This window comes from Equus przewalskii, chromosome 29, assembly GCF_037783145.1.
Source record: "Equus przewalskii isolate Varuska chromosome 29, EquPr2, whole genome shotgun sequence".
Lineage (NCBI taxonomy): Eukaryota > Metazoa > Chordata > Mammalia > Perissodactyla > Equidae > Equus > Equus przewalskii.
In genome coordinates, this window is record NC_091859.1 from 15,242,764 (window position 1) to 15,386,942 (window position 144,179).

Here is a 144,179-nt window from a genome sequence, read left to right on the forward strand (position 1 = left end):
CCTAAATCTGGATCACCCTACTGATTTGCATTCTTTAATTCCATTCCAGGATTTCTAAATACTACTAAAGAAAATTATGTAATTATGTTGGTCGGGATCCATTAAAATTTTACATTTTTCAGCCTCAATGAGATAAGCAATTCTTTTATTCATTCTTAGTCAGTCCCTTACACATCCCTTTCAGTAACAGTTAAAAAAATAATGCAGACCCAAAAATAACCCTTTATGGTTCTTCTTAAGCCCCTGATTCACAAAAAATGATAACCTTGTTTTTATGTAACCCAGAATTTGTATATCTTACAAGAACATCCTAAATTTCACTATTTACTCTTTTTTAAACATATTATTCTTTCATCATCTTTCTCTCTTCTTTCTGTATCAGCTAAAATTCTTCAGTTAGGGTAATAAATAGGCTCTCTCCCCCGAAAAAGGGAATTTATCAGAAAGATATTATGAGATCATAGTATCAAAAAGAAGCCTGGAAATATGGACTTGGAAATTTGCAGGAACCAAGGAAGCCCCAGAGGTAATTAAGAAGTTTCTTTGATGGCAAAAACAGCTTGGTGTTTCAGACCTGACCTCTAGGATGAATCCAGCTGTTTCTAGTCTCTTGTCACTGCTCCTGCTACTAGACTTTCAAGAAGAGAGCATCCAAATGACTTAGCTTCAGTTACATAAGTTGCTTCTTGACTAAGTGGAAGCAGGGCTTCCAATTACACATCCATCAGACCGTGATCAATGAAGAAGCAATACTTCCCCAAAAGGGAGTCAGGGTGCTTTGAAGAAGGGAAAATGAACGCTAAGCAATCAAAGCACAACAAAAATCCACCATACTTCTGTCTCTGACAAAGAATTGGTTCTACTCTTTCCCAATTCTCCTACAGTGTTCTTAATTCAATACCTTGTAGAATTTCTTCATAACCTTCCTCTCCAATATGCTCCTTCTAATCCTGGATCCTCTTTTTTTCTGTTGAAAACCATTGTATATTCCAGCCCTCCAAATTGTAGGCCTTAGAGTCATCTCTGTCTCTTTCCTCTCATTTATCAACCATCACCTAGTTAATTGATTTTAAAGTTTTATTGCTGTTATGTAAAAATGTTTCTCCAATTAAGTTTCTTTCTCTTTGCCTCACGTTAAGCTGCCGTGGTCTCTATTACAATAACATATTAAATGACTTTTCTTCCTACAAATTTTTCCAATCTAGTTTTCGATATTGCTTCTAGAATTCTTTTTCTAGAGTAGTCAAAATATCAAAGAAATAAACAAAATATCAGAGAAAGACACTTTCTTGCTTTAAAAAACATCACTGGCTTTTTAGGAGCTTCCTGGTAAAGTCTAATCTTTTTGTCCAGTTATGCAGGGCCCTAACTCATCTGGCCTCAGCTTACCCTTTCCAGAATCAGCTCCTTCCATTCTTCTTTAAGTATCCTTCTAAGAACACACAATGCCCATCCCAATATTTTATGTTTGTACCTACTATTTATTATGAATATTATGATGGTTTCTCCAACAGCCCTCTCACCCACTGGATAGTAATCATGGACTTGGCAATATGGCTGCACCCCCAGATTCAAAGATGGCCTTGATTAATTTAATCCAAAAATGGTAATCCACTCCCACTTGCCATTGTGATTGATTCATATAAATCAGGCGTAAACAAATTGGTCTATGGCATATCCATGGCCAAAGTGACTGACTTAAGAATAGGCTTGGGATCTGAGAAGAAAGATACCCACTCTTCTTAGAGCTTTCTCCTTTACTCTAGTATTGTAATGTGAGGGTTTGACTCTTGGAACCATTACAGCTGCTTTGCTCTGATGAGGGAAGCCAGCCTGAAGATAAAACCACTCCTGAGGTGAGGTATCATAGAGAAAAAGAGCCAGGGCCACCAGAAGAAGCCAATCATGAGGCCTGCCTGACTTCAGGACCTCCAGTTACATGAGTCAACACATTTTGTCATTGACTCAACCGTTCTGAGTCAGGTTTTCTATTACTAGCTGCTCAAAGCATCCTGATACACTGTTCTCCATTATTAGGATACCTCTCCCCCTCAAATTTATAATTGAAAATGTCTGCTCTTCTTTCAGAGCCAAGCTAAATTGTCACAAACTCTATGAAGCCCATGAGCAACAATCATTTGGGCTTTTATTCTCCCATTGCGCTTTGCTCTTACTTCTAGTAGTCATTCATTCATTCAACGTATATATTTATTGAGCATTTTGTATGTACCAGGTTCTTTCATAGGCACTAGAAACACAGAAATAAGCAAGTGGACAAACGTCTCAGAGCTTATATTCTAGGGGGCAAGACAGAAACTAATGACCAACAAAATGGTAAAAATGCAGAGGGATATAAAGTATTATGGAGATAAATAAATCTTTGAAAAAGACATAGCGAGTGCTCAGAGAGACTGCAATGTAAAATAGGGTGGTGAAGGAAAGTCTCACTAAAAAGGTAGAATTTGAGCAGAGATTTAAAAGAGGTAAGAAAGTATCTGTGGGGGAAAGTAAGGCAGGAGTGTATGCATCATGTTCAATGTCAGTGTGTCATTAAAGAGCAAGTACATCAGTGTGGTGGGACAGGAGTGAGAGAGTCAGGAGAGGGGGACAAATTAAAAACCTGGGCCAGATCATACAAGACCTTGTACGCCATTGGCTTAAATAGAGAGTTTGGGCAAAGAAGTGATAGGATCTGACTTCTCTTTCAGGCTCATTCTGGTTGCTAGTTTGAGAATAGACTTTGGGGAACACTTATCACATTGTATAATTATTAGATTATTTATCTCTGGCACGTCTTCTCCCTTTGAGTGCAAAAGTCGCATCTTCTTGAACTTAATATGCTCATGACTTGCAAGTATTTGAGAGACTTACTGAGCAGTCATGTATTTGTTGAATTAGTTCCATTTCTTTCATCGAACATAAAAGAAATGTATGCATTTCTTTTGTATGCATGCATTTCAGATTGTAAATGCAATCTGAAAAAGATTACATTGAGTTTAATTTCACAGCAGAGCAACACTAAATTGATAAAGGCAGTAGAGTGTGGAAAGGGAAAAAGAAGAAAGTCAAGTAAACTTCCACATAGGTAAATAAATATAGAGTACAGTTTTAAAATAAAGAAGAGTTTGCTTCTAGATTTTTAAATGAATTAAGAGCTAAGGGAATGCAGAATTCTAACTTAATCAAGGGTATCAATTAAACATCTAAAATGACACCAAATACTATAGTGCTGTGTCTCCATTAAAATTAAAGTATTGCTGAAACCTTGGAAAATTAGTCATTTCCCAAATGACTGTGTCTAACAATAGCATGGACAAATCATCAGATAAGTATCTCATAGTTAAATAAATCTATCCCTGAATTTAGATCAAATTATATGTTTGAGGCATGTGTGTTACTTCCTAATACAAATTTGCAACTTCATTGAATTTTCAGACAATTCATAGGTTTCACTGAACTTATTCTTTTGCACCATCATTTGTCTGGTGTTTGAAAAGCTGTATTCACAAGTTCAGCTGGAAAATATTTATAAGCGCTATGGTGCCAGGCATTGGCAAATGTCCTCCCCGGACATGTGCTGAAGGGAACAAGCCACACAACTGCTTCCCTCCCACATAATCCCTCTGGCTCATTGAAATTGGATGACCTTCCTGGGAACTCTAATTTACTATGGCCTCTGTGGGTGCCAAAAGCCTAAGAAAGCTTGCTGGGTTGTTCTCATTGAAATACTGAGCTTGCTGGGTTCTCATTCAGGCATCTTAAGACACACTTCCTTCTTGCTCAGTGAAACTGCTAATTGGCACAGGAAATATCCCAGCTTTGTCCATTTTCTATAGTAGTTGGAAATCCTTCTACCTGACTGTGCTGACGGAATTATATTTTCAATGGTGTGAAGGCCCCACACATTTCAATGATAACTTTGGGAATAAAATAATATGCATAATGCATTTGGTGAGGCTCATGCCACAGAATAAGTGGTAACAAGCAAGACCCTCCAAAATTGGGGGCTAAAAAAATAGGTGCTTGGAATAGAGTTATTTAAATTTGATAAAAGGTGAAAATAGTGCCTTTTTGTTCCTATGCTTTTTACCTTAATTAGTCCATTTGCACTTTTATATGTTTAATCTTTTTGCCACTAGTTATAAATAACAGGGACAGTTGTGGTCAGTTTCCAAGGAATACTTTTCCATCAACTCAAGAAATTATGTTACATTGCCAAGAGTGAAGAAAATTGTCCTTGTATTTGTCGTTGGCCAAGAGCCCATGTCTCCCATATGTATGAAGGAAAAAAAAAAAACCACTCTAATTCGTATTTTTAGGTCTTGTCTGCTTCTAATGGAATTGTGTAGAGCCGCAGACAAAAAGGAGACATAATTCTCATGAGAACACTAGGGCTTGGTGTTGAAATTATTTAAACCTTTTTAAGCCAGTCTTAACATTTTGAATGTTTGTTTATGTCAAATTGCCAAAAGCTACCATAAATTCTTTGCATATGTGCACGCATGTGTGTCTTCCTTGAATTCAAGTAGAGGCATAATTGTTTGGTTGAGTCGTTAGGGGATAATGATGTTCTTTGTGATGTTTCGTGCTTTAGCTGTGATATTTCATATCAAATAAATTGATATGAGCAAAGTCCATTAAATCATTAAAAATAAGAGATTATTAATATTTTGCTTTGTGTCTCTAATTGCATATTGTGAGGTTTTTGAGTATTCACTGATAACAAGATAGCAATTCATGATATCATTGTCCTTGTGTTTAAAAAGATCATGACAGGATGACTGAGCAGGATGATGGTTGTATCCAGAAAAATCCAGTCATCACTAGTCTTTACTGTACTTCATGTAAAGAAGTTTATTCATGCTGCCCTGTTTCCAGTGTTAGAAGTTATTTGATTCATTGAAATTCTATGTGCCCACAATATGTCCGGAACTGTGATAAATAGTTAAATGGATAAAAAGGAAGTCCCCTGGAGAACTTTTGTTTAGGTCCTCTTTGAATTGTGATTTCTAATTCTTGCCAAGTTGTTTTGTTGGAGTTAACTTTTAAAGGATAGTTTCAAAGGGTAATATTTTATGACCCCCCAAATTAAAGATCCATTAGTTTGTGAAACAAAACTAAAAACAATTTTCAAGATCACAGTAAGTCAAAGAGGTTGGTGCGTGAGAAGAAACAAAATGATGGATAAAACAAAATTGACAGTTCCAGAAATAGAGCCAAAATACACATGGGAATTTAGAGTGTGCAAAGCTGGTATTTCAAAACAGTGAGGATAGATCAATTATTTAATAGTCAGTGTTAAAACAGCCAGCTAGATCTTTAGATGAAGATCAAACTGGATGTCTATCTTAGAGCCCTAATAATTCTTGGTAAAATAATGATTTAAAATAATAATAATAATAGGAACCCTAAAAAAATTAGAAAAAATTTTGAATTCTTTTTCTTCATTTAAGATTATGAAATGGGCAAAGTCTGTTTAAACATAAAACATTGCTTATAGGCTATAAAAGAAAAGGAAATGACAGATTTGACTACGTAAAAATTCAAAGTATCTATACAGCAAAGTACCATAAAATGTCAAAAGTACCATAAAATGTCAAAAGAAAAAAAACAAACTGGTAAAAAAAAAATTTGCTGAACATATAATAAGCAAGCAAAAGGATAATTTCCTAGACCTGCAAAAAGTATTCACCAACCACGTGCATTCTGTCATGGGGGTGATGGTGGAAAAGACAATAAATTATACACTTAGTAAATTATTATGTAATATGTTAGAGCCATGGTTCCCAAACTATGTTCCAAGGCATCCTGTGGTGCTACAACAAAATTATAGGTACTATGCAGATTATTATCTAAATTTTCAAGGGAAACACAGCGACCTTTATCAGACAATGTGCAAATAATCAGCTGAGGGGGCTCTAAATATCAACATGAGGTCATGCTAAATTTCTTTCAGTGACATCATATCTTTTCAAAGCTAGCTTTTCAGTGGTTGCTGTGACAACGAGCAAATACTGTACAAAAATCAACACACATCAGGGATTGAGAGTAGTATTACCCATTATGATTCCAAGTTTTGACAAGCCACTCAAATACCAGGAGGCACACACATCCTATTAGTAAGTAATTATGATTAATTAAAAATGAAATATAAATATTATTTTCTTCCAACTTACGTGTGTTATTTTTTCAAATGGCTAAGTTGTTAGGATATAAATACTTATTAAGTTGTTTGGCCCTAACTAATAAATGGAATTATTAGATATTTCTTTTAGCCAGAGGTGTTGTGAAAAAGTTGAGAGACTAAGGGCACCGTGTACTGATAAAGTTTGGGAACCTCTGTGTTAGAAGGTGATAAGTGCTATGAAAAAATAATATGTAATCTCAAAGTTAATGTCCAAAACTGAACTTCTGATCTTACTGCAAAAAACCAAAAAACACAAAACCCCTGCTCCACTTGAGCTTTTAAAAGTCTTTTGTTGCTATTATCCAAATGAAGTCTTGGAAATATTATATTTCTATTAATTGAAAAGTGTTCTATACTGGTATTGTTTGCTATAGTTAGGATAAATCTTACACAAATTATACTTTGGCTGTGACTTAAGTAACTCACTCACTCTGGGAGCTATTTTTAAACAGTAAGTAGTGTTTAAGTTTACATTATTTTCTGAATGCTTTTAGAAGGAGAGTTATGCTCACACATTTTTAAATATTTTAAGTGACAAATATTTTACATTATATGACTATTTCAAGAACATGTTTAACTACATACATGATTTCCTTTTATCTGAGATTAAAATCCTAGAGAGTCTTTATGACCCAACATGAGTACCATACTTGAGTGAGTTCATCTCAGAATGAGAAGTAGAGTATTTCTAGACAAATAGGTACTAAAATCACTGTTTATATCTAGAAAAGAGCAATATACCTTGAAATGTACTGAAGTCAAAATATAATTTGTGTAAGATTTATCCTGTTTAACTAAAGCAAACAATACCAGTATAGAACACTTTTCAATTAATAGAAGACTAAACCTAGAGTACAATTTTTAATGTTTCCAAGACTACACTCGGAGATCAAAGAGGAGATGGATTTAGGCTGGATAAATTAATTGGGTGTATTTGCCATATCTGTATTATTTTTAAAAAGTAGACTGAATGATATCACCAAGAAATGAACATATTCTAGCAGAAGAGGGCAAAGATTGAGTCATGGAGCACCCCAACATTGACGGAACAGGAAGAAGATGAGGAAGGAAGAGGATGAGAAGGAGCAACTAGTGAAGGAGACAAACAAGGCTGGAAAGCGTGTACCAGGGAATGTAGCGCAAATGAGGAATCTGAAGCGACCACTGGAATTCATTACATAGAAATCTTGATAAGAGCAGTTTCTGTGGAGGGATGGAGCGGAAATCTGACTGGGTTTAACAAAGACTGTGAAATGGAGAGAATTTCTGCTCAAGTAATCCCATAGGTAAACTGGATGAACCCTCCAGATAAGGAAAACAAACTGGACAAAATGGTAAAAAAAAAAAAAAAAAAACCCAGAAAACAAAAAGACTCCAACTTTTTCAAGGTACTGGAGAACTAACAAAGAAAACTCAGAGAGAGAGGCAAAGCACTCAGGAATGCTTTTTTCTTAGGGATATCAAGTCATATGGGAACTGCCAGCTAAAGGTTAAATAAGAAGCTGAGTAGAACTTCAAACAAACGTTCAGGTCTGTTTGGTAGGCAAACACGGGACTTGGGGCTTGCCAAGGAGTATAAGGCCTCATAAAGCAAAACCAAACAAATACCCAAGGATTGAGTTGGGCCCCTGAAGCTGTTAGAGTGAATAGGAATAGAAGGACCCTCCGAGGGACCCAATTTAGTTTCAAAAGATCTCAATTGCTGTTTTAGAGTAAGGCGATCAATGGGAAGGTGGCCGATTTTCCCCTCAGAAGATATTAGGCCATATCTGAGATGTTTCTTATTGTTATACAGCAGGATGCTACCAGCATCTGGTGGGTGGAGACTAGGGACGCTGGTAAACATCCTAAAGTGCACAGGACAATTCCTGCAACAAAAAATTATTCAGTTAACAATGTCAATAGTGCTGGGGTCCAGAAACCCTGGATTAACGTGATCTGGAATTGCTAGTGCCCCTAGCTGCCTTTGGAAACTAATAAAATGTTAGGATAAAAATAATGCTACTCTGGGGCTCAAGTTATATCTACAATTGGTTCTATACAATGTCTGACGAGAGGTTAAAAATAATCAGGTACATGAGGTGAGACAATGAGATCAAAATGAAAAGAAACATATACGCTGACACAAAGTGATTAAGAATTTTGTGTTTTTAACTTTTTAATTATGGAAAATAAACATACACAAAAATAGAAAACAGTAGGCATGATAGAAAGAAAAATGAACACCCATTTATCTATCACCTACTAATAACAATAAACATTAACTCATAAACACTTTTTTCATCCATCCTGCTCCACTCCCACTGAATTATTCTAAGACACTTTCATAACATTTCACTTCTATGTCAGTATATATCTCTAAAAGACAAAGAATCTTTTTTTTTAAATACACTATGAACAGAATGCTTGCGTGTGCCCCTCCCCCCCAATTCATGTGTGGAAGCCCTAACGTCCAATGCGATGGAATTTGGAGATGGAACTTTGGGGGGTTTATGGGGTTAAATGAGGTCAGGAGGGAGGGGCCTTTGTGATGGATTAGTGTCTTTATAAGAAGAGACATCAGAGAGCTTATTCTCTTTCTCTCTCCCCATACACACACAAAAAAGAGGTTATGTGAGCATACAGCAAAATGGCAGCTGTCTGCAAGCCAACAATAGAGCTTTCTCCAGAATCTGACCATGCTGGCACCCTGATCTCAGACTTCCAGCCTCCAGAAATGTATGTGGCAAAATAAATTTCTGTTGTTCAAGCCACCCAGTCTGTGATATTTTGTTATTGGCAAGGTGAGCTGAAGAATCTGACACATAACAATAACGCTGTTAGCACTCCTTAAGAACAAAACCAGGACTTTTAATATAATCTATTATCCAGCCAGGGTTTTAATTTCTTGAATTACTTCATAAACTTTTTCTAGTTGGATTGTGAGACTCAGGACCCAAACATGTTCCTAAGACAGATCTACCAAGCACACATATTCACAGAAGTTTAGCTTCTTGCTTTTTCCTTCCATGGGAGGCAATTGTCTCCTTCCTCCATAGGTAGTTATTTAATTTCTTTTATGGTTTAGCATTCTGTATTTTAATAAAAGCAAAGACAGTCATAATTATATTCATAATACTTTTCCATTTCTAAGAGAAGTAATAGCATATTTACATTTTCTTTTACTGCTTTTGGTATGATAACACTTTTTGTCACAGTTTGCTTCTTTTTTGTGTGAGGAAAATTGGCTCTGAGCTGACATCTGTGCCAATCTTCCTTTATTTCATGTGGGGTGACACCACAGTATGGCCTGGTGAGCGGTGCTAGGTCTGTACCCAGGATCTGAACCTGTGCACCTGGGGCTGCCCAAGCGGAGTGCACAAACTTAATCACTATGCCACAGGGCCAGCCCCAGTTTGCTTCTTAACATGAGAGTAATTTAACTTTATTTCCTCGATCATCTTTATTAACTTTGTTTCATATCTAGTTTTACTTAAATGGTTTCTCAGTTCTTAAATAAATACAAACACGATAGAAAGCGATCCTTTATATCCATTTTATATGTTCTAATCAGGAGTTTGTAACTTCTCAATTGTTTTTTATGAACCATTCCAAGACATCCTTCCAACTGGAGTTAAATAATGTGTCTGAATTTTATCAACTTTTTTCTTCTCAGATGTTCTGACTTTTTGTTTTGAGTCTTTAAAAGCATATGTTAGAAGTCTTTAAAATGTCATTATGTCCCAACAGCCTTATACTGGGGAGACTATCTTGTTACACAAAAACTCTTCAGAAAGTCCAAGTTTGCATGTGTTTAAAATACTCTATCAACAAGAGGAAGCTGAAAAGAAAAAATATAACAGTTGTAAAATACCAAAGTAATCAACAGTTTCAGGTACTGTGGAGATTACTTTTACTCTGATGAGATTAAGGGAATGAATTGAGCAAGATACATACTCTGTGTTCTTACGTATGTTTTTAAAAATTGCTTGCAGCTGCCTTTTGAAAGACTTTGCTAAGAGAATGAAAAGACAAGCCATAGGCTGGTAGAAAATATGTGTAAAACACAAATCTGTTGGAGGAATTGCATCTAAAATATACAAAGAACTCTTAAAATTCAGCAATTAGAAAAAAATCCAATTTAAAAATGGACAAAAGATTTGAACAGACACCTCACCAAAGAAGACATACAGATGGCAAATAAGCATATGAAAAGATGTTCAACATCATTTGTCATTAGGAAACTGCAAATTAAAACAATAATAATATATTGTTATCCACCTATTAGAATGGCTAAAATCCAAAAAACTGACAATAACAATTGCTGGCAAGGATGTGGAACAGCGAGATCGCTCACTCATAGCTGCTGGGAATGCAAAATGGCACAGCCACTTCAGAAGACAGTTTTTCATTTTTTCACACACCTAAACATAGTCTTACCATACAGTCCAGCAATTGCAATCTTAGGTATTTACCCAACTAATCTGAAAACTTATGTCCACAAAAAAATGGATTTTTATAGCAGCTTTATTCAGAATCACCAAAAACTGGAAACAACTAAGATGTCCTTAAAAGGTGAATGGATAAAGAAACTGTGATATAACCATTCAATGGACTATTACTCAGTGACAGAAAGAAATGAGCTATCAAGCCACGAAGGACATAGATAAATCTTAAAAGCATATTGCTAAGTGAAAGAGGTCAATCTGAAAAGACTGCTGCATCTTATAGGATTTCAATTATATGACATTCTGGAAAAAGTACAAACTATAAAGACAATAAAAAATCAGTGGTTTCCAGAGGTTCAGGAGGAGAGGAGGAATGTTGAATAGACAAGGGATTTTTTAAGACAATGAAACAATTTTGTGTGATACTACAATGGTGGATATATGACGCTACATGTTAATGAAACTTTAGTCTTCTACTTACAATTTTCACACCAGGTGACTGTGATGATTGTGAGAATTTTCCACAAACTGGCATCAGACTCCATTAATTTTAAACCTTGTTTCTCCTCCATTAGTCACATACTTCTGGTGCCAGGTCCACAGGACACCTTCACATCAAGATACAGCCTCTGGCCGCACACTTTTGGGTCAGATGCCCTAGTGGATTGGCACAGTGGTCAGTAGGATTGTTGCTGGAAGCCATTTGCAGAATGACTGCTAACACTTTAAAGGTAAATGGAAGTAGCCACAAATTTAACAAGTACACGACCATGTGAACACATTGCTAGCCCTCTTCCTAGGACTTATAAAGAACGTCTATAAGTGAAGGGTCCAGAAGTTTGAGCTTCATTAGCCTCACAGAAAATCAGCCTCAGGTGCTAGGAGTCTTTAGCAGTTCTCTTTTATTTTTTCAGTTTTCAAGGTGAAATAGCAACCAAAATGATCAGCTAAGAGTGAGACTGGGGAATGAAGTGGGTGGTTTGAAAGAGAAAATAATGTATGAAATTGTCAGCCATGAAAATAGAAAAATGATTGGACTAGGGAAATTTGGTATAATTGCTGAGCAGTACTGAGGCCCACTTGCAGCTCACAGGAAGGAATTTATAGGGGACTGGTAGGCACGATGGTGTATTGTAGTCTAGCTGTGTTTAGCCATACAAGTGTAGACAACGAGTAGGTGGAAAATTGGATTTGAGCAGGGGTGTCATTTATTGGGAAGTGAGAAGGATCAAGAGGGAAGGTGTATGTGAGAGAGTGATTTTAATGTTGTACCATGAATTTTACCTTGTGTAAGGAGAAAATAGAGGACATCAAAGGTTGTTAGTGGAAAATCATGGAGTCAATAGATTGACAGGTCCAGTGGGTCAAAGGATTGTTGGGATTGAAGTCCATGAGAGAGTAAACTGGAAAGATACAAAGTGGTAGTCAGAGAGAGAGTGCATGGGATTGAGATATGGATGGGCTGCAGTTAATGGGAATGACAAAGGCTATGGGATGACCATCAGACGGATGACTAGGGTGGTGTTGACAGCTGGTTCATTGGGAGAAAAGTTCAAGGACCTGAAAGGACAGGATGTTGAAAGGATAAGGTATGTGCATGTCAAAATGCCAAGAATTAAGACAGGAGTACAAACGAATTGAGTGACAGCAATGAGGAGGAGGAACCTAGGAGTTAGTACTTGAAAGCAACAATGAGTGGCAGTGGGTATGTAATCATCTGATAACATGAGATTCAAATCTGGGAGGGTTTAGGGAGGAGAGAAGAATGGCCCAGCCCCAGGGACAGCTGTGGAGGAAACACAGCCGCCAACTGAAAGGGCCCAAGAGGCAGATATGTCCTCAGAAGAGAGCCTCATTTCAATTTTGAGTAAGATGATGAAAAGTTCTGAAAATACATCGGATTTTACTAAATATAGCCTGGAATTCCAAAGGGCGCACATTACATTACAACCTCCATGTCCATCTATAATTTCCTGGTTACCATGGTAGAGTGGATAAAAGTTTATCTGGGCTGATGCAAAGTGTTCCACATTCTTCTAATAAATGGAATAGGTAAGGTAAGAGCATAGTATTGCATATACATATGCATATATATACTTTGCTCATGTCCCCCCAGAAATTCCAGAAGTTAATAAATAGTTAGCAGTGTTGACCTCTAGGGGAACTAACCTTAATGTTGAAGGGAGATTTTTACCTTTGTTTTATACCCTGCTTAAGTGCAATATTGCAATGTACAATGATGTGAGACAATTAAAATGTGAATACTTACTGGCTCTTTGATATTAAGGAGTTGTTCATTTTTATTAGGTATGACAAGGGTATTATGGTTATGTTTTAAAAAGTGATAATTTAGAAATACACATAAATATTTACAGATCAAATCTTTTTAGGCATTTGCCTAAAAATAATATGAAAGGGAGAGTGTTATAAACAGGGCGCTTAGAAAAAGTAAGGCCTTTCAGGAGTTGAGTAAGGTTAAAGCTGGGTGATGGTTCCATCGGGGTTCCTTCCACTCCCCTGTCTTCTTTTGCATATATTTCAAATTGTCTATAATAAGTTTTAGAAAATAACTTTTAACTTATAGGACATTATAGTTGATTATAGCTATTCACATCAACTTTTGTTTCAATTCCATAAATTATTATTTACATTGAATTTAAGGAAGGCAGTGGTATAAGTATTCATGTCCCAGTCCTCATGTTTTTATGGCTTAAAAGGGGAAAACAATTAGCAATCCAAAAAACCCCACAAAACTATGAGATAGATGGAGCAGGGCCTTGTAAGTCATGTTGAGGAGTTTGCGTTTTATCCTGAACATAATAAAAATGTTTTAACCAGAGGAAAATATCGTTTCTCCATATTATTCACTTTAATTTGATGAATTGATTAAAAAACGGCCAAATAGTGGAGGAGTGTGATCAGTTATAGTTGTCTAGGCTTCTATTGGTAGAAGTCTGTAACACAAAGGGTGAGAAGAGAAGGGAGAATCAGCAAAAAAATTGAAAAGAAATGGTGGGTGAATAAGTGGTGGCATGAAGCTGGGAGATGGGGTCTCAAGAGTCAAACACCAACCAGGGGTTAAGTGGAATGATTATTTATTGCCTAAACCACATAAGCCATAATGGTATTTGATCTTGTCATTCCTCTTCTCAGAAACACACAATGGCCTTCCGTTACCCCTAAGAATAACGTCCACCCTCTTTGCTGTGGCATTCAGGGCTCTGGTCTCATCTCTCTGTATATCTTTTTACGCATTATATGCTCAGGACACACTGCTTTGATTTGATGGGGTAAGCTCAGACATTTTATGACTTCTTCCTTTGGCAAACGCTGCTCAGACTGAGTATAATTCTCCTTCTCTATCAAAATTGGTCTCATCCTTCTAAGTCTTAGTCTAAACACCAACTTCACCATGATCCTCCCTAGTCTGTATCCATTTCTCCTCCCTACATGCCCTAAGAGCATTAACTGAACCTCAGTTTTGCACTTGTTACTTCCATGTGGCTTTATGCATATTACAGTCGTTTTCATATCTTCTCCCCAACTAAGTTAGAAACCTCTTGAGACCAAACAATGTGTTAATTCAACTTTATCTTCCCTGATTACCTTACCTATTTTAGTGGCTAATAAATATTTATTGAATTAAAATGATTTCTTATCCCCTTGTGTACATATTACAACAAAATATAGATTAATGACAAAGTTTCCATAGAAAAATTTGATTTTAGCTTAATACGTGCTCAACCATGTTGTAAACGTGTGAAAACCTTAAGATATCAAATGACAGGGCAACTTTATGAGAGTGCATAAAATTCTTTATTTAGAACAATAAAGTATATGTATATATAATGTAATTTCAAATTCAAACCTGTATAAAAAAGGGTCAGGACATATACCTATTTTAAAAAGTACACATACAGTATATACACATAACACATCACATTTTACAACCTTTTTTATTTAATTAAACTTCAGTCATAATAAAACTATTTAGAATAGCATTGACATACATTTACATTACAATACGCAAACTCCAATCTATGACTGACTAGCAATATACCTGTGCATCCATCTAAATATCTGAATACTTTTCAAGTCCATTGACTTAAAAAACGTGGCAAGTGGGACACTATAATCACACATTAATCCTTAGACTACAGAATAGGATATTTTGATTGGAAAATTTTATTTAGTGAGTCTTATAGCTCAGAAATCAAGTAACTGAAAATACTATGGTTTTTAGTTCAAACTATTATTATCTTAATTTTATTTTTAAAAACAACATCATAAGGATGTAGTTGGAGATGGCAGTTATAAATTTACAATGCTTAGCAAACATTTTAGGATCATAAATATTCATTTTAATATGGATTATTTCTAAGACAACACCTTTTTAGGAAATCAAAGTACCATTATTTTATCTTTTCAAACAAAGGCATTTCCAGACTTGTTAATGGAAAGCAGCAACACCATAAATTGTATGATCAAATACCAAAAATGAACTAGTCAGAATTTCCACCTGAATGTTTATCTTTTAATGCCATTTCAAAATAATATTGTTTCAAAGACAAGCTGGCTTACTTTAAAATTCTTATCCCCCTTTTCAATTTTAAAATGTAATTTATGGATTACCCCTTTCCAAATGGATTCTAAATGATCTTTTGGCATTCAAAAATGTTATGAGCATCTTACATTTTCTGCTCTTAGCTTTTAATAAAATGAGAGCATTTAAATCCTTGATGTGGGGCATTTCCAAATGTTACACGCATCTTATAGAATCTCTTCCTGACTAAAATCACGAAAATGTACTACTGGTTTTCACTCTTCAGAGGTGATCCAAAAACATTTATTTAAGCAAAGAAAAAAGCCATCTCTTGTATACATGGTTATCCAATTCACCCTACATGAGACTGAATTTCACTTTTACTAATGGACCCTATTTACATTACAAACAAGAACTAACGGTAATGACTTTTTATGTTCAAATTGCTTATTCACAGAGATCAGAGTTGGATATTTTATATGGAATAGTTTCAGCTCTGTTTTATCTTTTTTGTCTGTCACATATCAATAGGTTTCACACCTAAGATGTGACCTCCAAGTTCAGTATATAAATAAAAGAATTGAGATCCAAAGAGGAGAGGTGATTTACCAATATGAGTTAACGGCAGAATAGAGCCTCCTGACGATTTTTCCCAACATCTACCCCACTAAGCCAAACTGTCTTTTTAAAAAAATACACTTTTTAGTTAAAGAAGCATAGATATGGAATGGCTAAAAGCTCTATATTGGAATTACATGTTGAAACAAAACCTAGCTGCAGAAAAACATTAAGAAATACCCATGAATTCTGAATAGATGTTTTTGTTAATTTAACTTCAATTGAATTAGAGCACCAAAAAATGCCACAACGTTTCTCCAAAGTACTTTAATGCTCAATGAAATGTGTTTCTGATTAAAAGCAAACAACATTTCATTATGGACACATACTTTTTCATATGTTTTCATTTTTCACATACTTAACCCTTTTTTAAGAGGATAGGTTACTTATTCTATTACTGTATTAAAAAACAATCTGACTCATTAAAAAGTGGCACTGTGGTAAGCACATTAGATTGTAATACAGAATCCAGGAGCACTTCCATATCACTGAGCAGGCACCATTTATCACAGAGCCAGTTTCTTTATAGACTTGGGTTCTACCAAAGAGGTGCAAAACTTTCAGTATAATTTAGAATCTGCAGACTTCTGACATCATTTTAAAAGGCAATTTTGAAACATTACAAAAGAGAATGATCAGATACATGGCACCAATTTAAAAAGTGATTTCACGGTTTACAATGTCAGTTGTGAGTTTTCCATGATTTATGAAGACGGATATTCAGAATACATATCAGATAACATAAAGCCTAGATATAGATATATTTCTTTTTATCTCAAAGCAGATATGACACAGTTAATGCCCAAGCAGCTAGCATCCAAAATAATGTCCAGCATTTTTCTATTGTTCACGCATTTTATGGAACTTTAGTGTTTTAAAAATTGGTAATCCATGTAACTCTCAATGAACCAATGTTTAATTAGGCAGAAAACATCTCCCCTCACCTACTATGCCAAATTTCATAACTTGCTGAATATGTCTATTTAACTGTATTGATTAGGACCACGTCCTTGAGTGTTAAAACCCAGCTCCTAGCCTTGAGAACAAAAGTACATTTACTGTACTCTCAAGCTCATTAAATAGCATATTCACATGCCTAAGAAAATTGAAACCACTGGTAAAAGAAACCAAACTATTAGATTGAGAAGTACCAATCTTCTCATCTACACATGACCTACACACAAAACTCATATTAATCTATGTCTATTTTCCTCAAAACGTCAATATCACACACTGAGACAGGTCCTTTCAGCAATTAAACTGATTTCTGATTTTCAATTAATCAATTGTACCACGGGATATCTGAGGGCCTGAATAAGTTAATGCAGCTTCCCAAAGCAACTGGCTTGGATCTTAGTGAAATGACTAGTGTTTGAAGAACCACAGCACTTTAGAGAAGGAAGGAATCGTAGAAATCATCTGGGCTCTTTGGTACAAAAAAGAGCAAAGGCCACTTACTGAAATTATATCTGGATTAGCTCTGAACGTAAGCTAAAATCCAAAGATACTAGAAATTCTTGGACTCTTGAAATCAAAGGAAAGCTAGCAGTTAGTTTGTTATGTTCTTTCATATCACTACATTGAAAATGGTCACCTGATGATGGTAGAACATGGCAATAATGTTATTACAAGGACTAAGTTAGAAAAGAAAGCTTTGGACTCCTTTATGTGTATGTTCGTGATATGCTAAAAGAACTTTCATCAGAATAAACCATAAGAAATCATTCTTTGACTTTAGTCAGATGTTCCTTTGACTGCAAAAAAAAATTGGCAAGGGGAATTCACATGATGTCTTATAAATTCTAGTTTAAAAGCGCAAGTCCATCTTGGAAATTCTTGCCAAATTCACTCTTAATATGACAAATGCCATCACAAATTTTAAATAGCAAACTGACATGCATAACTACATAAAGCTCTCATTTTTAATTCATAAACCTTAATGAATATAGAGAGCCTGATTTTAAATAAATTGATCCTTTAAACAGATAATAGTGATTATACTATAAATAACTAGTTTCCTGATTCTTTGCATTCTTGTAAAAGCCAAGTAACCTAGTTTTCAACACCCATATTAGCATGTGGGTGTGGTTTTCTACCCTTAGGTACTAAATATCATAATTTATTTTTACTCTCTCCCATGGCAGAAATTGAAAATGGGACCTTCATACATTCAGCAATTTCTCCTAAGTCCCTTTACATAACTCTGTAATAGCTTTAGAATATAAACATTTCGTAATATATTTTGCAAGCACAGTTTATACACTTTATTGTGGTCAAGGGAAAAGGTCATCCTCACCATGGGTGCCAGATGTCCTCCTCGGTGACTGTCCCACTGTTCAATGTTCATAGCTGCTTTGTGCGATGACTCTTTTGGAGTCTCTCCTCTGCAAAGGTGTCACTGTTCTAATTCAGTACTGGCTCCCCTGCATGGATAGATCCAGCCAACCATGCCCATTTGTCTAGTGGGATATAGGTGGGTGTGGCTTATGTCAGGAAGAGACCAAGATCAGACCCATATCATTAATCCGCGGCTACAAGGCTGACACGTTGCCTGCTCCAATCAGTTTGTTGACACTGTACAGTGGCTGATGCTATCAGTTTTTGTTTTTAAAATTTTTTCCAGATCCCTTTGAGAAAAATTATTACCCCGACTATCCAGGCTGAAATCTACTTGCAGAGACCAAGATAACTACGGTTGTAACTGAAAATAAAGCTATGTGGCTTTTCAGTAATTAGACATTTCTGGAGGCATGCAAGATGGTGCATGCAGTCTGGAACACATGCTTTCTTTTCCAACATCAGTTATAAGTTCTAAATGAGACCACAAGTCCCCCAGGTCTTAAAATAGAGTCCTGCTCCATGCAACTTCTTCTTTACAGATGATTAATTCAGTGCCAGTTTCACAGTAAAATACTTTGTTCCAATTTCTGAATCATCCATACAGAGTTGTGGGTAGCAAGAACAGATAAAGATGCAGTCTGTCACTCCAGACAGAATATGAATTTGTTTAAAGCTGCTTCATTTATGAAGCAAACATGAACTGTTACCCGCCTAGAAAAGAAAAAATAAAAAGAGATTATGGCGTATCTGCTTTCTGCCTTCTTCTCATTCTCAATGGCTGAATTCACACGACTACAGAATGAGTAATAGATTTACAAGGCATGCTTCACTTACACAGCCTACAAGAACTTGATAAATGTTTTCCTAGATACTCTGATCAGTCATTCTCTATGATCTCCCTAGTAGCAGTTAACATTATCCGAAGTGATCTTGCTCAGTTTATTGATTGTCTCCTCCCATTAGAATGTAAGTTCGGTGAGGACACAGAGCGTTGTCTATCTTTTTTACTGCTCTACTCCAACCCCTAGAACACTGCCTGGTACAAAATCCATACTCAATAAGTATTGCTTAAACAGAAGAATGGAGGAGTGAATGCTGTGGCTTTCATACCCCCAGGCATACCATAGATTATTGCCATTTGTGATAAGAGGGTTATCAATCTATATAGCCTTAGATTTCTCTAAGAAGGCTCTGAAAAGACAGTAGACAGGTGGTGAGGGGAGAAGGTGTGAAGGACAAAGGCAGTGTCTAGAGAGAGAAGATGTGGAGATAGATGGAGTCGCATGAAAGAGATATGGGGCAGGTGGAGAAGCTGGTCACAGGCCACCAACAAATAATAGCCTCCTGGACACTGAGCAGCGCCAGCATCTTGACCACCTACCCAGGTTCTAGCAACTACTTCTCTCAAATGAGGAAACAGCAGCAGCAAGATCTCATTCAATACTCTCAGCCAAAAAAAGCAGAAATCCTGGCACCACATCCTGACTAAGCCTCTGGGGAGGTTCATTTGGCCTCAGGACAGCTTTGGTGCTTGTTGAAGCATGAAAGCCAGACTTTGTTTTAGTTGTTCAGTGTGTGTTAAAGCACTGAGCTTTGGACTCAGCTTTCAGACTTCTTGACTTCCAAGTGAAGTATTTGTACTTCCTTGACTATTCTTTCTTATAGATAGTATCTTCATGCTATCTTCAATCACAACCCCTCAATGTGTATCTTGCATTTCTTTTCTTCCTGACTCACTATTCTTTCCCTATCTTTGTCTTGATTTATCAATCCCAGAATCACAGATCGATTGGTTTTAAAATAATTGGGATCATTATACAAAATAAGGACAGTATTTTTTCCAGTCTTTCTGTATGTAATCTATTAAAAAACTATATTACCTAATAATTTACCCAACAGAGAACTCTAGAAACTAGAGAACCTGTATTTGAGAAAGTAGAATTAAATCTTGAAGGAAAAATTAAGAAACATTAAGGGAAAACTTCAGAAATCCAAAATACATGACAGATATTTCAAAAATAAAGCTTGGTTATTAAAGCAAAAGAGAATCATGAAAAAGCAAAAGGATTTTTTTTAAAAGCTATGAATAATTTGAAATTCTAAACTTGATCAAATGCAGAGAAGAACGATTGGAAATTTATTTCTGATTTTGTTGCTGGGTCATTTAGCAAAGAAAATAAACTTGAAAGCTCACAACTCTTTCCCCATAGAACAAAACTACAATTTTTGTAATGATACCTCGGATTCTTGCAACAACCCCAGGAAATAAGCAGAGTGAGTATTATTATCCCCTCCTTATAAATGAAAAAGCAAACATTGACTCATCCAGGAACCCAGAGCTGGTTAAGTTGCAGAGCCAAGGTTTGAATTCAAGTCTAATCTCTTCTAATTCTCTGCATTATAATGTGTCTACAGAAAGAGAGCTCAAAAACAAAACTTTCAAAGCTCCAGAAATTCTTAGAAAATGTCTGGTAAAGAGTCATAGATCTCGCCATTTGGTAACCAACCATTCCCAAGTTCTATGCACTGAACGACCAAACTTGACTTGAGCTCATCTGTATTCCAATTATAGAACTCTTTTCTTCTGTCTTAGTTGAGATCTATCAGAAACTTCCAGGTTGTGTTTCCTTTATGAATCTCTCCACCAGCCTAATTATACAGCCTAATTATAATTATTTTCTGCCCTTACCATGCTGGGGTAAGTCAATAAACACTGCTAACTGAGTGCCTACAAACTCCTGCTACTTACTGTCAACCAAACTGGGCCTTGTCTGTGACTAGGCAGTCCTTCTCCCAAGGTCTCAATTACAATTCTTTGTAGATGACTCCCAAATCCTAAACCTATTATTTCCAACCCTGACTGTTCTCTGAAGTTCCAGTCTTGGAAGACCGGCCACTGGTCAATATTTACTAACAGCTCCTTGTCCCATTTTCTTTTAATGGCATCGTCATCTAGTCAGTCCCATAGGCTCCGAATCATCCTTGAGTACTGCCTGTGATGTCAAGCCTCACATATCATCAGTAACTGGGCTTTGTTGATTCTTTTACTGAAGTGTCTCCAAAATGGTCCATGCTTTCCTATTTCTATGGCCCTGACCCTAGTTCAGGTCATTCTCTCACATCTATTTGGAAGACTGGCCTCCTAAGTGGACTCCCTGATTCCAGTTCACTACTCCCATCCATCTGCCCACATCAACATCTGATTTCTTTCCTAAACCCTCCAACAATTCCTTATATTACTCAGTAGAGTGTAAGCCCTGTACTTGGAAGTCAGACCCTTTTTCAAATTGATTCCCACTCTTTCTTCTCAGCATTTTAACCCTTAATGTTTGACTTCTACTGGAGTCCAGCTGTAGAAACTGACTCTTAAACACAGTCTGTACCGGGGCCTCCCTGACTTAATTTACACCATTTATAGTATCTGGATTACTCCTTCTCTATTGCTAGTAAAATTTCACCAATCATCCAAGATCTAGCTCAGTACAAATGCCACCTTCATCATCTACACAATGAAGCCTTTCTCCTGTTGGTAGTGATTTCTTTCTCCCTTCAAATAACGCAATTGTATATGTGTGCATGCTACAATTCTAAGGGATGCCACCCATTCCAATGTCTAGAGCTATGTTGAGGACACATCCTGCACAACAACATGCAGTGGCCTTGCCTTTGGTCTCACTGCATTTTCTTGGTAAGTGCCTTTTGTTGCTTTGTAAACCTTACAAACTTCCAGTTTCCTATATAAAATAGGTTATCATGCTTATATCTTATTTCCTCTTGTAGGCTTTAAGCAATTTGAGGACACAACTAGGTTACTTTAAGCTCTGTATCCAACAATGCACCTACCAGAGTTTGTTGGAGTCATATTTGTGGAAAGAAGGAAGCATACAATTTTCCTATGATATACTCTTATTTTATTTCTTTTCTTAAACTGTGCTACACAAAAGCCAACAAATGAAAACTCCTTATGGAATGCCACATATGGATACTTGGCATCAGTTAGTTAACTAAGGGGATTTTTAACTTTTCTTCTATTTTCATGCTTGATGTCAAAGAATCACAGCCTTAGCATATTTTCTCTTAGAGGCAACATCTTTTGTTTCTAGTTCATTATCTATATTCCTTCCACATATTTAAAATATCAAACCCTCCTTTACTTCATTTTCCAATTACAGCTTGGAGAACTAACTATTCCATATGCTTCCTGGTCTAGTGTTCCAATATTTGTCCTGATTTAATTTGTTTTAGTTGGTGAAATTTCCATTTCAGGGAGAAATTCTTGCCATAAACCTGAGTCATTCCCTGCATTTTTCCCTCTCTTGTTAACCAAGGAAATGACTATAATCCAAATTACATCTAAATTTTTAAATATATAGTTACAACTCCACATTTCTTTTCTATCTAGGTATTTTTCACTACTGCTATTCTTGTTTCTTGGCAGATTTCCCCTCCTACCAAATCATAGTCTGCTCTCCCAAATCTTTCCCTCCACCACATCCCTCTTCTCAAATTATACTCAAATGTCCTTGGCATGTTTTAAACCTCTGTTGGTACAGGGCCAAGTATAAGGCTTTACTCTATACAACGGGTACTCAGTAAATGACTAGAAATGATACATACACATTTTGACTCTGGGGTTTGAAGATTCATGATAATGAGCTGGTTCTTTTTTCTTCCCTTTTCCTATCTTTCTGTCAATGTTTGAATTCTTATTTACTTCTACCTACATAAGTCTATCTTTGTTTCCATAAATTTTATTCTCACATTATTGCAATTCTGAGATATTCATTCATCTCTCCATTCATTTATTCAACAGCTATTTCTTCATCACTTACATGTGCAAAGTATAAGCTCTATAGTTTGGTGGGATTCCAAAATGAAATTCAGAAACCAATTCTGCCCTCTAAGAGCTTATGGTTTAGAAGAAGACGCGAAATGTCTATCTAGGTAAATATGATGTCCTACTAATATATTAGTATTATGTGTCATATGAAATATAATTAGAGAGCCATAAAAAGAGATTACTTTCATTTGGAAAGCCAGTTTTTTTGGATGTGCTGGTACCCAAGCTGAACTGTTAGAGAGCTTTGAAGAGATGATGAGTAAGGTATTCTATGAAGGAGAATGCCACTTCTTCATTCATCTGTCATCCATTTCACACCACCTACTCAATGATATATGAGTTTATTTCTAAACAATTTGGGGTTTCTTTAGCCTGTCTAATTTCATTCATTTATACATGAGTAATATTTCATATTTTAAGAAAAATAAATGAAGTTAGTAATTTCCCATGACTGTATTCCCCCTTGCTGTCCTATTGACTAATATCATCAAAACACATTTAATTTTATTGCAGTAAGAATATTTAACACGAGATCTACCCTCAACACATTTTTAAGTATACAATACAGCATTGTTAACTATAGGGATAATGTTGTACAGAAGATCACTAGAACATATTCATCTCGCAAAAAAACAACAAAGCCCTACTTCAGAAGAACTATCTTCCTTACCACTTGGTCAAACTTTCAATTGGGGTTTACTCATTCACTCAGTTACTCATTCAACAAACTTTGACTGAGAGCTTACATAAGCACAGGCAACAGGTGAGGTGATACAGTAAGAACCAGACAGACTCAGTTTCTGTCTTTGAATGTTCCCTGACTCGTAGACATATGTATAAGTTGCTTGACTATGGTAGCTTTAAAATGCCATCTTTTTTCTCCTAAACAAGTACGCTGGGTTTTCCCATCATAATCCATTCTCCAAATGTCACGGGACAAATGTCACAATTAAAAACCACACGACTAAAGACTTATGTGCTGAAACAGGATCCTAGCAATGCAATCCAAAGCCAAACAACAGAGACATTACTTGAGCCTTTAAAACTCAACCATTTAACGTTGGTTTGTGGATGTCTGACTTAAAGGAATAGAAACGGCAGATAGGGAAGATACAGAGAGGCTTGTGTTGGGGTTGAAGGGCAAAGAAATAGGTTCTGGGAAAAACAGTGACTTCAGCTTGGAGAATATGGCTCCAGAAAAAAGTTGAGCAAACAATCTACTCACTTACATTATCTGACAGGAAACCTGAGCCCAGAGAGAAGCTAGGATGGGGAGTAGAAAAAAAGGGAAGGTGCTATTCGTGTTTTGGATACGGGGATCAAGGACACAATGAAAGGCAAAACTGAAGAAGTCTGTGTCACAGCAGGGTTCACGTGTTAGAGAAAAATGTGACACAATTATTATTGTATCATGTTATTTTGGGTTGTTGAAAAATGATGTTCCATAACTATAAAAGTGAGCTCCCAGGGGAGGCAAGAGGCTCTCTATGACCCACTTTTCCTAGGGAAGTTTCAATCTAGAGATAAATCTCTGAATCTGGGACAGAAGAGAAAGCTGGAAGGACAGTGGTCAGTAGGGAAAGGGCAAAGCTCACCACAGACCATCTTTGCAATAATCAAGGAGAGTAAATGATCCTCTGACAATGAGGAAGTATAGGGAAGAACTGAGGATTTAGGAAGGTGAGAGAACACTCACACATCACTGTTAGAAATGTGCTTGGGATTCCATGGGCATAACAAAATTAACAGCCAGGTAGCAGAAGTGAAGGTGAGAAGAGCATGAATTGATCTTGGATCAAGTTAGTTCCATTAAGGGTGATTCCCAAAAGTATCTGGAGCTGAGAGAGTCAACAAAGAGGAGGGAGGAATATCAGAGCCTTCTGGCCACGCTTTCTTACCCTCCTTTCTCCACAAGCCCTCCATGAATCCACATAATCACAATAGCTCTCTGTCAGCGGTTTATACACAGTGCATCCTGGGCTCTGGACTGTGATGAGGCACAATTATTACCAGTCACGTGGCAGGTGGCACTTTACCTGACAATTTCCCTTTCCTGACTATAAGATATTTTGAGCTTTTCTCCTTTTTCTAAAAAAGCAGGGAAACATTTTTGGCTTTTCCTCATTTTAGCATCTAACAAATGAGATACTTTTTCTATTATGTTATAGTAGTCACACTTAATTGAAATTGGTTTTATTTACTCTTCCTCTAGCAATAATATTTTATTTTAGTCCTAATTTGCCCTATACCCCTTTTGTCTAATTTGTTCTCTGGTCTCAAAAATAATAAATACTCAACTGTTAATTTTTTGTATATCTTCCATACAAGATAAATCCATTAATCAGGACTAATACTGCCTACCTTTCAAAACTCGAGGACACACCATGAATTAGATATGTACAATTCAATTATGTAACAGCTTCACTGAATATACTGACATCAGCTTGAGAGAAGACAATACATTTTGACATCAAAGATGCTGTATAGTTCCTGTTAAATCTTTCAGCTTGAATTCTAAAAACTTACCAATGTATGAAAGTAACAGTGTTGACACAAGCCACAATTACACTTCTTGAAACTCTCTCTCTTTTTCTTGCAACATACTGAAAAACAACAAGAAAAATGCTTATTTGATTTTGGACAGAGATTCTGAAGTACACCATGATCTGGGCATTGTAAAAAGCAATTTTTTTTCTGTAACTATAGTAGCAAAAGGTTGCAAAATTGAAAAAAAGCTTACCTTCATAAGTATTACTTAATCAACATAGTCTCCCAAAGTAGTTTAAAAAATTCTCTACGCATATGCATATATACATACTAAAAAAGTTTATACGCACTTAATATGTAAATATGTATACACAGGCATGATATGAGAGAAAGCAACACGTCAAATGAAAAGTACAGCTGAATGTAAAATCAAAGTATTGGTCCTGGGGCAATTTGGAGTTAGGTAAAAAGTGATCAGAGTCAGCTACAGTAAATGGAAAGTTATCTTAAAACAAATTTTGTATTTGGCTTTGGAGAAAATACTGAATAGGTTGAGAAAAGTTAAGGGTTCTGAAAGCCAGCATGAAGTCAAATATCTTAAGTATGCAAGAGCAAACCACTGAAAGTATCTTTACCAGGAAGTGTTATTACGATCCAGGATTTAAGGAAGAAGGAGACAAAGATGGAGTTTAGAAGAGCCGAGGAAAAGATTCTGTGGCAGCAACTCAGCCAAGACATGACGAAGATATGGATGAAGATAATGACTATCGCCAAATACAGAGCTAAGCTTGGGAAGAGACTCAGGGAGAAGAATAAGTATGTCTTGTAACTGTGTGTAAAAGAAGGAGAAGCAGCAAACGCACCTCCAGAGCTCCGTGATCCAGGAATTTAAGCAAGATTCTGCTGCTCACAGAAATAAAGAACGCAGAGATAACCAGTTATGATGCCTTAAGAAGGGTTATGAAGACAGTTATGTGAAGGTATTCTACTGGTAAATGGAGATGGAGAACTGAAGAGAGCGGGAGAGATCAGATATGTAGATAAAGACTTGGAAGACACTGGTTGGGAGCTGCCATTCTGGGAGTGAATAACTTCTTAAAGACGTTACGAGCATGTGCTGGTATGTGAAATGGCAACGTCAAGCTTACTTATGAACACATTTAGTAAAACAAAATACCTTATCTCATTATCCTCTTCGTTAATCTGTATATTTTCAACTGCCCTTGTAAGATTTGGTTGTTTCTTCTGGGAAAAGAATGACATTTTATGTAAGAATATCAATGAACAGTATAATAGTTAAGAGGTAAATGGTCTCCACTCTTATATCAATAACTCCAATAACAGTTTTCTTCAGCATGCAGCATGTAAAATATTTTGCAGTAAGAAATTATGAAAAATGTGCAGTATTATCAATCCAACATTTTTAGGATGTTGGAGGTAAAAGAGTAATAAACAAACTGAAAGATTTAAATAGTAATCAAATTGAGAAGACATTTCAGAAAGCTGAGTCACAATGAGTTAGCACATTTAAAAATTTAGACAGGCTTCAATAGGAAGAGAACAAAAGAGTAGATATTCAAAATAGCAGATAACACAAATGGCCTTTGTATTTGGTTTGAAGTACAGTGTAAGATTTTCAGCATATTTTCTTCCTTTTTACATTTAGTTTAGGCTATTAAAACCAGTTCCCGTCTCTTAAGTGTGCATTCTCAGCTAGAGGAGTTGTCTCCAAAGCATAATGAAGAATGGGGAAAAATCTTTCTAAGATATACATTCTATTGGAACTATAAGTTAAGGTAGGACTTAACCTATCTTATTTTCTTGTTAGGATCTGTTCTCGAAAAAAGGGCAGTTTGTTATCACTTATGTAAATATGGTATGAATAAGTAAATATATAAAGTCCAGAAAGTTTTTTATCAGGAAAAAAACCCAGCAACACTCACCTTCCAGTATAAGGCTCCAAAAGCAAACCCAATTACAAGAGAAAAGAATGCTGGCAATGCCATGGCTGCCCATTGTAGGTTGGAGTCTCCAGTGAAATTTGAGGCCTTCCCTGTAATTTAAAGAGGACAGTGGTGAAGAAAGCATATCCATGCTAGAGGTTTTGCTCTTATGCTGTGGTTGTTCCCAACTGTTTCCATAACGCACTCTTGATCTATCTCTGTTTAAAATATCTGAAATGCGGATTTTTCTGCTGAGTACTGTTTTGGGACAGCAATACAAGTCCACGTGGTCTCCAAAAGATAAACATCTTGAAGGAAGGAAATATCATGAAGAAGGAAAGAAAGCCCACAGACAGAAGATTTGACTTGCTTAATGTTGATACACGTGGAACACAGACTTGACATATTCCTGGGGAGAAAATGATTTATACTATAAAGCAAATCAAGCAGTAGCCAAGTATTAGGAGTCATGCCCTGGAGGTGCAAGCCAGCCTTTTCTGATAACATTGTTTTTCTCTCCCTGCAAGAGTTATAAGATGGGATTTGGTATAATTGAAGTGGTACTATTATTACAATAATATAGCTGTTTTAAGGGTCATATAAGATTACATGTGCTAGTCTTGGACTTAACTACTATTTATAAAAGTGTTTTCCTGAGAAAATAGGTTCAGAGTTATAGGCAATTCCTACCATTTTAGGAATTTTAATGTCACTATCTGGAAATAATTTGGCTGTTTGTTTGTATTCCTGTAACATGTTTGAATTCTCTTTGATGGCCAACCTGCTATAGTCCACACTGTCTCCTGGGAGTGTTGGTATATAATTTTGATAGATTTGACCAGGTAACCTCCCTGAGGGGCCCTAATCAATGTCTACAGAGAGAACAAAGGACGCTATTGGTATTTGGTCCCCAGACCCCAGTGGAACACTAATGAGCTGGGATGCTGCTGTGGAGAACTGCATTACTACCTATGTTTGGGCAGCCAGATGCCCTGGAATCCAGGCAGCCAAACACCCTGTTCTTCCTGTTCTGTCCCTGGAATAGCACCATTCAGACCAGAGGAAAGACCACGCCCACTAGCAAAGAGCAGAAGGCACTTTCTAGAGAGTGAGGTATTCTGAGATTCTTTACTCAAAATCCTTCTCAGGTAGGAGGATGGTCCCTAAGGGAGGTGCTCCAAACAGCCCCGGTAAGGAAGGCTCACCTCGCACTCCAGAGTACTGGGACTTTTTAACTACTTTGAAAGGTCCACCCTTAGGACTATGGCCCCAAACGAAGTCCTAGAGTCTGAATAGCCTCAGTAGCAGTTAGCTGCCTGTAGGAGATAGGGAGGGAGAGGCAAGGTAAAGACTGAGAGGATGAAGGGGACCACAGGAAGTGAGCTTCACTTCCTAGAGAGATCAATGTTACCTTGCTTTTGTTGTTATTTCTCATTAATGCAAATGGCTTAATAGCCAGGCCTTTGGTTGTCTCTGGTAATACTGCCATCCCTCTTGCAGGGAGGGAAAAATGATGTTATCAGAAGAGGCTGTTATTTCTTGTCTTGTTAATTATAGCCATTCTGATGGGCATGAGGTGGTATCTCATTGTAGGAAACAACCTAAGTGCCCATCAAGGGACAAATGGATAAAGAAGATGTGGTATATATTACAATGGAATACTACTCAGCTATAAAAAAGATGAAATCTTGCCATTTGTGACAACATGGATGGATCTTGAGGGTATTCTTCTACTTGAAATAAGTCAGAGAGAGAAAGTCAAATACCATATGATCTCACTCATAAGTAGAAGATAAAAACAACAACAACAAACAAACATACAGATACAGAGATTAGATTGATGTTATCAGAGGGGAGAAGGGGAGGGAGGATGGTGAGAGAGGTGACTGGGCACATGCGTATGCTGATAGACAGTAATCAGTCTTTGGGTGGTGAACTTGATATAGTCTACACAGAAACTGAAATATAATGATGTACACCTGAAATTTATATAATGTTATAAACCAATGTTACCTCCAATAAAAAGAAAAGAAAAAAAAAGAAAAGAATCCAAAACCTAGAAATAGCCTTACACGTAAAGATGACTATTGCTGTATTATCTGTAATGGTGAAAAAAAATTAAAATAAGTTAAATGTCACACAATGAGAAAATTATAATTTAATTTGTAATAAAGCCACTTGAAGTCAAAAAAAAAAAAAAAAAAGAAAAGAAAAGGCTGGCCTGCATCTCCAGGGCATGACTTCTGATATTGGCTACTGCTGCTATCCACCAAGGATCAATGAGATTTGAATTGTATGCCTCTAGGCCCATATAAAGGGCATTTGGGACCAAAGCCCAAGCCAGTAACAAAGCTTTGCTTTTATGTAAAGATTGCCCAAGAAACCCTGTGCAGTAGGGAGCTCATCTGGACAGGATTTAAGTAATCTCCAATTCATGCGTAGCTTTCCATATTAATTGTATCTCATTATTACAAAAACTGTCCACTGTCCAAAATTCGTGGGAACTGACTAGTTTGGTTTGACTTATAATACCCGACATCTGTACAAACATAGAAGACAAAAAACTGTGCTACAATTTTGCTGAACTCCTTTTTAGAGTGAGTCTGATTATTGGCACTATGGCTGTGAATGTGGATCTCTTGGTGCTTAGATAACATCTAATTCGGTACTCCTCCTTGATTCAGATTCAAAGCTCACAGTAGGCTTGCCCCAATTACTTCCGGACAGCCTTGGTGCATCTATGTGTGCTAATAATTAATGGTGAACATGTACTATGCATCAAACATGGCTCCAAGTACATGTGTGCTAACTCATAGAAACCCTATGAAAGAGACATTATCATCCTCCATTTGAGTGGGGAGTCCAGAGTTCCAGAGTCCAGCTCAAGGTCATGCAGCTAGCCAAGAGCTAGAGCTGGGATATAAGCCCAGGCAGTACGACTCAAACTATATTTCTTGAAGATGTGTAAGGTAATGTCAAAGTAAGGATTTACTTCCATATCATTTAATACTGCAAGGATCTCAACCTTAAACATTTTTTAAACATCCTTTTAGCTTAGTATGAAGGATATTATTACGATTACTTTGAAAACACAACTCCCTTTGGATAACTTGTATGCTTTTATATTGCAGCGTGATTTTCCCTTAAAAGCTACAGAGAGGACACTCACATTTCTGGACTACCCCTTAACATGCCCTGGTTCTCTGGCTAGTATGGCCACTTTTGGGGTATTATCCCTGAAAATAACATGCTTTCTTCAAATTTCCCAGATCCTACTCCCAAAAAAGTCTTACCTCTTTTATGCTACAATTAAAAAGATTTACATACTTCTATTATTATACACATTATAATATACATATGTTATAAAATACCATGAGTACTTTATGTCTGTTTCTCTTGTGAGAATGCAAGCTTCATAAGAGCTAGTCTTGTGCATGGGTATCTAGGCACCATATTCATGAGTGATATCATCTGAAAGCTGCTGATTACGCAAAGACCCACATATTTTACAGAAAGGAAGAAAAAAGAAAGCAAAACATAAAAGAGGGCTGCCCATTCATTTTGCAATTTAAAAAGTACCTTCAGACTCAGAGGCACAGGGCTGAATAGGAGTTTTACATTCAGTTTGTCTTTTACAGTAAGTAGAAAAAACTTTTGCTTCCAACCATGATGGGAGATTAGCCTTCCCAACCTAAATTATTATTATACTAGACAAATTACATGAGGCAACTTTTTTCAGACATTAGCCAACAGCAGCACAAGAGCATAATCCCTGAGAGAGGTCCAAGATTGCCTGTTTCCTGGCTAAGAGGCAGCTTCAGACTGAGGTATGAAGACAGAACCCAAGTAGGGCTTAGTAGTTTCACTGAGAGAAGGAACCAGAGACTGAAGTTCAGGGTCATTGATGTGACTGAAGTTTGTGAGGCCAAGTTATTTGCAGGAAAGAAGTTACGCAGAGAAGATCACCAGAAATCTCCAGAGGAGTTTCCTTAAGTCATTGGTCGAATACTAAGCTGTACATGTACAGGAAGAGACTTCAGAAAACCTGGGAATAAATAATGCTCTGGAAGCTACCACTTCAACAGAGACAGTAGCAGTCATACAGAGACAAAGGCATTCTGACAAGCAAGACTGGAGAGATTTTCTTGGCACTCAAGAGATACCTCAGAAATTCCATGCTATAGAAATAAGGCTACTCTCCCTCCTCCCTCTAAGAAAGCTTAAAAACAAGCCTGGGAAAGAGGATAAAGCCGATCTGTCAGTAACTGAACTGCTAGCACAACAAAATTCAAGTCTCTAAAGGAATGCTACAAAATCCAGATACTCAACAATTCAGTATCCATAATATCCAGCATATGTTAAAAAATTACTAGCATCTAAACGGAAATGTGACTCATGATCAAGGAGAAAAAAGTCAGTTAACAGAAACCAGCCCTGAGTGCCGGCCCCATAGCCGAGTGGTTAAGTTCACACACTCTGCTTCTGGGGCCCAGGGTTTCGCTGGTTTGGATCCTGGGTGCAGACATGGCACCGCTGGTCAAGTCATGCTGAGGCAGCATCCCACATGCCACAACTAGAAGGACCCACAACTAAAATATATAACTATATACTGGGGGGATTTGGGGAGAAAAAGCAGAAGAAAAAAAAAGAAAGATTGGCAACAGCTGTTAGCTCAGGTGCCAATCTTTAAAAAAAAAATAAAGAGAGGGGCCGGCCTGGTGGCACAGTGGTTAAGTTCGCACATTCTGCTTCTCAGCGGCCTGGGATTCACCAGTTCGAATCCCGGGTGCGGACATGGCACCGCTTGGCATGCCATGTTGTGGTAGTTGTCCCACATATAAAGTAGAGGAAGATGGGCACGGATGTGAGCTGAGGGCCAGGCTTCCTCAGCAAAAAAAAAGAGGAGGACTGGCAGTAGTTAGTTCAGGGCTAATCTTCATCAAAAAAAAAAAAAAAAAAGCCAACCCTGAGATGAGCTACATGTTGAAATTAGGAGACAAGAACTTTAGAGCAGCTATTATGACTATATCCAAGGGCCACAAAAAAAAATATTGTCATAATGAATACGCAGATGAAAAATCTCAGCAAAAAAATATAAAATATAAAAAGAATCAAACAAATTCTAGAACACAAAGTACAAACTTAGAAATGAAAAAATGTACTGGATCCAAACCCATAGAATATACCCCAGCAAGAGTGAATCCTATGTAAACTATGGACCTTGGGCAATTGTGATATGTCCATGAAGGTCCATCAATTTTAACAAAGGTAGCATTCTTGGTGGGGAATGTTGATAATGGGAGAGGCTATGCACATGAGGCATTGGGGCAGAGGATATGTGAGAAATCTCTGTGCCTTTCCTTCAATTTTTCTGTGAACCTTAAACAACTCTAAAAAAATAAAGTCTTAAAAAAATAAGCAAAAAAAATGTACTGGAAGAAAAATTCAGATGATTAGAGAAGGCAGAAGAAAGAATCAGGGAACTTGAAACAGATAAGTAGAAACCATTCATTTTGAAGAAGAGAGAGAAGTTGGGGGAAAAAAACTGCACAAAACCTCCTTAATCTGTGAGACAATATCAAACTGCCTAATATATGTCTCATTGATATATTTGTGATTATATATAAAATATGTGTGATTCCTCTCAGAAGAGGACAGAGAATGAAGAAAAAAGTATTTAAAAGCGCTATGGAGAAATTTTCCTCAAATTTTGGGGAAAACAAACTTACATATCTAAGAAGCTTGACAAACAACAACAAAGATAAATGCAAAGAAAACCACTCCCAGATCATCTTAGTTAAACTGCTAAACAGAAGAAAATTTTAAAAGGCAGAAGGAAACATGACCCAGTACATACGAGGAAAAACATAATATAAATGCCAGTTGCCTTTTTGTCAGAAACAACAGAAGCAGGAAGAAAATGGAGTGGTATCTTTAAAGGACTAAAAGAAAAAAATTCTGTTAACCCAGAATTCCAGATCTAGTAAAAACTACCTCAATACTGAAGACAAAATAAAGACATATTTCAATTAAAAGAAAAAAATGCGTTGTCTGCGATCTGAACTGCAACAAATACTAAAGAACATTCTGCAGCCTGAAAGGAATTAACACCAGATGGAAACCTGGGATTTACAAGGGGGAATTAAAAGTACAAGAAATAATAAATACGTGGATAAATATAAAAGACAATATATTTTTCTTCTTACTTTAAAAGACATATGATAGTTTAAAATAATTTTGAGACTGTATTGTGGGGTTCATAACCTATATAGATATACATGTCCACAAAGCACAAAAAATGGTTGTGGGTAAGTGGATCTACCCTGTTTCAAGGTTCTTATACTTTTTTATGAAGTGCTACAATATTAACCCTAAGTAAAATGTTACAAGTTAGGACATATATTGTAATTCCCAAAGCATTCATAAAATAATGCCAAGAGATGGTGTTGAAAAGCCAAGAGAATAATTAAAATAGAACACTAAAAAAATTAATCAAAAACAGGGCTAGAAAAAAAGAAGAGAGGATCAATAAACAAATGGGGGAAATAAGAAACAAATAACAAAATGATAGACCCACATTCAACCAAACCAATAATTGTATTAAATATAAATAGATATGACACTCTAAGTAAAAGTTAAAAAAAGACTAGATATAATAGCAAGGCTCAATTATATCATGTCTGCCAGAGATGTACTTTAAAAATAAATAGGTTGAGAATAAAAGGAAGGTAAAAGATAAACCACGAAAACAGTACGTCTAAGAAAGACCGACTATACTAATGTCAGACAAAATATACTTCAAGACAAAGAGCATTACCAGAGGTAATGAGGGATATTTCAGTAAGATATAAAGGTCAATTAATCAGGGAAGATATAACAATAATAAATGGACAAGCACCTAATAATAGAGCTTCAAAATATATGAAGCAAAAAACTCAGAACCAAAAGGGGAAAGGGCCAAATCTACAATCAAAAGGAACAATTTTTAGTTGCCCCTCTCTAAGTAATTGATTAAAACATTAGACAAAAAATATAATAAGGATATAGAAGATCTGAACAGTACCAATCACTTTGATCAAATTTGAGAATACTACACCTGATATTTGAATAATACACATAAAATAAGTTTCTATAAATTTCAAAAGATTACAGAGAATGTTCTCTGATAATAGAATTAATTTAGAAACCAATAACAATAAGACATCTAGAAAAACCAAATGTTTTTAGAACAACCCACTTTCACATTACCTATGTATCAAGGAAGAAATCATAAGGAAAATTAAAAAATGCTTTTAAGGAAATGATAATGGAAACACAACATACCAAAATGTGTGGGATGCAGCTAAACCTGCTTATAAGGAAATTTATGCCTTTAAGTGCTTATATTAGGAAAGAAGAATGGTTTGAAATCAATGACCTAATTTTTCCACCTTAAGAAGCTAGGACGTGTTGAGCAAATTAAATTCAAAGTAGAAGGAAGGAAATAATAAAGATAAGATTAGAAATCAATGAAATATAAACAGAGAATTGAAGAAGCCAAAAGTCGCTTCTTTGAAAAGATTAATAAAATCTGTAGTTAGTAGGAACGACCTTAATTGACTAACACGTATACAAAAACTTTTCAGATATGATGTGTCACTTAATTCAGAATTTTAGATTTTAGAAGGTCTATTTTGCAAATATTGTATATTCTATAGTATCCTCAGTGAGGTCTGGGTAGCACCCTGTAATCAAACACATTAATATGTCTGTAGTGAAACGTATCTATGTTCACTTTTAGAAGGATAAAGACTATAAATAGCCTCATCTCAGTTCAGGTCAGGTTTTGGTGGCACAAATTCCAAAACAAATTGGATTTTAGGGTTTTTTAAAAAAAAAATTGAATTATAGAATTGCATTTGTGGATCTGTACTAAATTGACTACTCCTTCTTACAGTTAGGTCTTCCACGTCCCTGAATATATGACAGTGCTCCATCACTAAGTCTTAAGGGATGATTTTCTTAGCTAAGACGACAGGATCATTTTTTCCTCCTACAGCTTCCATGAGACTAGAGGGTCAGAATATTTAGTAATTCCAATGACCTATACCTAAATTCGAAAAGAGGACATTAGATTTCTAGGAAACTGGGTTCTTGGCCAAAGAGGACAGAAATTTCAGGGAAAGAAGCATATTCTCCTCCAACATATAATTTTATAGTCAAGTAATAAAATCATCAAATCTCCAAACATATAATAGTAACTACTGATAAATACAAAACTGAAAATATCCTTGGAATTCTATACAATCAGCATTTTTACTTTCCATTTTAAAATTCCATTTTTCTCAGGCAAATTCCACACAAAATATATTTTAAGTTAACAATAAAAAAAGCTTAAATCATATCTCTAAAAGTAAGTTCATGCCTTATTTAAAATAATTTTAGCAGACAATTTATTAGCCCAGTTCTCTAAATATTATCTCAAGCCGTAGGGAAACCCAGTTTTATGAGGCTGATATTTAATTCTCAGGAAGACCATAAGAGGAAGAACAGTAACAGAACAGTATTAATAGTAATAATTGTAGAAATTTCCTTTAAAGCCCATGCAATACTCCTACAGATGCTAAGTGGAGCCATGCATGCAGTAAATCAGATATGTGTACTTACTATTACTGCTACTGCTGTCATTCCTAAGGGAGCTGGCTGCAACAGGGGGTAACATAAATGGTTTTGTGACACTGACTCTGGAATCTAAATAGAAAGCAATAACGTGTCAGTGTTGCGTGGCGATTTACATAAATTACAGAGTCCCCAAAAGGCCAAGTGCAATACCAGAGTACTTTCCAGGTACGCTTCCCAAATCTAGATTATTCAGATCCTATTTATTTTATACTGGGTCCTGCTGTTGTATCGTTATTAAGAAATTCACCACAATCACCTTATAGAACCAAGATTCATTGCTTCTGTCTGCTAATAAAAGTAAATAATGCAAATTTGTTGTTAACGGGCTGTCTTTTAAAAAAAGTAATGAAATTAAGATTTTGTATTATAGGGACCCAGTGGGGGAAAAAAGAGTCTCAATACAGAGTAACTGGTGAAGATCAGAATTCATGACTCAAGAATTACACCCTTAGTGAAAAGATTTGAGAAGAGGATATTAAGAAGACTGGAGGTGAAGAATAATTGTATATTACTAGAAAATATCAGATAAAAAAATGAGTGGCTATCTTATTTATTGTTTACTCACACACAATTCTTTAATTTGAAAATGATGAATATTGTTTTGGCTTGAAAACCAACAAATCTACAACCATTTATTTCTTTCACGCAATTGATATTTGCTTTTATTAGACATATACACATACATCTTTCTCTAGCTGTGCATATATTTGAGTCTGAGGCAGATTCTGATCTACACACGTAAGATTCAAGCTTGCCTGTTACATTTAAATTAGAAATGCTTATATGTCTTACCTTTTTCAGGACTTAATGTTGAAGACACCACACATTCACTAGTTTTAGATACCACCATCTCCAAGTCCTTGAAGGCATCGATGGATCTATTAAAAATTCTAAAGAATTCTTCAGGAGTAAATAGCCTGGATTCTTGGCTCTTATATGATTTTTTTACATTCTAGAAGAAGAAAAAACAGGATTATATTTTTCAAATAATCTACAGATTTAACTGATGCCAAGGTAATAGACTATAAATATGTCCTTGAAAGATTCAAGTAAAACTAACACTTTTAGACAACTCTTTTAAAACACATCATTCAAATTGGCACTGCAGGATAGTGATCCCATCCAGTTCAGTCTGGGCTCAACTTCAGAGAAAAGGATTGGGGTAGCGGTGGGGGTGAGTTAGGTGACTATAACACCAAAACAACAAATTAGAGACACTGTTCTTTAGAGATGCTCATTAAAATCATTATTCCTCATTAAAAAACATACCCCTCCATAACACATGCTCCAAATAGCCAAAAATTAAGAAGTCTGATGATACTAAATATTGGCACAGATATGGAGCAAAGGGAACCCATACATTAGTGGAATCATGTAAACTGGCACATCTGATATAATCTAGTAAAGTTGGACATGTGCCCATCCTGTGACTCAGAAATTCCACTCCGAGGTAAAGACCCTAGTGAAGTTCTTGCACATATGACCAGGAGACATATAAGAACGTTCTTAGTAACAGTGTTTATAAACCCTTACATCAATCAATAAGAGAGTGGTTTAATACATAGTGGTATATTGAATCAATGGGAAACTCTATATGCGCTAAATTAATTACAGCTATATGCATCAAAGTGGATAAATCTTACATACGTAATGCTGAGTGAAAGAAGCAAGTCACAAAAGATTAAAAAGAGTATGATTAATTTCTATGAAGTCCCAAAAAAAGCAAATCAAAGCTATACTTTAGGAATTCATAAATGTATGATTCTCTGTAAAGAAAAGCAGGTAATAATAAAAGTTAACACGTATGTAGCACTTACTATGTATTCCTCTAAGTGCTTTATATATATTAACTCGATTTCCAAAACAATTGAGAAATACCACCTGGTATGAATCTCCTGGGTTCCAGCCAAAGTGCCAAGATCAGTAAATGCACATTCTTCAGCATTTGGAATATTCTTCCTGAGACCACCATTTACTGAACACCTAACTCATCTTTCAAGCAACAAAGTGTATATTTCCTTCATGACACCTTGTCTGACATACCCTACTTTTTGTGACCTTTTTGTCATTGTTGTTATGTCAAATTGGCTCCAACTCCCGGTGACCCCATGAATGAGTCATGTCCATAATGTCCTGTCCTCAACAGCCCTACTCAACTTCCATAGATCCATGCCTATGGCTTCCTTTATGGACTCAATCCATCTCAGAGTTGGTCTTCCTCTTTTCCTGCTGCCTTCTACTTTTCCCAGCATTACTGTCTTTTCCAAAGAATCCTGCCTTCCCATGATGTGCCCACAGTAGGAACTCTACTTCTTATCAATGCTATTAGCACACTGTTTGAACTAATATGATATAAAAGAGATGTCAACTGTAAGATGTCATTGATTGTAATATACTTTCTGATTCATAAATTAGAAAGTAAAACAATAGAAGTGATAAAATACACTGATTAGAGGTTATTATCATGATAAGAATTCTGAGATTGGAGAACACAAATGGGACTGATGTTGAGTCTTAAACGATAAGTGGAATTTGGATGGGGAGGGAATATTTGAGTATTACAGTACAGAATCATGTTTAAAACCTTGGGTTTAAACTTCTAGAAGGTCTCTAGGCTAAACCTCAGCTTGTGAACTCAGTGTCAAAGCAGGTCTCCTGAGACCTATTCTATTATGGACATGGTGTTATAAAAACAAAAATAAAAGTATTTATTAACATTTATTTTGCCAGACGTGGTGCTAAAGCACTCATCATGAATCATCTAATATCAACTCTATGAGATGGATCCTGTATTGTCCCTATTTTAGGCATAAAGACAGTGAGAACAGAGGGGTTAAGTTCACAAAGCTAAGTAGTGACAGAGTCAGGATTTGAACTCCAATACCACCTCCTAATCTCTAGGGGTGCACTGCTGGCTTCTTCAATATGCTTAGAACCCAAAGCACTGCCATGCCCATATTCTGAGGTTGGTGACAACTAATGACTTGGAGATGTTAAAATGCATTTCTTTGCTGTGACATGATTATCATGGATAGGAGCTCAAGTATAAGTGTTCATTATGGACAATTTTCCATTTAAAGGTAACTAAACATTTGTAATCTAATAGAAAGGTTATGAGAACTTCATCCAGTTATAAAATAAAGTCAGGCCTGTTTTTATGTTGAAGTGTGAATACATTTTATTTGAATATTGACAACATATAAGTCAATGTACATTTCAACACTATGATATAACTAGAAACACCTATTTTCTGTAGCCATCTTAAAAAATTTTTTTAAATTAAAAGTTTATGAATTAAAAATCACACTAATGAAGACCCCTTCACCACCACCACTACTCAGCACAGGTTTTAGAGAAGAGTAATAAAAAGCCCAATCCCCATGAATGCAAGCTTACCTCAGATGAGTGTTCTTCCATGCACTCCACAAGATCATCCACTATTTTCACAAGTTTGTCTATGATAGAATAATTACTCAAGCCTTCAGAAATATTTGAAAACTTCTCCAAGAGATCAGTCAAGCTGACTGACAAGTGTTGCACCATCTCGCTTATCCAACAATGACTAGGCTGCAAGAAATTGAAAGAAAAGTAGATAAAGCATCTATTTTAAGTACAGTAAACTCAGAGCACCCTTCAAAGCCATCAATGTTTCAGTCATTGAGTGCTGGACAAAGGATTTTCTTATATCAGAATAGGTCAGTTCTTGTGTTTTGCTTAAGTCAGATTTACAAATGCATAAAGATCAGAGGAAAGTGTTGATGGTAAAGATTTTGCTTTTCCATGGAAGTAAATTAAGGCAAGACAGATCCAATTCTTAGCCTTGACAAGGTTCAGATGTTAATGGAATTTAATTCTATTGAAGAATATTTATTGTTTACTCTGTTCTTAAACGAGCTTTAGGCATGGAGGGAATTACAAAAAATATTATGGGAGAGAGTCCTAGCCCTCGAAGAACTTCCAGTCTTTTGGTGAACTGAAATATGAAACAATGAATTAATAGCTTATTTTTCTAAAATGCTTGATAGATTTCAAGGCTTCTTCAAGGATGAATTTAATGTGGGTGTTAAAAAAAAAAAAAACCTGGCAGGAATGTAGTCTGAGAGAGAAGCACTTTTGCCTTAGTGGCAGGACCACCTACATAATTTGTGGGGTCAAGGGCAAAATGAAAATGTAGTTATTGTTCAAAATACAATTGAGATGGTGACCACCATTTCAAGATGGTGACAGCAGAGTATTGAACCAAGCATGGGGCTCTGTCCAGGGAGCCAGTTCTGCCCACTGAGCTAGAAGCTCAAGCCTTGGAGTCCTTGGCATAACTGAGTTTAATTCAGCTGAGAGACTCCAGGCAAGCTACATAAATTCTCTGAACTTCACTTTGCCTGTCTACAGTTTGGGAATAATGGAACAAGATAGTTGTGAGGAGATAATATATATAATTTGAATGTAAGTTTCATGAGGGCAGAATCTTTATAAAATATTATTCCCTACAGTGACCCTTGTGCCTAGAACAGTGTCTGGCATATGGGAGTTGCTCAGAAACTATTTGCTGAACTAATGCATGAATAAATAAAAAGTGAATGAATGAGAAGTCTCTGTCAGGGGATCTATACTTTCTGTAAAGGGTTAGATAGCAAATATTTTAGGCTTTGTATGCCAAAAGGCAAAAATCAAGGATATTATGTAGGTATGTTTATATAAGAGAAAATAAATTTCCATAAAATTTTATTATAGAATTAAAAATGTAATAATAATTGAATATATATTCTTTTGCATAATAATGAATTTAATTTCTTTTGCAACACAGGTCTATCAACAAGAAGAATGAAATTCTTTATTTTGGGCCAATTTCACTTAGCTGGGATTCAAAGTCAGCATTCTCTATCATCAAGCAGATTCAAATGGTCATTTGTAAACACCAATCTCAGCTAGCTGGCCACACAAAATCAGACAGTGGACTGGATCTAGCCTATGGAGTATAGTTTGCTGACCCCTGCTATAAATGGCTGTGGATCAATAAAGGTTTAGATTATTAGGAAAAACTTCTCGGCATATTAGAAAGGATTTTAATTTTTTGAAGAAGAAGATTAACCTTGAGATAATATCTGCCACCAATCCTCTTTTTGCTGAGGAAGATTGGCCCTGAGCTAACATCCATGGCCATCTTCCTCTACTTTATATGTGGGACACCTGCCACAGCATGGCTTAATAAGGGGAATGTAGGTCCACACCGAGGATCCGAACCAGCAGCTTGGGCTGCTGAAGCAAAGCACGTGATCTTAACCACTACCCCACTGGGCCAGCCCCAGGATTTTAATATTTTTAAAATAAATATGACATTACTCAAAATACAATAGTTGGTCATAAGTTCACATACTTCATATATTTTAACATTATCTTTTATAAAGATCTTTAAAGTAAAGGCTCTGATTTATTTTTTTAACTCTGCTGAAGTGTTACAGTGAGAAAAATAAGACAATTATTAAGGATAACTCAAATTGACTTGGCTTATTAAGATACTAAATAATTTAATATAACTCCTATTGTAATAAATATCTTGTAATCATAGAGAGTAGCAGATGCTATGTAAAACAAATCAAACCACTAAACTTTCTCTACTTACCAAGAGAATATCTCTGTGGGGGAAGGTCAAGCAACTTATTTATTCTAAATTATACAAGTAGGCCATTTTATATTCATTTAAGAGAACAGTCTTAATTAATATAATATAGCCAAAAAAAGAAACTGGTTTATCTACAAATAGGTAAGCCCTAATTCCTGGAAGCATTAAATGGCATTCTAAACTTTTAGCATTGTTGGCTCTGACTTCAGATAAGTAGAATAAACAAGTCTCCAAATGGGAATTAGTTCAAATAGGTCATTTCATTTAACTCATCAACCAAGTTCTCAAAGACGGTGTGTTTCCAAAGTATGTTCAGAATGCATTCTTTGCTATGTCAAATCAACGCTTATCTCAAGCACATGCAAGTTCATATTTGTATCATTAACAAGTCTGTTGTCAAGCTGTCAGTCTCTCCTTTGCGGCTGAAATGTTCTCCAAGTTTCACTCCATTTAGGGAGGGTCAATTCCCTTTAGACAGTCAGCCCTATCAGCAAGAGGCAGATTTCCTAGAATATGGGATACAGCACATACTGGAAATATAGTTTGAATGGTATTTATATGGAACAGCCTTCATCAATTAGTTCATTCTGTTGTAATTGAGCAAATTCTTCTCGTCACAATTAGCCGCATACTAATGTATACAAACTGTCCTTGCTCCACTTTGTGAATATGCTTGCCTATTCTCTCGGATCTTCAGACATGTAGGAACCAAAATCAAATGCCCTTGTTTTGAACTAAGGTACTCCTTTTGTTTCTGTAGTCTTTGACTTAAATGAACAGGTTCCTTTTTTTTTTTTTCTGTTTTGCTTTTTTATGGTTAAAGTAGAAAAGATGTGCTTATATGTTTCTTATTTTTAAACTGGGGAACTCTAGGGTGCTTAGTGCCACTTCTGTTTATCTCTCTCTTCAACTGAAGTCTATGTTTACATTCTTTAGTCAAGTTCTCATTTAGCCATAATTGTGCCCTCACCGCCACCCACCCTCTGTTTTCACATACCTCATCAACTGTCCAAGTAGTCAACTTTTTCTACAAAATTTTCAACGTAACCCTGTAATTTCTTACACAATCTAATTGTAGCCCAATAACTTCCCTTTTAAAGTTCTCAATTTGTTGATATGAACTTCTGGTCTACACTGCTGAAAAATATATTTCTAAAAGTCCTATAATTGTATTTCCTTCTTCACTTTTGCCATAATTTCTTTGGAAAAGACTGTATAATAAATTCAAAGTTCTATCTTTTCATTAATCTGTTTAAATAGTTATATTTTATGCTTTTATGTTTCTTGGATTTATTAAAGATAAAACTGAGGTAAACAAATAATATTAAATATCACCCAGTTTTGACTTGGCTGCCTGCACGAGAGGGAACCAGTTTTGACTAGAATATTAAACAGTTTTGCATTTTCTTTTTAATTAAATACAGTCAATGATTTGCAAAGAGAACAAAACACGTGAACTAAACATTTCATTTACGAGATGATAGGAGGTCGTTGTTTTTCAACTCTTCCAAGATTATGATTGGGAAATGGCTGATTAAGTGTTGTGACACTCAAAAATGTAATTTTTTCCTTTGCCTTAATAACAGGCTTTACCGTCACTATTTCTTATCTTTCAGAGACCATTTTAAACTTAAATAGATCTATATAAATATTAATTCACAACATTCATTAGAAGAATATAAAATATATTAAATATTCTCTATTTCACTAGTAGAAGAATGTGAAGCACTAGGAAAATTGACAAATTCACACAGGATATCAAAGAGGTGATGTAAAGAATAACTTTCACATTCCTGTAGTACATGTAATTCAATGTTTATTCACTACTATACATTCAAAAAGATATAAGTGGGCCTCCAGTATCTGTGAGTTCTGCAACCCTGGATTCAACTAACTACAGATTGAAAGGCCTATGATGGTTGCGTCTGTACTGAACATGCGCAGACTTTTTTTTCTTGTCATTCCCTAAACAATATAGTATAACAACTATTAACACAGTATTTACATTGCATTAGGTATTATAAGTAATCTAGACATGACAAAGTATATGAGAGGATGTGCACATACTACGCCATTTTACAGGAGGGACTTGAGCATCCATGGATCCTGCCTGGTACCCACAGGGCAGCTAGAAACAATTCCCCGTGGATAAGGAGGGATGACCGTATAGTTCTTGCTTTGAAAGGAAAAACTTGTCTGGATTTTCCTTAACTTCATACTCTCAATTTCTTTCTTTCTTTCCTGTTAGCTTCTTTCTTACATTCTCTGGGTTTATTACAGAAGCTTTAACTAAGACTACTGGAACAACATATGCTTTCTATTTCTATGTATTTATAACATGTATCATTCTAGAATGCTAACTGAATCAATGCTGCATCAATATCCTTGACGTACTAGCACGCCACTATCACTGAAGGTTTGGTTAAAAACTGTGAACTTCCTTAGAGATTTCAAAGTCCTATGAGCACCAAATTAGTGATTTAACTAAAGGACTAAATAAAAAATATAAAAACTAATATAATTAAAAGTATTCTAAACATAGCTAGAAACATGACTATTTCTGAAAACCAACAATGAAAATACCCATGCACATTCTAAGACTACTCATAAACTTAAAATAGATGATATGTGAATTTCACAAGATGTATGATATAACGCTTCTGCAGTCTGAGAACTGGTAAATTTGAAACCCTGGCTGAAATAAATTGTCTGCTTTAAAAACATTCTGGGGACTTGCTAAGTCTGGCCTGCTTTCTCCTCTCCGCTCCCTGCTTCATTCAAGAAACTGTTCTGGTTTGTTAGCTGAAAGAATTTGACACATTATTCTGCATTTGTCTTAGATGCAGAGAGAATCTCTAAGAGCAGTCACCATAAGCTTTATGAATTTAGAAGGTAAAAGTGGACAAAAATCAAACATTTCTTCACGGAGGCACTTGGCATTGCTCTCCATCTGGTAGCTATTCATATAGAGACACCTGTGCGCTTCCTTAGGGCGCCTAAGGTAGGGATCTACCCTGTGAGGGAGTTGTTTACAAAGGAGCTCAGGTGAAACACCCATTGGAGATTCTGGGGGAGAGAAGCCCTGGCTCATAAACTCTGAGGCCTCTGAGGACTATTCACATGGATTATTCACCCAGCCTTGTAATGCAACTAATCTAATTACTAGCATGACCGCCCAGTTTGATTATTTTTGTTTCGTTTTATTTAGCATGCGTCAATCCTCGGTCTTGCCTTGCCGAATGCCCAGGGCACAAGGCATTCCTTTCTTGTGCTTCCAGCATTTACCTCCTGGCTGAGCAATCAAAAGAATCTAGAGCCATGCCATTAGAATCACAATAGTTTAGATATGGAAAGAATATTGAAGACTGTCTGGTCCAGTCTCACGAATTTCATACATGGGAGAGAGCAGTGAAGTGGTTTGTCCAAGGTCACACAACAAATTTAAACCAGAAACACAAGAAACCAAGACTCCCCCACACTGACCTAGTTCTTGCACCAGTGAGTACAGTCAAAGCACATGCAGCTGAAGTATTTTTTCTGCCAGGTTCACCATGACTCTTGTGGTCTCACATCTGGCCCAGGCACGCTGGTTCTCAGGCTCAATTAAGAGATTTCTTGGGAATGGAAATGACTCTTTCTGCCTCATTGCAATGAGTCCAGAGTTATAGTGATGAAAGCAAATTTCTCAGAGCAATCGTCACCACCAAAGAGCAAATGCCAATTGCCATTAGTGGACTCTCTTTACTTCCTTCTGGTTTTTACCATCAGGACTCGAATCAAATGCCCCTGCCGCTCTCAAACATTCCACGGCAGGCAAATGTACAACATTCCTATAAAAGTACTTTGCAAAATAGTGTGTGCTCACATTACTAGTATAGTCTCCAAAGCTTAACTCCTTGTTGGATGAGCTGGGTTTTCTCATGATTTATTTTAGTCCTTTCCCTAAACAATTAATTTGGGTCTTTGGTGTCCACTTTAGGCATCTAACTTTGCATTTTCTTGTTTGTGTTAAAGTGATGTAGAAACCTCAATCTGATTAAGATGGTAATCAGCCCAAACACTGTAAATATGTGTTCTTTCCCAGGGCCTATAAATGGCCCCTGAGCCAGACACAAAATAGCAGAGTGATGGAGGAACAGTGTGGGGAGATGAGGGTAGCAAAGATGAACCAGAGGCTCAGTTTCCACTCCCAGCTCTGTCAACATGCATTGTGATTTTAGGCAAGTCACCTAATCTATTCACAGTCTCCGTTTCTCTATCCTCAAAATAAAGTGGTCTGTCCAATCTGTGCTAGCCAACATGGGGGCCATTAGCCACCTGTGGCTACTTATCCTTCAAAAGGTGGCTAGTGTGACTGAGGCACTAAAATTTTAATTTTAATTAACTTTAACTTGGTTAAATTTAAAAATCAATACTTAACTTGGTGACTGGAAAACTTCTAAGTGTATTTGGAAAAGCTTAGGTATGAAAATCTGCATTTTCAATAGTCAATTTTATGAAAACCGAATATGGAGTAAATATTTCCAATGAAAATTTACCATCCAAACTGGAATGTGGTGTAGGTATGAAATACACCGTGGATTTTGATATGAAAAATAAGGTAGAATATTCCAATCATAACTTTATATTGATTATAAAGTGAAATGATATTTTGGATATATTGGACTAAATAAAATTAATTTAACTTAACCTGTTCCTTTTTACTTTTTTTTTTGTGGCTACTGGACATTTTTTAAGATTACACATGTGGCTTCCATTATATTTCTATCAGACAGTAATGGTCTAGATCTTCTGAACAGTGTCTTAATATATTCACTTAATTATTAAGATAGGCCCTGTAGTTTCAGTACACAAAAAAGCCATTTAATGATAGTATTTAAAGTTATATTTTAATCATTTAACATTTTATATTCACTCCTTTCAAATAAATACTTTCTTATTATATGGGAGGTAGAAATAAGATAAGCACAATGTCTATCTGGCTGACTTCTATTTCTACAGGAAGTACCCCAAATCATAGGGGTCAACCCTCAGGATCCATACTTACAACTGGTGAACTTGCCCTGTGGCCATAGCTGATTGGACAATGGTAGACCCCTGAGCCAGACAGGCCAATCAGAAAGTCCCTCCTCAAAATTGGCAGTGGTGATAGGAACTGACAATCAGTCTCTGAGGAGGGTCTAAACTATAATATGTAAATTTGGAAGCTCTGAGGCAGTTAACATTCCACCAGGTGACTGGAAAAGAGGAGAAAAATTCTGTGCAGATAGAACAGAATGAGGCAGAGATTCAGAGATGGGGAAAGGAAAACCCATCATCTTCCCAGTCCTGGTTGGAGTCCCTTCATGAGGGCTGGCCGCATCCTTGCCCTTGACTGGAATGCTGTTCTTAGATATCCTTATTATAATGGGACTTTTATTTGTTTGTTTGTTAAGCTTGAGTTCATTACTGTTAGTGAGATGCAATGTCTTGTGGTTAAACAAACAAGATGGGCTCCTTCGAGGTTTGGAAATTAGACCTTTTTTGCCAATAGTTAAACGTTTACTGGTAAGTAGTTTTTGAGTAGCTACTACCTGCTCGAACGGTGAGGAAATACAAAAGAGTGAAAGATTTGATCCTTAATCTTTAGATAAATAAAATACAATACAGAGAGAAAACATAACAACAAAATAATGATGAACTCTGACAATTACTGAATGTATACTGTAACTTGGACTTTCCATATTTTAATTATTTCTCACAAAAATACTTTGAGACAAATACGTAACACACACAATTTTCAACAGCTACATAAGCAATATCAGGTACCCAAAACGAATACTTTCAGGATAAAGTCTATAGAAATTCAGAGATAATGATAAAGGTAAGGCCCACAGGACAGATACCATGTCAGTGTTGCTGACCACTGCGTCCCTAGCGCCAAACAAAAACACAGGGTAGGGGTGATGTCAATTTTTACTGGCCAAACGATACAGGGAAGAGAGAGCATGGTCTGAAACAGTAGAAAACGGCCTTGTGAGAAAGAGGGATCTTAGGCTGACCTTGGAGGAGATGATCACTAAGATGTTTTCAGTCGCAAGATATTTCATGATTCTGTGGGTAGAATTTGGATGAGTGGACAGGAGAGGAAAGGGCATGCCTGGCAAAGAGAAGTAGCACTAAGCAAAGGCTTGGAGTTGAGAATAAGCACGATGATGTGAGGAGGCAGAGATGCATTTGGCTGGGGTGGCGAGTTGTGTTGGGGAATAATGGGTATTAAGATGAGGTGGTTAGGGTGGGGCAAGATTCTTGAGAGTCATGAACATCAGATTCAGGAATTGGCTTGCAGCCTTCAGTCATCAGGAACAATGAGAAAGTTATGAGTATGGAAATGACTCAAAAGGAGTGTAACAGAAGGCTCAAGGAAACCATGATTCCTCAAAATTGCATAACACTCTTACACCTTTTCTCTCCCGTCCACTCATCCAAATTCTACCCACAGAATCCTGCAATATCTTGTGGCTAAAAGCATCTTAGTAGTTATCTCCTCCAGGGTCAGCGTAAGATCCCTCTTTCTCACAAGGCCATTTTCTACTGTTCTATTTTTTATAAAATGCACTTGTATCCAAGAGAACATAAGAACGTAGAGGTGCACAGATATTGTGTGAGGAGACCCAGGAATTCACCTCATCAGAATAATCTTGTGGATTCTCAGGGAAATTACAAGTGAAAAATATGTTGGAAAACTTTTCTCCTTCTCTGCTTTCACTCCTTTTCCTTCACTTTCTCTCAGCAGATAATTCCTTAAGTGCCTATCCTCCATTAGGCACTGAGGATATGACAGAGCAAAAATATACAATTCCTGTGCTCATGAAGTTTGCAGATAAATGGGAGATTATTAAATAATCCCACAAATAGTGAAAAACTGTTACACTGAGGAGTGCTATGAAAAGAGTTTCTAATAGGAGAATTTGGCTTCACCAAGGAGGAGCGAGAAGGCTTCCTTAAAGAAATGAAATTGGAACTCAAAGAGTCAGGAGTTCCCTAAACAAAAGGACCCACCAGGACTTCAGGTAAGAGAAAGCCAGGTGCAGAGGAAGAGCGGCAACAGGAGGAGGGGCTGAAAAAGGATTTGGAAAGGTGCCAGGTCACAAGAGCCTTGGGGGACCTTGTTTAAGGAGTGCCTGTTCCTGTTTCCTAAGATCAACAAGCAGCCATTCAAAGAATACGAAGGAGGGGTGAAAGAGCAGGTGTATTTAATTTTTTTTTAAAAATCACTCTGCCTACTCAAGAAGAATCAAAACCTCAAATGATAAATCCTGGGATGGCAAGGGAGATGGGAAAAGCCCAGAAGCAGCAGGGCCAGGCAAAAAAGAGGAGAATACCTGAGTAAAGAAATTGTACATACCCCAGGAAGGCAGCTACAGAGAGAAGACGGCTGGGGGGCTTATCGTTAGAGTGACATTACATATAGCCAAAACTTCCATGTTTGAACTTGCCCTTAAAAAACAACTGAATTAAAACTGACATGACAGTAAAGACTGGTTCAGGTAAGAATCATCAATATATGCTAAATCTATAGGAGAAAATTTGATGAGGAGCTAGATGTTTATATGGTCTTAAAGATTGCTTATTAATTGATTATTAGTTGCTAGTGAGTAAATACACAGAAATAGTGGAACTTCATAACTAGGTGATCAAAACAAATAGCACCATGAGGGGAAGATAGACTTTGTGTGTCTCTGGATGGGATAATGTGAGGACACATCATCACTTATGTAATACCTTGGCTTGGAATGCATAATCTGAACACAATTATTAAGAAATGTCAAAGGGAAACATTTTTATTCAAAAATTTCAACATCACAAAGACAAAAGAAGGCTGAGGAACTCTTCAAGTAGACTAAAGACACATGATGTATTAGTTTCCACGAACTTAGTGGCTTAAAACAGTACAAATTTATTATTTTATAGTTCTTGAGGTCAGAAGTCCAAAATAGGTCTTACTAGGCCCAAATCAAGGTGTTTTATGGGGCTGTTTCTTCTAGAGGTTCTGCAGGAGAATCCCTTTCCTTGGCCTTTTCCAGCTTTTAGAGGCTGCCTGCATTCCTTGGCTTGTGGCCCCTTCCTCCATCTCCAAAGCCAGCAGTGTAACATCTTCAAATCACTCACGCTGGCTCTGATACTCCTGGCCCCTCTCTTATAAGGATTCACATGATTAGATTGGACCCACCTAGATAATCCAGGATAATCTCCCCATTTAAAATTCTTAACTTAATTATATTTGCAAAAGCCCTTTTGCCATGTAAGGTAAGATATTCACAGCATGAGACATCTTTAGGGAGCCATTACTCTGCCTATCACACATTACATCAAAATGCAAATCAAGATCCTAGATTGGATCTTGTGCTGGAGGAAAAGAAAGGCTAAAAAAAAAAAGATAAAATTGAAATACAGCCAATAGACTGAAGTATTTTAGTTACTACTAAATTTACTGAAGCTGACAACCATACTGTGGTTACATAAGAGAAAATCCTTTACTTAGGAAATACACACTGAAGTATTTAGGGGTAAACAGCCATTACGTATGTGACTTAACAGGTTTAGAAAAATAATAAAGCACATATGTGCACACAAAGTAAGCATTTAGTAAAGTAAATAAGGCAAAATGTTAAAAGTAGATGAATCTGGATTAAAGGGTATAAGGGTGTTCTTTGACTACTCTTACAACTTTTCTGTAAATGTGAAATTATTTCCAAATAAAAAGTTAAAAGAAAACTGATGAATAGATCATTTATTTTAATTAAAAATTGGTGAAGAATTTCTTACTCAAAACCATAAGCAATTCATAGTTTATATCATTTTGTAGACATGAGAATGACTTCAGATGTGTGGCACAAATTCAGCAACTCAATTTTTGTTCTCTCTACAATGCTAGTAAATGGAGAGGATCAGAAATGTTAAGGATTTTGAAGGTTAGGGACTTAAAGCAAATCCTAATGGTCTGGAAATATTATAGTTTTGAAGAGTTTAAAATAGAATTGGTTATTATCATTGGATTTAAATAGCAACTGTTTGATCACACCCTGCTATTTATTTGTGAGAGAGAATCTGCTAGGTAATTTTCTAAGGCCCTTAGAAAAGCAGCCTCTCCTTTTCAGGAGTATTTAGCTGATTTTTAAAACAAAAGCAAAAAATAAAGTGCATTCTATTTTAGAGCTTTCTTCCACCTAGTGCCTCAGGCAGAATTTTATTGCTTTGGCCCCAGAGAATCTTTTTGGTGCCTGACTACCACTCCACCCTTTATTGTTTAAAGACAAAAGATAAGGCAGCTGGGACTCTGACCTCTAACAAATAATCAGGGGCCTCTCCACTGGGAAACTCCTCTCGTCTTGGCAGAAACTAACATTTTAAAATGAAGGTAAAACAAAGCAAAAGATCCCCGTTTCTGCCCAAAGCCCTGTGCACGGGTTGTTTTTCCTGCCAACTGTGGGAGCCAAGAACAGAGTTTCTCCTGTTGTGCCAGGATGGTGTGCCAAGATCAAATAATAGTGGACTTTTCTCAATTATAGAAACAAGAAAAAAATACGTGGCACTGAATCAGATTTATTTTTACAAGTTTGGCTCTTGCTATTACCAGCCCATACTGAAATCTATGATTTTGCACAATCTAAGATTACACCAGCACAAAATAATCTGTTTCATTATTTTCAGTTTAACACTTGTTGTTTTTCAAAGAGCTGCATGATTTCTTTGAGCAATCAGAGGCCTAAATGCTTCTACAGGGTGAGCAGGGTGTGTCTTTATTACTTACCTGCTTCACTTAGAATACTTTCCGTCGCTATTGTAATTATTTAGATGCTCACACTCTGTTAACTTGGGGTTCAGAGTCAGATGACCTGTGATTTCTCTTTAAGACCTTCACTTTCCAGTTGTATAACCTCAGGCGAAATACTTCTGGGCTGTAAACCTCAACGTATCATTTGTAAAATAGGAACCATAGAAGCTATCTTGCCTTCCTCACAGGGCTTTTCTAATCATCCAAGGAGATAAATATGTGAAATCATTTTGAATATAAAAAGGCCAGAAAATTTCCTCATCAGTTATTATTAAAGGTTTTGAACATCAGTCTGATTGATGTGTATTTATTTCTTAAAGTGTCTGGTAAAGTGCTTTCTCCCTAGTTTTTCCTAAACAAGTACTTGCTGACTGAGTGATTGAATGACTAGATTAGTTCATTTTCAGGCTGCTATAATTTTATATTCCTATTTCCAGAGAATTCCCCCTAACTCAGTAGGACAGACATTGACCTAGACTTGAAGATAATTGATTCAACATGAAGATACGTGTTCTAAGAAGTTCTAAGGAACTTTAGATAGTTCATGGTGAAATGCTTACTCTACTAAATAAAAAGAAACATGCCTTTCACATTGTCTTGAAATAACAAACATGTAGTCTTTGAAAGACTTTTCAAGCACAAGCACTTAGTGATGTGCTTAACACACTTAAACTGGTAATAATTTGGATTGACTAATCCCCAGAAATTACTCAAAGCCTAAGACAACTGAAGCCTTTTGGGGGTAGGCTAAAGGAAACAGAAATTTGTGGCTTGCTCTAAGGAAGACAATCTTATTTACTTTGGGAGAATAGATCTAAGACACATGTATTGAAATGTTCACCTGGAATCAAAGTTTAGCAGCTGCTTGAGGGAAAAAAAAACTATGCAAGTCAAATTCCAAAGATATCTTCTGCAAATCCTGACAATTAGCAAACTCCTAAACGGCAGATAATTTCCTGTCTCAATGCGAACGATCCCATCTCTTTTGTCGGCTCCTAAAATGAAACTCTTAGAAATGCACAGTTTACATACCAAAACGTCCATCCCGGGGACATATTTGAGGGTTATCTTATAGTCTTTTGGAAGATTTGCCACCTACAGAAACCAAAAAAAGAAAGAAAAAAAAATCGGTGAGAAAAATCCATACATATGAATTAATCATATTGTTTTTAGTGGTTTGGTGAAAAACACATACAAACCTGTTATGTTTTTAAGCTACCACTGAATTTCAATATTTACATATATAGTGACTTTTCATTCTTCATTTTCCTTTGTAATCAAAGGCACTCTCAAAAAATAAAGTAAGTGATAATACAAATCTTTTGGACTCCAAATTCAGTAATGGGTGGCTAAGTACAACCTACTGAGTTTTGGGAACATGATCTGAAATTCAATTTCCATCTGTGGTCTTGGAATTCCTTTCCAAGTAGTTTGTATTCCTTTCCAAAATAGTAGGACTATTTTCCTACTTGTTCCTTGATAGAATTAGTAATGCAAAGTATTTTCTTATATATTGGTTCTCAAAATGATGTCAACATCACCAAGGAACCTGTTAGAAACACAAATTCTCAGGCCACACTAGAGCTACCGAGTCCTACATAACAAGTACTTTAGATGATTTCGATGCTTGCTTAAGTTCAAGAACTACTGTTCTTTGTTGCTCCTAGAAAAGTCAGTGAAACTTCAAAAGAACAACACTACTAATGAGATGCAAATGGTTTATAACTTAAATAATTTAGAAACATTCAGTTCTGTGATATAAGCTAATTTACTTACCCAGGACTGAACATTTGAGATGCCTCAAATGTTTACCTAGTTTCTTTTAAAGGCTTTAAAAAATATCTTAACACATTTCCATCAGTCATTGTGGCATAAGTTGAACAAGCACCCAATTTGGAACCAGGGAATTTAGAAAGAATCTAAATTCTGTACTTTGCTTTCTCTCATCTGTAAAATGGAGATAAATATACCAATGCCAAATAGTTTATGATTGAGATAAGTGAATATGCCAAACATTTCATAAACACTCAATCCATATTCTCTGTTGAGAGCCATGTTGGCAGCTGACTTCCAAGGCATATATCCTGGTAAGTTACAGAGCTCTAGGTTCTCTTATCTTCTTTCTTACATACCATACCAACTCTGTCATCTCACCCTTCTAGCACCGTTAAAATTTTCAGCTGAATAATACAGCCAAAAACTGATTTAGTCCATTGAGTCTCAAAACAATATACAACATAAAATGTCATTTTGCACTCCTACATCTTCAACAGACCTACCTTGCTTTTGCAGACTTATTTTCCCCTTCATCTATCTCTAAAAACTTTACTGGTCCCCATAGTACGCCGAGATCTTGTGCCTATTTGCTGGACTAGGTCATCTCTGACAAGTCTCCTATAAACAATCCATAGGTTTCTTCTTGGCCTTGCCAATAGCTTCTAGAATCTGAGAACAATTTGGTGAGAAAAGAATCCAGGCAAAGGCATAAGTAGGTGGAGAGGAGCCAACGTAGGAACTGATCCCATTATGCTCACTACCATTCAACCTCCTATGGTACCAGCTCACACTCTTCTCAGCCTTGAGCCTAACACTTACTGAATATTTACCATGTGTGGGCATGGTGCTCACTAAGGGCTTATGTCGCATGATTACATCCAATCCTCACATGCCTGTGACATATTATCTCTATTTAACAGATGAAAAACTTGAGGCTCAAAGAGGTCAAGTAACTTGACTAAGGTTACACAGCTACTATGCATTAAGTCTGGACTAGAACTCAGGTCTCTGACAGCAGAGCCTCCCTCGCCTCTTAGCTCCACTACATTTTCATCCACTCTCTGGACACTTGTCCTGGTATTTTCTATCCACAGGGCTCCCCATCATCCCTCCTCGTGCCACCCCCAATAAATTAGTAGAGTCCTTGCTGCTTCTTGAAAACACATCTGGGCTGCCACACAAGGTGGCATTTTTGTTTTTAATTTAGGGGGCACTTTCCTGCTCTTTACATTTAACTTTCTTCCTCTCGGTCAAACTTCCCACCATGCTTCCATAATTTCTTTTGTCTTCTCGATCTTCACCTTCATCTTTGAAAAGCAAAATGGACCTAGTCATTTTATGAAAACCTTGGTGGTAAAGACACAGCTGACATCTTTGCAGGTACAAAAGCTGGAATGAGCTAAATAGTAACATTCTATTTTGTTGTGAACCAACCATGTAAACTAAAGCCATTCCAGATGGAGAAACATGGCCAGAAGCGGCAGGTGTTCTGGACACAAGCTGCTTGACAATCTAGCCCCTCCTTAAGCATAATTTACATAATAAAAAAGTAAAGATAGCATCAATCACATTAGTATTCAGAAAACTTAGGGCCCAAGTATATATCTAAAGAGCAGAGAAAATGTAAAGGATATGCTGACCAATTCCATTGTATTAGTAATTTATATATAAAAGTTGGTTCAAAGACATCAAAGAAACCTTACAATAAGTTCTCTGACCAACACACTGAAATCTCCATACTTTACCCACTTGAGAGGTATATAATAATAAAGTAATTTCTGCATTAAATAGGTTTACTAATACTTAATTTTTGATGGGACTAAAAAGTAGGACTATTTTTGAAAAATACTTTACAATTCATAATAAGTTTTGATATACAGTCTTTACTACAAGCCCATGAGATATATATTATTAAGCCTAATTACAGAAGAAAACATGGAGGTTCAGAGGTTAAGTGGCATCCCAATGCTAGAGGCATCAGGAGTTCTGGTGGGCAGGATGCAAACCCTGTCTCTGTGTGCTGTCTCAGCACAGTTATCCACAGAGCAGTCTCCCCTGTATTACTTTCTTGGCTTGCATTGGTTTCCTTCCAATTACATTTGGAAGAGAATTTAGGAAGTCTAGTTGTAGATTTTTATGGTTGCTTCATGAATTATTATATTACTTTTTAAGCATTTATACTATATTGAATAGCATTCCGAAAGCACAGATAACCTTGTGATAAATTTGGCTTCTCTGATGTATATTGATCATTGTGGAAACTTTGACAGAGTAGAGGGAGCCTTTGGCCTGGAACTTGGAAGATGTTCCTTCACGGCAACTAGTTTGCTGTAGAAGTCACAGTGCAGGTTCTGGGGACACACTGCCCAGCTTGGATTCAGGCCCTGCCATAGGCTAACAGAGATCTTGGGCAAGTTACTTAACCTATTTAACCTCAATTTCCACATGTGTGAAATGGGAATCATAACAGAATCCAGAGGCTTTATAAAGACTACACAAGGATTAAATAACTTGTTTAAAATACTTTGTGCTTGAGCATGGTGTGTGAGTGAGCATGAGTTTTTATTATTATTAAATGCAAGGGAGTGGGACATTCTGGATAGAGGAAGGGTCATATGCAAAGACAAAGACATGGGAAAGCACAAGGTGCATTTGGAGAGCGGGACAGATAATGCAGGTTCCAGCAGATAAGAGGTAAGAAATACACCAGGAAAGCCACATTCGAGAGGCACCTGAATGCTAGGCTAAGGAGGCCAAAAGGGAGGCAGTGAAGTCCAGTGGGACCAGTTCTACCACCAGAACCCTATGGCAAGTCACTTTTGCCTCAGTCACTCTGCTTCCTCTCTACAGAACTTCTACTCCGCGTCTGTAAAATGAAGAAGGTGAACTAGACAATTACTAAAAACTCAGTCTGCTTTAAGCAGCAGTACCACACTGTGTTTAAGCAGGGAGGGAACACAATGGTAAATTTAGGAAGATTTGTCTGGAAGATGAATTAGGGCAAGGAGAGAATAGAGACAGGGAGCAGTTTAGAAGGAAAGTGCCAAACACGGGTTCAATATTTATACAGAGACTGGAAGCTGAAAGAAGGAGAAATGTGGTTTAGGTTCCAGGGAAGTATGCTATTGGTAGGGTTAAATGGATAAGTAAGCAAGGCTACAGATTTTTATCCCAGTAAAATAAGTTCAGGGCAAAAAAATAAAATAAATAGAACATAAATGATGGAAAATTTTACCAAAGGCCAAATTATTTCCATGAGCTTTGTAGTTTGGAGCATGAGGATGTCAACACTATGCCAAACAGTAAAACGTACAAACTGCAAAAACAAGACACTTGATGATGGGCTCACTTTATTAGGGGGACCCATTTGCTACCTTCTTTGAACGTCTTAAGGATTGACCATAGTCAGTGACACTGGGGGGAAAACCCCACAAAAACGCATACGGGAACAGCATGCAGAAATGCTGGAAACTCAGCCAAGAAAAAGTCTCTGCAAGCCAAACAGGCACCGGCTGCATCCCACCCCCTGCAGGTATCTGGACTCAGGAGAAGAAGAACTCAAAGTCAGAACATTTAACTCCCTCTCTAGCCCACTGATCTAAAACCTTTGGATCTCATGATTCAAATGTCTTTGAGGTCTCTAAATCTCATGAAATCAGTGGCTGCTCAGACATATTTGGTGAGACACTTACTGGTCTGGCTGTCTCTTCGAAGTTCTAGGTAAGAATCAAAATGCAGTAGCAACTCATGATTCCTTTGACATTATACCTAAAATGTTGTGCATATATGAACCTTTTTGGGAGAAGGAATCCACAGTTTTCAGTCTCATCAGACCCAGAGAAGTTTAAGAATCAATGCTGTAGAGGAAAAAAAATCTCCACTTGTACCTAAATATCCCAGTTGACTCATGAACAGCGGCTTAGCATAATGTTGGTTGTTCAGCCTTCAGAAATAACACAGGAGAAAGCTTTTCGCTTTTTAAATTTCTTCTAATAAGTCATCTCCTGTTAATACTGACTAAAAAGCTAACCAATTAGGTCAATTACCTTTAGTTTTCAAACGTATCTGGTTCATTTAAAAAAAAAATAACTCAATTAGTGATTTTTTAAAAAGTTAAGATGACAACCTCGTAAAACTTTTCTATGTTAGTTTTTCTCAGTGAAGAATACCTAAATAAAGAATACCTAAATAAAGATGATTCTTGTCCCCTTTCAAATAGAAGAGATTAAAACCTGTTTTGCCTATTTCACAGACACACCATTTAATGATGATTCCAATTAAATAGCACTAATTGAACTTCTACAATATGATCAATTCCTAATGATAAGATGACTACTACCTAAGAAACAAAATTCAAGAAGTTAGAGCGATAATTCCTAAATTGCAGTTGACATTCACATCTTAAATTAAGACATCATAAATTATAAACTGGGTTCTTGTGCTCCAGAGATAGGTAGTTATGTGTTCAAACTTCTGCTCCTCTTCCTATTTCCAGGTGAGGATGGTCAGGTTATTTACCATCACTAGGCCTCAGACTCCTAACCAATAAACTGGTGGTAAAAACAACTACCTCCTAGTGTTGCGAGGTTTAAGGGGAGAATCCCTACAAAGTGTTTTGCATGGTGCCTGAATATAACACACTCACCACTGCTTTAAAAAGTCAAGGAGCAGGAGACATGTTATCTAAGTGGTTTATCCTATGAAGGAAGAGCAAGTTTTCTTCATGATAAGATTGACGTGCTTGGTAATATAGCAAGCCATCTAATTGTCAGTTTTTACAAATATTATTTCTAATACACTTCTTTCCTTTCTTTGAATACTAAATTTGAGCCTGAAATTTAACCTTGAAATAGAGAAAGAAATACTGAGCACAGGAGCAGAAATTAAAATGCTAAGTATTGCAAACTAATAAAAACAAACTTTAAAAACATTCCAACTATAAAACCATTGTTTTTCAAGGGTCAAACAGAACTATATGAGACCTCAACTTTTAAAGAGAAGATATGCTTAGAAAAGTTTAGAATTCACCTAAAAATGGAAAGACTCAGAGACTCTAATCCTCCATTTTAATGCGGTGGATTCTATTTAAAGAACACTGTATTTTAAGAAGAATAAAAATCAGAATTATTGAAAACTATCCATTCAAAGTGTGAACATTTGTTATCTGAGGATATTTTTATAAGCTCCCATTATGTTAACCTCCAAGAATCACACATTAATATAACATACTTAAAATTAGTGCCTATCACAAGATGAGAAAGACCATGAATTCTCAGGAGAGTTTTAATTCTATTTTGATTTGTAGACTGAATTTGAAAAGACAGTCATTTCACCTTTACAAGGTGAGCTGGAACAGCAACCTGCCTTAAGCATTTTGAGGAAGACAAATAATTATTCAATAGATATTTAAAGATAGAAAGGTTTTTAAAAAGCAACAAGGTCACATTAAATTGAATTCCTCCAAATGAAGGAAAAATATCACCAAAAATGACAGGAACAGTAGGAAGAACAAAAGTGGACACTAATTCAACCATTTCAATACGTGATTTCCTCCTTACATCAACACAGCCATTAAAAGCCGCAGTCTTTCCTCTAGATACATGTTTTTAAAGTTGGATTCATCCTCTTCCCAGATACTTGACCCTTCCTTAAGGTAGGTCTGAGTTTGCCATTTAAAACAAGTCTTGCAACATTTTTTAGAAACAAAGCAACATGTTCTGTAAATAAATGAACTATTATGCTGAGTAAACACGTCAGAAGGATTTAAAATGAAAACCATAGGGACCGGAAGGGCAGTACAAAGTGTCCAAGCAGAAATTAAAAAAAAAAAAAATGACAGTAAAGTCATAAATCATGTGCTTCTGTGACATGAGAATCACCCCGAGCAAACACACTTAAGGTTTGTGGGCACTGTGTGAGTTGCTACCTATTGCAAAGACGGAACTGGGAGAGACTGCAGAGGAAGGAGTTCAGTTGAAGAAACTATTGTGAGCACGAGGCACAAAGGTACTGTCAACCCACTTTCCCTTAAATAAAACGTACCAACAACATTATGCCTGCAAAGCAAAGCTCTCCCATTATACATAACCTCCTTTAGTCAAGGCATTACTGAATTATTCCAAAAGGTGCAATCTGAAGAAGTATCATTATGGAATAAAAGAACTTCAGAGCTAAAAAGGGGCCTTCAAAGTTATCTAATTTAGTAGTTCTCATCTTTTGGGGGGGGTGGTCACAGACTTCTCTGGGAAGCAAATGAAAGCTACACACCCTCTTCTCAGAAATGCACACATGACACACACAGGCACAATCTGGAGTTCCATTTGCAATAGTCTGAAGTTTATGAACCCTAGATTAAGAACTATTGATCATGTCTTTGTTCCTCATTTTAAAAACCAGAAATTGAATCCCAGAGAAGTTCAGGGATTTATTTGCCCAAGGCCACAAAGCTAGGTAACAGCAGAACTGGTATTCAAGTAACCCAGTATGCCTGGTCGACTTCAAGATACTTTGCCCATTGTCCTTTAGAGAGAGGCTGTGATCATCTGTATCCATAAAACTCAAAAGTCATCATGATCCTGTTTGAATGCGTGAAATTAATGAGTTTTAGGCTAAGGATGGAAACCCAGCTTTTTTCAAACATGAAAAGAAAGCCCGACATTCTAAGTATTAGGGCCTAAGCAGTTCCGGCACTTCTATGCAAATAACTATCACCTGGGACACTAATGGGACCTACTAAGTTCCAACACCCATCTCCACAAGCTGAGATTCCACATTTCTGCAGTATGGCCCTGACAGCTGTACTTTTAACAAGTACCCTAAGAGACTGTGATTGGACGGGCGTCAAACGACATCCCACAAACTCTGGCTTAAAGCAGTGGCTTTCATACATTTTCTCATAAGCTCGATTCTTTTTTCAAACCAAGTCTTATTTGGAAACCCAGATACATAAACCAAAGCAGAGTGGCTGGGTGGGCTCTAGGAGCCAGTTTGAAAACCACTGTTCTAGAAGACACGTCACTGGTAATGGGACCAGGAGCTGGGCTTCACTGCTCTTGGATCTCACTTTCCTTATTTATAAAATAGTTTGTCTAGATTGTCTCTAAATTCCCCTCCAGCTCCAGTATCTAATATCCCACAAACACCACCACCACCACCACTCCTAATAGCCAATATTTAGCAGGCACTTGCTGTGTTCCTAGAACTGTCCTATTAACTTATTTAACCCTCACAATCACTCTGTGAGGTTAAGTACTATTAACCTATTATACACTGATGAGGAAACTGAGGCACAAAGTGGTTACGTGACAATAATTGTGGTAAAAAATGTATATACACATTTTCTTATTTAATCTATACCACAAGATTGGGAGGTTAGAACTGAGATTTAGAAAGGTAGTTACTGACCCAAGGGCAAAGAGCTGGGATTTTAAACTCAGGTCGGCCAGATTCCCAAATCCATTCTCTTAACCAATATACTAGCACAGGTTGGGTCCTATGTTATACCATGAAATCTTATAAATGGCACCCATTTGTGTGTTGTTATTATGATGTTAGTGATATGCATTTACATATTCATAGAGATGGCTTAGCTCCCAAATGAGGTTATAAACACTGAGATCAGGGATTAGGGATTATTTTATAGTTTTCTATTTCTTACTCTATAAAATACAGGCTGTGTAGTATGTAGGTCTTTATTCAATTAGAAGTGATCTTCTGAGTCCTACTTTTTATTACCTTGATCTTTTCCAATAATTCAAAGTAAACACACTAATTTCACTAGATCAACTCTTGAAATTAAAAATTTTCCCCCTGAGTCAGTTGCTGGAATGGAGAAAAAACCCTTTTCTCAGTTTAATCATTTCACGTTTGCCCTTGGGATGAGAAATTATATTTTTGTTTCAATATTAATAAGTATCCCTTTTCTAGGAATTCTTTCTCATTAATGCTTCTTGCCATTTTTCCTTGTATTGACTGATACGTAAGACTGAAAATAAGCAGATGGTTAAACACAAGAATGGAAAATCTTGGCAGGTGCTTATAATACCTTCTTACACCACTTGAAAATATCAGTTTGGCATTTCACTGGAAGTCGTGCTCATTAAGTAGTATTCCTCAAACACTTAGCAAACAATAATATCTACAAGTAATTTTTCTTAAATACCATGTTAATCTTGGATATGCTCAGTCTGTGGTCAGATACACCATCATCTTCCAACTATGATTTATTGCCCACATACTTAAAATTGCTCCCTAGGATCAGAACGGATCTCCCCTGCTCATTCTCACATCCATGGTGACACCATCAGCTACAGGAGAGCTGTTATTTCCCAGCTGTGACTTATTTTAAGCCGATTTTGGAGACATATTAATGTGACATCCATATAAATCTGTACAACATAGATAAAATTAGTCATAAAAAGAATGGAGATCAAATTTAGTTTCTAAACTTTGACAGAATAGATCATCCAGAACTGTAGTTCCTAAACCTCCTTTCAGAAATGTCTTAAAAATATAGATGCCTGGAGCCCTTCCTCAGACCTCTGGAATCAGTGGGGTCCAGACACCTGTAATTTCAAGAAGCACCACAGGCGATCACAGTGACCACCACAGTTGTGCACATGATTACTTCACTCATCAGACAAACATTTAATGAGTGTCTTCTATCAATACAAAATTCAGAATATAAACATATATTTTCTTTTCAGTACAGTTTTTTGGGTCACAAACCAACAAGCAACTTGAGGAAAAGGGCCATGATCTATGTTTTTTTTAAAAAAAACACTTCCTCCTCACCTCCATCCCTATACCCAATACCTAGCTGGGCATCTAGCAGGCAAATGTTCCACTGTCGTGGCAACAGCCCGTCGAATAAAACACATTGACAAATCTTCAGATACTGCATCAAAGGATACTTTTAAACCTGGACCCTCCAGGTATACTTCTAAGGAATCTGCATAAATTGTGTATGTGTGTGTGTTCCTAATTCTGCATTGAGGTTACGCTAGCAAGATGCTGATCATAGCATTAAACTTATTTTGAAGTTTGGCTATGAACCCAAAATAAAACATATAAACCAGGAAATGTATATCGAGAGGAGGGAAAATAAATATCTCAGTAAACATACTTTTCTTTCTTTTCTATATATCACGACCCTCATTTCTTTCCTATTCTCACATCACCTCTGTTCTCTAGACAATATTCAAGTAACTGAGTGCCGCTTGGCTATTTTGAACCAGGAACTCACAAAAAGGCTTCTCAAACTTTGTTCATCCTGAAATCATCCTCCGTAGCTCAAATGAGCATGTCCAATCTCCCCTAGATTGTGAGAGTTGGGAAGAGTGCAGTTCAGATGTCTTAGTATGCTTTCCCCCTCTGTGGGCTGCATCTTAAGAGAAGCATGGAATGAAGCTGGCAGTGACCAAGCAGCACCTGTGTCAAATGGCTTTTGTTGACTGAAGAGTTCCAATGTGACGAATGTGTGAGGTGAGTCTGGTCAACATTTGGGAAACAAACCACTCCTCCAACTATGTCCACTGAGAGAGCAAACAACAACGCACGTGTGACAGAGTCTTTATGCTGTTGGAAAGGAGAGAACGGCCAGCCATCACAGATCTGTGTCTTCTTTTTTTGTGAGGAATATTGGCCCTGAGCTAACATCTATTGTCAATTTTCCTCTTCTTGCTTGAGGAAGTTTGTCCCTGAGCTAACCTCTGTGCCAATCCTCCTCCATTTTGTATGTGGGATGCCGCCATGGCATGGCTTGATGAGCAGTGTGTAGGTCCACACCCAGGATCCAAACCCAGGAACCCCAGGCCACCGAAGCGGAGCGCTCGAACTTAACCACTACACCACAGGGCCGGCCCCACAGATCCCCTTTTGTTAGGCTTGTTCAAGAAGAGTAGGAAGACATGTGGAGGGAAAATAAGACACGCGGAAGAACCCACTAAAGAGATAATGGGGAAGAAGCAGGTGCTGGCACACGAGCACACAGAGAACTCTCCAGCGTCCTTCACTGCCTGTGAAAGAGATGAAAAGACCAGCGAAGACACAAAGCCACTGCAGTGGTGAGCAGTGGGTTAGTTCTACCAACAGGTTCTCCATCACCTTAAATATCTCCTGACCTGCTCTCTGTAAACCTTCTGGAATAACTCAATGATTTCTTTCCTTGTCTTAGAAAAATACTAATTTCGGGCAAGAAAAAATGAGCTCTTGTTCAAAACACAAGAAAGAGTCATGAAAAGCAAGGACTCACCAATTTTGTCACGTCTTTCACATCATCAGTCACACGGTTTTCACAGATTCCTTTGGTTTTGACGAGAGGATTAAATAGGAGCAGTTGAAGATAAATGCAAGTGATAATCCAAGTCTAAATAAAAACAGAAAAATTGCTGGTGTTAAAATCTGTAATCACTCAAATTATTAACAACTACATCTTAATGTGGAAACGGCAATCTATTATATTTTTTAAAAAATGCTACTGGCTTAAATACAATTAAATGGTGGGCATTCAAACCAGGCTAACCAAATTTTTAAAAATTCTCTTAAAATGTGGTTTGGATTTTTCATTTCAATGACATTATTGTTAACTTTTGTCAAAAGCTTTCTACAGCCAATTTCCTAATGGCAATTAGGAAGGAACTTGTAGCAACATGGAAAGGATTTCTTACTGAAGATGTTTTCTAAAAACTAGGGAATGCATAAAATTCATACCTTAGGGCACCAAAAGAAACTTTCTCTACTTTTTTTTTTTAAAAAGGTATGCTTTTTGGTGAGGAAGATTGGCCCTGAGCTAACATCTATTGCCCATCTTCTCTTTTTTTCCTCCCCAAAGCCCCAGTACATAGTTGTATATCCTAGTTGTAGCTCGTTCTAGTTCTTCTATGTGGGCTGCTGCCACAGCATGGCTTATGAGTGCTGTGTAGGATCCGCACCCAGGATCCGAACCAGCAAACCCTGGGCCGCCAAAGTAGAGTATGTGAACTTAACCACTCAGCCATGGGGCTGGTGCCTCTCTTCTTTAAATGTAGACTGTTTGGCAGGTAGTAGCTTAACCCTGAACAGTGCTTTAATCCAATAGTCTACAATAGTATTATCAGTCAAAGTAAAGGGGAGAGAGGTATTTTTAGACCTAGGACAGAATGTAACCTAATTTGTGAGACATCAAAAGAAGCATTGTTTTGAACCACAGCTTTTTAGACATTTAATAAGGAAAAATATTTCCTTAGTCAATAGGAAGACAGTCTTGAGTCCTAGTATGAAGTAATCACACACACACACACACATGCACTCATGCACACCTCTTTGAAGATAACACTTTCAACCATGTATTACAGTTACTTTTATGCTGACTTAGTTTTTCTTGTTAAAGAATATTTTAGGTTTTTAAGAAATTGGGCACATGATTTTTTTATCAGTATCTTTACAACACATAACACAGCACCTTGCATGTAAAAAGCGCTTAATATTTGCTGGATGAATCAGTGACCAGAGTAAAAACAGTCTACTGCCCTGAATTCAATACCTACTTATTGAGCACGTGTTATGAGACAGGGACTGTGCCCATCACTAGAGAAAAAATGGTAATGAAGATGCCCTTGAAACTCAGAGGCAGGTAAATAAATAATACCCGCACCTTGTGATAAACGCTTTGGGAGCACCAAGGAGGAAGCAATTAATCAATTAACCTTAAGGGGAAGGACTCATGGCAGGAAGACAGTGCCAAGGAAAGCCAAGGAGAGAATGTGACTCTGGCTGGATTTTGGAGGACAAGGAGGAATTTGCAAGAGTTGACAAGAAAGGGATGAGCATTCCAGGAAAAATAAACAGCAGGAATAAAGGCACGGAGATGTGAAAATATTTCAAAATGTGACAGTTCTACCCCCTTTTGAAATATATTTCTCTAAAACCCTCTTTCATGATAGGATTTGGGAATCCTCCCTAAGGATCTCTGTAAACGGACATCTCACTAATAACCATATTCGTACTCTAGGCTCTAAGAAATATAAAGGCAGAAATTCTGTTACTTCTGTTCATCATGCCTTATGCCTGGCATTGAAGAAACACTGAACAACATTTGTTCACTCACTCATTGAGCAAATACTTACTGAGCACCTAGTACATGCCAGCCATTGTTCTAGATACTTAGGCTATACTAGTCAAAAAAAGCCAAAAATCCCTGCCTTCATGAGGCTTACCGTCTAGTGAGAGAAGGCAGACCACAACCAATAAACATAATAAGTAACTGGATTATATAGTATGTCAAAGGTGTTAAGTGTCATGGAAAAAGAAAAGTTAGACCAAGCTAAAGGGGATTGGGATTCTAATGCCTACTCTGCTCTACTAGCAGTAGTGGTTTTAGGTTCAAGTTGACAACCACACTCATGAGGCACTGGAGGGCTCACCCAGCACCAAGTGTACTTCTGAGCTTTAAGAAAGGATATAGGACAGGCAACAAAAGAGCACACAGAGCCCCAGCAGAGCAGAGGTCTCCTGACTCCCAGGCAGTCTCTAATGGCCACTTATCACTGCACACTTGGGATGTGTGTGGCAATGACAGGTGATGTTGAGTGGACAGGACCACTTCTCATGCTTCTGCCTTACTGGTTGAGTAGCCCCATCAGGGGCATGTGATGAGCTTCCATTCATTCTCCATCGCAGTCACCTCCCACTAGCACCAGCCTCAACAATAAAGTACATATGGGTGCTTGTTCTGCTACCTAATAACTTCAGCAGGATTCTCTTGGATGAAGTATAGGAATACTCCCATAAATTTCTTAAGTTCCTGTTGCAAGGAGGATTATAGAGAGGGTCAAACCCCCAGGCACCACTGAGTCTAGAGAAAAGGCCATGAACTAGCTATTACCCCTTCTTTTCCAGAGCCTGCTTGAAATTTTAAACAGCGTGATATTTGGTGGTGCCTCATTGAGATGGCACTATTTTATCAAAGATTGGATGGAGCTAAGGGAATGATCCACTCAGGGGTCTGTGGAAAGAGTATTGAAGACAGAGAGAAAAGCTGGTACAAAGGCCCTACGGTCTAAGGAATGCACTTTATTGAAGGAACAGCAAGAGTAAACCACGGGGCAGTAGATGATGATGATATCAGAGAGAAAATGGAGAGGTCAGATCATGTAGGGTCTTGCACCCCATTCTCTGGACTTTTGACTTTTACTGCGAATGCAATGGGATTCATTGCAGGATTTTGAGGAGAGGAGAGATATGAACATATTTAAAATTTTTTTAAAAAGATTTTTTGTCAGTTTCTTACAAAATTGAACATACTTTTACTATATGATGCAGCAATGACACTCCTTAGTATCTAACCCCAAGGAGCTGAAAATTTAGGTTCACACAAAAATCTGCACACCGATTTTTAGGGCAGCTTATTTATAATTGCCAAAACTTGGAAGCATCTGGGATACTTTCAGTAGGTGATTGGATAAAAAAAACTGTGGTACATCCAGACAATGGAATATTATTCAGCACTAAAAGGAAATGAGCTATCAAGCTATGAAAAGACATAGAGAAACCTTAAGCGCATATTTACTAAGTGAAAGAAGCCAATCTGAAAAGGCTAAATACTGTGATTCCAACTACTATGACATTCTGTAAAAGGCAAAACTACAGAACAGTAAAAAGATCAGTGGTTGCCAGGGGTAAGAATGGGAGGGACGACTAGGTAGAGCATAGAGGATTTTTAGGGCAGTGAAAATACTCTGTATGATACTGTAATAGTAGACATATGTCATTACACATTTGTCCAATCTCAGAACGTACGATACTAAGAGTGAACACTAATGTAAACTATGGACTTGGGGTGATAATGATGTGTTGGTGTAGTTTCATCAATTGTAACAAATGTACCTCTCGGGGGTGGGGGGGGCGGATGTTGATAATGGGAGAGGTTGTGCATGTGTGAGAACAGGGGGCACATGGGAAATCACTGTACCTTCCTCTCAGTTTTGCTGTGAACGTACTACTGCTCTAAAAAAGTCAAGTCTGGTTTGTTTTCGTTTTTAAAGATCACTTTTATTACTGTGGTGAGAACAGACTTTAGGGTAACAATAGATAGAAAGAGAGAGACCAGTTAGGGGCTTTTGCTATAATCCAAGCAAGAAAGGGTTGTAGCAGTGCATTGACCAGCAGTGGTTAGATTCTGTATGTCTCCTGAAGGCTGAGCCAGTAGGATTTCCTGGCAGTTGGAATGTGATTTGAGAGAAAGAGTCAAAGACGACTCTAAGGATTCTGGCCTGAGCAAGTGGAAGGATGGTGTTGCCATCAGCTGCTATGGGGAAGGCTGAGGGTAGAGAAGGTTTGGAGGGCAGATCAGAAGTTAGGTTTTGGGTATGCTAAGTTTGAAATGTCTCTGAGATATCCTGGTGATGACACTAGGTCAGGAGATTTGAAGCTGGATTTAGGAGAGAAGCCTTTGATATATAAATAAAATTTTAAGTAAAAGAGTGGGTGAGATCATCAAGGGAGTGACTCCAAATAGAAAAAGGGGAACAAATGACTGAATCCTACGGTGCTCTAACCTTAAGTGCTTTTAAGAGCTCTGGCAAAAGACGTAGAACTCACAAAGGAGCCTGAGAAAGAAGCCAAAGGAGTAGGAGGAAGCCAAGTTGGGAAAGAAAAAAAAAGGTACCTTAAGGAGAAGGAAGTCAACCTATGTCAAATACTCGAAACAGGTCAGGTAAGATGAGGACTGAGAACTGATCACGGGATTTAGCAGAATAGAGGTGAATGGTGACATTAACAAGAATACTTTTATTGAAGTAGTTATGGGGAAAAGCCAGCCTAGAGTAGATTCAAGAGAGCACGAGAGGAGAGTAATTAGAAACAGTGAATATAGCCAGTTGTTTGCTTGTTTGTTTTTATGACGAAGATTGTCCCTGAGCTAACATCTGTGCCAATCTTCCTTTATTTTCTATGTGGGATGCCGTCACAGTGTGGCTTGATGAGTGGTGTGTAGGTCCACACCGAGGATCTCAACCTGAAAACCCCGGGCCGTGGAGGCAGAGCGTGTGAACTTAACCACTACGCCACTGGGCTGGCCCCCAGACAGCTCTTTTATTTTACTTTTATGCAGTGGGGGTGGGGAGGAACCTAGACAGCTCTTTTAAAGAGTTGGCCTTCAAAGGAGGGCAAATAAATAAACAAACAAATAAAAACAAAGTGAGGTGATCACTGGCAAGGAATTGAGCGGAGGGAGAGAGTTTTATTTGTAAGACAGTAGATATACTGGGATTTCCAAATGCCTACTGGGGATGATCGAGTAGAAGGGTACAATTGGTGATGTGGGTCAGAAGAGAGGGAACTGCTTGTGCAATGTTCTTGAGAAGGCAAGAAGGCGGGGATCTAGCTCTCAAGTGGAGGGCTGGCTTTAAATAAGAGCATGCAGAGTTCGTCAGTGCTATCAGGCAGGATGTCCCAATACATGAGCGGAGATGCTGGTGTTTTTTGAACGATACAGTGAATAACAGCTACCATTTACTGACCATTTACTATGTACCAAACATTGTGTACATCTTACCACAAACAAAATTTAAATTTCATATATTATAACGCTAAGGACAAAGAAATTGAGGTACAGAGAGATGTGGCGACTCTTAAGTGGTGAAATCAGGAGAAAAACCCAGATCTGTCCAATTCTAAATCCTATCCTTGTCACCACCCCCTACCATCACAGCACTACCAGAAAGCTGTTATATCATTGATGATGACTCCAGTAGCATATCTCTAAAACTTTAAGTAATAATTTTTCAAATATCAAGCATATGGAGACAAGTCTGTTCTGCATTCCATGCCACAGCTGAATATTCTACACTTTTCAGACTACCATAATTTTTATTATATGTTCTTTGATAGTTCTTAAAATATACTTATATAGACTTCTATAATAATTGCAAAATAAATTATCGATGATATTTTGCATCAGTTATATACAAACATCTGCAAAAATATGATTTTCCTCATTTTATAGGAAACTATTTGGTCAGGGCTAAAATTACATCTGTTAACTAAATACATTCAAATATACTCAAACCTGCATTTCTTGAAGCATTTATTTTAAAGCTATTAAACAAGTATTTAATAAATTCATGATTTAATTTTGTATATACTTTGCTACTGGAAAAGAATATTCGTTTTTCGTAAAATTCAACAATTCTCTCTGGCATAACTAAACATTAGGATGGAGAAGGAGTCAAGGTCGAAATGTACTGAGAACTCCATACAGCAGGAGCAATCCCTCCTTCATCAGTATTCTCAGGGGACAGCTGAAATGCAGAGCTTACTTCTTTATATGGAAAAGCAATTTTTCAGTATTATCCTATACAGAAATCTTTCTAATATATAGTACACAAACTTCCTTGATTTCTTAAACAGTGGGCAGAAATATCAAACTTTGCTTTTCTTTGATGATTCAAGTTCATCAAATAAAGAGAAGACAAACTGAAATAAACCAGACACAGAAAGACAAATGTTGTATGATCTCACCTATATGTGGAATCTTAAAAAACAAAAAACAAAAAAAACTTGAACTCACAGTAAGAAAGGAGACTAGAACGGTGGTTACCAGAGGCTGGGGGTGGGAGAAAAAGGAAGATATTCATCCAACGGTAGAAACTTTCAATTGTAAGACGACCAAGTTCTGGAGACCGAATGTCCAGCATGATGACTATAGTTACTAATACTGTATTGGATACTTGAAATTTGCTAAGAGACTAGATCTCAAGTGTTCTTACCACACACACAAAAGAGTAACTGTAGATGATAGTTTGATTGTGGTCATCATTCCACAATGTATACATATATCACAACATCACATTGCACACCTGAAATATAGACAATTTTTATCTGTCAGTCATACCTCCATAAAGCTGGGGGAAAAAAGCATTTCAGTTCCGTAGTTATGACTGCTCTCCTCCAAGTAGCTCCAAATTACTGTACTTGTTTGATTGTTTCTAAAATTTTATTTTAGTTTTTGTCACTTTGTTTCTCAGTTTACCTGTTGCTCTCAGAATGTCAGGTCATGACTTGCAACATATTTTTATTGCTATTTCTAGACTTCTCTAGTCTTAATGGCAAACACAACACACGGCCCATGGTAGGTACTTATGGCAGGCAGAGTAATGGCAAAAAGATAGTTACGTCCTAATTCTTGGAACTTGTGAATATATTGCCTTATATGGCAAATGGACTTTGCAGATGTGATTAAGCTAAACTCTCCTTAAGACGGAGGGATTATCCTGGATTCTCTGGGCCCAATCTAATCATACAGGTGCTTACAGGCTGGAAATCTTTTCTAGCTCTGGTCAGAGAGATGAAATGATGGAAGATGGGCCAGAAAGATGTGACATGACAAGGATTTGACTTTCCATTGCTGGCACTGAAGATGCAGGAAAGAGGCCAGGAGTCAAGGAACGCAAATGCCTTCCAGAAGCTGAAAAAGGGCAAGAAAACCGTCTCCCTTAAAACCTTCAAGCAAGAACACAATCCCACCAACACCTTGAGTTGAGCTCAGTAAGCCCCATTTTGGACTTCTGAATTTCCAAAACTGCAATATAATAAATTTGTATTGTTTTAAGTCACTAACTTTGTGGTAATTGGTTACAACAACAATAGAAAAATAAATCAGGGCTCAATAAACTTATTTTCTGAATGAATGAATGAATGAGTGGTGTAGTATCGTGATGTTCAAGCTGTTCCTGGTAAGGAAAATAAGCTGCCCCTGTCCGTATTCTGGGCCCCAACCCCTGCCTGAAGTAAAGCAGCTCAGTCTTTTTTCTGTTTTATTTGTTCATGCTTCTGGGGAAGATTTTGTTTGAACAAAGGTTTCCAAGGACAAGAAAGAAAGAAAAAAACACGCTTTTGAAAACTGGTGGTGTGATGGCAGAGTACAGTACATGGATCCAGGAAACCTCTGAGCCCTTTACCGTGTGACCTCAAACAGGCCAGTTAATCCCTCTATCTGTTTATCTGTCTCTCAAATGAGAACAAGAATAATCTTTGCCTCACTCACCTCATGGAGTGCTTGTGAGGATCACATGAAAACTTTTCGAAATATAGGTTTGAACTACAGGCAATGATTCCCTGTGTGGTTGATGGGTTTGGGATCGCCTAGGAAACCAGAGAAACAAGTGCTTCGAAACCACTTGAATAAAACAGTCAGAGAAAGGACTTCACAGAGTCAATCTTCCATGAACAAAGGGTAAGACCTTTAGTGCATGGGTATTTTGACACTGATTTTGGGTTCAGATGCCTTTTCCAATTTATTTCTTAGTTCTCAACTGTGTTTAAAGTAACTTCACTTAATAGACAATTGACTTCCAATTAAGTGAGGTGTTCCAATATATCAACAAAATATTTATCTTGGTTTTCTCTCTCTCTTCCTCTCTAACTTCTAGAAACTGCAACAAGGGTATACGGGTGTCTAAATGTGTGGGCGTGTGCACACGCACACACCCTACTGGAGATAGAAAGCTGAAGCAAAATGTCCCTGCGTTTGTGACTTCTGCTCTAAAATGTATCTTTTCAGTTTGGGTAATCATCTCACTGCTTTTCTGTAACATTTTCTGCTTCTGCCTATGACATTTTTCTTTGGCTACTTTGTTTTAGTGTCCTACAACTTTTCTCTCTAGGTCACGCTCATTGTGTGATAACCTCTCATTTCATGATAACCTTTCATTGCACAGACACATTAAACTAATCTTGTCGTCGGCAGTTCTAGATTTTATTATTTAGAGGCATGCGTCAAAAGTGTCCCCCACACAGTCCCCACAACACACAAAATTCCAATAACCCTTTCATTGCTAAAAGTTGCCTTCAAATTATTTACGTGATGAAATAACTAACAGAAATCTGTATGTACTGTTAGAACTAAGCCATGCAATAGAAACAGTCCCGGTAGAGGGAAGTAATAGTGACGAAAATTCATACTCAGTTGTGAACGACAGATATAGCAGGTTTTAACAGTGGCAGATAGTACTGGGCAGGTACTTTAAAGAAGGGGGAAAAAGTGACCAAAAGATGAGAGTGGAGACCCTGAAGGCAAAGGTTTTACCTCAATCTCATTTTTGTTGAGAACCAATCTCATCAGACCCCAGTGGAATATTCTCCCAGTCACCAAATCTTCCTCCTAAGAGGCTTCCTTATAATAAAAAGCCACATGCCAGGAAAAGGAGCTGCAAAGTCCTCCTAAAGCAAACCATTTGCTTGATCCGAACATGTGTTGAAACAGAGAAGTCACTTTGCAGACTTCTTTCCTTTAGTAGAAATTAACATGTACGCAGCCCAAGAAACATCAGGGGAACATATGTTGTTCAAGAAACCAGAGGATTCCAATCTTCTAAACTTGAAAAGAACCCAAACTTTTCTATGAATGTGAGAAGTGATTTGAAAATATGCATTGTCAGGGTCCACATTACAGACTTCTCAAAGTCGAAAAGGTAGTGGGGTGTCCTGTGTAGCTCATTTCTTTATGCACAGACATACAGAGTGGTATTAGGACTGCCCTGAACAAAACAGCAGCTGCTGCCAAAAACAACATCCATCTTCTCTTTAATCTGGAATGCCAGCTAGCGAAGCAGGCAGCTCCCTTGTAGCCCAAATGTGCTTTGGAAGAGAGCCAACTCGCTCAGATACCCAGACCCAGTAAAGCAAGTTACCAAGATACAGGTACAGTAATTAGTCCGGAGTTCAGGTCTTCTGAGGTCATATTCACCATATCCTTCAAAATTAATCTTAAGTAAACCAATAAGAGATTCTTGTTCAGTGAATAACCATTGAATTCTACGTGACTTCTTCAGATTTCTTTATTTTTCAAAAATTTACCATTAAACATTATAGAGAAAATACCTAATCAACCTTACACAGACTCAAATTCTTCTCCAGTGATTCTCCAGTAATCTCAAAAGGGCAAAGGAAACACTTAGCAGGTTTGTTTTTTAAACTTCACTGCTATGAGGAAAGCAGATGTTAACAGGATAGCTAACTGAAACTTAAACCAGCTTCAAGTCCAAATTCGTGCACGGAAGTCGTGTAAACATACTCTTCCACCTCTCCCCATGTAGAGCCTTTTGTGAAGAAGTGAAACAGAAATATTTTAAAACATGGAGGCCAGCCTGGTGGCATAGTGGTTAAGTTTGCATGCTCCACTCTGTCGGCCCAGGGTTTGTGGGTTCAGATAGTGGGCGTGGACCTACATACTGCTCATCAAGCCATGCTGTGGTGGCGTCCCACATACAAAATAGAGGGAAGATTGGCATAGATGCTAGCTCAGGGCCAATCTTCACCAAAAAAAATATATATATTTTTTTTAATTATGGATGATCACTAAAATATGTGGCTAACGTGCCCTTATAATAAAAACTGAACATCCTAGAAAGGAATTGCTTAATATAAAAAGGCAGATAATGGCTTTAATATAAAAGGGGATTTTAAGGATTTCAAGGTATTCAATCTACAGGAAAAAATTGGGAAAAATCACCCTGAGATAGTCAGTCTGTATTCTAAATGTAAATGTTATTTAAAGGCGAAGGGACTGACATAATATTGACTCCTACTAAGGGCCACACAGGGAACAGGCAGGTTGCAGATATTATTTCATATAACCTTCCTAACAACCAGGTAGATATTATTACCCCATTTTGCAGGTGAGTAAAACATGATTCAATGAGATTAAGTAACTTGCTTACGGCCATTCTGCTAGTAAATCTCTGGGCTGGATTTAAACCAAAACCTACACTTCACTGAAAAGAAAAATACTGGGCCAGTCAGATAATAAACTGATTTTACAGATATTTAATGAACTATTCAATTTTATTTAAAATGCCTATGCTGTGCACAGCACAAAGTAATAACTGAATCAGTTTCTAATTGAAACCACAATGTCAAGTTATTCCTAGGCTGGGTAAACAAGAAGTATAGGTAAATCAAGTTATACTTCGTGTAGCTTGAAAAAATTACATAGCTAGAGGGAGGGGAGAAATCCAAAAAATAAAGTCATAAGTTGCTCCTTCTGATAAAAACAAAATTGAGTGCTTTCAGACTTCTAAGAAGAGCTACTTATTCATTCAATGAACAGGTATGGAGTACCTGATAGGGACATAAGATAAAGACACAGAAGATATGGTCATTGGCCTTGGGAAGCACAAGCTACTGATGATCACAGTAGGGAGACAGACCATCTGAGAGCAGAAGGGCCCAGGAGGGACTGCTAAACCTGACTCTGAGGACAGAAGACGGGGCATGGAGGGATTAGAGATAGCTCCTGGGAGGAGATGACACCTTCTTCAGAGGTAAGTAGGTGGCAGCCAGATCAAAGGCAGCTGGGGTGAAGACTCCTGATGGAGGAAGGAACAGGTGCCCACAGAAGTGAGAGAACAAGGCATTTTCATAGAACTTCATGTTTATGATATGATTGGAAAATGAGTTTCAAGGAATAAGCAATAATAGATGACACTAGAGAGATATACAGAGGCTCTCCCAATTTTGCTAATGGATTTGGATTTTTATCTTCAAGGCACTAGGGAGTTCCTGAAGGACTTTAAAGCAGGGGAGGAGCAAGGTCTGATTTATTTTTGAAAGGTTTATCAGGCATCAGAACTGAAGGATAGCTTGGGGGATGGTGGCAACAGGCCTGGGGGCAGGAGGCTAGTTAGGAGTTCACTGAAGTCATCCAAAGTCAACAAGATTACAGCCTCAACTAGGGCAGCGGGAATGGAGAGAAACAGACAAGTCCAAGAGGAAATGGAAGTAGAATGGAACGGCTTGGGTGACTGACAGAAAATGAGTGGGAAAGGAGGAGGAGAAGCCACAAACAACTTCCAGGTTCCAGTTTAGGTAACTGGGTAAAAGTGCTGCTATTCACTGAGCCAGGAGGTGTAGGAGATGTGGCAGCTGGAGATTGGAAGTTTATCACCAAGAACCCTGGAGAATACCACCATTTAAGGAGGAGAAAGAACTATTTGCCTAGGACACAAGACAATGAGAAGCAAAATACATGAGAGGCAAGTCAACTGATTGTGGGATACTGTGGCCAGTGGAAAAAGAAAGTACAAAAGGGAGAATATGATCAATGAATAAGCAGTAAAAGATGTCAAGCTGATAGTTGCTGAAGAGTACTTAATGGACTTGACCTTGATGAGGACAGCGCCCATGGAGTGATAGAACTGGGAGTCAGATCATAGTGCATGGACCACAGCAGTAAATGAATGGGGGGAATTTCTAGGGCCTACTAGAAGAGGTTGTCTAGAAAAGGAAGAAGAGATGAGGTAACATCTGGAAGGGCTAGAAAGTTAACTTCAGTCCCGGTAGAAGGGAAGGCAGCTCTGAAAGAGTGGGGCTAAAATGAGAAAGTAAGCCTTCCTCTTTCTTAAATGGTCTGTGGATGGGGAACGACTCATCTGTGGTTACTGAGAGCTATGTAGGCTCAGAGACTTCGCCACTGTATGAAAAGCCCTGCAAAGGACTTCAACCTCAGCTAGAGTCTAGGGCAAAGGTGTTCAAGTTTTGCTGTTATTATTAATTTTTTGGTGAGGAAGATTGACCCTGAGCTAACATCTCTTGCCAATCTTTCTGTTTTCTTGAGGCATATTGTTGCTGAGCTAACATCTGGGCCAGTCTTCCTCTGTTTTGTACGTGGGACCCTGCCACAGCATGGCTTGATGGGCAGTATGTAGGTCTGCACACAGGATCTAAACCCATGAACCCCAGCCCGCTGAAGCAGAGTGTGTGAACTTAACCACTACACCACTGGGCCAGCTCCTTGCTGTTATTATTTTTAACAGAGACATACATAATAGAATAAACATTTGTGCCAGCAGTAAGATTGGAAACAATGATAAAATATAGGTCATTAGATATTCATAATAAAGCTCTTTAGCAGTCATACAAAAGCAGAAGGAAAGAACCCCCTAAACATTATAATCTACTGTGCTTGAGGGAGAAGCTAGATGATGACAGACTCTAACCAATTTTATGATGATATGTATTTTGCTACCAATTTTATTAAGATGATATGTAACAAACCAAACTAGTCTACAAAAATGGTGGGTGCTAGTTCAATGTTGAACCTAGATTTACCTGCCTATTGCCAATTCTTTTTGCTATAAGTATGTATTTTCAAAGAAATAAGAGAGACAGGCCCAAACATTGGCCAAGCTATAGAAACACAGCAAAAAAATTCATGACAGTTCTGAAATCCACATACCCAAATTCAGTGTTCCATGGGCACTGGTTCTTTTTGGATGGCATTGTTCACAATTATGTCAATTATTTGCTCTTAAAAATGAACCACCATACTATGCAATCTGAGGGTTATAGCTTTCCAAAAACAGCTATAAAAACCTAAACATGATTTATATTCTTCCAACTATGTGACTCACTTCTGAAAGAGTGATCTCATGTAAATCAAAAGCTTTGCAATCCTTCAAAACCTGTAAAATCTTTTGAACACCAAACAATTGACAAATGAAAAATGAATGTAGGCTCCAGTAGCTATCTGACCCGATGTGCTGAATTTGGACTGAATGCCTGAACTTCCTAGAATTTCTTGGGGTTTTTTCCCCGATGGTTGCAATTAAATGTGCTCAGATGTCTGGTCAGATCAGCCACTTGGAGTCTGACAAGTTTGGTCTCACAAGGCCTTTTAATTTTTAAGAAAACTTAATCTGAGGAAGCAGCTCAGGAAATCTCCAGCAAAGTTTCTCTCCCACCTGGGTTTTTAACTACATTAAAATAAACTAAACCTTTATATTCTGCTTGAACTGCTTCCAAACAGGGTCAAAACCAGTGGAGTTAAAGGCATGAGCTGAAAGAACACTCACAATCTTGGTCATTTTCTCCATCACATCAGATGACAAGTCCTATTTGCAAAGGTCACAGCACGAGCTTTCCTGATTATGCAATGTGTGCTGGACACACCAACTGCCTTTGGTTGAGCTGAATGAACTGCTGAAATGTCCCCCTCACCCTTTCATGGAAGCTGTACCAACTGAAACAAGGGGAGTCGACTGTCTTACATTTAGATGAAAGTGTAATCATCTGGGGCTTTTACTAAGAAAGTAGATTCCTGGGCATCATGTGGAATCCAAATTTCTGAGGGAGCATCGCAGGAATCTGCACTTTTAACAAGCCCTTCATGCGATTCTTAGGTAGTCTCTGGAGGCTGAGACAGACTATTTTAGGTTGTGCTAGCCCATGAGTGCTATATCATTACGGAAAACAAACAAAAATGTCTAAAAAGGTATACAAGGTTGCATTTGGTTCAAGTGCTACACATTAGATGCTCCTGATCTACAGCAACTTGAAAAAAGAAAAGTTAAATGTAGTGAGTGTGGAGGATACTGCCAAGTGATTCTTTCAATTCCCCTTCCCATTCTGTCTCGGCATATGCTTCAGAACTGGAGTGGCTGGAAAACTAAAATCTCCATTTCTCGAACTCCTTGGCAGTTAGCTACAGTGGCAGATGTGACTGAGGTTCCACCAGTCAGGCACAACTCTGCAAGATTTGATATGGGAAGGAAATCCTTGAGAAGAGAAGCTGCATGCTGGGTAAGCATTTTGCTGGGTGGTAATGGGGGACAGTGAGACCCTCCAGTCAGCAGTGTGACTGCTTCCTGCACTGGCTGTAGCAGCTTTACAGACTGTTGCGAACTCAACTGGGTTCTGGGTGATGAGAGTGTTCTGGAAGCTCCGCCTGCTCTTCTAGCCCTTCTAGTGATTTTAAAGCCATCAAATATACTTCAACGTGTCTTTTTCTGTTTGAAATAGCTAGAGTGGACTATATTGTCTGCAACTAAACCCTAAGCAATACTAGGAGAAAAGAGTAACACAAGTTACCAAGCATTTATTTCTCATAAAGATTTGTCTAAATGCTCCTTAAGAATTTTCCATTATTATTGCAAAATTCAAATTTTAAAATAAGGACTATTTAAAACAATTTTTAAAAGAGTAATTTTTGATTGGCAATCCACAAGAATGTTAATGTAATTCTACCCCTTGAAGCACAGCAAAGCATTCACCTTTGACATGCCCAGGACATGTTCCTCTCCTAACAAGACACTTCAGATGCAAATTCATTGCTTATGAAAGAGATGGTGTTTAGAACAGAACATCATCAGCAAATTAGGACATGGATTCACATCCTGGTTCTGTCACTTACATGCTGTAACCTTGACCAAATTATGCAACCCCGGAGCCTCAGTTTTCTATTGGTGATAACATTTCTTTGGATTTTTGAAAAGATTGTATAAGACAATGTTACATAAAGCAACCACAAGAGGATTGGCACATCATAGATCATGACATGATTGTTAATGCCATAGTGATTAACTTATCATTATTATTAATCCTTTAGGTGTTGAATTCATAATTAAAAGGGTTATGAACAGTGAATGTTGCAATCCCCTTTATGTTCTGCCTCCTCCATAGATTAAAGATCAGCACAGGAAGGTGATAAAGAGGTTGTGAAACTGCCCCCTGGGCTTAGATTCGGATCAGCTCTCCCAAAGCAGGCAGGCTCATCTCTAGCTGGTGCAAAAGTGAGGCCGAATTGTTTAGGCAATAGGTGAATGTTAACCTAAAGAGCAGAGTTTCAAAAGTCAACTTTAGTTGCAGTAATAAATCCAAGACAGCTCTAGAAAACAGAGTGTGTTTACTCATGCACAGAGAAGCAGTATAGAGCGGGGCCTGGGAGGCCTAGATTCTAGAACAGGGCTACCCAGGTTTTCATCTCTACTCTGCCATGCACTAGTCTTGCGGCCTTTGGAAAATAATTCCATTTTTCTGTACTTTAGTTTCCTCCCTGTAACATGGGCATGATAATAGAACCTACTTCACAGGCTAGTTGAGGACTAAATGGAGTTATGTATGTAAGGCACCTAGAAAAGAACTCGACAAACAGCACACCCTCGCAAATGTGCACTATGGTTATGATCATTGCTGTCTTTTCAATCAGCCCAGAACAAGCATCCCCAGTAGGGTCATTTCCAAACTTGAAGGATGGTGGTTCAAACCAAAACTCTGGGCACCATCCTTGCCCTATTTCCACATCCAGTCTGTCAAGTCCTATCAGTTCTACCAGGAAACATTCACTTCTCCCCATCCCATCTTGTACCACTACGGCTTGTACCAAGCTCCATCACTCCTGCCTGGAAGACTGCAAGGATCCTCTAAATAACCTTCTTTGTTTTCATGCTTGCTACTCACAACAGAGTGGTCTTCCGAGAATATAAAACATCACTACCTACTTAAAACCTCGGAATGCTTTCCACTACATTTACAGTAAAATGCATACTCTTGACCAAGACCTACAGGGCCCTATTTAATGCAGACTTGCCCACCTCCATGCTCACATCTTACCACGCTCTCTTCTCCCCACATTCCAGCTACCCTGGCCTCGTTTCCCTTTCTGCAACATCCAAAATGTACCTGAAGCCCTATGATCTTGCTGCTGTAAGCATTCTCTCTCCTGGGCTCTGCAAAAGGCAAGTCTTTCTCATTATTCAGGACGCAGTTCAAATACCACTTTCTCAGAGAAACCTTCCCAGGTAAGCTGTCTTAGCTCCAGGACCCTCACATCACAGTTTTATTTCCACTGAAACACTTTTCATCAGAAATTATCTTGATAACCCAATTAGTTTACTCTTTTATCACGTGTCCTTTCTGACAGAAATGTAAATGGTGTAAGGTCAAAGATTATAGTATTCTTGATCATCATTCTGATCTCTAGTATCTTGAACTGCTCCCCACTCATAGTACATGCTCCTTCACATTGGTAGACCACATGCATTGCAAACTGCTACTGAAGTATCCACAAAAATGCTCCTACAATCAAATTTTCTTTTATATAGTACAGGCCATGGTGGTAGCAATATCTAAATCGTTTGAATAGAGAATAAACTCAGGTATATGAGACAGGCACAGATGAAGTCTGGAAAATGTATGGTTCAATCCTCAGCAGATGGTGTTCATATACACACAGTGGAATTGCAACATCACCCACTAGTTTTGCCTATTATTTTTCTCCTACACTTGAGTTGAGCACCATAAGGTAGGTACTTTCAGCCACTCACTGTTTTGTCCAAAGTGGGTAGAGCAGTGCCAAGCACAGAGAAGCCTCTCATCAACATTTTTTAAAAGAATGAATGAAGGATAAACAGAAGAGTTTTTCTCATCAATTAGGCATAAACCATTGCCATACTTCTCACTGTTGGGTCCAATAACTGCTAAGTCCTAAGGATGGCCAGTGTGAGAAATGTTGCAACATTCTCTTAATTATCCAAAATGCGATATTAGCTAACTGCTTCTCTGTTTGAACTTTTAACCATTTTCCTTGTACCTTTAAAGACTTCTCTAGCTCCAAGAAAACGGAAAATGAAGATATAAAACCTGGGATAGACTGTAAGCTCCAGAAAGAGTAGAACAAGGTAACTGTTTGGCTCACCATCGTATCTCTAGCCTGTAACACAGTACCTTGCTTGTAGTAAATGCTAAATAAGCAATTTTTAATGGATAAAAAACCAGTGGAAAATTACTTTCCTAGCAGATGTGGCCAAGGATGATAATAAACTAAAGTGCTGACCTGCCTATAAAACCCCCAGAGCTCTCTTTTAAAGGAACTAGATAAGTATAATGTGGAGTTACTTTCCTTTATTGACCCAACGGGGCATATTGAAAACAAAAAAAAAACAATTACAGACCTGGAATCTACACTTTCCTACAGCAAGTTCAAAGGAAGTCTACAATTCTGTACTTTATTTAGAAGTCAGTATAATACACAACTGTAAATTTCTCCCTGTCATCCCTGTCATCCCAGTGAACTGCAATCCATCAAAATTCCTAAAGCAGCCATTCACAAAAAAATTGTTCATAGTGACTCTGCACTGGAAACACACAGGGAACATGATTTCATTTGGGAGCAGACACTTTCAGAAGTGATGACATAGATTAAGTTTTTAAAAGCTAATCTTATCTCCTCCCAAAGCATTAGTTGACTCTTATCTGTCATCCCCGCTAAAGCAGGCAGACAAAAAGAAGGCTCATAGAAGTTTTTTGTGTCATCCAGACCCATTCCTAGTCTGACTAAAGAATAAAACCGGCTACCTTTTCTTCTGAGTCACACAGGCATAGTATTGCTGCTCCCCCTCACACGACTTATTTGCAAGAAACAGAAAGTTGCATGCTAGCCTACCCATGAGCTGACTCAAATGACACTCCCCGACTCCCCCCAAATAGGTTTTATTATTGTATTTTTATGCTAATGAGCATGATTAAGTGGCAAGGTCTTTTATTCTAGTTTTCATCATGATATCCATGGAGTTATGCTTAGCATTCTCCATAATACCACTATGTAGGAGGAGACTCCAAATTCAGTAGAGAAAGGAAGATGTACAACAGAAATAAAAAAGGAGAAGACTTTACAATGTATCTGGATGTGAGTACAGGCATCATACTTTTTATTATTATTATTATTTTTAACAAAAGGTTCTGAGTTAAAATCTTCAAAGTAAATGTTAATTATTTTGTGTTCTGAAATTGTTCCTCAAAGAAGAGTTGGGAGGATTATCAATTAAGCTTCCTAGTTTAAAAAACAAAAGAAGAATATGGAAAATGTACTTTAAACCCTCAGGTCCTTAGTCTAAATAATGCCAGGAAAAGAAGAGAGGAACTTTCTCTTCGGGTCAGGAAAGAGGGTGAGCGGGTAACCATTGCAAGACAATCTCTTGGGTTTCTTTTCAAAGCAGCTGCTTTGCTGAATCAAAGAGTGGAGGAAAAAATGTAAACAGAAAGACTGCTTGGATCGCAAAGAGACTCTCTCGCCATATGGGAGAGAAGGGGGATCTTTTACTGAGGAAATGAAGAGATGACTGTGCGAGCAGTGTGTTCAGCTAAATGAAATTTAAAAGATATGCTTCAGCTGCTGTATGAGTCGAGTGTCAAATCAGGACAAATCATTTTGCACATCCACTTCAGTGTTGAAGTTTTGTATGTTATCTCATCTCATTTATGGTATTAGTAGGACATTTTGTTTGCCAATTGAGACAGGAGGTAGACTTTGCTCGGTGATATAATAATTATCTAAAACTTGACAGTTTTATGGGTTCCAGAAACGTTAACCTTTCAGTTCTACACCCTAAATCAAGAAGCTTACCTGATTTTTAAAAAGTAAAATATACTCGTGCTATGTGGTTGGATAACTTTAAAAACTGTAGAACTTTGAAAACTTGGCATCAAAAGTTTTATGAATTTTTTTTTTTTGAGGAAGATTAGCCCTGAGCTAACATCTGCCACCAACCCTCCTCTTTTTGCTGAGGAAGACTGGCCCTGAGCTAACATCCGTGCCCATCTCCCTCTACTTTATATGTGGGATGCCTGCCACAGCATGGCTTGGCAAGAGATGCATAGGTCCACACCCAGGATCCGAACCGGTGAACCCCGGGCCACCGAAGCGGAACGTGTGAACTTAACTGCTGTGCCACTGGGCTGGCCCCCAAGAGTTTTCTGAATTTCTTACAGTACACAAGATCTACACATCGTTATTTTAGAGCACTGTGTTGTAAAGCAGTGGTATTATTGCCTTGGGTCACTAAAATGGTGGCTTCTAATCACAGATGAAATTTGAAAACATCACTTCTTGTTAACCCTTCTCCAACCTTCTTCCTCTACACTTAAATCTATCTTTGATCTTAAGTACTGAAACATCATTTTTGCTAAATTCCTTACCCACATTTGTCTTACATCCTTAAATATCATTCAAATTGAACCACCTAAAACTTCTCATATTGCCATATTTCTGTCTTTCATCACTTTCCAGATAAAGATTATACACATCAGGATCCAAAACTACATAACACCTTGTCCTTGTCTACCGCACCAGGTAACTATTAACAGGCACAAACGGGGGAAAGAAAACATGAAAGGAAGCATCTTGAACATGGGTGAGCTGGGGAGGAAGAATCCATTTTCTCTATTTATAACAGTCTTTTCATTACTATATACCCAAAAAATCTTATCTGGGCAAAAAAATAGATGACAGCAATACTAGTACCAAGCAAGGGATTAGGAGCAAAAAGACCAGGTTTGTAGACTGACTAGTTGTAAGATGCTGAGCAACTTGTTCAACCTCGCTATGCCTACATTCTCCTTCTGCAAAATGGAATATTTACACGACCTCCCTCACAGATGGAGAGAATCAGGGGAGATAAAGTATGTAGCACACTTAGCTCAGGATATGGCACATCGAATGAGCATCAGAATCAGCATTTTCTTCATCATCATCAACAGAATTATATCCTAAAATCTCTTCTGGCTCTTAAACCCTCTATACATCTTGAGTCAGCAAGCACCAACTGGTGCTTGCCATTCAACCTACTGTGTTATTTCCTTAAAGATGGCCAGCAACTTACCCCACCTTCCTTTTTTTTAATCCAGTCTCCACTCTCTTATACAGCCCCAAGTGGCCGATTTATCATTGCTGTCTCCGAACAGAATTATGTTTGAACAATGCATGTACATTTGTGCGGGTGGTGTTACACACACGGTTACATGTGTTTCCAATTGGCATCAATGCATAATAGCAATGTTCTCAAGTTCCTCTTACCTTCCCAATCACCCTCCCAAGTGCCAACCCACGTGTCAATGAAGGTCAGCAGGTATAAAATCGATAAATACCCAGATCCATGCTTAAAATGCTGATAAGCACTCAGAATGTTGATAGTCAAAGATTTAGTCAAGGCGCCAGCCCCGGTGGCCAAGTGGTTATTAAGTTCGTGTGCTCCACTTCAGCAGCCCAGGGTTTTCCCAGTTTGGATCCTGGGTGCGGACACGGCACCACTTATCAGGCCACGCTGAGGTAGCATCCCACACAGTACAACCAGAAGGGCCGACAACTAGAATATACAACTATGCACTGGGAGGCTTCGGGGAGAAAGAAAAGAAAAAAAAAAAAAAGATTGGCAACAGATGTTAGCTCAGGCACCAATATTTAAAAGAAAAAAAAGATTCAGTAAAAGATATATCTTGCATGATTCAATAACTCATAGCTTGGTTCAGAAAAGCTTGACCAAGATTTTGGTGCTATGCCACTAGCTGGGGATACCAATGTGAGGCAATTCAGCCAGGTAGACAGGTAAGTAAAAAGATAATTTCAGCATAATATTTTCAGTATATGATTTTTTTTTTTTTAATGTTATAGAAGCACAGGGTAAAATCACTGAACACAGGGGGAATGGGAGGCGGGGAAGAATGGGAAACAGACATCAGGGAGGGCTTCCAGGAGGAGGAACCATCTCAGCTAAACAAGTGGAGGATGAAGAGGGGCTGTTGGCCGTTGAGACCAAGTGCAGTGTGGTGGGTATGTCACTGTACCACTGCACTTCATTAGGTGACACTGGAATGAAATTTACCACTCAGAAAGCGGAGGAGATCAGCAACAGCCAAATGACAGAGAACCGTGTATAGTGTGCTGAGGGTTTGGACTTTAACCTGCAGGTAATGCAGAGTCAGTGGAGGATTTTAACCAGGGTAGTGGCACAGTCAGACTTCCATTAATAACTCGAGATTGTGTGCATTAGAGCAAATCTTTAAAATTACAGAATTCACCATTCATTTTGTTGGATAATGAAACGGACATCCTCAGAGGGACTAAACGACACACCAACACTACATAGTTGAATTGAGGACATGGATCACCTGTGTAGTCAGCAAGTTCTTGTTCTGATTTTCCCACATTACCCCTCAAATGACAGGACAGCAATTTTCAGGAAAAGATGCCAAACTAAGCCCCTTGGTAATCCAATTCTTCTACTGAACAATTTATAAAAATAACCCATGCCAATGATTCTGTCCCATTCTCCTCTGAGACTTAAAAGAATAGACTTACACTTTATTTTTCTTTTTCAACATTTAAAAGAGATTTCACTTCTTGGTTTCACAGTCTTGGTTCAAGTTTTTGTGTTACACACTAGTCTGAACCGAACCCCAAATTACTTCACACATTTCTGGGTTGGTAACTGAATCACTGAGGGAGCAACAGTCAAAGATTCAGTCAAGAAACCGCTAGAAACAGCCTTACGACCATACAATGTTAGAAAGTAGGAGCTGTTTTTCGTCTTTCACAAGTGCTTTGAACAAGTCAGCACTCCATCAGAAGGAAATAACAGTTTAATATTCTGTCAAAGAATGGGATCTTTGTTTACCTGAAGAAACGGACAGATAAAAGGAACTTGCGTCTGTCTTGACTGGTACAAAACCTACCTGAAGATTAACCTGGATAATCAAGCCCTTACACTCTAATGACAACCACTCACAAGAAAATAAAACCTGAATTCATAAGGAAGACATCTCCAATCTGTTGATCCTACACACTTACTGAATTCAACACATGCCAAAAAAAAAAAAAAAAAGGCTTTGAATGCAAAAACCCATTCTGCTTGAAAGCAGCTAGCTAGCATTTACCTAGGTTTTCTGGGTATCTGGCACCGTACTAGCCCTTCTTGGGTACTGGCTCATTTAATCCTCACAACTACCTGGGGAGTTGGACACTATTATAAGCCTCATTTTACAAATGGGAAAATCAGAATGTTAGGAGAATCAAGTGACTCAAAGTCACCCAATTTGAAGAGATGACACCAGATCTATGAGTCTCCAAAGCCATTAAAATATACTATACATAAAGTAGTTTGGGGCTCATTTTGGAAGATACTAATAAACACAAAGTTTCATGTATTTAGAAAGTTTGAGGTTTTTTGCTGTTGTTGAGGAAGACTGGCCTTGAGCTAACATCCATTGCCAATCCTCCTCTTTTTGCTTGAGGAAGATTGTCGCTGAGCTAACATCTGTGTCAATTGTCCTCTATTTTGTATGTGGGACACCATCACAGCACGGCTTGATGAGTTGTGTGCAGGTCTGCACTGGGATTTGAACAAGCGAACCCCGGGCCGCTGAAGTGGAGCAGCAAACTTAACCGCTAATGCCACCGGGCCGGCCCCAAAAGTTTGGGCTTTTCATCCCTAAGACTTAGAATGATAATACAACCCTAGGTCTGTGAATGGAACAGCACAGTCTACAGAGCACTACTCTATTAATTACCTTTCAACTCTCAAAACAACTTGTGTGCGTCAGCATCTTTCTTTACAAAGGAGAATGCTAACCCCGATCCAGACCATTTACTAATCTCAGTTCAGGGTTACACAATCCTATTCTCATAACCTCCCCTAATCTCGTTCTGCTTTTCAATGACTACAGGTTTTACATTATTATAGCCATCATCCAAATGGAGCAAACTGAGGCAGAGAGGACAGTCTGATGCATATTGATCTGTTTGCTGGCATAAGCCAGTCCCTAAAGATGAGATATACCACTTGTTGAACATCAGTTCTGGGTCAGCCAATTTCCATATATTATCTGATTTAATCTTCCTATTCTTCCAACCATGGACTATCGCCCCATTATACATATGAGGACATCGAGGCCTAGAGAAAGAAAGTAGGAACCTGCACATGGTCTTGGTGTATAACAGATCTAGGATGTAAGCCTCACTGTGTCTAACTCCAAAGTCCATGCTCCTTCGAGTGTCTATGAGGCCAATGAGTCAAACACTTTGCACAAACATAATTTAGTGCTTAACAGCATAGCCGGAAAACATGTGTTAAGTCTCAAAAATTTTTTCATAATAACCCAATTCTGTGAGTGACAATCACAAAGCAGGTATACAACATACTAGTTCCAGGTTTAAAAAGTAAGAAAAGGAGGGAGGAGGGAGGGAAATGGGAGGATGGAGGGAGAAAGAAAAGCTGCAAAGTGTTATTATTCTATGTTACAGAAGAGGAAGTTAAGGTTAAGAAAAGATTAAGCAAAGTTAAACAATTTGCCTAAGATTCCTTGGTAAGCTGGAGTCAAGAGCCAGAGGTAAAACCTAGATGCTTTTGACACAAAAGCCCTGTGCTTTCCATTTTCCTTTGATGAGCGGCTCTATTTCTCTTGATGCTGAAAATGACTTCTCCCCGGAGAGAGGGAAAAGTAGGAAATCACTCACCAATTCATGGGAAGGACCCATGTTCTGTCCCCCCAGTTCGAGGTATAGCACAGAGTTTAAAAACGCAGGCTCTCGTTCCAGACCGCCTGGTTCACAAGCCAGCTCCAGCACGTATTAGCTCTGTGACCTTGGGCACATGATAGAAAGAAGTAACTTTGCTCTAGGTAAACTATCTTGCGATTATAATTATACACATTTAGCTCTCTTTTAGTTTTTGTTAAAGTAGGGAAGGAAAACAATTAAGTTATCCAGAACTAAAGTGAATTTGAAGCCTGAGTTATTTGGATAAATGGCCTCAATTTTCCCTTTCATTCTGATGTGGAGACTTTGCAATTAAAGCCACTTTCTTTAAGAAAGGAGTCATCACTGTTGATAAGCTTACCACTTGTTCAATGCTAATGACAACAGCAAATATAGTAAATAATAAGTATAGTAATAGTGACTGGACTAAGGGTTTTTTATGGATTATTTCATTTAATCTTCATAACTACTGTTAGAAATGTACCATTGCTCTCCCTATTTGGCAGATGGGGAAACTGAAGCTCGGAGGATTATGTGCTTTAGCCAACCAAAGCAGGACATCCAACTGCAGTCTGTTTGGTTCATCACACCTCTGCTCTGTTGTCTCCTTCACACTCATTCAGATGATGCCAGGACCTTCCAGGCAACGCCTTCATTTCCACCAAACTGCTGATGAGAAAGTTACATAGCGATGCTGCTGATAAGGGTGCTCCAACAGTCATTCATTTAAAAAATTGCAACATCAATACAGAAAATGCATTTTTACTATTCATGCAGTTGGACTGACAAGGAATTACAAAGTAAAGGTCAGAACTTAAATGGCTGGTGGTTCTAAAACCCAGACAGGAGCATAAAGACATTATTCTTAAATAGTTTTCTAATATGATCACAGTCACTTAAAACTGTCTTCAAAAATAGCCTGAAAACAGGGTCAGAGCAAATCGATTAAAGTAATCCCTGAAGCATCCTCTTTTCCAAGAAGTTATTATGAAATATAATTTTAAAGTATTTTAAAACCTGCCCTCTGCCGACAAAAGTACCATTTTGTATAACACACACCAAAGTTTGGACAGTAATTCTTAATTCCATAAAGTCAAATGGCAATTTACAGGTTATAAGGGTCCTCCCTCACAACAGTCAGATGAGGCAGGCATCTGACAGGTAGGGTGATGGAGGTGGCAGAGGCTGGGGACCAAGCCCAGGCTCCCTGGCTTTGGGAGTGATGTTGCTCTGCCACAACCATTTACTCTCCTGGGTGGTACTGACGAATTAAGTCAGAAGCAACCTGTCACTCACCCAGACACTCAGCTTTGTCTGCTCTCAGTCTTCTCCATATAAGATTAAAAGCCATCATCTGCACACACAATTAAAAAAAAGAGCTCAAGCCTTACAGATTGTAAGTAGACCTAAATATGGGCGCGTTCTATGCAGTGGTAAAGTGGAAAGTAGTCTTTACAATTAGACAGCCTCGGCTTCAAATCCAAGCTCTTCTACTTCTTTGCATTTCTTTTCCTTTAATCCTGGGCAAGTTTTCTTAATCTCTCTGAACTTTAGTTTCCTCATTTGTTAAAAAAGTGATATTAATAATAATACCTGCTTCATAACATCTTTTTGTTAGAAGTCTGTGGCATGGTGCCTCATCCATGGTCAGTAATCAACAGATACTGACTAGTCTTATTACTTCCCTTTTCAATAAACTGCTTTTTCTCTTCGTAAGCAGCTTGCCTTTTGCCTATTTTGTATAACCGTTTCCTTTCACAGAAAGGGGAGAAAGGTAAAGAAGTTAAAATTGAGGGAAAAACTTGTTTAATTTGCTAAGAGGGCTGATGAGGGTTCAAGAAAGTAGATAATGTATAAACAAGGCAGTTAAGGTCCTAATCTCTAAAGATTATTTTAATTCATTTATTCCTGTAAGCCCCACAGCCAAAACCAGGAATTGCTAACAATGAATTTATTTCTTATAGCATGTGGATTTGCTGTAATGTTTTGTGATTTGCTATTCTAGCAGAGAAGGAAATATTTACTAAGTGCAAGCCACCGTGCTGTTAGACGGTCTCTCTCAATCATCACATCAATACTACTACTAAGTAGTTATTTCTGCACCCATTTTAAAGACTGGGAAAGTAAACACCTACTGAAGGTCACACAGTTAGTAAGTAGCAGAACCAACACCCCATTTGATCTATCACTCAATACAATGTTTTCTATTTTCTCACATGGCCTTCAGTTTTGCTAAATGATTTTGCATATCCACTGAAATCTATTGCTGTAAACGTTGAGCAAAGTAACCTTTCCAATCGTCACCCATCACATTTCTGTGTATAACAGATCCAATACAGTAGCTAAAATCTGCCTTCCATTAAAAAAAGAAAACCTTCTAAAAAACAATATATCAACACCTAACAACCTGAATCAGGCATTGATTCATTCCACAAAATTTAATATATATTTATTGAGCATCTAGTATGAGCCACTTGAATCATGAAATTTTTGTTGTCCAAATTCTATTACTGGCAGCTGTTTTTAGTATCTGAGTTGCATTTATTTGTTTGTTTATTTGAAGTGACATTAACTTTTTTTTTCTTCTAGGAAGATTGGCCCTGAGCTAACATCTGTTGCTGATCTTCCTCTTTTTCCTCTCCCCAAAGCCCCAGTGCTTAGTTGTATATCCTAGTTGTAGGTCCTTCTAGTTCTCCTATGTGGGATGCTGCCTCCACACAGCTTGATGGGCAGTGTGTAGGTCCACGCCTGGGATCTGAACCCGCGAACCCTGGGCCACCAAAGTGGAGTGTGCGGACCCAACCACTATGCCGCCACCCTGCGGGTCCCTGAATTGCATGTGTTTTGATTCAATGTTCCTGTAAACAGAACGCATATCTTTGACGTACTGAATAAGCCAGACAAATGCACTGTGGTTGTGCCAGCTACATCTCTTTGGATATTAATCTTGGTAATAAACACTTGGAGTTGGCAGAGGAAAGACCTTACCTTAGTTGCCTTATCTGTGAAATGGGATTAAAAAAATAGTACCAATCTCCCAGAAGAAAAGTCCTATGAACTAATCTTGGAAATGTTCTCTACTAAGTGCCATTTTGGCATGATCTTATTATCAGGGTGATTTGATTTTATAAAACAATGATGGAAGCTATTTAAAATGGCTACACATTTAAATGTCAAACACTGGACACATACAGTAGGCCCCCGTTATCTTTGGTTTTTGCTTTTTGCAGTTTCAGTTACCCACTGTCCATGAGATCCAAAAATATTAAATGGAAAATTCTAGAAATAAACAGTTCATAAGTTATTGCGTGCTGTTCTGCATAGTGTGATGAAATCTCGAGCCATCCCACTCCATCTCGCCCAGAATGAGAATCATCCCATTTCCAGCGTTATCCACGCTGTACACAGTACCTGCCATTAGTCACTTAGTAGCCACCTCGGTTATCAGATTGACTGTCATAATATCACAGTGCTTGTGTTCAAGTCACCTTTATTTTACATAATAATGGTCCCAAAGCACAAGAGAAGTGATGCTGGCAATTTGGATATCCCAAAGAGACCCTGTAAAGTGCCTCCTCTAAGTGAAAAGATGAAAGTTCTCAACTCAAGGAAAGAAAAAGAATTTTATGCTGAGGTTGCTAAATTCTATGCTAACTTTTATTACAGTATACTGTTATAACTGTTCTATTTTCTTAATAGATATTGTTGTTAATCTCTTACTGTGCCTAATTTATAGATTAGACTTTATCATAGGTATGTATGTATAGGAAAAAACATAGTATATCTAGGATTCAGCATTATCCTGGTTTCAGGTATCTACTGGGGTCTTGGAACATATCCCCTGCGGATAAGGGGGGATTGTTGTACTGTGATCATTTATCTTTCTAATGAGCAGTAGAATGACATGTATTAGAGTCAGTCCTCCACCTGACAGAACACATCGGTGATCTCTGCATAGGGCCGACTGAATACAGCTTTCTAAAATCACCAGAGACCCAAACTAAAGCAATCATAGAGGTTTTAATTGGTCATCAAAATGGGAAATCCCTAATGTATTGACTATTTCAGAAGCATTAAATTGTAGGTTTACACAGAACCACAAACAATGATGGGTGACCGCTGAGGTTTGTTTTGCAATCTTTAGGTTTTCTAGATCACATTAGAAACCATTTCATATGAAACATCTCTTTTCTTCTTCCCTCTGCCCATCTATAGCTCTGCAGCTAATACAAATTTTAGCAGCCATCCATATGGGCACATATCCCAGAAGGGGGGGCAAGGCCTTTATAACACAACCCACTTTCTCTGCAACACTCTTCTTGGAAACCATAATCCGTGTTTTCACAAGGCAGTTGTCTAGGAAGGCAGTGAGAAAGGGACTCCAAGGAAACAGTGGAAACTCAGCACAAGGGGCTCCTTCACAAGACAGCCACTATTAAATTGTAATTTTTAGAGGCAACCTGGTTTATTATCACTCAAACATTCATATTTAGATGAAACAAGCCAATTACGAGATGTGATTCAGTCCTGGGGTTTGGTAAAGGCAATTAAATGAAAAGGTTCTTGGCTTTCAAGCGATTTTACTTCGAGGCATAAGAGAGGCAAAAGTTCTAAGCACCCACAGGGCTTTTGTTCAGAAGATGAACTTATGTCCCTGAAAGGGCAACAGAGTATGCGTATACAAAACAAACACAACAACCCCCTCCGGGCCGTGCTCTTTCCTCCCAGGTCTGCAGCGGGGGCACATTATTCTGTGGGGTGCCATTTCTGGAAAGGTGAAGGAGGCTGAGGCTTGCTTTCTCAAGTGAGCAATGACGATAGGTTTGCTCCCGCTGTCATCTTTTACACCCTTTTGCATGGTCACCCTAGAGAGCAAAGGCATTCTTTGCAAGGCAACTGCTGGATTTTTGAGCTGCCGTCTGTGCACCCAGAACACAGAAAAGGCACCTAACTGCCAGCATTAAGGCCACATTCTAATGAGCAGCACTCAAAACCCCAAGATGACAGCCACACCTGCAAAGTCAAGTGCCGAATTCTTGCACCCATATAACCAAAAGATGGCTGCAGCTGCTTACTTGACTGTCTGGATCATTGTCTCAGTTCTGAATTTTGTTTTAATGGGTGCTGACTAGACTTTGCCAGTGCTTAGAGGAGGGGAACATTATCATCATTGTCCAGGCTCTATTTTCTGAGGAATCCATGGTCTCTTGGCTGGAGGAGGGGTCCAGCTAATCTTTGAATATTCTTACGTCAACAATGAGAAAAGGACTGTTGTGGCATCTGACTTCTAAAGAAAACCTGCTACTGGGCTTGCCCCAACTCTCAGCTGATGTCAGTCCAAGAAAGAAGTTAGGAAAGGAGGAAGGCGGAGGTGTTCCAGAAATGGTATTGAAGCTGCAAAAAGCCAGATCAAGGAGAGGCTTGGCCAAGTGTCACCCACAGGAACTGTCTTTCTCTGAGGCAGAAAGACTGCTCCCTCCCAGGCCAGCCTCTGTCTCCAGCTGCAGACCCGCCTCTTTACTACCTTCCCAGGATTAACTCTAGGGCGAGATTCAGAGATACTGCTTAGACCCAGTGACTTGCCTAAGACTTGTCCCAGGCCTCTGAGACTCAATGACTGGCAATGGAGCCAGAGCCAAGTGCAGGACCCACCCCTCTGCTCCTCCTCACTAACGCTCTTTCTACTACATGAGCAGACTCTCCATTTCTACTCCGTGCACACAGATAGTGGAGACTGCGGGGGCAGAAAAGACAAGCAAATATAGGGAGGCATTCATTACCTTTCGTAAGCTTATCCTCTCTGTCTGACTTTGTCTTATGAATCTTCCTCACTTATAGAACTTAAAGATTAGAAGAAAGAAAAGATACTCTTCAACTGTGGATATTGCTAAAATAGGAAAGTGTTGATATCATTCTTGTTATAGAGAAATATCAAGCAGCAGGTGAAATGCTAAAAGTAGAACAGTCTAAATTTAAATCTCCTTCATTTCTCCGGATTGGCTGGTTCATAATTATAAAACAATGGTTATAATTTGTATTCACACGAAAGCAATGGCTACATAAATCTCAGAACCAAAGGAAGCTTAAATGCCATCTCGTTCAAACCCCTATTTCACTTGTATCTTAGAAATAGAGAATTTTAGACCTGGAAGGGACTTAGAAATCTCATAGTCCTACTTTTTCATTTTACAGCTGAAGAAACTGAGGTTCAGAGAGATTCAAATACCTTCTCAAAGTCACACAACTTAGTATCCATGCTAATAAAAGAACTCCATCCCGTGATATCCAGGTCAATGTGGCAGCATAGAAAAATAGTAAGATGTAACAGAAAGACAAAGAGAGCTCCATAAAGAAAAGTCTTCCTTTAGATGATACACATTGTGATTTTAAAAGAAGAATCATGAGCCTAATTATAAGAAAATCACCTCCCAGTACCTCCTTTTTTCTGGACAGAAGGAAATAGGTAGAGATGGGATAATGACAATTCTCTCAAATTCCCAGCCCTTGTAACAGTTCGTAGCACGCTCATAATGAAGTGAAAAGGAAAGACACCTTGCTGCATCTCTAACTCAGTAAGGCTACGGTCAATGGTTTCTATGAGACAAAGTCTTTTACAAATTACCCTGAAAACAGCACCTATTATAAAAGCATCCTGGCATTCTCTCAATTTGTTTCATAAATTGTTCTGACTACACAGGTGACTAACACCCAAAACAGAGTCTCCTGCAGCTGCTTGTGATTCATGTACTAGAAAACAAAGATAAAAAAGATCACACCTCAGAGATCTATATCCAAATGCCTTACCCTGATTTACAAAAGGGACCATTAAGGTAATCAAGAAAAGGAAAAAAAAAAATCTCCCAAACTTGCATAATGAAAAAAAAAAAGTCACTGAATGTTGCCTGGTAAAGACAATAAAGACACCCTGTAGAAACGAATGCCTGGCTCAAGGGCAAGTACAAGAACACCAGGGGATAGGAAGCTGACCAAGTCTCTTTAGTCTAAAATAAAATCAAATAAACCCTCAGAAATGTACAAGGGGAACTTGGAAAGCATGAGTGTGGAAATACGGAAGTGAATCAGAGACTGATAATATTTCCACCTTTTTGATTTCTATTTTCACTTCTAATTCTCTCATTCATTTTCACTTTTAAAGAAAAACTGTAAAGAATTTAATATTTCTCATGCCACGTATAGCCTCTGTTTTCACACATTCCTGGTTTGATGTGTGTTAACTACAGTCCATAAACAGATACCAGCCTCTAACAGGAGGCAATCATACAGATTCAGATGTACAAAACCTTGGTCTCTGTGATTTGCTGGGAAAGCATCGTTTACCTGCAATTGCCAGTTTTTCTCTGGTTTGTAAGTTAGCCAGCAGGCAATTCTTTTCTAAGGGACAATAAATTCATACTGTAATTGTAGTAAGCCACTGTCCTGGGACAAAGACATACATAAAATCTCTTTAGTCTTTACCACCACCATGTGAAAAAAATCTTTATAACTATTTTATAATCATTGTACAGATTACAAAACGGAAATCCCAGTAAGTTTAACCATTTGCCCAAGGTCATCTGTCTTACCAGCGGTAGAACAGGAATTAGAATCTAAGTCTTCAAAAGCTAGAGCCTAGGATCTTTCCACTATTTCTTAGGTGCTCTTCAGTCACGGATGGGGAAGGACACGTGCAGTAGTGTGGGGTTCAACAGATCATGCAAGAAACCTCCAATACTCAGACCAGCTATTTGGGCAGGGATTTTTTTTTTCTATTATTTATGAGGATGGAAAGATTTCAATCACCTATCATTAAAGAACAAATGAGACTCACAATTTGCTATCTTCAAAGCAGCAGTTACATAAATACAATTTAGCAATTTTAATTGGTTTGGTTCAGGCCTTCCGATTTCCATATGGTTATTTTCCTTGTTTTATGTTCAATGTAATCGACAGCACTTGAGTTTTAAAGTCTTGGCAGAATGTATCAATTAAAAGCTACATAAATTAGAATTAGTCAAAGCACACATGCCAAATTGAGTGATTTTAAGGACAAGATTAAAAAGTGCTCTTTTCATAAATGTTAATTTTTTTTCTATAAACACACATCATTATCCAGATGACAAACTTCATACAGACAAAAGAAGGATATTTTCGTTGGAATAACAAAAGCTAACAAGCATTCTATTGCTTCTTCTCTGAGCACTAATGTGTGCCTAAAATGGCCTTTTCTATACTGTCTGTGAGATGAATTTTTCCTGTTTTAGTATTTCTAAAACTGACAGCATTCATGAAACTCTCACAAATCATCTCAAAACTAAAAAATAAGTACAACATTGATAAAAATGGTGCCAGGCCCATTAAACTGATAGCATTTTGCCAATTGATCTTGTAAAATATGCTACCCAATTATTATTTAATATACCAGTATATCAGAGGATTATGTTGACTAAAATGATTAAACACTGAAATAGATGTTCTTTCTAAGCCAGAGCCACAATTCCCTTCAGAAACTGTAGAACCACACAATATGAATAAAACAATCAGAAATGTGAAAAATGCAAAACACCCACTTCTACAGACTTGTGATTAAATTTATTGTTACAATTGCTCCTCCTGTAGTTAAGACTACTACTGCCCATGTAATTATTTTCCAAATACTGAAGTCCACCACACGTGCTAAATAAATGAAAGAATCATTTATCAAACCCCAAGTGGTTATGGATGGAATTTCCAAACTTATTTAGCTTGACTGAAAGGCCAGAATGCCTGGTGTCCCTGTGACTCTTGGACACCTGCATAATTCAAGTTAAAGTTTATTATTATCACTATTATTAAATTTTCTTTTTATATCTTGGGTGATGGGAGAGTACAGAACCATTTGCCTTATAATAGAATATTGGTAGTGATGCCATCTTTATAAATGACTATTTAAACTACTGAATATTAATAGATACTCCTCCCTGGCAAGGATACCATTTGATTCAGTAGAACAAGTGATCTGACTTAGTGTCTGATTTTCTTATGCTACTCTCCATCTATACAGAGGTGCACAGTTCATTTCTTTGTAACTTTTGCATTAGGAAATTTAACAATATGAAGGAAGATCTAATCCCTCCCCCAATTCCACGGATTATTTTATTGATTCCGTGCCATTTCCAGTGTCCCCTTTTTCAGTGGCAAGAATGTGGAATTATTAGAAGTATCCTTAAAGGAAACCTTGAAGGTCACTGGATCCCAGGCAATGAATGCCTTCATTCAACAAGGACACTGCCCTCCTTTGCCTGCAAGCCCTTTAACATCAGCAAGTCCCCCCAAAGGGCTTGCACTTTAACTTGGTCCCAGCAGGTCACATTTCTAAAATACTTAGCCGTCTCAAATGTCCCTGGTCGGCAGCACTGAGTCACCAATGCCACAGTGTTTCAAGCTAGATCAACCTCTAGCTGTCAATGGAATTATTCCATGTAATCCGATTTACACAGCCATTTAATCAAAGTGAGAAAGGAGATTACAGAGCTCACATTTGTTTTGCAAAGCAAGGGTGCAAGGATCAGCCATCCTCCTGACTCTCACAGTGACTTGAGGGCACATCGCCCCCCTTTGGCGTGTTGGTCATTAACCTGATCTGTCTCCAGTGTTCTTGTTTAAATAGGAAGGGTTAGGCTCTTTCCCTGAACTAGAAGGTAGCGGTTTCTCCATCCAGATCTCACCACTACCATTCACGTGGGAAGATGCTACTATTACAAGGATTTGGTTCCCCGCCCTCGCTTACCTTTCCACAAAGCAGAATGCTTGTACAAATCAAGGAATTACATTAAAACTTTCGTTTTGTTGCCAGAGTCCTTAACATTTGCATTTTAACAGCACACACTGCTGATTTCCAAGTGTGGCGTTCAGGGCTTTGCCAATAAACTAACCTGCCTGCAAGAGAGGAATCTGCGCTTGTCTCCTCTCCGTCTTAGGCTGACACTCTAGAGACGACACAAACCTCTTTTCTGCCAGGCCATGTCCCTTCCCCCTGCACACCGGTGCAACGGGCTCGATTCTTCCTACTTCCTTCTGAATGTGTACATTTCCCAGACCTAGATATCTACTTAAAATACGATACGAAGCAGGTCATTTAGTAGAGCATTTTCAGCACATGGATGCCTTCACTCTAAACAGACGATTTGTACAAACCCCCAATTTCCCTTTTTCCCCACCACTTCCACCCCTTCGACACATTTCAGGAACTGCAATCTCCGACAGAACCTCTGGGGGGTGAAAGGGCAGCCTTACCCAACCCGCAGCAGATACACAGAGAAATTCCTAAGGGGAGAAGCGGGAAGAGGTAAGAACTGCAGCGGTGAAAGAACCACTGATGGAAGCACCGTGGCGGCCCTTCCTAAAGGACAAGCCAGATATCTGCTTCAAGGGAAAATAAAATCTAATTGTAACTCCGGGCGGTGCTTTACTCACAGTGTTTATGTAGAATGCACAATTTAGCAGCATTGGGAATTACCGCAATAACTATCATTAGAGGTGCCCATTGGAAAAGAAACAAAAAACTTTTTCTCTTCTATAAAGGAAGTAAGTGGGCGCAATGTGGAGGTATTACCCCGTCTGGAGCTCTCTGCGGAGCTCACCCAGAGCCGCTAACCTGCCAACCCCGACCGGAGCCAAGTTTCTCGGGCCGGCCGGGAAGGTTCTCAGCCCCGCGGAGCGCTGCCGCTGAGGAACTCCGGGTTGGCTTCGCTCCCGGGGCTGCACCCGCGTCCCTACCAGCCCCGCGCCTGGCTGCGGGCTGCACAAAAACCTGGGTGCGAGAGAGCGAGTGTGGCGCGCGGGGAGCTGTTTTTTAATTTCCCGGAATCCACGGGAAAATGTCTCCCGTGCAAAGCCATGCCTTCCTGTGGTAACTTAAACGCCCCGGTCAAAGTGCAGATCCTTCCATCTTACGGGAACTGCGGTTCCCGACTGACAGCTCCAAACTTAACGGTGGCGCCTCCAAACTTGACGCCCGTTCCCTCGCATCACTCCCACTCCTCCTCCTCCTCCTCGCTCGGGCTCACCCTGGGCGGGCGGCTCCGGCTCGCACGCCACGCTCGCCTCCCCCGCACCCTCCTGGCTCGCCAGGCAGGTCCAGCCCGGCCCGGCCTGGCAGCCGGTGCCGGGACGCGCCGGCCTCTCCCGGGTCCCGGGCGCGATTTTCCTGGAGAACCGGCGAGCTCCCGGGCGCGCCCTACTCACTTGTGTCTTCTTCATAAGGAAAGGCAGCGCTGCGATCCAGCCCAGGCAGCGGTGTGGCGACTGCGTTTAGCTGTTCTGGAGCTCCAGCATACTGCACGAGCAGCGGCTGCAGATAGTCCACGCATTGGGCAGCCCGAGCGCAGCGCCCTCTCTCCGGCCCGTGATGCCCGCGGCGCTCCCGGTCCCGGCGCGAGGCGGCGAGTGAAGCCCGGCCGGCCCGCCGCCAGCACTTTTATATAGCTCCCTCCCGCCTGCTCCGGACACGCCTCCTTCCCTTCCGGAGCCCCGGGGAAGCGAGACGGGGCAGGGGCGCGGGGGGAGACCAGGGAGGGCGGCCTGAGCACTGTGCACGCCCCAGAAGTTGCACAGATCTGGCCCAGCGCGTCCCCCCGCATGGGGGCCCCGGGCGCTCACCGGCGGGAGGCCACGAGGGCGAAGCCTAACAACCTGCAGCCGCTTCTGGCGCTGCGCTCCCGGCGCGGCGTGTCCCAGCTCGGCGACTCAGCTCCGCCGGGGCTCACCTGGCACCGCCAGGGGACGGACGAAATACATCGCGCGCTGGCGAGGGTCTGGAGCTCCTGCTTTTAAGAGGCGGTGCGGGAAAGGAGTTCACCGTGTGCCTAGCAAAGAACTCACCCCGCCCCGCCTTAGGGAAATAAAAAAAGCTTAATTAGGATCTATAGTTAGGCCATCATCTTAAACCGCCCTCCCCATTTTTAAACAATTACTTTAGTGAATGAATATTTAATAAAAGAGTTGTTGACTCTTGGTTAAGTATTGCTAAGGGAGATGCTATTTTCGGAATGGTTTACTGCTCCTTCTTTAGACATTAAGATTGAAACAGAAGCGATAGATTACTACATGTGCAGGTCGCCAACACAGCAACGGTTTTGAAAGCTGTACTTTTTTGTTAGAAAAGTTTTTGAAATCGGAAAGATAACGCATCAACAATAATAATAGCTAACACTGTGATGCGCTTAATTATACACCAGGCTAGGACTTTACCTAGGTTGTCTTACTAAATCTTTCCACAAATCTACTGTATAGGTCCTATCATTTTTATTTCTATTTTATAAATGATGAAACAGAGGTTTATAAAGCTTAATTTTCTTAAACCACAGCTAGTAAATGGCAGAGATCAAGTTGAATCCAGAGCCCTAGCTATATAGCCTTTAAAAAATACTTAGAACAAATCTTTTATTGATTCTCCAAAGCCCTTCTATATTTGTTCTTCTACCTGAAAACTATTAAAAAGCATTTTATTAATTTTTAAAAAGAAAATGTTAACTAGACATTAATGTCAGTAATCTTTGGGAACAAGAATAATGCATAAATTTAGGAATTGTGTACTTTAATGAGAGTAGGATTCCAAATTTGCCCTAATTAGTTTGGCCAGTGTGCTTTTGTTACAAATGAATATGTCAAATCTATAACTGTGCAAGAGCAAGAAACTAGGTAAAATTTGAAGCTGTGTTAGTTTTCTATTTCTGCTGTAACAAATAACCGCAAACTTAGTGGCTTAATACAACACGAATTTATTATCTTACAGTTTGAGTATCAGAAGTCCAAGATGGAGCTCACTAGGCTACTGTTGGCAAGGCTGCGTTTCTTATAGAAGCTCTAGGGGAGAACGCCCCTCCTTGCCTTCTCCAGCTTCTAGAAGCTGTTCACATCCTTTGGCTCATAGCTTCCTTCATCTTCAAAGTCAGTAATGGTGACTTGAGTCCTTCTCACATCAAACCACTCTGACCCTAATTTCTGCCTCCCTCCTTCTACTTCTAAGTGCCTTGTGATTACACTGGGCCCACCTGTTTAAGCCAAGATGCTCTCTCCACTTTAAAGTCAGTTGATTAGCAATATTAATTCTATCTGTAATCTTAATTCCCCTTTGCAGTTTAACATAACATATTCACTGGTTTCAGGAGTTTACGATTGTAAACTGTGTGAGAGAAACCTTGACTAGATTGGAGTCACTGAGGCCTGTAGGGGGAGCACTCACACCCTATCATACATGCTCAGTTACTCCAACCAGGAAGAGAGACAGGGCTTCCATCTCTGTCAGGAAGTACAAGAGCTTTACTATTGAAGGAAGATTCTCTCCCCGCCTAGCAACAGCCCAGCCAATGAGAAATGCCACAGCTCAGCCAATGAGAAGCCGTTGTGGCCCTGAACTGCTTTCCTCCAATGGACCTTGGGTTAGAACAGCCTCTCTCTACGCCCCCTTTTCTTCATGAAAGCACGCTCTCCTCCTTTATTCTGTGGGTTTACCTGCGGTTTGCCATAGCATGCACATCCTGAATTGCAATTTTTTTTGGCTATTCCCAAATAAACATGCTTTGAGGGTAAAATAACAGGTGCATTTGCTTTTTAAGTTGACATATATGGTGTCAGGAAAGTGAAATTTGAGGGTGGCAACTCCCAGAATCCAGCGAGGTACAAGCGCTAAGCCCTGTGTGCTCGTCCCTTCTGTGAGTTGCTGCCTACTTTCAGTTGAGTGAGTCTTCGCTCGGATTCTAGGCTCTGGTTTCCTTGAGTTTTGAGTTCTCTGACTTTATTTGGGATTGGGAGAGGCTTTGTCCTTCCAGTTCAAGGCTCTGTACTTGGGTTCAAAGCATCATCCCTGGTGAGTACTCAGTTCTTTTCCCAAGGTAGGACAGCTCCTTTGGGGGTCAGGCTTTCTGAGAATCCAGGAGTTTTTCTTTGGTTTTCAGATTCCTTTTGGAATCAGGGCTGAGAACCCAGCAACTCTCTTTTGTTTTTAGATTTCTTTGGGGATCAGGGCTAGGACTCTAGCAATTTTCTTGGGTTTTCAGAGGAAATTTCAGAAATGAGATGCTGGTTATCTAAATGTTCTGAGGGAAATCCTCCTTCAGGGACCCTGGCCAGGTTTATGTTTAAGAACTCTGGGCCCCCTACATGTGCATTTTTAACTAAGTGGGCCAAACTGACCAAAAGCAGTCTGGAATTGCAATGACCATTATGGGGAACTTTTGATCTCCCCAAAATCACTTTTCTTGAAAGCAAACTCGAAGACCACAGCTCTAAAATTAAGCAAAACAAATGGTACATGTATTTTCACTGGTGTCTGGAGGCTTCTGGGTGCACACAAAGTTCTAAAGTCAGCTCACTACAAGATACCTTGTCTAAATTAGTCAAAACAACTAAAACACTGAGGGAGAACAAAATGGCTTCTGAAACCACATGTTCCCCTCCCCTTTCTTCTTTGTCTCAAGTGCCATCTTGTTTGTCTTCCTTGACTCCTTTGTCTCAGACCCCAACCCAGCAGCCATCTTGTGCCTAGGTGCCCCTCCAACACCGTCCTCCTCTCTTACCTTCTGCAAAAACCTGTCCCTTTAAAATCAGACTCTCTGAGAATTCAAATGCTAACCCCCTATTATTTCTAAGTTAACTGGAGCAAATAAACAACCAGAAGGAAATATATAAATAGCAGTTACCCTAGACTTTTGATAATAGACAAAAACAGCTCTAAAAGAATCCTTACAGCATGCAAATAAAATTCTTTAGTAAAAGACTTTAGTCGTCTGAACAAGTAACCTTAACTTAGTCCAGTTAACTTCTGCCAGAAATACATTTTGGATCCAACTATTCTTTTGAGTTTTGTACCTGAGACATGGCTAAAAGTTTTTAAATGAAGACTATGAGGTCTCTTGTGTGCCTGTCTCTACATATGTCTATGTACATATGTTATAGAGATGTGACATTTTTCTACCCTGGACGGTGTTGCCAAAACTAATTTGTAAAGAGCCCTATTTAATAGCCTCAAAATTAAACACCTATAGATTAAGTATTCCTAAACTTCAGAAATATAATGGAAACTAACTCAAATGCTTTTCAAGTTTATATGATCTAGGATTAATCTTTAGTAAATAAAAGCTAGCTTACGGTAGTTGGTTTAATTGAAACAGATATAGTTTTAGAGTTATCAATGCTAAATATAAGGCAGACACACAGTTTCATTCTACCTGGGTTGTTAAACTCATGTTATCTCTGTTTCAGAATTTGTCAGAAGAAAGTAACTTAAGATGATGGTTGGCTGTTTAATGACTAATCTAAGCATGGCTGTTGAAAGCAAATAATTTAAATAAATGTAAATAAGATCAAAGTTCTTACTAAGTTAAACTAAATGATGGATAGTCATTGAATACCTAAATCATTTCCAAATAAGATAAACATTAATTACTAAACATGGGTTCATCTACTTTTGGCTCTCTATTGTAGAGAGGCTAATCTGGAAATTTATAAAAGGTATTTATAAGTTGGCCAAGCCAAAGAATGCTAATATAATTCACGATTGCTTACTTCTTAGTTTTCACCAGGAATTAACGATTCTAAGTGTAAAGATTTCTAATATATGTAACTAAAGCTACTATGAACAAAAACAGAAACAGCTCTGTACACAAGGAAAGTAGGATGTGTGTTTCGGTAAAAGAAGGTATGAGGAATGGAAATGTATTTTGCTGAGGAAAAGGAAAATACTTTTGTCCTAAAGAGAGGCTGGTTATTTTAGAATGGGAAAGAGAAAAACATAGGGCAAAATCTGAATGTAAAAAGAGAGTTGTAGAAGGTTTATGGAAAGGAATCTTAGAAAAGGAATTTTACGTGTGATCAGGACCGGCAAAGATTAAAATTAATGAGTATTAATATCAAAATAAGTTGATGCAAACTTAAAATTTGGCTTTGTTTTCTGTTAAAAGGACAGACTATTGGACTATTGGTCTGCTGGTGAAACAGATTGTGGAAGCTTCTTTACCTTTAAGTAATATGCCTAGAAAACAGAGATTTTATGTTTTATTAAAATAATTTTCTGGTTTTTTTTTAAATCGCGTCTTTACTTAGGGAAACAGTCTCCTTAATATTAAAAGAGTTAAGTTTTACTTACAACTATGTGGCCTTTTGTATTTGCCTTTGAAACCTGTTATTGTTACTTTGGTCAAATAGATCCTTAAGTATTATTTCATGATGATGTGTGATCCTATTTGGTCAAATGTCCAAACCTTCTGATATTATTAACAAGCTTCTCAAAGTATTCAAACTCTAAATGACATCTTTTTGACCTGGATGTAACTTTGGGAGTTTCCAGAGGACACCAGGGACATCTCAAAAGATTTATCTCTCTCTTTACAAAAAGAGAGAGATTATGCTAATTAGGCATATTTGGTATGTCAAGTTACATGAGAAGCATGTTTGAATAAGCGATAATAAACCTTTTTAGAATGTTACTAAAATGTGTTCTAGAAATTGTATAAAATTCCCCCAAATCCGATGTCTTAATATAATGTTATTACCTGTAATTCTAGTTACTATCTAAAATATATGTCACAGAAATACCTAAATTTCCTTGTCAATTGCTTTTACTCATTGACTTTTCAAAAAGTCTTTTGTCAGTTACAGTTATTGTCTTACTCTGATGCTTTTACAAATATGTTTCATTTTTATAGAGATTCATGGAAAAGACTTTGACAGGTATTCTGTAGTACAGGCTCGGCTAACTTTAAGATCATAACACTGAACTGGGTGGGAGTTTCAGGAACTTGAGTGAAAAACTGATTGCTTTGATGTTTTGTCTTTCAGATGTAAAGACCCCTTTTTCTCCTCTTCTTTAAGCTATCTATAAATTACAGCAATTTGGTAAAGTATATCTTTGCAACAAGGGTTAAAACATTTATCTTTTTCTCTCTACTTGATCCCTCTAAAATTCGGAAACTCTTAAGTATTCTTTTCATGACAATATAAGTATTTGCAAAGGTTCAGTGAAGTCCTCTTCTCCTTGTAACAGGACACAATTGGAAATATTGGCTGCATTACCAAGGCTTTGACTATAACATCATATTCAAGAAAGACGTAATTTTAATTTAACCCCTTGGGAAGGGAAAACAAGATCTTTTGAATATTTGTATGAAAAGTTTTGTAGGACCATCTATGTAAGTTGAATTAGTTGTATCTTTCTTAACATGTCCACGTATTTAGGCAACCTCTTGGCATGTAACAACAGTATCTGAGCCACAGTTATGTGATACTAATGACTCTATGTCAATGAACAAGTCTATAAATGATATCACTTATGTGGGAGCCTTATGTACGCCCTCAGGTTACATCTACATCTATGGAGGTTTCAGTAATGGCCTTTATGCTTAGGCAACTCATTGCCTTAACAGCTGGAGAATAAAGATGATGTGCCTTTGCTGTATTCACTGTCCTATTCTCTCTACATAATGAGAGGCCTCTCACTGGTTGGTTCTATTATACTTCTATAACTACTTTAAATGAGAAATTCCAGGAGGCATGCGTGATTCTTGGTTTGTCTTTGCAGGGAGAGTTTTCTTCCCGTGGATCAGAGTGACTGCCAATGAACAAATGACCAGGAATCTCTCTCTGACACTAGAGGAATTGACCGACTCCACAACGAAGACAGTTTCAGCTCAGCAACAGTTGCTTAACTCATTGGTCAAGGTAGCTTTGGATAATCATATAGCCCTTGATTATATAACCCTGATCAAGGAGGTGTCTGTGCAGTGGCAAACACCTACTGTTGCACACAGATACATGCCTCTGGTGAAGTAAAAACCCAGTTACCTAAGATTAGAGAGCAAGTGCATTGACTACAACAAATTTCACTTAACAATCTGTTGTCTTTTGTTTTGTTGGACTGGATACCTTCAGGTCTGGGCTCCTTGTTTAGAATCATCCTACAAATTGGGCTTATAGTATTGCTTTTAATCCTACTCTGTATACTTATTGTAAAGTTCTATACCTATTGACTGTTGACCCTCTGTAAAAATAACCCGCTCTATAAGGTGATGCTGGCTCAACACTTCAAGATAATCTCCAACACTTATGACTTTAGTGAAATATAGACTTTAGATAAGAAATGCCTGAGAGTTCTCCCTCCTAACCTTCCTTGTTACTCAAATTTGATCCAAGTGATTTCCAACTACTATGCACCTTCCCTCCAATGCAGGACACAACAAACAGGAAAAATTCTTCCTGGCACTGAGAGACAAGGCCACTATGTGCAGAGAACCTGAATGTTGATCAGCGATGCTTTTGGAGAAAAAAAATCTTGATCAAAAGGGGAAATGTGAAGTGAATAAGAGAAACCTCAACTAAACTGGAGTTGGGAAGGCCTGAGGGGGAGCTCTCAAGCCCTATCACACATCGTCAGTTATTCCAAACACAGAGAGCTAGGCTTGCATCCCTGACAGGAAGTACGACTACTTTACTACTGAAGGAAGATTTCTCTCGCCACCTGGCAACAGCCCAGCCGATGAGAAGCTGTTGCCGCTCTGAACTGTTACTCTCCCCCAAAGGACTTTTGTTTAGAACAACCCCACCATACTCCCCCTGTTTTCTCTACAAAAGCAAGCTCCGCTCCTTTATTCTCTGGATTTGCCTATAGTTTACCATAGCATGCACATACTGAATTGTGATTCTTTTGGCTGTCCCTGAATAAATTTGTTTTGAGGGTTAAATAACAGGCAAATTTGCTTTTTAACTTGACAAGATAGTGACATTTTTGGGGGGCCATTATTCTGTCTATCACACTCACTGAGTACCAAACAGGTTTGGGGAGAACACGGAGTGATATGGACTTGGTATGTCACTGTGCATCCTTCATCAAGTGCTTCACTCAACGTGGCTCTGGAGCTCCCAGCTAGAAGGCTGCCTCCCCCTCCATAGTTACAAAAATAAATATTTACACAAAGGACACTGGTTGCATATTGGTTAAGTTTATATGCTCTGCTTTGGTGGCCTGGGGTTTGCCGGTTTGGATCTCGGGCACAAACCTACACACCACTCATCAAGCCACACTGTAGCGGCGTCCCACATACAAAACAGAGGAATATTGGCACAGACGTTAGCTCAGCAACAATCTTCCTTAAGGAAGAAGAGGAAGATTGGCAGCAGATGTTAGTTCAGAGCCAATCTTCCTCACTAAAAAAAAAAAATCACACCAGACGTTCAGAGTATTAAATAATTGCTTTCACTTTCAATCAAAATGGTGCTGTAAATCCTTTTAAGCAGAAGTGGAAAGAAGTCTGAAAACAGAAACAATTATGACAGTATTGGAAAATTGTTTAACTAGTGACTCTTTCCTGGTAATCTCAATCTTAACACAACCGGCTCTTAAGAGTAATTTTGCTCTGCCAGAGTCTCAAACAGTTGCATATATATTGTGCACAAAGGAGCTACATGCCTGAAATGTATCATTGTGGTCTAATGGAAAGTAAAATGAATTGGAGGAAAGTTCATTCTATTTCAGATTCTGCTGCAGACTCTATGACCTTGCCTCAAATCAGAGGTTTAGCAGTGTGGCATGCATAATTGTAAAGGTGCCCAAAGTTACTTTAGGTGGTACAGAGATGAACATTTTTGTTTATTTTATCAAAGGAATATAAATGTATATTTTAAAAATGTATACTATATACATACATTTATAATGCATATATATCATATCAAATATATATATCAAAAAATATATATATGATATATATATAGTGCACGTCAAGCAGATGATTCCAAGTTGATTGTTTCTTAGAAAAATATTGTGAAGGGTCAATTTAAAGTCAGTTTAATGTGTAACATTAAATAACAATAAATGTAACATAATATAACATAACAATAAATAAATAATAATTAGTACTAAAGGAAGGCGTATGTGATAAAAATCATGAAGTTGGTAGAATTACTGAGGCGTGGAAAAATTTAATCTAACTGTACTAATTTTATGAAACCAATAGGAAGGAATGGCTTAATAAATTAGACCAGGTTATAAGAAAGCGGGGAGTGGACCTATCAGAAATTCAATTCAATTTTTTTTCACTCAACTCAATAATTCATCTCAATACTCCATATAGTCATCTCCTACAGTGTACTGTCACTCTTCAGCATCCAGTCCCTCAGCAAAAGAAAACCAAGAGCTACTTAAAAGTGAACAAGAGGCAGGGATATGTCCTAAGTGGATAGGAGGCAGGAGGAATTTTTCCATTATAGGGTACAGAAAGTACAACATTTGGTACATTGGGAAGAAAGTCTCTCCATAATTATCTGGTCTTTACTTGTATACTTTCAACTCATAATATTTTTTATTAATCTAATTGCTGGAAAGCATTTTTTTTAGCTTTAACATTTGTTGTTCTTAAGAGACAGGTTTAATTTAGTAAATCAACTTGTATGTTTTGTCTTGTGCACATGAAACACCTCATTCATTTACCACTTTGTGGCTGCCCTCTGTTAGACACGTATGTTGTTTTCAGCCCTGTTTTTTTAAAAAAATGACATCCCAAACTGAAATCCATATTGTCTGACCCCAGACCAGACCAGGGGGAGGCGGCAAAGGAGAAGGATAAGAATCACTCTTTGATCGTGTAACTTCCTCTGCTGAAAACTCTCTGGAGACTTGCCATTGCTCTTAGGATAAAGAAGCAGATACCTTGGCAAAGGCTTCAGGGCTTCCAGGGTGTGGGCCCTTGTTGGCTGTCCAAGGTCAGCTTATACTCCCCTGTTCCAGAAGCAAGGACTTTCTGTTCCTCAGAATTCTCTCCCATTTCACAGCCTTTGCACATACCCTTCCTTCTGCCTCTGCTTGGGCCACTTTGCTCAACCGTCTCCTCTTTGCCAAGTAAATATCTTCTCATTATTTAGATCTCAACTCAATATTCCCTATATTCTGTTCCTCAGGCAAACTTTCCCTAACATCTGCTTTGGTTAACTCCCCTCGTATTATAAACTCAAGTATGAATTCCCTTTCTGTTGTTGTACATGCAAAATAGCAGCAATTTAACATTTGTTTGTGTGATTATTTGATTAAAGTCGCTGACTATGACTGTCCTCACTCATTATTTTATCTTCAGTGTCTAGTACAGTGAGCAGAACACAGTGCATCTCTTAAATACTGTTCTAATTAGGTTACTGATGCCAGACATGAGGCAGGAATTGGGCCAGGCCCTTAGCTATCCTATGTCACTTACTTCTCACAACAGTCACATAAGGGAGATAATTTTTCTATTTGATAAATAAGGAAACTGAGGACCAACAAGGTAAAGTAACTTATTCAAGTTCTCTCAATCGGTAAGCAGAAAAATCATGATCTAATCCAGACATATGGACTATGGTTAGGATTTTTATCTGCCCATCACACTTTCCTATTCCTCTTCCTCTGTTACCAGCACCCCACTTTCTTTTGTAGAATTCACACTCAATTCCATGTCTTTCGGGAGGGGTTGTCTTTCTAAAGGCTCTGTTTTCCCTCCTCTCCCCACCTCCACTATAGGGGTGGATTTAGCATCCAGGTCTGTCTAATCCCCTGATTGGCGAGGGATGGGTTGAGGTGGGCCACTCAGAATCCACGTGGGGCTTACCTGTTAAAGTTAATTGGAAAGATGATCTCTTTTCTATGGAGTAGCCAAGCTGCAAAATTGGAAGCTTCCTTTATCCTCCAGCTGTGTGGTTTTACCAGCCTTAAAAATGATGGAAGACATCAGTTCAGGGAGTACTCTTTGAATAACCCAAATACTTGAGTATTCAGGGAATACCATCAAACCCATTTGATTAGTTCTTTCTTGATTATGGAATAAAGATTAACAAAGATTGCCAAGAATAGTAAATACCTAAATTATTGGTAGTCGACCTTCTTTTCCCTTTATACTGTGCCTGAAAATTAATCACAGCTCCAGTTTACAAATAACAGTAAATAATTACATTCCTGAAAAATGTTGAGCCTATATAATAGCAAATCAGAGATTTTTTTTTTTTAACATTTTTTGTGGAATTCTAGAAATGCTCATAATATTAATTCAGAATGTCCTAGTGTTATCAATAAATATTGATCACATATCAAATGGAATTTGATTGACAAAAAAAAAGAATGAGTGTTCCATGGAGATAATTATAATACAGATAGATCGTTATACTCTATGTCTATCGAATAATCAAGAAAGTATTAGCCATCATGGTCCAATGAAAAAGTGAGATTATCAAGACATTCTCAAGGAATAAACTTATTAAAACATTCTCGTAGGAACTTGAACAAAAAGAAATCCAATAGATCTTAGAGAGAGAATTTCCTGGTATATTTAAAACCGTTAATTCAACTTTTCAGAAATAACTCATATTATTTATTTATTGATCAATTCATTTGACAAGTATTTTTTAATACTCCAGATGACATTAATAGTTTCCTCTAAAACATGTTCATTTCTATAATCACTGCTCTACTTCAGTCTCTGAATCTCACCTAAACTATTTCAGCAGATTCACCAATGGTCTCCCTGTCTCTGGTCTTCTCTTACTCCAGTCCATTTCAACGTCACTGCCAACAGTACAGTGGAATCTATAAAAATCTAGTCACACCATCTCACTGTCTACAAAAGGATTTTGATTCTTGGCATCTAGAGAATAAAATCCAAAGCTCCTTGCAATTTGGCCACAATATTTATAGTTTCCTAGACTCATCTATTGTACTAGCCACTTTCTTCCAACTAGCCATATTGGACTTCTCAACATCTTCTGTTTGACACTTTGTTCCTGTGTTCGCATTGTTCCTTAATGTGGAGTAACTTTTCCTCTATTTTCTGCCTTAAATCTCCTTTTCATCATTCAATTCCTGGTTCAAATAACACTTCTTTTTTTAAAGCAGAGTGTTTGCTCATTGCCTACAACTTTAATTAGGTTTACAGTTAATGGGAAAATTCGTTTCTAATACATGAGCCTTCACTCAGTGAAGGAGAGAAGGATGTTGCTCAAAATGTGCTGAGTGAAAGGATAAAGTGAGCTGTGGGAATTTGATGGGAACATTCTAGAGAAAGAATATGCATATAGGGCTTAGTAAAAGTTAACTATGTTTTCATGTTATATTTTTACTACTAAAAGTTTAACGAGTATTTTTTGACTGAAAATTTATTTTTTAATAAAAGAAATATAATTATTTCATTTAACTTTTATAAACATTTTGTGTGTGTTTTTTTAATCCTTAGAGATTTCAGAAACTGAGTTGTTTCACAAATACATAGGTTTTAAAACTAGAAGACAATTTTGATAAAATGTAGTTTACACAATTAATCTACAGATAGAGAAACTGAGATCATAGGGCGGCTAATTGGAATGAGGGATAAACTCACGTCTCTGGAACTGACTTATGAAACACTTTCTGGCTAGTCCGGAAGCAGTACTTCCAGGCAACCAAGACCAAAGAGTAAATGTTTCACCTTTGTTTATAGTAAAGAGTGATTTATTGTTAGTAAGACAATGACTTTTAGATATTCACAGGAGAATTTCTAAAGAAGAAGAAAAGGTAGAATTGATTTTCTAAATGATATATATATTTCTGGATATATATTTTCTATATTCTATATTTCCAGAAGATAGGAGACTGTTGAATATACATATATATTTTAGATGCTCAAGTATCATGAAATGTTACAACTTTTATATTTACCGTGGGTCCCTCTTCTCCATAATATTTAAGAAATATGTCATCTAATTTTACATTTTTGCATAATTTTCCTGGTTATGACTTTCATATATGTCTCATAACTTTTATGTGTACTGGATAAATTAATTTAGGTTGCTGTTTTTGGCAGGGATGTTATTCTCTTCAGTTAGGTGATTTTAAGAGATTTGTGGGCACTGGCCCCGTGGTGTAGTGGTTAAGTTCGCACACTCTGCTTCGGCAGCCTGGAGTTTGCAGGTTCGGATCCTGGGTGCGCACCCATACACCACTCATTAAGCCGTGCTGTAGGAGCGTCCCACATATAAAATAAAGACTGGCACTGATGTTAGCTCAGTGACAAACTTCCTCCGGCAAAAAGAGGAAGATTTGCAACAGATGTTAGCTCAGGGCCAATCTTCCTCACCAAAAAAAAAAAGAGAGAGATTTGCGGCTCCAACTGAGGTAATGTTCTTTCTCATGTTCTACTTTTGAAATGCGTGTTCTCTAATGAATCATAAATGAGAAGTTTCTAGAGCATGGCTTATTTCCTAATAGACAAGTTTGTTCTGTACAACTCTTGAAGGGCACAGTTAATAAAGAGACACAGACAACTATACTACTTTGTAAAGCTCTATCACAAGATGTAATGCGACTGCCTGGTTATCTCTTCCTATAAAAATTATTAACAGGGAATGGCAGAGAAGCTGCCTCATATTTGGGATTTTCTTTCTTTTTTGGTGGTTGGTGGGTGATAAAGAATGGACTTGACCTTAAGGCAGCTGGGGAACAGATAACTTTACTTTTTGGGTTCCACAGTCTGAAATAAGCATTGTAGATACTTTATTTTTTTTTTTTAGTGGATGTACAACTTGCTTAGACAAGTAGCAGATTTTTCACGTCTTCTTCAGCGTCATCAGACCACTTATCAAGTTTGGATAAAAGACATTTGTTAACAATGTACCTCATTGTCTGTGTTTTCCCTCAGCTAGAAACTGACTGTCTGCAATGACCCTATCTTTAGAGGTTATGGGGATCTTGACCAGTTTTAAACCTATTCTCCAGAGGCCGTGAGGAAAGAGATGGCTTTCAGAATTCAGAGATCCAAACTTAGAATGGCTAGTAAGCCCCGGACATTGTCATCATCAGCCATGTACACCAGCTACCTTCCCCCATCTTCCTTTATTCTATTTCTATTCAAAGCCGTCATTCCAGCTCTGGAGGCCCCTACGGCAAATCCCAGATACCAGCCTTCCTTGCACCCAAGGTAAGACAGTAGATAAAAATAAATTGATCACTGGGCCTGGCCCAGTGGTGTAGTGTTTAGGTTCCCATGCTTGGTTTCTACGGCCCAGGGTTCGCAGCTTCAGATCCCAGGCGCGGACCTAGCACCGCTCATCAGGCCAGGATGTGGAGGCATCTCACATAAAATAGAGGAAGATTGGCACAGATGTTAGCTCAGGGCCAATCTACCTCACAAAAAATAAATAAATAAATAAAAATAAAGTGATCATTGTCATAACCATTGATTTTTAAATGTGTATTTTCTTTTTTCATTTATAAAGGATGCATGCTTAAATTAAATTGACTATTGCTATGATATCTTCCACTTACCTTAAGATATGCAGTGTGGTGTTGTGTGTGCGTTATTTGATCAAGAGTACATCTCAGGTGCTGTAAGCATTCTATTCAACAATTTCAGTCCAGGGCTGGCCAGCTAAGCTTTCTAACTAGAAGTTCCATGCTCTAGAGGCTACTGATGCATGCACTTCCATTATCCATGTTTATACTATACAAATCTAACTTATTCATGGATGTTAGAAATATGTTAGAAATAAGAATATTAGATATTATTTATAAATAGCCCCCTATATGGCAAAATAATTTTTTAGAGGTAAAAATGGTGGTTTATTGACAAATATCACTAATGTAAGACGAGAGCTCTCATTGGTAAAATTAAGGCTCTTCAGGATATGTAGACTGGCTAAAATCATTTTAGAGGCATAGACATGAACAGGGTATAAGAATTCATGGAGGCTTGAAGCCTTTAGCCATAGAAATGATGCTTGAGACTTGAGACCTAAGCAGACTGGTTCCAGCCATTGGTGTAGGAGGATTTCTAATGATGTCTTTATCTTGAGTAAATATTTCATGCAAGATGTTAATGGGAGCACTTAACTGTACCAAGAGCTGGGAATTTATCAAGCTTTAAAGAATATTTTCTATGACCTAAGTTAGGGGTCTATTTGTCAGTTTATTGCTCTATATGCGTTGCAGAATTTGGTCTGTGATTTGCTTTTACTGTAATCTAGGGGCCACATAATCTACCATAAAGAACCTAAGAGTTGTGCATGTTAAATTGGTTTGAGGTCAGTTCATAATTGTTTCTGGAACACTGACCTAGTGCTAAGTACTTTACTTGTATTTTTTAATCTTTATGGTGATCTATACAATAATCCTCACAATACTCCTCATACAACTGTTATTGTTCATTTTTGTTTTTGGTAAACCATCTATGCATAAGGTGGTGCTAATCATTGTCATTATTTAGAGAAAGAGAAGCAAGATGATCAAATTCACCTCTGAGGTGAGTACAATAACCCTGTTTTACAGATGAGGAAACTAAGGCACAGCATAGTTAACTGACTCCTCATTATCACAGAGCTAGAATGTGGCCAATCTTGGATTTAACCCGTACCTGAGTGACTTTAAAAGCCCATCCTTATAACCATGATGTTTTACTGCTTCCCTTAATGATTCTTTCTTGTGAAATAGAAGAATTTATGTGCTAAGATGTGAGTTAAATATTTCTGATAATACAGTATTTACATTGCAGAGTTTTCTTACGTGATTGAAAGGTAGAAAATAACTTGTCAAGTCCCAGGGCATGCTGGGTAGCTATCAGGACTATAGGATAATTAGACACCTTTCAAGCAGTCCTCTCAGTGTGGAAAATGTCCTCAAGGACTTTGATTCAAATGACTGATTTCATGACAATGAAGGGCTCCAAAGGTGGAACAAGTTTCTTTTATGGAGAGCAAAGGAAATAGTTAGGCCAGCACTGAGTCTTTTCAGGGTAAACATTGGAAGCTGAAGATTATCTGTGCTGATTTTTCCCCTAATCCCTATTATTGGGTTTCTGCTTACCCAACCTTAGTATAGCTGGTATAATATCATCTCAGTAACCTTTGTGTTTGCCGGTTTATCTTGATCAACTATCAGTGCAAGGTGAGAAGCTGCCTTTCATCTGGTTTCCAATGGTGCTAACTAGAAAAAAAGAAACTAAAAAGTTTGCATTGAGCAGAAATAGAGTAGTCAAGGTATTAAACCACCCACAGTGAACCTAAAGAAGGTGTTTGAAGAAGGAAGGTGTCCTAGGGAGAAAGTTCGCTAAAGAATATTGACACCATGGGACACTGTGAACAAAGAGCGTTGGCTAAAATCTTGATTATTCGCAGTGATACCAAGTTTTCTTATTTGAACTTTGATAACGAGTTTTTGTCAATTAATCCTTATGCTGAAGCTATTCTCCTAAATCTGATACAGCAAATATTTGCATTGTTAAGGAAGATAATCCTTGAACTCTTAGCATTACAAGCAGAGCTAGCAAAAAAATAGAAAGTATAATGCTACATAAACCTTCCTCTGTAGAAAGAAAATAGAACAAGTGTGATTTTTGGAGACGAGCTAAATCAGACAGAAGAGCAGAGAGAGTCTTCAGGGCCAAGGAGGGAGGAGAAAGTGAACAAGGAAGTTGTAAAGCACAAAATGATTTATTTTATACCTGCTTATTAAATGAAAAGAGAAGGGGCTTCACTTATCTAACGTGCTTCCTTTTACAATGTGTTGTAGTGGGAAGAACATTCCCTTTGTAGTCAGCAGACCTACGTTTAAATCCTGGCTGCGCCACTTTCTGCCTGGGAAATTTAGGGCAGTTTCTTTAGCCTCTCTGAGCCTCAGTTTCTCGATAAGTTAAATGGAGCTCTCAGTACCTGTCTCTTATCAGTGTTGGAGCCTGTATCTGTCACTTACCTTCTGTCTAACATTGGGCAACTCAACCTGAGCGTCAGAAGCTTCATCTGTAAAAAGGGAATAATAATGCTTCCTGGCTCCAATCTAGAACTTTTTCCTGTACATGTGGACAAAACATACAGGACTATACACTTGATGGTTTTTGTTTTGTCAAATCAGAAAAATAGTGACTACCTAGTAGTGGCATTCTAAGAATTAGGCAGTAATGTATTTCAAGTTTCTAGTCCCTAGTAGCCAGGCAATAAATGGTACACAATAGACATATTAGAAATACATTATTAAATTCACACAAGATCTTTTAGTGGCATTGGCTTATTTAATTCTTGCTTTCATGGGGGAAAATATATGCCAAAGCAGACAACATAAGAAACTAAAGTTTCTCACATTTAAATTATGTTCTCCATTTTTCAAAACATAATCATCTCTTCATGGAGAAGGATACACATACATCATACTCCCTGTTTTCCAGAAAACAAGGCTGAGATCCAGAGAAATTTAAGTGATATTTACCAGAGATGATGTGAATTTAAGTAGAGGAGTCAGAGCTGGAGTCTGGATTCCTGAGTTCTGTCCTGGTGATCTCCCCATTTTACCACATTCTCATTGTCCTGTGGGTCTGGCATACCTTTCTAGAAATACTCTTTTAGGGTAAACTGTAAGAGCAAGAAGTAAGCAATCAAAGTAGGCTTTCCTCTTAGGAGTTCATGATGTGTTGACATCCTTGGCTTATTGTTTCAGTTTTTTTTTTTTTTTAAGATTTTATTTTTTCCCTTTTTCTCCCCAAAACCCCAGGTACATAGTTGTATATTCTTTGTTGTGGGTCCTTCTAGTTGTGGCATGTGGGACGCTGCCTCAGCGTGGTCTGATGAGCGGTGCCATGTCCGCGCCCAGGATTCGAACCAAGGAAACACTGGGCCGCCTGCAGCAGAGCACGCGAACTTAACCACCTGGCCACGGGGCCAGACCCTGTTTCAGTTTTTTAAATGTGAAAAAAAGATGAATTCTCTGTAACATTTAGATACGAACAGAGAGAATATGCATTTTGCTAAATTGAGTGGACTCATGCCACTATCAGTGTTGAGCCTTGAACTTATTTCAGACCCTTGAAAGGTGAAAATTAACAAAATATTTTGCCTTTTTTCAAAAAGGTTGAAGCTTTTAAGATCACAAATCAAATTCATCAACACTAAACACCTAAGGAAAATGATCAGCAAAGAAAATTGAAATACTAACAAAATTATTAAATTTTCTTTGAAACATATCTACTTACAGTACATGGTTACTGACTACACAATGTTTAAAAGCACTGGGCTTGTAAGAATCAAGCCCAAACTGATTTAGATTCCATAATATAGTTTATTTTACCCAGCTAAATATTTTAATTTGGGTACAAATTTTTTCTTTGCAGTATTAAAATGCTTTTAGAAAGTACCAGAAATAAAAAGCATTGTGTAGATGTAATTTACTATTTATTTTAGTTCAGCTCAACCTACATTAATTTAACGCAACCTACAATACTCATGGAGAGCCTACTCTCTAGGGCATGAGGCTGGCCCTGAGATAACTAAGGACTTTGTTTTCAAAGAACTCAGTGTCTGAGCTTTATGGTAATAAAAGCGTACAGTTGCTAATGTTTATTGATCTCTTGCTATGTGTCAGCCACTCTGCCAAGACTTTTGCCTATGTTTTCTTATTTAACACCCCCACTTAAGTCCTTTGGAGATAACATTTTATTAGCCCCATTTTGAGAATGAAAGAACAGTGGCTTAGATTAAGGAATTTATCCAGGGACACACACAGAGCTCATAAATGGTTTAATCCATTCACTTAATAGATATACTCACACAAATACACAGACACAAACCAACATACACAAAAGTAAACCCAAATACTTGCAACTTTTATTTTTTAAAAAACTGCATATTATTTTTCCTTCTTTAATTGAAAAAAAGGTATTTGCTGTTATTATTGTTTCTTCTGCCAGCTTATGCTTAGATAATGATTGTGCAATAGGAACATTGTTGTTGTGCAGAAAGGGCAATGCATTGACAATCAGAGAGGGGTGCAAAAGTCTTTAGTGGCTGTTAACTCAAGTCTCAAATGCTTTGACCCTAATACTGTATTTTGTTCATTTTTCAAAAGATAAATTAAGGGCTGGCTGTGTAGCATAGTGGTTAAGTTTGGGCACTCAGCTTTGGTAACCTGGGGTTCGCGGTTTCAGATCCTGGGTGTGGACCTACATACCATTCCTCAAGCCATGCTGTGGCAGTGTCCCATATACAAAATAGAGGAAGATTGGCACAGATGTTAGCTCAGCAACAATCTTTCTCAAGCGAAAAAAAAAAAAAAAAGATAAATTATAACCAAAATGATATTTAAACTTTAGGTTGACTTTATAGTAAAGCTTCTAATCTTAAACCATATTTGTATTTTTCCTAGGAAATTGTGGTAATAACATGCTTTGAATATACCCAGAACTGTCTTTTATAAAAGGATCCCAAACATGCAAGGCCAGAGAACCTTAGAAATGAGTGCATGGGGGACACATGTATAGGAGGGAAATTCAGGGAAGCATGAGGTTTTAAAAAGAGTAGTATTGCCCCCGTTTTATTTAAAGTTTGTAAATAGAAAACTCTCCATAGAATATTAAGAAAAATATTAGAAATATCTAATTCCATTCATGCATTGAAATAGTAGATTGAGTAACTATATTAGCTTAGTAGGTTGCCATAACAAACTATCACTGACTGGATGGTTTATACAACAGAATTTATTTTCTCACAGTTCTGGAGGTTGGGAGTCCATAAAGTGCCAGCAGGGTTGGTTTCTTCTCGTTGGGCTCTCTCCTTGGCTTGCAGATGGCTACCCTCTTGCTGTGTCCTCATTTGGTTGTCCCTCTGTGCGTACATGCCCTGGTATCTCTTTGTGTGTCCAAATTTGTTCTTCTTATGATGACAGCAGCCAGATAGGATTAGGGCCCATACTGTTGGCCTCATTTTAACCTAATTACCTCTTTAAAGGCCCTCTCTCCAAATACAGTCACGTTCTAGGTACTGGGTGTTAGGGCTTCAACATATGAACTTTGAGGGGACACAATTAAGCCCACATAAGTGACCTCTAACTGCAAAGAGCTGAGAGTTCTTCCAGATCTGGACTTTCATGCATCTTATTCAAAATTCTCACTGTATATAAATTGACCACAATGTGACTTGCTAATATAGTGCTTTTCTTTATGTATTAAAAATGACATTCCTTCTTTTCCATGCTACCCAGAGAGGGGTCCATACTGTGGTGTTTTGGTTTATTGACGTAACTTAAAGGGAAATTTTCACAAGGTCCAGAGTCCTTGATGTCCTGCAAATGAAGGAGGAGGATGGCCTCAAATTTCTTGCAGCTGGAACCCATTTAGGTGGCACAAACCTTGACTTCCAAACAAAACAGTATGCCTATAAAAGGCAAAGTGATTGTATTACCTCATAAATCTGAAGAGAACCTGGGAGAAGCTTCTGTTGGCAGCTGGTGCCATTGTTGCCACTGAAATCCCAGCTGATATCAGTATCATATCCTCCAGGAATACTGGCCAGTGAGCTGCGCTGACGTTTGCTGCTGCCACTGGAGCCCTGCCTATTGCTGGCTGCTTCACTCCTGGAATCTTCACTATCCAGATCCAGGCAGCCTTCCAGGAGCCACCACTTCCGGTGGTTCCTGATCCCAAGGCTGACTACCAGCCTCTCAGAGGCGTCTTCTGTTAACCTGTCTGCCATCACTCTGTGTAACACACTCTCTTCTGAGGTATGTGGATATTGTCACATTACCATCCCATCCATCAACAAAGGAGCTCACTCAGTGGGTCTGACATGGTGGATGAGGGGCTGGGAACTTCTGTGCATGCGTGGCACCATCTCTGGTGGTCATGCCTAATGTCTACTTCCACAGAGCTCCTGAAGGGATTGAAAAGGACGATCAAACCGCTGCTGAAAAGACTGTGGCCCAGGAGGTTAATGGACTGCTCCACCTCTGGAATTTACTGCTATTCAACCTGAGGTCACAGATTGGTCTGCACGTGCCCTCTGTGCCTATTCAGCAGTTCTCTACTGAAGGCAGGAGTGCTCAGCCTGCCACTGAGGACTGGACTGAAGCTCCCACTGCTGGGGCCACTGAATGGGTAGGAACAACCACTGAGTGGTCTTAAGCTGTTCTTCCACAGCCTCTTAAACAGCAAATAGAAATAAGGTTGATGGAAAATAAACAGTTCCTAAAAAAACAAAAAGACGTGCCTGAATTAGTTTTAGTAGGACGTTATATGTATATCTGTGTGTATACACACACATATACATATATGTGTTTGGACCTATATATCCATATATATATCACTGTATATATATGTATATATACATATCCACACATATATATGTATGTGTTGGGTAATAGGGAGATAGAGAGACAGCTGCGGTTGTATCTCCTTTTTATTCACTCACACATTTACAACCAAAAGTATACATCCACTTATTAACCAATTAGATGTGACCAAATGAATAACAAAAGACACACATTTTCACCATGCTAAAAGCATTCTTTGTAAAAATGCATTTGAATAAGTTTCTCTTTTAGATTAACCTATGATTTCATGCTACATTCAGCCTGGTTTTGGATATGTGTGTATAGAATAAAATAAACTATCTGCAGTTGTACTGCAAGTTAAAAGTCATTGCAAGTACGTTCGATAAGAGCCCCACTGTTGTGGATTATATTTTCCAAAAATGGCTGCAACAACATTTCCAATCCCACAGACCTTTGTACCTTCCAGTCAAGAGGTGGAGAAATGCCTCTCTCCCCTCCCCCTCCCCTCTTTAAGACTTGGTGGGCCTTTCCAACTGCCTTTTAAATAGAATGCAGCAGAAGGGATACCATGGGACTTTTGAGAACAGGTCATAAAAGGCAACATGGCAGTTATTTATATTTGCTTAGTTGACTATTTTTAGGCATGTTCTTAAACTACATGTTTGATTTTATTTTGCTGCATATAGTTCAAAATTTTACTTAATTTCTTGAAAATGATTCATATAATAAATATCAATATTTTCATGTAATATGTTCATTTGCCATTCCGTAAAGAATAGCCATCTGTTTTTATTGTGGAGATAATATCTTATAAATCTTGAATTATTCTATTTTCTTAAACTATGATATAAACCAACCTAACATGCTGAAAAATTCATTAGTAGTCTCAGGTTGGCTGTTATTAGCTATCAACATTTTACTTCTCTAGACCAGTTCCCTCATTTGTTAAAAAATGGGAGGTTATACCAAATCAGTATTTTCCACACCATATGACCACAAAATTACCTAATATATTTGTTATAATGTTCTAGGTCCCTCCTTGTGAAGATTCAGTAAGGCCTGGAGAAGTAATCCAGACCTTTATTTTTTAACAAGACCCAGATGTGACTCTTACGGTTAAGCAAGTTTTGGAGTAATTTCTAGTTGTGCAAGTCTTTAACATATGAAGATTTCAAACTAAATAGAATTACATTTAATTCTTAATCATCATCAATAATGGGAGCAGGATGTTAATAATTCAAAAGAGTGAATAATCCTCAGATTTTGTACTTTTGGATTCCAAATGAATTTTGCATTATTTTGTCTATTGTATAATCATAATTATTCTTTTTCCTTGAGATATAAAACTTAGTATTAATTGTAAGATCTTTATCAACCATATGTAGTTCCATCAAAAAATTTTAAACAGATACACTTTTCATATGATTCAATTATTCCACTCCTCAGAAAAATGAAGGTATATGTCCATACAAAGATTTGTACATAAATCCTCTATTTGTAGTAGTCAGATAGTGAAAACAACCTAAATTTCCAGCAGGTAAATGGGTAAACAAACCATTATATATCCATACAATGGAACATTGATCAACAATCAATAGAAACCAATTAATGCTACACATAAAATCATGGGTGAATCTCAGAATAATTATATGGAGTGAAAGAAGTCAAACAAAAAAGAGTACACTCTGTGTGAATCCATTTATTCAAAATTTTAGCAAATGCAACGCAATCTATAGTGACAAAAACCAGATCAGTTTCAGCCTGGGGACATAGACGGGAGTGGGTGAGAGGGATACAAAGTATATGGGAAAGTTATCATGTGATGAATATGTTCATTGCTATGATTGATGGATTCATGAGTGTATACTTATGTTAATACCTATCAAATTGTATATGTTAAATATGTGCCCTTTTTATGCTAAGTATACCTCAAATAGCTTTAAGAATAATTTTAAAAACTTTAACAAATCAACAAAAAGTGTGCAAGAAAATTTTAAGACCAAAAAAATGTATAGCATGTGTGGGACATTTTACTAGATTCTTTGCAGAATTGTTATGCCTTTACTGGATGGCATGAGGAATATTTGTTTCAAATTTTTATAATTATGCATTGTTTATTTTTTTGCAATGACTTTATGTTAATTCAGGAATAAATATTTGAAGAATAATATAAATCTATGCTCATAATGAATAATAATAGATTAATAATAATACATAATTAAAAAATCCAAGTATAACCAATGTAAGTTTATTGCCACAGAAATATTCACTTTGCTGTCTTGCTAAAAATTGTTTTCTAACTTGATTTAATGCCAGTTACTTACTCAGCATGAATGTTTGAATAACGTTATGATATGGCTTATGGGTGGTGAGATAATGTGTAAGAACTAGAGAAAGTTTGAAATCAGGTAAAGTAGTGAAGACTCTTACAACTATAACAGAAAGTTCTAAATGCCTTAAAAGAATTACAGAAATTAAATTACAAAAAGAATTATTAAAAAAAAAAGAATTACCATAAAAACCCAAATGGATTGCCTGGGGCAACTCATCCTTTTCAATGTATGTGTGTTGCATTCCTATAGATCACTCATATATGAGAAGATCAGGGATGGTTAATGGTGAAAAGCCTACTTGAGATGGCACCTAAAGGCGGAATAGAATTTGAACAGTAGGATGTGGTTTGGAGGAAGAACATTCCAGATAAAGGGAAATGAATGTGCAAAAACAGAGATGGCCAAAAATGCCAGAAACCTGCAGCAAATTTTGACTAGTTCAGGTTGGCTTGAATATCACCGTGTGAGGGCCAGTACTTAGAGTATAGTTGGAAAGGTAAATTGGGATCAGATCAGGTCTCAAAAACTGATGTGGTTAGACTTGAGTTGGTAAGCTATAGGGAACCGTCAACTGTGCTGAGCATATTCATGTCATGATAAGGTCTGTATCTTAGGAAAATGACTATGGCAGCAGAGTGTAGGAGAAATTGAAAGAAAAAGAAAAAATATATATTTTCTGCTCCAAGTAGTTTTTCCTCCTTGAAATGGTTACCTATGTTGCCAAAAGATGCTTTCTTAAGCAGATAGCATATTGTCTTTGCTCAGGGTGGGTAGAAAGAGCAGTTAGTTATTAGAAATGGGATGGGGCGGTTAAAGAGCCAGTGACTGTCTGATCCACCTATAGACTCAGGCTTACTCGTACTCTGAAACCAGATCATACCATCTATGAGAGGGATATTTATCTGCCCTGTTGAGGCAGCTTTTTCCAGAGACACGGACAGCAGCAGGAAAGGCTAAGTTAAAAGGCGCAAGACTAACAACCTGGCAGACGGAAAGGGTCAGGTGGGTATGAAGGTACACCTGTGGAAATTCGATAAAGCAGGGATCAGCATCCAAGTTCTCCAAGTTAAACCAGGCAGTGGGTTAGAAGCAGTGATGGGAGCAGAGGGGTTGGGAGAGGAGAGGAAAACGCCCTAATTTGTAGCATGTGCCAATTACCCTGGTGTAAATACTCCTACCATGACCAGATTCGAGTTACCAAAATTAGCTCACTGGGCTCACAAAATTTTTGAAATTATCACAATCCATTCTTGTGAACCAATATGGGCCAGTTTAGCACACTACCAGTATTGCCACAGAGATTTATAACTCAAGTAGGGATAATGGACCAGGGATCAGGGACTGAGGCCAAGACACTGGGTGAGAAGTTGTCTGCGTCCAGGCAAAGCATCGGGATGGTGTGTATTGCTATCATCAGCAAGAAAAAGCTAGCTGTCATTGAAAATCATCTGAGCCATGGCCTCTCTCTGTTCTCTTCTTTGATCTCTGTGGGGACAGGTCAGAGGCAGGTAGAGGAAAGTTGAGTATCTGCCAGACAGGGAGCAAGAGGCCTCAGAAGCATCATATGGCAGTCCCTGTCTTCTTTCTTCTGGGTAGGTATTCTGGGTTTCTAGGTCCTTAGTGGGGCCTTGGCTCCTTCTTTTGATTAGATGCTTCATTTCTAAACCCATAGCTCGACAGGTGTGGAAAAGGTAAAGGTTGTTGCTGAAGGAGAGCATTTCTCTGACTGTTAGCGAGTCACCTGCTTCTGACCACCTTCGGGAATGAGATAAATGAGAAGATTTGTACAAAAATCCTCCAGCCTCTCTCTCTCTTCTTTATAAATGTTCTGCTTTGCTTGAAGCAATCTATCATTTCAAGTGATGCCATTCACAAATGTTAGGTATTACAAGAATATTCTTTATCTCACAATCTAGGATGGGAGTTTTCAGTGTCTAGATCTGTGAATTTATATCATTTTATTTCCCGAGGAAATTTTTTTTTATTTCCAGAAGAAATTTACAACCTAAATAAGAGTAAAAAGAATTCCAAATTGACATGATGACTGTAATTTTAATCACTTACTAGATCCTTTAAAAATAGCTATCTTTAACATGCCAATGCCTGTGAGCCCGGCCTTTGGGTACAGTTTTAGTAACGGTACTCCTGTTGATAATTTCTGCCAGTTAGTTATAAGGCAAGAGAAGCCCAGAGAAGCCTTCCAGAACGTCAAGAAAATAATTAAATATGGTATTTAAAAGATCCAAATTTTGCTAGAGAACAAAACTAAAAATTTCTTTATTAGAATATTCTCTTTCCTTTCAAATGATTTTTGTTAGTTTTAACTAAATATCATTATGCATACAATTCTGGGAAATAGTGTTTTCTCAAGATACACATCAGCCTTATGCCTTTGTAATTTTTGACACAATTAATGTTTCAAAAATTTTGACACAATTTAAAAAATGGAATATATAAAATTAATTTTGTAAAATCACCAAAAGTCATAGAATTGGAAATAGTTTGTCATTGGGTTCTACGTCTCCTGTGGAGGGGAAAACGAGATAAATAAACAAAAATTTAAAATATTAGTTTAAAAGGCTCCCTGCCCAAGCCTACTGTCTGTTTCATTTCTCATTCCACAACTCTTAGCGCTGGGCTACCACTGCTTTTTCATGCTGCCAAGTATGCCTCCACCTGACTGAAGAGTTCAGGTCCAAGCCCGTCTCTCATAAGATACCCGAGCCTCTTCTCCAAAGTGCCCGCCAAGGCCTTAGGGCTTCAAGACTTCTGTTTCTTATAAAGTCCAGAGGTTCTCCCAAGAGAAGGATGAACTCACAACTGTATGCCCAGGTTGACAACATTTCTCCTCATGAATCCACAGCACATGGTAGAATGTAGGCCTCTTTGTAAGTTGTAGGCTTCTTTGTTTACCACATCATTATAGGCTGTTTATTCCCCACTCCCCCCTTTTTTTCTCTGAGAAGGGACTGGGGAGGTAGCTTTGGTGCCCCATTTCCCCTGGATTCTGTAAGAAGCTGTGTAAGAAGCTGGAGTACAAACTAGAGTTACACCACCCTAAGCCATTTCTTGACCTCTCTATTTAAAATTTCCTTCTCTCAGACCTTTAAGCATGCTCCTGGCAGTCTCTATCCTCTTTTCTGCTTCATTTTCCTGCCTAATATTCATCACTGACTGGAATGCCATATATTCTGCTGATATATTTGACTATAGTTTCTTTTTTCTACTAGAATGCAAACTGTAGGAGATCTGGGTTTTCGTCTCTCTTGTTCACGGCTGTATCCCTGGCACCTGGAGCAATGCCTGGTACACAATAGGTGCTAAATAGTTGTTGAATACATGAATAAATAAAAGAATGAATGAATAAATTCTGGAGGATAGGGTTCAGAGCTGGCAATAGGGTTAGAGTATGGCTTTCTACTGGCAAACTTAACAAGAAATAAGATGGAGATAGTTTTCATTCAGGGCTATTATATATTGAAAATATATATTTCGTTCACTCATCCATTCATTTAATAACAAAGATTTGTTAAGAACTGTTGTATACAAGGCACTGTTCTATATTGTGGAAGTTGTGCAGAGTTCCAGGATAGCAGGCTTATAAGGTTTTAGAAATGGTGGGTTTTATGATGATATGCTGTTCTAGATGCTTGCTTACATACCTGCTGAAGGAATATGTGAATAAATGTGAGAATAAGTGTCCTGATAGAGGTAGATGCAAAGTGAGAGCACACAGAAAGATGTGAGTGCCTTTAAGGAGGTTGTAGAGAGGTGTTGCTGGGCATGGATCAATGGAGAGAAAACATTATTCTATATACTGAAGGAGTTGTTGGCAGAGTTTCCTCTGGGTTGAGGGAACTGAATGGTCAAAAACATAGATGAAGAAGTTTATGGCTTTTGGAGGGAATTGCTGAGTTATTTGTGACCAGAGATAAGGGTGGAAATGTGGGTTAGGGCAGAATTAGAAAGCATCTTAAGGATTATAATTTTATATCCTGTAGGTTATGGGGGACCACTTAAGGTTATTAAGTGGGGAGTGACATATATGTTATATGTCTCAGAAACATGAACATTTTTGGTACAAAATGTTTGAGATTGGAGGAGGAAAGATATTTCATATAGGGATGCCTGCTAGGGAGCCATGACTCTGGTCCAAGTGGAGATGATGAGGACCAGGGTACTAGCCATGGGAGCAGAGAGGAGGTAATAGAGCAAATAAATATTTTGGAGGTGGAATCCATAAGATTGGATGACAAGAATAAGGTAAAGGAAAAGTGAGGAATGGCGATGAAGTTGCTAATTCAGGGAACTGACGGATTGTTTTATCTTTAACTGAAATGAGTAATACATGGGGTAGAGGGAACAGCCTTGGTGGAAAGATGGGGAGGGAGACACTAGTTTGCTGTTAGACATGTCATGTTTGAGTTGCCAGACAGTATTAAGAAGGTGAGCTCTGAGCTCAGTGTAAAGTGGGGCTGTAGATGAAGATTTGCGTGTCATTGCTGAGGCTATGGTATTTTAAGATCTCCATCAGATAGAGGATACAGAGCAAGAAAAAAAATACTCCTAGGTTGGAATCCTGAGGTATACGAATGTTTAAGAGAAACTGATAAAGTTGGAGAATGAATACTCAGTTTCACCAGAACCAGAGGAGAGAGAAGGGAGGGGAAATCTTTGCAGAAGGAAGAAATGGTCAACCAACAAATGCTGCAGAGATCAAGAAAGTGAGGTTCAGCAATTAGGAGTCTTGGGTGACCTTAAGAAGAGCAATCTCAGTTGGGTGCTAAAAGTAACAGCAGGATTGCTGGTTTTGGCAGGTGAGAAAGCAGAATGGATGCTGTACATTTTATATGAATGCATAGCAGCATCCCCTATTGCACCCGTTGCCCCACCCCATGCATCCCTTCTCACAGTAACAGAGTCTCAGTTATGCAGGGCTTACAATGAGCTGAATTAATTTGGCAACTTGTGTTCACATAACTCTATAATAGTATTCACACGCTTACACGATGTGACTGCCAGCCCTTTCCTCTTCCTTTAGCATCCTCACAGATATTTATTTACATGACTGAAGAACACCACTTACTGACCAAAATGTATTTGAGGAGATAAGTGAGGTCTAGGAAGTCTTCACTTAAAAAAATCAAGGGCGGATGCTGCAATTTCCAGTAGCAGTCGTGCATCCTGAGGTGTCCTTGATTTAAGTTTGATTGCTTCTGTGATGGTGACAACATCCTTTCTCAGCTATGTGATGAAAAATAATTGCCAAGATCATTTTATAAGCAGAACTTTCCCAAAGTAAAAAGGCAAAGAGTACATATATGCTTATGAATCTATGTTTGTAACGTATAGAAAAACCCGAAGGTTACGCACGTAACAGTTAGTAGTGAGTAACTTTGGGGAGAGGAGTGAGATTTGGGGAGGGATAAAGGCAGAGCTTCACTTTTTATTTTATACTTTTCTGCACTGTTTACATTTTTCAATGAGCATATATACATGCATTGCTTGTGCAATTCTTTAAAAGAGGTACTATCTCCTTATGTGTCAGACTGTCCTTCCTACACCTACCTGAACACAAAATACTACATAGAGTTTATAATGCATCATGAGTTTAAACATGACTTATACTTGTTGATGTTAGTCTTCATCATAAGCCCATTGGCAAAGGGAGAAATGTGAGAGAGGCTAACAGACGATAGAATAAAAATGTGTATAAATATCATGAGCAAAATTTGGTGTTCTTTTTGGCAGCCAGATTGTGTAGAACACTTTCCCAGATTATGGTCCACTTGCACTGGCATCACAAGGGGCGGGGGGGGGGCAGTGCCAGTAGAAATCAGATTCCCAGGTCCCACTCTTGATCTACCAAACAGGATGCTCTGAAGATGAGACCCAGGAGCTGGCATTTCTAAAGAGCACTGTTGGTGATTCTTGGGTGTACCAACATTTGAGGTTCACTGGTACATATAAAAAAGTGCTAGAGGCTGGCCAGGTGGCGCAGCAGTTAGATTTGCAAGCTTCACTTCAGCGGGCCAGGGTTTGCTGCTTTGGATCCCACATCGCTGTCAAGCCATGCTGTGGCAGGCATCCCACATATAAAGTAGAGGAAGATGGGCACAGACATTAGCTCAGGGCCAATCTTCCTCAGCAAAAAAAGAGAAGGATTGAAAGTGGATGTTAGCTCAGGGCTAATCTTCCTCAAAAAAAAAAAAAAAAGTGCTAACTTGGGAATCTGATGGCCTGAGGTTTAGTCCTAACACTTTCCATTTGTGTGTCCTTGTACAAATGGCTTGTCTTCTCTGTTCTTCACTTTCTCATCTGAGGATTGAGCATTCCCTTCCAGTTCTAGGATTCTATAATTTGTGTGATTGAAAGCGTGACTTTGCACTGTGAAGAAGAAATATTCCTCCAAATAAATCTCATTGTCATGTTTAGATTTGTGCTTGGTCCTGCCAAGTCAGAAGAAGCCTTTAATGATATAGTGTTTATTGTTTGAAACTTTTAAAATCTGTGCTTTTCAAACCCTCCAGTGCTCACCTCTGACAGGAATTCCTGCTGCTAATGGTCATGGGTGTCAGTCATAGGGGGAATCCTTGGCAGTATGGTAATACAGCAGTCATTAAAATTTCTCCTATTTCTTCCTAATTTGTAAATATTTGGATGCGAAGTGTCTGTAAAATGGCTGGGGCAGGAGATGGGGTTGGTTGAGGAGGCATGGGGGTTAGATGGAGTGGTGTAAACATAAAGAAATTGAATTTCTTGACATGAAGGTCATTGAAATACTAAGTTGTCTTTAGTGTAGATGTAGGACTTGAGTCTCTCTTCCTTTCCATGTTTAGTAACTGGATAGTTAGGTCTCCTGCAAGCTTGCTTTGCTCCTGTTCTGACAATTTGGACCAGATGCCCTGTCTGCTGGCAACTCAGTGATGAAGGGTTAACCTGGTGAAATGGCCTGGGGTTACACCCTAACGTGAGAAAACTGGAGCAGCCAGTTGTTGAATATCAGGATAGAGATTCTCTTCTGCTGAACTTTGCTCTACTTCTAACCTAAAAGAGAAAAAAGGAAGAAGGAGATTGGTGTACTTTTGGTATTTCACTGTACAGAAATTTGTGAGAATTTCTTACATTTGTTTAAAATTACGATTGTTAAAGACATAAAAATGTGGTTTCACTGTTGTGTAAGTACTCTACTAAATTCTGCATAGCCTGGTATAGCATAACCACATACACACACAAATGAATAATACCCTAAAATTTCCTAATGGTATGTAGGGTATCAAAGTCCCAGCTGTATTTTGCAAGACCTTGTGTCCTTTCTTTGCTGTTTCTCTTTCTTTTCCAGCCCTGGAACTATTGCCTTCCTTTCTCTCTCTCTGTTTCTCTCTTCCTTCCTTCCCCCTTTGAAAATTGACATATCTAATACATATGAGCCCCAATAGCACTTTTTCAGAGATTGGAATGACATAACACATGCATTAGAACAACGTTTTAAAAAGTGCAATTGGGCCTGGCCCCTTGGCTGAGTGGTTAAGTTCGCTACGAGCTCTGCTCTGGCTGCCCGGGGTTTCGCTGGTTTGGATCCTGGGCGCAGACATGGCACTACTCATCAGGGCACGTTGAGGCAGCATCCCACATGCCACAACTATAAGCACTCACAACTAAAATATATAACTATATACTGGGAGGATTTGGGGAGAAAAAGCAGGAGAAAAAAGAAGATTGGCAACAGTTGTTAGCTCAGGTGCCAATCTTTAGAATAAAAAAAGCACAACTATTTATGAATTCTATGGTGAGAGGAGGTTGGGGGTAAGCAAGATTTAGTTTTGAGTGGAGACTCAACTTTTCTTTGGAAAAATCACCCTAAGAGGACTATCGTTTATGAAAAGCAAAGTCCAGGGTATGTGTGATGGGAGAGGTCTGCAAAAAGAAGAAAAAATTGCTATTTGATGAACAATGAAAAAGACAGTGTTTATTGAGTAAGCAGGCAATTCTGAGAGATTGTTAGGCTGACTCTTTGCTTCCTCTGGGTGGTGGATGGTAGGAACGGGAGACAAGGATCATTGGGGGATGATAAGAGACAGAATAAAAGATCTTGATTTGCTGAGGTCTAAGACTCAGTCCTTGGGACCAGGGGAAAGGAGGGAGATTACAAATAGGGAACACCTCATGGAAGGGCATCACCCATGAACTTTAGGAGCACTAATAATATCTGATCCTAATTTGTTTCATTGTTCTTCTTCCTTTACTTATACTTACATTTTCAACTAAGCTTTATAAATCATTGAAGCCTGGATTAAACTTTGCTGAGGGACATTACGAGATGGTTCATTGTCCACACTTGTATTGAGTTCATGATGGGAATGTCACTGTTTCTTCTTCTGAGGCTAATTTGCAGGTGACAGCATCCTACCAACAGGTGTCATCACTCCTTGAATTCTCTGAGTCCGCCAGTAACAAAGAAAGTGAAGTATGAAAGAGGAAGAAATGAGTAGTGACATCCAAGATTGGCCAATAGAATGTTCAAGTATTCTCCAAGATTCTCTGTAAAATTAAGAAAGGGGAATGTGAAGGAGACATAGATATCTGCAATCATGCAAGATAGAGAGTTGAATGATTTTTATTTGGATATTAAAGATCTCCAAAGTCTTGCAAATTGGGGACTCTCAGGTTAGTCACAGTATATTGCATTTTTGAAATGCCTCACATTTAAGACTATCCATTTTGTAAATGTGACTATTATACTTGAACATTCTATAAGTTAGAATTTAAACATTTCCTTAAGTTTAGGGATATCCTGTTAAAAGTGATTTCATATAATACTATACCCTATGTGATGGTGTAGGGGTTAAATTTTATCCAGATATACAAGACCACCATTTGATTGCACTGAAAAAGATGGGTAATGTTGGCGAGACTGAACTCTTAGAGGTCGTCTAACTTTTATAAGATGAATGGAGTTTACTTGATTGACAGAGCTCATAAAAGAGAATTTTGATGGAAAAACAATCTGACTTTGTAATCAGTCACAGTGTTGTTTTCACTATCACCCTAGAATTCTGCCATTGATGCAATGCCTGCTTTGCAATCCATTGTTTCTTAGTCACTGCTTTATTCTTCAAAATTCTCTTCAGATTAAGAAATACAAAGCCACACTCAGTAACAGTGATTCATGAATAAAAAATTTACAATCCATAACTTCTTCTAAAACTCTGAATTTTTTTCTCCTCCTTGAGCTTTTTTTTTGAGTTTAAAAGTTAAATAGAGGCAATTCTGGGAAGATTAAATTAATTTGTCTCAAATTGTTGTCATCAAGTTAAAAATTATTCAATTCATATTGGCCTTATTCTATCCCAAACAGTGAGGGTTTTATAGGTAATATTCCTTAAGGATAGTTAGTTTTAATCTTTTAGGAAAAAGAATCTCCATTACTAGCCAATAGTCCAGTTCCTGGGAGTAGAAGGACGTGCGTATTAATTAGGGCTGACACTGAGCACCCTACATCAGTGACTATATCAGGAGTCAGGGGCCTTAAAGGGAGATATAAATTGGTGCCACAGACTTGGCGCCAGGCACAGACAGGGCCTGGCTCTCAGTCATGACCGATGTTGAGCTGTCAAAGTGATTTCTGGATGTTGTGACCTATTACCAGCTCCCCTGCCCTGAGATGCACAGCCAATATTGAATAAACTTGCTGTGAATTTGTTTTTTTGCTTTTGTGTTCCGTTACTTTTGTGGCGTCTCATCTTCATTTTACCTCATCAGTAGCTAACAGACTATCATCTGGCAAGTGACTCTTGAGAAGTTGGACTGTGGGGCCACGATTGTGATAGAATTAAAGAACAAGCTCCCAGCGGCAGGAAACTTGAAGGAGCACAACATTAGAGAATGTGGTCATTAGAAAGAGCATCTTAAGAGGAAGAAGGTATTGAGAAAGAAAATCTGTCGAGATGAAGAATTTTCTCACAGGATGTCGTGACAAAAAGGGACAGTATGGGTGTTACCTGGGAAAGAAAACATCATAGCTGAAAAATCAAAAGGAAGTCAGGCTGAGAAGGAAGAAAAGGGGGAAGAACTGGTTAGGAAGCAGCAACAGAGAAATTAAGAGGTTGGGAAAGAAAGCAGAAAGAGGATGCTTAAGAATGAACCATGTGCTAGAGACCATTTCAGAATCTCCCCTATCCAGTGGTATACACTCATGCTTTCCCCACACTGAGCTTTTCTGCTGTTTAACAACATTCATAGCAAAGGTGCTCCCAATACATAATTAAGTATCTATAAATATATACATTAGGAAAGGTCATCAAAATAAATTTGATTATTAGATATGAAAATCCAATTTCCTTTTTTTTCCTTATCCAGTCTTTAGAACCTAATGGAGATTGCCTCAGGGGATTTTTCTTAAATCATTATTTTAAGAAAATCCTATCCTCTTCTATTCTGCTATGAAAGCTTTTCATGGCAGTGGACCAAAGTATGTTAGAGTTATACTGGGGAGGTGCTAGTGAGGAAACTTAAAGCAAATGGGATGAGAATATTTCTGTTCCCCTCTGTTCCCATGGGCCTCAATTTATTAAAGTCACCGTCAGCATTTTTCTTCAGCTGGATTTCTGTGTATATTCAATTTTAATTTAATCACACTAGATTTATTTACTTCCTGGATTATCTAAGATTCTTTTTAAATTTAATATCCAAATATTAAGTATGGTTTTAGAATCTGAATTTGCTCCCATTGTGCAGTTGATATGTAATCATGAAGAAGGCTGAGGTGTGTGTCAGCAAAGCATAGGAAAGCTTGATGTGAAAAACAAAACTCAAACATAGAGAACACCTAAAAATCAAATATAGTATGCGTTAGATTGTCCCTTGTTCGAGATTATTTCTGTCGTTAAAATTATTCCTCTTCATTAGCATGGACAACTGCCAGCTGACCAAATTCTTGTGCCTGGAACTCATAGATAAACAGGAAGACTATCAAATACTATAAAATCATTGATAGGTGCATTCTTAAGTGACCAAGCATTCGATACTTTTCTAGAATCACCCTTGATCTCATTTTAAAATCCAAGCAATAATTTAAAAACAATTATTCTTTCCAAAGCTCCCAGTTTTCTGTACTTAGGATATAGTGGGTTAGAGTATTGCATACACATTTTTGGAAAAATTAGGCCACTTCTGCCAAGATAAATATTGTGTAACCCCCTAAACTATCATAATGGCCCCACAAGTAAACTTAGAACAAATAAAAAGAAAACAACCTTTTGCAAAAAGCATGATCAGCAAGGCAGATACTGCAATGTATTCTTAAAGACGTTGAATACATACTTTATCTTAAACGGAATATAAAAAGAAAATATTTTTGCTTATGTGTTGAGATAAGATCTAAGAAACAGCTCATACTTTTGGATTGCTTTAGTTTGTTCATGGTAGAGAGGAATGGTAGAATATCAATATGACCACTTGACTGCTTTTCTTAACTATGTTTATAATAGTCAGCAAAAGCAGCTTAAGTCTTTTTTGTTCTGCTCTGGACTGTGGCTGAGTTCTTAACAGTTTCCTTGGTCATCCTTCCACCTGAGGTCATTGTGTTGGTTAATTCTGCATCAACTTCATTAGGCTATGGGGTACTCAGACATTTGGTTAAACATTATTCTGGATGTGTCTGTGAGGGTGTTTCTAGATGAGATTAATGTTTAAATTGGCAGACTGAGTAAAGCAGATTGCTCTCCTCAAGGTGGGTGGGCTTCATCCAACCTGTTGAAGGCCTGAATAGAACAAAAAAGGCTGAGTAAGGGAGGATTTGCTCTCTCTTCCTGACTGTCTTTGAGCTGGGACATCAGTCTTCTGATCTTAGAGTAGGACTCAGACTGGAACTTACACCATCAGCTCTCCTGGTTCTCAGGCCTTCAGATTCAGACCCAAACTATTCCTCTGGTTCTCCTGAGTCTCCAGTTTGCAGATTGTAAATATTGGGACTTCTCAACCTCCATAACTGCATCAGCTAATTCCTTATAATAAATCTCTTTATATGTGTATATATCCTATTTTTTCTGTTTCTCTGGGGAACAATGACTAATACAATGACCTATTTAGCTTTCTCATGAGATTGTCAACAGGCGCTACGCTGGACTATAAAAACACTAGTTTCAAAGATTTGTACTCCCTCCCTGGAAGTCTCTTCATAGAGAGAGCTCCAAGAGGGAAAGCAAAGAAGAGCCATTCCCATTCATGGGCCTAGGAGCTGTCCCAAGGCAACCCCATTTAAACAGATCATCAGAGCAGAGAAGTGCTGCTCTGAACCTCCTATCTCAGGCTCATTTCATGTAGCTCTATGTCTATTTGCCTCTGGCTTAGAATCCCCAAATGCTTTTAACATCTGGCAGCCACTTGCTCTGTTCCCAACTGCTGATGCTCCACTCCTGGAGGACTCACTGGCCTCTGGAAAATTACATCTGGCCTCTGAAAGTCATCTTTGCTGTTGTTATTTCCAACCTACCAGTCTGGACGCTCTACTGGAGTAGAAGTTCTCCAGGGGGATTCTAGACTTCTGACTTGCTCAGGAGTCTTTACCCTCACACAGATGGATGGGCTTCTGGAAACCCTGGAATCCCATGACATTTAAAAAAGAAAGTGCTGAGCCAGCCCTGATGGCCTAGTGGTTAAAGTTTGGCACTCACTGCTTTGGCAGCCCAGGGTTCGCTTCCCGGTCACAGAACCACATGACCCATCTGTCAGTTGCCATGCTGTGGCAGCAACTCACGTAGAAGAACTAGAAGGACTTACAATTAGGATATACAACCAGGCACTGGGGCTTTGAGGAGAAAAAAAAAAAGAGAGGAAGATTGGCAACAGATGTTAGTTCAGGGTGAATCTTTCCCAGCCAAAAAAAAAAAAAAAAAAAAGTGCCCTGAAACTTCTGCTCTTAGGGAAAAAAAATTCATCTTTCAAAAAAAAAAGTGCATATATGTCTTTTTCTGGGAAACAGATCACATTTTTTTACATCAGATTTTCAAAAGTTCCCATGACCCGAAAAAGGACCTTTGTCCAAGGGAACTGGTAGACTTGCTGGTTCTTTAAGACATTCTGGTGGTTCCTCTCTGTCCTGGAAATGAACATCAACTGGGTCAAAAGCCTTGTTTGCTTTATTGAGCTGAGAAGAGTTCAACAGTCTTTTGGCACTTTCTTAACCAATCTTGCTCCCCTTAACTGCGGAGGTTGCATATACTTCTTCCTCAGAAGAACACATCAAGGCTTCTCAGCCATCTCTGGTTGAGAAAAATAGCTCAAGGTTAAGCACAGCTGTACATTTTTTCAAGGAAATACTCTAGTCTAAGTTTTCGGGTTGCGGTGTACACAAGTTCACTGTTTATTCCAATTTTATACTACCTTGTCTTTCTTAAGCATACATATTAGTAAAAGATGTATTTTTCTCCACTTCCTCCAACACGTCTCCCTCCCCTTCCAACATATATTTGGGTGCAGTAAAGTTCAGTGTTAGAGTTTTCAATGTTTTCCAACAAATATTTCTTGAATGCCTCTGTGCTATACGTGCCTGGACTTTTACAGTTGTCAGCTACAGAGACAAGATAGAGTCACTGCCATTATTTTTCCCTGAGTAAAAGAATAGTACTGGAATTCATTTATGTTCTGCCAATTTGTGGTTTCCACCATAATAACTACTAATCATTGGGAGGTTTATTCTTAGGTATGTTCCTCTTGCCTAGCAGTAGGACTGGTCCTTGTCTGCATGGAGCTGTCAGTCTAGCAGGAGAAAGAGCTACACAAACAATGATAATCAAAAGTGGCAACAACTATAACAATGGTGTCTATAAAGTGTAATGGAAGTGCAGCCTGGGGAGCAATTAACTCTGCTTCTACACGCGTCGGGGGGAGGGCTGGGGAAAGCTACTAAGAGGAGAGAAAATTCTCCTGGGTCCTGACATAAATATAATTTGACCAGGGGGACCAGTAGCAAGGGAAAAGATCTGATAACTGTAAAATAAGCCTTAAAAAAATCAAAGGAGGCATTCTTTCTTAAACTAATGTTTGGAAAACAATTACTGTTTGAATAAGAGTGTTTAAATGTTCCTATTAAGCAATGTCTTTAAAATGCTTGTTTAAGACCAAGAAATTCTGTGCCAGTTTTTTTTTAATAGAGAAACAGCTGTATGAGTTCAATGCCTTATTAGTTTTAATTTTAAACAATTTGAAAACATTTTAAGGAGCAATTTTTCTTTTTGAATTAAATCCATTATTTTTATACAAAAGCACTCCAACTTCCGTATTTGTCTAACATTTATGGAGTGTTTTATGTACTTTACCTAATATATATTGACTCTCTTAGGAAAGGATTTAATGCTTTCTATAAAACAGAATTGCTACTGGCTGTTACTATACGATTTGATTTATTACAAGGGTTTATAAGTTAGACTCATTAATATACTCTGTACAAAGAGTCATTCTGGAAGAAATTTGATTTAAATTTTTAAAGTTGTTATAATTACTAGTCAGAACTTTCTGAAACATCCAGTGCCCCCAATAAAGTATCAAAAGTCTATATTCTTTGTGCTTTCATGGATTAGGGCTATTTTTGGACAGTTATTTAAAGAAATATGTTTGAACACATTTATGCACAATCAGTTAGTCCCTCTTATATAAATAACATGTCAAGGACCATAAATTTTTGTTGTTTCGAAACTCTTTCCGGTATTAAGTGTTCTCTTTAGCAGATTCTTTGCCAATTTGTTATGTAGATATTTCTGCTGTTCTAATGGCAATTGAAACTTCCATCTAAAAATACAATAAACTTGATCACCTCCCGAACACCATATTATGTGCCCAGTACCTGTAACACAGAATCTGGGTTAAATTTCTGTGGGGAATAGATAAACTTGTAGACAAACAATTATAGAGTAATTGGTTAAGTGCTATGAAAGAAACATGCTTAAAGCGTCAGAGACTGAAAAATTATGAAGCACTGAATTCTGTTTAGGGAGGGGTGAAATGGTTGAGAAAGGTTACAGAGGGGAGAGGATGTTTGTGAAAGATTCTAGGGGAATAAGAGGGAGAGTATTTTAGTTGAAGGCGACATCATGAGCACAGTGAGTGTAAGGGATGGTGAGAAGTCCTATGGGGCAGGAGGTGAGGTTGGGAATGAGGCTGGGGACACATTAGTAAGGATTCAACGTATCACTTAAGCTGAAGAGGAAATGGCATGTACTAGAGAGATCACCTTGGTAACAGGAAGAAGGACGGACTCCTTCCAGAAAATAACAATGACAGGATTACCCATTAGTAGTTAATAGGCAATATGAGAATCTCAAATGCAGTACTCACAATGGAAACAGCCAAGACAAGTCAGATATGAGAACTCTTTGGAGATGGTGTACTTGACAAGAACTGGTCACCAATAAGGAAGAGACAGAGAAAGGTAGAGATAATGGAAGAGGAAGAGTAATAAATGACTAATTTTTAGTTTGGGAAATAGAATGAGTAGTTGTATGATTAACTAATCTAGGAGAGAAAGGAGGAAGAATTTTGGAAGAAGCAGAAGTACTTAGTTTTGGGAAGAAGTGCATTTTAGTGAAAAGAACATGAACATAGTTTTCTCTTTTCTACTGGTTATTAGCCATGTGAAACTTGAGCAAACTCTTTAACCTCTCAGAGCCACTTTTTCTTCTTTTAAAATAGGGAAAATTATACTTATTTTGTAGAGTTGTTGAGAGGATTAAATGACAAAATGTATGTAAAGTGACCAGCATTTTCCACAAATATCAGAGACACTCAGGGAATGTTATTTTCACTTCCACCTTCTCCTTTTGAATTTGAGGAGCAGTAAAGATCTCAGATAATTAACCAGCTAGGCAGTAGAATTGGTGAGAAAAAATTGAAAATCCAGTCAGAGGAAGGAATAAACTGAAAAATTCCAGAGATTTAAAAAAACTGGAATATAATTGATTCAAAGTTCTTACTTAGCTTCTTATTTGAGATTAAATTGGTATATAAAATTAAAGTGTCTAACAAGTCTTTAACATCACTGAGTCCAGAGAAAAGTAATTTGACCGTTATTACTACTCTTATTACCACATCATCTGTACTTAGTATTATATTTAGTCTTGATCTCTATAGCTACTTTAGAAATACATTATATTCCAAATAATTTATTTCTGTTTGTTTATCTGCCCAGTTAAGACAAGACTCAGCTAAGGAGCATTGAAAAAATGATAGCCACTAACATTAGCCAGAGTAGGAAATGGATTCTAGAAAGTAAATGTGTTCTGAGAGGAGAATATCCAAGACGAGATGCAGTTGTAATGTTATTTTTTCAATTCTGGTAAGATATGGGAAAGGGGGAGGGAAGAGGTGATAGTTTGGTGACTGGTGTGCAGTTGGTATCAGTAATGATTTGCTGGCTGAGTTAATAGATTCATGTTTCATGAAGAATTTTGAAATGAGCATATTGTAGACCCCTCTATTCTTCTAAGTCATCATTCATTCAGCATTTTTTCTAAGTATACAAAACAAATTTTTCCCCACAGAATGTCTGAATATTCTACAAATATCTCAATGTCAGATTCAATCTCCTGAACAGATTAAGATTCCAAAAAGTTTTTCATTGTTTTTCCTTTTATTCCCAACCACAAGAGGGCATAAATCTCATCTTCTCTTAGAAGTTAATAGAAAAATATGGGAAATGTGAGCCTTTTCCAGTCTGTCCAGTTGTCTACCCTGTTCTGAGATCTCTGATTGAGAGAGAGGTTCCCTACTGCCTTGTAATTGCCTTTGGTATGGAAAAAGGTTCATCTATTTATTCACAAACATTCCCATTTAGTATTGTGAATTTATCCAGTCCCATCTAGAGTCTGTTTTTTCAATCTGAATCATTCCACCATACCAAGTAAAGAATATGGATTTACTCACCTGTTCTATCAAATATTTTAGTAAGATGTACTTAGCCATCTTTCTAAGAACCAGGGTGTACCATCTTTCTACAGTTTTGCAGTTTGGTCAATAAGATAATGTTCACTCTGACCATGGATCTTAATGGTCCTCCTGAATCTTTATTTTTCTTTACTATTTTTCCAGAAAAGAGACATCCCAAGTCCCAGGAGATCCCCAGCTGACTTGTAGATCTAGCTCCAAAAGAAATAGGAGGGTGTTTCAGGATAGCAGAATGGGTTTGGATTTTGTTACATTGTTACTCCAGGTATAAGTCTATTCCAAAGCAAATTGATTTTATTTCATTGGAGTTAGGAGGGGTTACACCACCTTAAAAGATGCCTATTGTCTAGGCTGGCATGGCCCATTGGAAGGCTGGAGTCTCTACAGCTTACGACATACGTTTTTGGTTCCTCAGACCTTCCATGAAGTTTCCAAAGCTTTAGAGTTTAGGGTTTAGTTCCCCAAACATTCCAGGCCTACCTACATTAGAGTTATTGCTTCCTCCCAGGATATTTTCCAGTCCCTAGAAATCTCCCTTCCTTCTAAAGTCAGGATATTCCTCTCTCGTTCATCCCCGTGAGACCTTCTCTTTCTAAAATAATCCATCTCCTTTTTAATTAAATTTGAAAAAAAATGCTCTAGATCACAAAATCTTGCTTGTTTTTTAGAGAGGGAGAGGCAAAATGATTCTTATTTTCCTGATGTGCCTACAGTAAAAGTAACTACAGTTTACTTCTTCATCTCCTTGTCCTGTCACATTGATTTAGTATTCATTTCTACTTTAAAAGCTCATAAGTGGGTGCTTAACTATTCCTGGTGCAAAAAAATGAGATCCTAGAACTGGGATTTTGTGTGTAGAGATCTTTTAGGTTGAACAGATTTTTTTGTGTGTATTTTTACATGTACAAGTATCAATAATTCAGTATGAGGTGTAGTCAAGTAGAAAATCAGATATTCATCCCAAAAAGATTTGATGGGGCACCGCTATGTCCTAGGTACTGTGATCGGCATTGGGATTTAGGGTACAGCTGTGAACCAGACAGACAGATCATAGGATCTTACATTCTATTAGGAAGTCTTCTGGAGAAAAATGATGATTAAAATGATGATAGGCCCTGTCATAAGTGATGCATGTAAATTATTTTATTTAATATTTGCAATAATCCTGTGTGCGAGTATTAGTCCCATTTACAGATAAGGAAACTGAGGCGGAGAACACGTAAATAGCTTGTCCAAGTTTAAATTGCCTATAAGTGTTTGAGATACCATTAAAATCCAAGTATCCAAACCTGGCCTCCATGTTACCGTACTAGTTAGGATGGCGGTAAAGATCGGGACTATAGATTAGTTTTTAAAAATAGATGAGTCTTGATTACTTCTAGAATATGCTTAAATTGCAGGTTTATCCAGTGAAAATTAGAGACACAAACTGTTATGGATGGAATTCTGTCCCTCTCAAATTCATATACTGAAGTCTTAATCCCAAGTACTTCAGAATGGGACTTTATTTGGAAATAGAGTCATTACAGATGTAATTAGTTAAGTCAGATGAGTAGGGTGAGTCCCTAGTCCAATATGACTGATGTCCTTATCAAAATGGGAAATTTGGACACAGACAAATACACACAGGGAGAATACCATGTGAACGTGAAGTCAGAGATATGAGTTATGTGTCAATAAGCCAAGGAAACCCGAAGATTTCCAGCAAAACATCAAAAGCTAGGAGACAGGCATGAAGCATTCTTCCTCACAAGAAACCAAACCTGCCAAAACCTTGATGATGGACTTCCAACCTCCAGAACTGTGAGGCTGTAGATTTCTGTTGTTTAAGCCACTCAGTAGTGGTACCTTTTTATGGCAGCCCTAGCAGACTAATAGACAAGCATCTGAGGCAACACATCACAGGTGCATGTGTAGAGATTGATGAAAATGCTCCCTTAATGTACCCTATTAATTGGTGATGAGGAACAACACATTGAGCACATTGTATATTGTAACATAATAGCAACGAACCATTTAGTACACATGTTCATCTATATTGCCAGACTTTATGGCCACCCTGCACATTTTCCTAAAGAATATGATTCATTTTAAAAAAATCAATAATTAGATTTATCCATCATATCTAGTAAATCCTTCTTTGTTTGGTTGAGGAGTTTAACCAAAGGGAAAGGGGGAGAGCCATAAAAATAAATTTTAAAAACAGAACAAAAATTATTAAATGTGAAATCTAAAACTAAGCATTCAAGATAGCCAGTCTAGTCTGTGATGATCCAGGAGAGTTCATCAGATATCAACATCTCCCCTTCGAGCTCTAAACTTCTATATTAATGTTACCTCAGAGTTCATAGCATAGGGTGCTATGGGAAATAAATAATTTCTTGTGGTCGAGTAGGTGAGGAAAGATATGTACATAAATAATGTTGCATCAGATAGTGATGCACAATAAAGAAAGGCATATATGAGGCAATATATTAACCCTGACTTAGGATTAAAAAAATGAAAATAATAAAATAAGGTTTCTGTTAGTGAGTAATTTGGAACTTGAGAATCTTGAAGTTAGTATTTTGAATGGCAAAGCAAACCAAATAAAACTAGAGTTTTTACCAGGGCAGGCACTGGTTTCTCTACTTGTCTAAAGACAATACTTTTAATTTTTCCTTTTTTATAGACTTGTCTTTTGAGGACCGATTTAAATTTAGAGAAAAATTGAGCAGCTAGCACAGAAAGTTTCCATATACCACTCCCCCATGCACACATACTCACACAGTTTTCCCTCTTGTTAACATCTTGCATTACTGTGGCACATTTATTACAATTAGTGAACCAATATTAATATATTGTTATGAACTAAAGCCTATAGTTTACATCTGAGGTTTACTCTTTGTTTTGTACAGTGTTATGAGTTTTGATAAATGGATAATGTCAGGTACCCACCATTATCATATTATTCAGAATGCACTGCTGTAAATTTCCATGGTGCTTTACCTATTCCTTCCCCTACATCCCTTTAACTGTCTGTATAGTTTACCTTTTCCAGAATGCCATCTGTCTGGAACCATATATTATGTAGCATTTTCAGTCTGGCTTCTTTCATTTAGCAATATGAATTTAAGATTCTTCCATGTCTTTTCATGGTTTGAAATGTAGGACTATGTTTAGCTTTGTAAGAAACTGCCAAACTGTCTTCCAAAGTGGCTGTACAATTTTGGATTCCCATTAGCAAAGAATGAGAGTTCCTATTGCTCTACATCCTCACCAGCATTTGGTGGCGTCAGTGTTCTGGATTTTGGCCACTCTAATTTCTGTGTATTGGCATCTTGTTGTTGTTTTAATTTGCATTTCCTCGATGACATATGATGCGGAGCATCTTTTCATATGCTTATTTGCCATCTGTATATCTTCTTTAGTGAGGTATCTCTGAAGGTCTTTGGCCTATTTTTCAATCAGGTTGTTTGTTTTCTTATTGTTGTATTTTAAGAGTTCTTGGTATATTTTGGATAACAGTCCTTTTCAAATGTGGCTTTCACAAATATTTTCTCCCGGTCTGTAGCTTATTTTCTCATTATCTTGACATTATCTTTTGCAGAGCAAGGGTTTCTAATTTTAACAAAGTGCAGCTTATCAAATATTCCTTTCATGGATCATACCGTTGGTGTTATATCTAAAAAGTCATCATCATTCCCAAGGTCATCTAGATTTTCTCCTATGTCATCTTCTAGGAGTTTAATAGTTTTGCATTTTACATTTAGGTCTGTGACCCATTTTGAGTTAAATTTTTACAAAGACTGGAAAGTCTGTGTCTAGACAAATTTTTTTGCGCATGGAGGTCCAGTTGTTTCAGCATCATTTGTTGAAAAGACTATCTTTGCTCCATTGTATTGCCTTTGTTCCTTTATTAAAGCTCACTTGGTTGTATTTGTGTAGATCTGTTTCTGGACTCTATTCTGGACCACCGATCTATCCGTCTGTTCTTTTTGTCCATGTCACATTCTCTTGATTAAAGTAGCTTTATAGTAAGTCTTGAAGTCGAGTGTCAGATCTCTGGCTTTGCTCTTCTCCTTCAACATTGTGTTGGCTATTTTGGGTCTTTTGCCTCTTCATATAAACTTTAGAATCAGTTTTTGACATCCATGAAATAACTTGCTGAGATTTTGATTGAGATTGCATTGGATCTATAGATCAGTTTGGGAAGAGCAAACATCTTAATATTGAGTCTCCTATCCATGAACATGTAATATCTCTCTGTTGATTTAGATCTTTGATTTCTTTCATCAGTGTTTTGCAGTTTTTTTCATATAGATCTTATAAATATTTTGTTAGATTTATACCTAAGTATCACATTTTTGGGGGTGCTAATGTAAATGGTAATACATTTTTAATTTCAAATTCTGCTTGTTTAATGCTAATATATAGGAATGCAAGTGACTTTTGTCTATTAATCTTGTATCCTGCAGCCTTGCTATAATTGCTTATTAGTTTCAGGAGTTTTTGTTGTTGTTGTTGATTCTTTTGGATTTTCTACCTAAATAATTATGTCACCTGCAAATAAAGTCAGTTTTATTTCTGCCTTCCCAACCAGTATTCCTTTTCTTTTCTTTTCTTATTTTATTGCAATACTTAGGACTTCAAGTATGATGTTGAAAAGGAGTGGTGATAGGGAACATCCTTGCCTTGTACCTGATCTTACTGGGAAAGCGTTGATTTTCTCACCACTGAGTATGATGTTAGCTGTAGTTTTTTTGTAGATATTCTTTATTGAGTTAAGAGAATTCCCCTCTATTCCTAGTTTGCTTAGTTTTTGTCATGAATAGTTGTTGGATTTTTGTCAAATGCTTTTTCTGTATCTGTTGAGATGATCCTGTGACTTTTCTTCTTTAACCTGTTGAAGCAATAAGCTACATTAATTAATTCTTTTTTCCAGTTTTAATGAGACATAACACATCACTGTATAAGTTTAAAGTGCATAATGGCTTGACTTACATATATTGTTAAAATGATCCATTGATTCATTTTTGAATGTCAAACCAGCCTTGCGTACCTGGAATAAATTCCATATGGTCATGGTGGATATTCTTTTAATATGTTGTTGCTTTCAATTTGCTAATATTTTGTGAAGGATTTTTACATCTATGTTCATGAGAGATATAACTCTATAGTTTTCTTTTATTGTAATGTGTTTAACTGGTTTTGGTATTAGGATAATGCTGGCTTTATAGAATGAATTAAGAAGTGTTCTGTCTGCTTCTATTTTTTGGAAGAGATTGTAGAGAATAGGTATAATTTCTTCCTTAAGTGTTTGATGGAATTCACTAGGGAAGCCATTTGGGCCTTACTTTCTTTTTTGGAATGTTATTAATTATTGATTTAATACTTTTAATGGATATAAGTTTACTTGGATTATCTATTTCTCCTTTTGTGTACTTTGGTTTTTGCATTTTGTATATTTTATCTTTCAAGAAATTGGTGCATTTCATATATGTTATCAAATTTGTGAGCATGGACCTATTCCTAATATTCCTTTATTATCCTTTTTATGTCCACGGAA

General features: G+C 37.9%; 1 protein-coding gene and 1 pseudogene across 2 annotated transcripts; one reads left to right on the forward strand and one right to left on the reverse strand.

Moving 5' to 3' along the window:
• Positions 1-14,551: 14,551 nt before the first annotated feature.
• On the reverse strand, positions 14,552-99,191 carry KITLG (KIT ligand). Of its 2 annotated transcripts, XM_070600583.1 has the most exons (10): positions 98,543-99,191; positions 63,512-63,625; positions 52,516-52,578; positions 39,443-39,613; positions 36,839-36,998; positions 36,032-36,115; positions 27,386-27,495; positions 26,620-26,687; positions 25,482-25,558; positions 14,552-18,826 (listed from the first exon to the last, which is right to left on the reverse strand). In XM_070600583.1, the coding sequence occupies exons 1-9, from the start codon at positions 98,555-98,557 to the stop codon at positions 25,519-25,521; spliced, it is 825 nt and encodes a 274-aa protein (XP_070456684.1). In that variant the 5' UTR covers positions 98,558-99,191; the 3' UTR covers positions 14,552-18,826; positions 25,482-25,518. The 2 variants fall into 2 exon arrangements, with proteins under 2 accessions (XP_070456684.1, XP_070456685.1); XM_070600584.1 differs by lacking the exon at positions 36,032-36,115 and having other exon boundaries at positions 98,543-99,102.
• Positions 99,192-112,102: 12,911 nt separating this feature from the next.
• LOC139080182 (small ribosomal subunit protein uS2-like) lies at positions 112,103-119,225 on the forward strand (annotated as a pseudogene).
• Positions 119,226-144,179: the final 24,954 nt, after the last annotated feature.

Coding starts and splice junctions, on each gene's coding strand:
- KITLG (XM_070600583.1), bottom strand. Junction 36,116..36,838: donor AACATTAAGTCCTGAAAAAG/GTAAGACATATA, acceptor CTTTCTATTTAG/ATTCCAGAGTCAGTGTCACA. Junction 26,688..27,385: donor TTGGAGCCTTATACTGGAAG/GTGAGTGTTGCT, acceptor TTCTTTTCCCAG/AAGAAACAACCAAATCTTAC.